Source organism: Orcinus orca, chromosome 20 (genome assembly GCF_937001465.1).
Source record: "Orcinus orca chromosome 20, mOrcOrc1.1, whole genome shotgun sequence".
NCBI classification, from domain to species: domain Eukaryota; kingdom Metazoa; phylum Chordata; class Mammalia; order Artiodactyla; family Delphinidae; genus Orcinus; species Orcinus orca.
The window spans coordinates 2,129,909-2,274,087 of record NC_064578.1 but is presented as its reverse complement, the minus strand read 5'-3'; the positions used below and the strand labels follow the sequence as shown (position 1 = coordinate 2,274,087).

Below are 144,179 nucleotides of genomic sequence, written 5' to 3'. Positions count from 1 at the left end.
GTGGCCACTAAGGGTTCAGCTGCCCAATCGGAGCCCCGGACACCAGTCTGACCTGTCACCTATTCACTGAGTGCTCTTGGTCAGGTCATCTCCCGTAACCTCGGCTCCCTCACCTGTAATGTAGAAAGAATGATAATATTTGCCGCTTAGGTCTGTGCACTTTTGGACATTTATCCCAGAGAAATTCGAATAGGTTCAAGTACAAGTCTTTCCACTCATGTTCACAGCAGCTTTATTTGTAACAGCCAAAAGGTAGAACCAGCCCAGGCATCCTCAAACGGGTGTATGGACAAACTGTGACACGCCCTCACCATGGAATACCACTCAGCAAGAGAAAGGAATGAACAACACCTGGATGGACCTCCAGGGAATTTTTCTGGGTGAAAAAGAGCCAGTCCCAAGGTTATATCCTGAATGAGTACATATATATGACATTTTTGAAATGACAAAATTTTAGAAATAGAGAAAGGTTAGTGGTTGCCAGCGGGTAGAGAAGGGGTGGAGGATGGGGCACGAAGGAGGTCGGCATGGTTATAAAAGGTCAACAGGAGGGGTCCTTGTGGTGATGAAGCTATTCAGCATCTTGTCCAGCTACAAAATTTGGACAGAACGTGCAGGGCAGCCATGCAAGGCCCATGGATAGTAAACAGCAGGCAGATTAAGAGAAAATTTCAAAATATCACCAAACTAGCAGAAAGTCTCCCATTTTTTTCTCCAATATCCCCTGTATGGGCTCACAGTGGCCTCAAACCTGGACACAGGTACCAGGCTCAAGGAGAGACAGAGAGACCGAGAGACAGGTCTGGGGGGAAAAACACAAGCCCTCCAGAAGGGGGAAGAGACACAGCAGGGAAATCTTGTTTCAATTTTTATTTTCTTCTGTTCTCTTGCACTCAGTCCTCAGACATTCCCGGGGCATAGGTAATGACAGCAGCCACAGCAGTGACCCATGGCCCCTACTTGAGAGGGAGCAGAACCTTCCTCACCGATCAGAAAAGCTGTGGTCCCGTCTCTGTCTCCCAATCTGGATGCAGGCACAGCTACCAACTGTGCGCAGCAGAGCAGAGTAACTCAAGTCCCAGCTCTCTGAAGGGAGGACCCACAGCGAGTCCAGGGAACCAGAAATCACTAAGGAGCCCACAGAGTGGGAGGAGGCAAGGAAAGGGACCCTTTAAAGCTGTGCATGAGCTCCTGGGCTCACCCCTAAGCTGCATGCACGTGCACGTGCCTGACCCTGAACAGCATACCTAAGACTGAAAACTGAACACAGAACAAACCATCATCCAGATCCAAGACTGGCCACTGGGTGGTGCACACGCAGGGCAGCTCTGACCAGCATGGCAGAGCTTTTGGAAACTGACCTGCCGTCAGGACCACAGCTGGCAGGAGGCTGGTGGGAACTTGCTGAACGGGTCAAATGCCCGATCAAACAAAACTAAAGTCCTCTGTGGCATTTAAACAAGACCTAGAGCCTCATAATATAGTATTCAAAATGTCTGTAATACAAATGAAAGTGACTTAGCATATGAAAAAACAGAAAAATCTCAACTTTTACCATCAAAGACAAGGACCAGACCCCCATACCTTGATGACGCAGATGTTAGAACAATCAGAAAGACTTAGAACTAGCTATTATAAAAATGCTCCAGGAAGTAAGGGCAAACACTCTTAAACTGAATGCAAGGATAGGAAGTCTCAGCAAAGAAAGAGAATATAAAGAAGAAGCAAATTGAAATTTTAGAACTCAAAAGTACAATAACCAAAGTGTTAAAGCTCACCAGATGGGCTCATTAACAATATCGAGACAGCAGAGGAATGAATCATTGAGTATGAGGATAGATTATCAGAAATTATCCAATCTGAAAGACAAAAAAAAAAGGAAAGGAAAAGAATTCTAAGAACAGAAAAAAACAAATGAACAGGAACTCATGGACCTGAACCAGAGGGTCTAACATTCATGTCCTAGGAATCCCAGAAGGAAAGGAGAAAGAAAAAATGCAGTGCAGAAAAATATCTAAGAAAATAATAGCTGAAAACTTCTCAAATTTATCAAAAAGTGAAACCTACAGATTCAAGAAGCTCAGTGAATCCCCAAAAGGAGACACTCAAAGAAACCCATGCCTAGATACATTATCATCAAAATAATCAAAGCAGAAGACAAAGAAAAATATCTTGAATGCAGCCAGAGAAAAACAACACATTACTTACAGGAAAACAATGAAGCAAAACCCAACAGAACTAAAAGGAGAAACAAATCCACAATTATAGTTAGAGGGTTCAACACTCATCTCTCTGTTCAAGGAAACAAACAGACGAAATCAGCAAGGATATGGATGAACTGACAACACCATCAAGCAATTGGATCTAATTTATAAAACACCACCAATAGCAAAATGCACGTTTTTTTCAAGTGCACACAGAACACAAAGATCAACAACCACTTCCTGGGTCATAAAACAAACCTTAACAAATTTACAAGAACTGAAACCATACAAAGTATGTTTTCTAATAATAATGAAATTAAACTAGAAATCAATTACAGAATGATAACAGGATATCCAAAAACTTGAAAACTAAAACATATCTAAATAATTGATAAGTCAAAGAGTTCTCAAGGAAAATTAGAAAATATTTTTACTTGAATGAGAATGAAACTACGATGTAACAAAACTTGCAGAATCCAGCTAAAGCAGTGCTGAGAGAGAAATTTTTATCATTAAATGCTTATTTTAAGAAAGAAGAAAGGGCTTAACCCAATGATCTAAGTTTCCATCATTAGAAACTAGAAGAGCAAAATAAACCAAAGTAAGCAGAAAAAATATATAATAAAGAATAGAAATAAATGAAATTGAAAAAAGAAAAGTAATAGGGAAAAATCAGTGAAATGAAAAACTGGTTTTTCAAAATAATAAAATTGATAAAACTCTAGCAAGAATGACAAATAAAAAAAAGAAGATACAAGCTATTAATACCAGGAACACAAGAAAGCATATCATTACAGACCCTCAAACATCAACGGTGCAATAAAGGAATACCATAAACAACTCTATGCCAATACATTTGACAATTTAGATTAAATGGGAAAATTCCACAAAAACTAGAAACTAACAAAATTCACCCAAGATGAAATAGATAATATGAATAGTTTGATAACCATTTTTAAAAATTGAATTCATAGTTTAAGATCTTTTAAAAACGAAGTTTCCAGGTCCAGGTAGTTAAACTGATGAATTCTACCAAACATTTAAAGAAGAAATAACACCATTCTATACAATTTCTTCCAGGAAAGAGGAAAGGAGGAAATGCTTACCAGTTAATTTTATGAGGCTGGTACCTGATACCAAAACCAAAACCCTGATACCAAAACCAAAGATAGTACAAGCGAAAATAATTTAAAAGCTACAGACCAATATCTTTCATGAACATAAGCACAAAAATCCTTAACAAAATACTAGAAAATTGAATCTATCAATACATAGAAGGAATAATACACCACAACCTAGTATAGTTTACCCCAGGAATGCAAGGCTAGTTCACTATTCAAAACTTAATCAGTGTAATCTACCATATTAACAGTCTGAAGAAAATCCATATGATCATGTGAATTGATACAGACAAATCATTTGACAAAATTCAATATCCACCAATGATTTTTTTAAAACTCTCTAAAAACTAGAAATACAAGAGAACTTCCTTAATCTAATAAAGGGAATCTACCAAAAAAGAAAAAAATTCCTACAGTCAGTATCATACTTACGAAGATGAAACACTTTTCTCCGAAGATTGGGAATTAGGCAAGAATATCTATTCTCAACACTCATGTTGAACATCATCCTGGAAGTCTCAGCCAGTGCAATAAGACAAGACAAAGCAATAAAAGATACACAAATCAGGTGGAGAAAAAGGAACCCTCCTACATTGTTGGAAGGAATGTAAATTGGTACAGCCACTATGGAGAACAGTATGGAGGTTCCTTAAAAAACTAAAAATAGAGTTACTGTATGATCCAGTAATCCCACTCCTGGGCATATATCCAAAGAAAACTATAATTCAAAAAGATACATGCACCCCAGTATTCATTGCAGCGCTATCTGCAATAGCCAAGACATGGAAGCACCTAAATGTCCACAGACAGATGAATGGATAAAGAATATGTTTCCGGGCAAGATGGCGGGCGGCGAGGCTGGTGTGACTTTAGGGCAGCCGCACCTGTCTCGGCAAGATCTCAACACTTTGGATGTTACCAAGTTGACGCCACTTTCACATGAAGTTATCAGCAGACAGGCCACAATTAATATAGGTACAATTGGTCATGTAGCTCATGGGAAGTCTACGGTTGTAAAAGCTATTTCTGGAGTTCACACTGTCAGGTTCAAAAATGAACTAGAAAGAAATATTACAATCAAACTTGGCTATGCTAATGCTAAGATTTATAAACTTGACGACCCAAGTTGTCCTCGGCCAGAATGTTATAGATCCTGTGGAAGTAGTACACCCGATGAGTTTCCTACAGATATTCCAGGGACCAAAGGGAACTTCAAATTAGTCAGACATGTTTCCTTTGTTGACTGTCCTGGCCACGATATTTTGATGGCTACTATGCTGAATGGTGCCGCAGTGATGGATGCAGCTCTTCTGTTGATAGCTGGTAATGAGTCTTGTCCTCAGCCCCAGACTTCTGAACACCTGGCTGCTATAGAAATCATGAAACTGAAGCATATTTTGATTCTACAAAATAAAATTGATTTGGTAAAAGAAAGCCAGGCTAAAGAACAGTATGAACAGATCCTTGCATTGTACAAGGTACAGTAGCAGAAGGAGCTCCTATTATTCCAATTTCTGCTCAGCTAAAATACAATATTGAAGTTGTCTGTGAGTACATAGTAAAGAAAATTCCAGTACCCCCAAGAGACTTTACTTCAGAACCCCGACTTATTGTTATTAGATCCTCTGATGTCAACAAACCTGGCTGTGAAGTTGATGACCTTAAGGGGGGTGTAGCTGGTGGTAGTATTCTAAAAGGAGTATTAAAGGTGGGCCAGGAGATAGAAGTCAGACCTGGTATTGTTTCCAAAGACAGTGAAGGAAAGCTCATGTGTAAACCCATCTTTTCCAAAATTGTATCACTTTTCGCAGAGCATAATGATCTTCAGTATGCTGCTCCAGGAGGTCTTATTGGAGTTGGAACGAAAATTGACCCCACTTTGTGCCGAGCTGACAGAATGGTGGGGCAGGTACTTGGTGCAGTTGGAGCTTTACCTGAGATCTTCACAGAACTGGAAATTTCCTATTTCCTGCTTAGACGGCTTCTAGGTGTACGCACTGAAGGAGACAAGAAAGCAGCAAAAGTGCAAAAGCTGTCTAAGAATGAAGTGCTTATGGTGAACATAGGATCCCTGTCGACAGGAGGAAGAGTTAGTGCAGTCAAGGCTGATTTGGGCAAAATTGTTTTGACTAATCCTGTGTGCACAGAAGTAGGAGAAAAAATTGCACTTAGCCGAAGAGTTGAGAAACACTGGCGTTTAATTAGTTGGGGTCAAATAAGAAGAGGAGTGACAATCAAGCCAACAGTAGATGATGACTGAAGAATTAAATAACAGATTTGGATGAAGTCGGAATTTCTCTTAACAACCTAGGGGTATATTTTCAAAGCAATAGTGAGGAATTAATTTCACAGCTCATTACCTTAGGAGTAGCTGTAAGGTTATTCTCATTTTTTGGTGATGAAAATTTAACCTCTAGTACTAAAATAGGGTCTACAATAAATGTAAAAATTGGCATAATGTTGGATTGAATAATCTACATTTTACCAGAAATTAATCATTCCCAAATAACATCTAATTTATACATCAGTGCAGGTTTGAAAGGAAACTGCTACAACCAGCCTTTGCTGTAGCACACATACCACTGAATCTGTTTGAAATAAAATTCTTCTTCTTATTGTTAAAAAAAAAAAAGAATATGTTTTATATATACACAATGGAATATTACTCAGCCATAAAAAAGAATGAAATAATGCCATTTGCAGCAACATGGAGGGACCTAGAGATTATCATACTAGTGAAGTAAGTCAGACAGAGAAAGACAAATACCATATGGTACCACTTATATTTGGAATCTAACAAAATGATACAAGTGAACTTATTTACAAAACAGAAATGGACCCAAAGACATAGAAAACAAACTTATGGTTACCAAAGGGGAAAAGGGGGGTAATAAATTAGGAATTTGGGATTAACACACTACTATATATAAGACAGATAACCAACAAGCACCTACCATATAGCACAGGGAACTATACTCAATATTTTGTAATAACCTATAGGGGAAAATAATCTGAAAAATTATATATATATATATATATATATATATATATATAAAACTGAATTACTTTTCTGTACACCTTAAACTAACACAACATAAATCAACGTTACTTCAATTTTTAAAAAGGCACACAGGGACTTCCCTGGTGGCACCATGGTTAAGACTCCACGCTCCCAATGCAGGGGGCCCAGGTTCAATCCCTGGTCAGGGAACTAGATCCCACATGCATGCCACAACTAAGAGCTCACATGCCACAACTAAGGAGCCCTCCTGCCACAACTAAGACCCAGTGCAACCAAATTAATTAGTTAATTAATTAAAATTTTTTTTAATGGCATACAAATAAGAAAGAAAGAAAACTCTCCCTATTCACAGGATGGCTAAAATAAAATGTCTAACCACACCAAGTATTGGCAAGAACATGGAGAAACTGGAACTCTCCTACACTGCTGGTGGGAATGTAAAATGATGCAACCACTCTGGAAAACAATCTAGCAGTTTCTCAAAAATGTAAACATTCATCTACAATATGATCCAACAATACCGCTCCTAGGTATTTTCCTGAGAGAAAGGAAAACACATATCCACACAAAGACATATACACAAATGTTAACAGCAGCTTTATTTGTAATAGCTCCCAGCTGGAAACAACATAAATATTCATCAGTAGATGAAAGGAAAAACTATGATAAATTCATACACTGGAATATTAATCAATGATAAAAAGAAAGAATTACTGATGCATGCTACAACATGCACCAATCTTGAAATAATCACGCTGAGTGAAGCAAGCCAGTCAAAAAACAAACACATTAATATAAATCTAGGAAATTCATATTGCCATTGACAGAAAGTGGATCAGGAGTTGCCTGAGAATGAGGTAAGGGGAGGGTGAGAGGAATCACAAAGGACACTAGGGAGTACCAATGACATTTTCATTATTTTGATTTTGGTAAAGGTTTCATAGTTGGATATGTATGTCAAAACATCAGATTCTATTATTTAAATGTATACAGTTCCTTGTATGTCAATTATACTCAAAGATTTTTTTTTTAACTCAACAGGCAGAAAACAAACAACCCAATTAAAAATGAACAAAAGGCTGTAACTGATACTTAGCCGAAGAGGGTACAGGGATAACAAATAAACACATGACAAGAAGTCTAACATCATTAGCCATCAGGGAAATGCAAATCAAGATCACGATGAGATACCACTACACACTCACTAAAATAGTTAAAACTAAAAATACTCACAATGCCGACTGCTGGTGAAGATGCACAGAAGTGGGAACTCTCACCCTTTTCTGGTGGAAATGTATAGTGATGGAGCCACTCTGGAAAACAGTTGGGCAGTTACTTAAAAACTTAACTTAAACATTCACCTACCATATGACCCAGCAATCTCACTCCTGGTATTTACCCAAAAGAAATAAAGACATGTTTACACAAAAACCTGTACACAAATGTTAACAGCAGCTTCGTTCATAATCGCCAAAATCTGGAAACAATCCAGAAGTCCTTCAACTGGCGAACGATAAACAAATCACGGTCCATCCAAACCATGGAATACCACTCAGAAAGAAAAAAGAGGAGCCGTTGATACATGCAACGGCTTGGCTGGATCTCAGAGGCATTGTGCCGAGTGAAAGAAGCCAGGCTCTAAGATTCCATTCTCTATGATTCCACTGATATGACACTCCGGAGAGGACAAAACTATCGTGATGGAGACTGACCAGGAACTTCCAGGGGCTGGTGATGAGGGGAGGGTGTGACTGCACAGGGGTACATGAAGGAGATTTTTGGAGCGGTGCAGCTGCCCTGTATCTTGATTGCGATGATGATGACACAAACCTATACATGCGTGAATACTCACAGGACCATACAACAAAGAGAAAGTCAATTTTAGCATATGTTCACTTAAAAAAATAAAAAGGTAGGAAGGAGTGATGGGTGTTAGAGCTCTGTGGTCCCCCACCCTAGACCCTGTGTTAATGAAGAAAAACATCTCCCAAACCATGTGACTCCAATCAGAGCAGTAGGACCCTGGCTCTGCATCGGTTGGTGTCCAGGGAAGGGGGACAGATCCTCCCCGTGCGAAATGGAGAAAATTCACATTTGTTGGAAATCGCATAACCATGATTCTCCCACTCAGCCCATTTAGTCCTGAACCTAGAATGAGGTAATTATGCAGCCCAAGGAATCTTAACAGCATGGAGGAGAAACCCAAGCAAAGCCAGTGAGGGGGAAGTTCTACCAGAAACAGGAAATTTGAGCCTGACCAGAGGTCTCAGGGCTTCGCTCCCTCCCGCGATTGTGAGTTCTCAGCCAGGGCACTGTTAACCCTAAGGCGGCTCCGAGACTCCAAGTCTGCAGCAAACGTGCTTCTAAGGCAGACTTCGGAGTAAATCCCCACACATCGCTTGTCCTCAGCCCGCCACAGTGGTGAGATGGGTCTCGATGTACAGACTGACCACACGCACTGCAGGACATTTGTATTCCTGGCCCCTCCCCATCACTGTCAGAGCCAAAAGTTCCATCCCCGTGTTTGTCCAAACAACCCTTGGGCGGTGCCTCTGCTTGAGTGGCCGGAAAAAGAAAGGGATGTTGAGTTGGAAAAAACTGCTCTCTTCACCCTGATTGGAAGAGTGTCCCTAGGGCCCAGGGAACAACACAATTTCACGCAATGAGATGAAAAATCTTAATGTACAAACACCCTCAGTAGTTTTAGTCCCCTGTCTGTGAGAAAGGATGCCAGTTCTGACCACATAACCCCTCCCTTCCTCAGTACCCTTTGAGGAGTGGTCTGTGACCCTCAGACTGAACCGCATGAAGGTTAAAGCCTTCAGCAGGGCTACATCTGGACCACAGAACTTGTGGTTCAGACCATCAGCAAGGCAGCCTGAGGTCAAATAGAATGCCCTGGATTTGGAAACAGAAAACCTAAGTCCAAGCCTGGACCTCACTGCCTCACCTCTCTAAGCCTCAGGGTCCTCATCTGTAAAATGGGGATAACAGGACAAGCTCTTTCCCACGTCACAGTGCTTCACACATTCTGTTCCCTCTTTCTGTGGATGCTCTTCCCAGGCTCTCACAGCTGTTTCCTTCCTGTCCCAGAAGATTTCTTGCAAAATGCCACCTCCTCAGAGGCACTTTCTCATCCAAAGTAAACTCCCACCCCAGTCATGTTGTATCACAGTGTCCTGTTGAATTCTACCAGGCATTTGTCACTACTTGGATCGTCTCTGTCCTCTCTAGGCCATCGTTCTCTTCCAGACGAGAATGCAAGCACCAGGAAAGCAGAATCCTGGTCGTCTCACCTCCCCTCTATACACTAGGACCCAATACACAGCACACGCACACTGCATTTTGGTTGGATGAGTGATGATTCCCCAATTTCCAGGGTCGCTTCAGGGTCAGGGGAGCCTGGGCAAGCAAGTACTCTGCACCTCAGAGTTGGTGGGTCTCACTAAGTAGACCTCTGAGACACCCACTCACATGCTCCCTAGGAAACCAAGAGCAGGAGTTTGGTGTAAAAAGCCTCAAATCATAAGATTCGGAATGCTGCATTTCACCAGCTTGCCAGAGTACAATTTTGCTAGGAAATAAAAATACGTAATATTGCCACAAAATTCAGAACCAGTAAGAGTCCCAGTTTACTAGCCAGACCAGATGCATCTCTCCCTCTGTGTCAGTTATGTTCACCAAACATTCAGGAATCGACTTACAACATTCTTTCAAAGCAGGAACCCAGCCGAGGACTCCACACTGGAACTTAAATTACATTTGGACGCTAAGCTTACCACCTAAAATAAAACTGAACTTCTCCATGGTGTCTCAACACCCCACCCTCCCAAGACTGATCCATCAGCTGACATTTAAGTTAGGAGAGCAGGGTCTGCACTTTGTAGCAGTCAGACCCCAGGGGCATCACCCACCCTCGCAGTGCCTCAAATTTCCTCATCAGTGAAATGGGGATAATACTCACTACATAAATAGATAAATGAACACCAATCCTTACAACAGCATTAGCCCATGGTAGGCACTCAATAAACATTCCTTGTGATCTGTATTCCTCGCTGGGAGGCTTTGAGCAAGCCATTTCACTTTTTGAGCCTCATTTTCTAGTCGGCAAAGTGGGTACAGAAATCCTTTCCTGCTTGCAAGGCTGCTGAGACAGTCAAATTAGATCACTTCCAAGAATGTGCTAGTTCCCCAGGGTTGCGTGGTCTCCCCTTGCTGACTGAGGGGAATTAGAGAGAGGCTAACGAGGTTTTAAAAGCATTTCTTCTCTAAGCAAAACCTGTGGGGATGAAAATCCTTTCCTGACCTTTTAATCAGAGCTATGAACCAAGTGCTAGGGGAAAAGGGGGAGGGAGTGGGGATATGTGCTATGATAGTCATTGGCATGGGGGTACCAGGACAGCAAGATGGAGTGGTGGCTAGAGGTGCAGGCTCCAGGCCAGCTGCTGTAGGAGGGAGGAAAAGGGCAGTGGGGCTGGAGATCTAGAGGGTCTAGCTGCACAGCACCACAGCTAGCCCCACATGGCACCCCTGTGCAAATCTGAAAAAGATATCCCTTCCCCAAGATACTCTGCTGCCACTTTCTGCAAAACTGACACAATAAATATACAAATCTACAATGACTATTAAGTGAGTGGTGCCTTGGATTGTGCAGTATACAACCTATACAACTGTACTTAACAGCCTGAGGAGCCCATGCACCCAGTAAGGCTTAAGGAAATCAGCTGAGCACAGATATGCGGATTGTAAACGGTTACAAAACAGAACATGGAAAAGAACCTCAGCAGATGTGGAGAAACAGGAACCTTTATACATTACTGGTGGGGATGTAAAATGACTCAGTCACTGTGGAAAACAGTTTGGCAGTCCCTCAGAAAGTTAAACATAGAAATACCACATAACCAGTAATTCACTCCTAGGTATATACCCAAAAAGAATTGAAACAAAAAGTTGTACACAAATGTTCATGGCAGCATTATTGACAGTAGCTAGAAGGTGGCAACAGCCCAAATGTCCATTAGCAGAATGGATACATAAAATGTGATTTATCCACACAATAGAATAGTAATCAGTCATAAAAAAGAATGACACATGCTACAATGTGGATTAGCCTCGAAAACATTATGCTGACAGAAGCCCATCACAAACAGCAGCATGATTCCATTATATGAACTGTCCAGAAGAGGTAAATCAAATCCACAGACATAGAAAGCAGACTAGTGATCGCCAGAGCCTGGGGAGAGGAGCAAACAGGGAGTGACTCTTTAAAGGTACTGGGTCTCGGGCTTCCCTGGTGGCGCAGTGGTTGGGAGTTGGCCTGCCGATGTGGGGGACGCGGGTTCGTGCCCCAGTCCAGGAGGATCCCGCATGCGGCTGGGCCCGAGAGCCATGGCCGCTGGGCCTGCACGTCCGGGGCCTGTGCTCCGCAACGGAGAGGCCTCAACAGTGAGAGGCCCGCGTACCGCAAAAAAAAAAAAAAAAAAAAAAGGTACTGGGTCTCCTTTTGGGGTGACAAAAGCGTTTCAGAACTAGATAGAGGTGATGACTGTACAACAGTGAATGTACAAAATTCCACTGAATTTAGCACTTTAAGATGGTTAATTTTGTGTAATGTGAGCATCACCTCAATTTTCAAAATCCCTCAGCAGTTACATTTAGTAAAAGCCAACAAGGACAGAGAACGACACACGGACCAGGTGCCCACCCCTTATGCTAAAAGGACACATAATCCCTGTCATGAACTTAGATCCCCTTGGGAAAGAGAAGAGAAGGGATGCAGAGGAAACTGACTCTCCAACATGAGAGTCTTAAACTCGGTGTGACCGAGTTCCTTGGAACCGGCACATTGGATCTTCCAGCACTCAGTAGAAACGGGATCTCAAGAGAGAAGTTTGATTATAGGGAAATAGGGAAAGGCACAGCTGTGCACACCAGATTCGAAAATGTGAAAGTCAAAATCTACACTCGGAGTAGAATCCTGTTATCATTCCCATCGCACGGACAAGCTCACCAAGACCTGGGGAAGCTAAACCACCTTGCCCAGGAGACACGGCTAATACCTAACAGGCGAACCCAGGCAGCCTAATCCTAGAACCCCAGTCTGGGCCCACTCCCTCTACCACCTCCCACATGAAAAGAGGTCATCAGGCTAAAAAGGCTGTCAGAGCAAAGGAGCAGAGGGTTAAAACAGAATGCATGCTTCTGGGAGTACGCAAAGCTTGATCTTGGAGATGATGATGGTGATGACGGGCGTGGGGATGGTGATGACGATGCTGATCACGAGGATGATGGTGATGATGATGATAATGTCGGTGGTGATGGTGATGATAGAGATTGGAATAGTGTGCACAGCACAGGATAGGTTTAGTGATTTACTCAGGAAAAATATTTAAAATCCTTTGTATAATTTCTGGCATACAAGAAAGCCCTCAGTGAATGCCATCTATTGTGACTGCTGTTGTCATCATTATAAACTTCTGGTTTTAAATGACTTGTAAGCCATTTTAAGTAGATTTTTAAGCACCCCTCAACCTGCGACCTGTATTCATTAAGACTTGAGGCCCATCTCAAGCTGGCTCATGCCAATCAGGGGATTACTTGCTTCTCCTAACTAGAGAGTCTGTGCTGCAGTTAATATGGACAAGGCTCACACAGTGCTCCCAGGTCCTGGTCTCCCTCCTTCCCTCTGCTGTTTTCCTCTGCTCCGGGTTTCATTTTGGGTAGGTTCTCCCACAGGGATGGCAAGGAGCTTCAGGCAGCCTCACGTCCAAATCATCACAGCTTGACAATTCCAGGGCAAACGGAGCGTCTCCTTTGCAGTGTTCCAGCAGAAGACTCCTGGAGGGCTCTCACTAGATACATTTGGGTCATACGACATCTCCGAACCAGTCACTGTGGTCAGAAAGGGTGGAAAGGGTATTCTCACTGCTGAGCCCAGGTCCTATGCTCCTGCAGTCAAGTGGACCGGCGGTGGAGGGAAGGTGATTGATTCCTTGAAGGGGAACAAAGGGGAGATGGGTGCAGAGTGGGCAAAATCAGCAGATAGCCACTGCATGCCCAGGGCATTGGGAGGTCTAGGCGTGGCCAGCTTGCTCCTTAGGGGAAGCATCCATTCAGCTGGCATCTACTGAGGGCTTGCATGCACCAAGCAAGTGGACCATTTCCTGCAGATCTGGAGAAGCTGGCCTCTTACCGGGATCCACTGCAGCTGTGGACGAGAGAAGACACTGCCTCCCTGGTCCTTCCATTACAAGAAAGGGTTAAAATCTTGGGGAGGAGCCTCCCCATTTGGGCAGCCCGATGGGAGGGAGGGAGCCCACCCACAGGCTTCCTGCAGGGGAGGGAAAGACTGGGTGGCCTGAGACAAGGTATGCTGGGGTAGGCCTGGTTACTCAGAAAGCCCAGAGGCAGCAGATCCTGGGTCAGAGTTTAGCCCCAGAGAGCCAGGAGAGCCGCAGGGTTGAGTTCATTGTTCTTAACTGATATCATGATGCATCTTCCGGAGAAGAAGGAAATGATCTCCCAGGAATGCATGTAAAGATGGTCTACGGGGTGTTTCTGGGATTAGGCGGGCGACAGGAGCTGCAGGATTGAAAGTGGTGTGTGTGGGGGAGAGCGAATGAGTGTGTGAGCGCGTGTGGTGTACAAGGAGGAGGAGGAGTGCAGGGACCTCCACTGTCTTAGCCACTAACTCCCTAAGCCAGTTAGGGTCACAGTGAACCTCCCCTGAGTGCTGGGCACAGAGCCAAGCGTCTTCTGCTGTCGGCAGCTGAGTGAGGCGAGGCGCGGACTAACTCGGCTGCCGTTTCTCAGAGACACTGACTGACCGACGTGGCCAGCGCTGCGGTCTGGGACTCACACCCAAACCTTCTGACTCCGAAACCACCACCTTCCCACTACAGCCCGTGGCCTCCCATCCCCGACAAATGGCTATCCGTGTCTCTTTGTCCAGGCTTGGGAAACTCACTGAATCTGAAGAAAACAACCCTCCAGGCCAGTGGTACAAACTAGGGACCTTTGGGCTGGATTCATCCCTCACGTGGGTTTTGTTGGCCATCACTTTGTTTGGTAAAACTCTGGACTTTATTATCTTCAGGCAGTTCATCGTAGATCACCACGCCATATTTCCTTACATCCCCAAACGCCGATCATTTCTGTTATCTGCCCTGCTACTCGAGGCCTTTCAGGGAACAGGGAATAACCAGCTGCTGACAGTGCTGTCACACAGGTCTTTGTCAAACTGAGCTGTGACTTCAGCCCTCCAGGACACAGTTCTGCCTCGGTACCCAGAAGGTGTCTAGTCCATCCTCCCATGATGATGAGGATGATGACAGTGATAGTGAGAAAGGTGGTGATGATGATGTTAAAGAAAAAAACCACTCATGACCCTTGTTAAAATGGTGAGGCAGCCTTTATTCAAGACTGTTGCAATAGGTGTAGGGTCCACTGCAATGAGATTTTGCAGGAGGAAAGAAACAGAGATTGGACTCAACTCTGAATTCAACAATGAAAAGTGAGAATTTACAGCCAGTGTCAACAGATGGAACATTAATAGTAGGAAGCATCAGGGATGGATGAGGGAGACTCTGGCTACCCAGACCCAACAGGATTCTTGCTGAAGGCAGCCCAGGGGGTCAGACATCAGCAGGGAGCGTGGGGATGAGGAGGTCGGGTGGTCAGAAGTCAAAGGTGGGCGACTCTGGCTAAACCCACCGAGCAGGCTTCTGGCTAAAACTGGGCTCTTGAGGACATGCCCAAGGATGAGGCCTCGTTTAAAAAGTGCTCAGAGGTGCCTGACTAGAGTCTGGTCAAGGGAGAGTGGGTAAGTGGTGAGTGAGTGACTGGCCCCAAGCCCCACCCTCAACACGTCTGCAGTTGTGCAGCCCAACGCTGCCAGCATCTGCTCATCAAGTCTGACCAAGGCAAAGACAACTTTTGGCTGTGGTTTCATTTCAGTTATAAAGACACATGTTTTGAATTTTGAAACCACTCACAGGCCCTTCTTTCTCACCTTCACAGAACTCCCAGGGTCCTAGGGCACAATTAGGAAGTGCTGGTCTAGAATAAAACTGTGTTCCGGTCCCCAGTGGTAGGGAGTGTGGTCAGCTAGCTGTCAGTCCGTTCAGGTCTCTCCCAGCTGCAGAGAGCTGCCCGGCCAAGCCAGCCTCCCAGAGGCGTAGGTATAAGGGCTGGGCATTTAAGCCGACAGACACTCTGACCACAGTCCTCACTCCAAGTGCCCCATCAGACTGGCCCAGGCTCTACCAGGCCACATCGAAGTTCAGCTTCTTCCTCTACCCAGTCCTGTTTCCTCTGCCTTCCTTTCAAAAGTATTAATCCCCCAAAAAAGTCTTATACCCAACCTGTCTCAGTATCTAGTTCCAAAGGCCCACCTGTGACAGAGGCAGTGAAGAATTCTGGGGCTTCCCCGGTGGCGCAGTGGTTAAGAGACCGCCTGCCAATGCAGGGGACACAGGTTCGAGCCCTGGTCCAGGAGGATTCCACAGGCAACTAAGCCCCTGCACCACAACTACTGAGCCTGCGCTCTGGAGCCTGTGAGCCACAACTACTGAGCCCGCATGCCACAACCGCTGAAGCCCACACACCTAGAGCCCATGCTCTGCAACAAGAGAAGCCACTGCAGTGAGATGCCCACACACCACATCAAAGAGTGGCCCCCGTTCGCCACAACTAGAGAATGGCCTCGCAGCAACGAAGACCCAACGCAGTCAAAGATAAAAAAAAAGAAGAATTCTGACCTTTCTCCCCTCACACAGTCTCAGTGCTGGGGGGTCATGGGCGTATTTGCTTGACACCTCCAAATACATTAGAGAGCCTCAGTTCTCTGAGACAGAGCAGCCGGGCTGACGATGGAGATGGGATGAGGGAGGAAGGGGAAGGGAACCAGAGCCTCTGTGACCCTCCAGTTACCCGCTCTTGGCTGAATACACTGTGGGAAATCAGGGTTTACAGTTCCTTTCCCCAACAGAGAAAGAAGTGCCTTCAACACTAGAAAGAGACGTTAACACGGGGTCTTTAACACAGTGCCTGGCAGCCAGTCGGCCTTCAGCAAGTCACAATTATGCCTGTCCCACCACGAGGGGTCCTCCAGATTCATTTCCGTCGCTGGAAAGAAACAGATCAGACTTTAAGTCTCATATCTGGAAAGGGGCACTGAGAAGGACTGTGCTCTTGCACAGACGGCTCTTTCTGCCGTGCGGGGGCAGGGAGGCCAGTCCTCTGTTGCAGGACTTGATTTCCAAGTCCAGGTTGCCGCTCAGTCAACAAATCCAACTTTGTTTGGCAGCGAGGAGACACTCATCCCTTCTACCTTGCTAATCTGCTGCCTGGAAGCCTGGCATACAAAGCTTCTAGATTTGATGCTCTCTGATAAAGGAGGAAAACGTCCCACTTCCCCGACAGCTGTGAGGCCCTGTGTCCCCTGCAGAGGGTGAGTGACACAGCCATTGTCAGCCCCAAAAAGGGTTCAGACAGGAAAGGTCAAGCCCCCGGGGACAAGGTGGAAAGGTGGGCGTGGCCCCATCAACAAGTAAGGGTCACCTGAGAGCTGAGATGGGTCTTGCAGGCCCTGTGTTTCCTGCATTCCAAGGAGAGAAGCATACACATGGACATTCCACGAATAATGCAGAGGCTCCACAGCCTCTCCTGGGTGTCTCGTTGGGCGTGCACACACACACACACACACACAGGTCCAACTCACACCTGATCTTCCGTTTTGTGTCAGCAGGAAGAGTGGGTGGGAAGGTGACTTTCCAGGTTGGAGGGTCACTGACGCTAGAATGCAGCAAGCAAACATCCTAAAACACCACAGAGAGCCTCTGGAAACTGATTGGAACCATTTGTGTGGTCGACAAGAATGAGGGCCGCAGAGGACTGGAAGGCCAGGACAATATCTGCTCTGTTCTGAGGCCGGGAACAGATGCCAGCGTTCTTTTGACTTTACAGCTTTTTCTTGGCTTGTGAGGGAAAAAGAGGCTGATTAAAAATGGGGCCTGCACTGGCTGACGAGAAGCCTGCCAGAATGTGGCACAAGCCACGGTGGGCCCGGCTGGAACCCTCGTTGATTCCAGCTCCCACTGGACACATGCATCAGGCAGCCGCCGCCAGCCTCCAAGGCCAAGAGGCCCCAGGGATGCTCCTTCCCTGTCTCTCGGGCTTTCTTCCTGCCCCTGCACCAGAGGCCATTTCCAGGCTAAACGCAGAGCTACACCAACACCCGTCCGCCTTCCTCCAATTAATAAAACCTTTCAGAAATGGATGGAAAGATATTCAACCCCTCCAAACCCATTTCTTCCTGTAGCGGTGTCGTAGGTAAAACCGAGTAAGCCCAGGGCATTGAGTTTCACTGGGCGAGTCACTGTGTGGTCTGTTCTGAGAGCCAAGACTTTCCAACCATACATTTCAACAGCGGTTACTCAAGTTTGGGTAAGAAAACACTTACCCAATTTCCGAGCAGACGGTGAACCACGGGGCCTGTAACACATAGAGAGAAGGAGCACGCGTTTCCCGGCAGCGCCCGGCTCCCAGGCCCGCGTGCACGTCCGTGGGGCTGATACAGGATGCGGCCAGGCCTGCCAATTAGCCTCTGGCCCCTTCAGTTGGAGATGGGGCAAGGTTCCCCCATGTGCAATTCAGAGAATTTCACACGGTGCCCGCTCCCCTGCTAGAGGGGTCGAGGCTCGTGGGAGGAAGCTGGAATGCAGATTGGAAAATGAAAATATTCTGTTAATGAGGAGCCAGAAAAGACTGGAAATGCCACAGCTAGAAGGGGCCTTGGAGAGGGGCGAGCTCAGGTCTTGGGGCCTCGGTGGCCTCGTGCATAAAATGAGGGAGTGGGGGTGGAGGTGGGACTGAGGCCAGCGGTCCAAGGCCACCCAAGGTGTTAGTGGCTCAGCTGGACTCAGACCCCTGACCCCAATCCAAGGCTCTTCCAGACACGTCATGCTCCCCATCCAGAATGGAGCCCAGTGAGCGCTCAGCTCAAGGCAGCATCCATGGAAGTGTTTGTTCTGCTTACACCCGAGAGGTAACTCTCCAGACCAGAGGATCGTCTTACCTTTCCTTTACACAACCCTCTGGGACGGATCTGACCCCCTGAGCCACTTCTAACCGGGCTCCTTCATTCATCCCACAGTGTTCTGAATTGTCCCACGGTGTGTGTGTGTGATATTTACTGAGCCCCCACCAGCTCCATCCCAGCCAGCGATGTGCTGCTCCTGTTCTGGGCTCTAGGGATGCAAGTACAACCAAGGCATCACCCCCACCCTACAGAAGTTCTAAGCCAGCTGAGGAGGCAGATGCTGAACCAACAACTGGTGGTAGTGTGATGAGCAGGACAGTGGTCCTCACTTTCCCACAGACTGGCAGTTCCCTAAGGATGGGGCAATATGTTCTCTCCACCCCAAAGTTCACTGATGACCAGAGGACTGATAGCAACACACGCTGTTGGTTGGTTGGTGGCTGGTTGACTCATTACTGGTTGGTTGTCATTGGTTGAGTGGGTGGTTGTTCATTGGTTGGCTGGTTGGTTGGTTGGTTGGTTGGATGGATAGTTAATTGATTGACTAATTATTGGTTGGTTGTTATTGGTTGAGTAAATGGTTGTTAACAACAGGTTGGTTGGTTGGTTATATGGAGGGATGGATGGTTAGTTGATGGACCGTTTATTAGAGTGGTTGTTATTGGTTGGGTGGTGGTTGTTCATCAATTGGTTGATTAGTCGATTGGTTGTCTGGCTAAAAACAAAAGCCAGATCTAAACCAGCATGATGTCCTAAAGGGAACCTGAACTTTGGCATCAGAGAGCATGGATCCCACTGCCAGTTCTGCCACTTCCAAACTTTACAACCTAGAGAAAGTCCCTTCTCATTGACACTTCCAAGCCACAAGACCCTCATCTGTAAAACAGAAATAATAGCACCTACTTTGCAGTTAATATACGTAAAGTGACGAGTACATCAGTGGCACTCAGCAAATGGAAGCTATTATCATTACTATTATTCATCATGGAAATGAAGAATTAGAGTCTGTAACTTGTAAGGCATCTTTCTTTCTCACACACCCCCAACGTAATGTCACTCACTTCAAGATCTGCACACGATCACACAGGCCCGTCTATGTGGTGAGTGATGGGCCCAGAAAGAAATAGGGCTCATCAAAGCCATTGCATAATAAGAACTAACCTGTAATTTAGTGCATAGACCTCTTAAAGGAGTTTCAAATGGCATTGTCATTCAAGGGTCCCCTCCCTTGGTCATTTGGGATTAAAAGCCAGCACCAAACACAAGCATCTGACGGAGAGAAGTTCTCCCCAAAGCTCACCTAGCCATGATTCACAAGCATCCAAAACACTTTACGGTTTGCAAAGCACATTTATATCTAGAGGTCATGTGACACCCAGTATACTCCTGGAAGGCAGGCAAAGCTCAGTTAGTCTCCCCACTCTACAGATGATGCAACTGAGGCTCAGAGAAGGAGAGTTACTCAGACAAGTCACACAGCATAGCCCAAGGGAAGTCCTACGCCTTTGTACTGGGGCACAAGTTTAATGGGTATTGAACAGGAATCCTCCATCCCAAAACATCTCTGAAGTTGATGTTCCAATGTGAAATCCAAGGCAGGTGCTTTTGTCAACATGCTCTCCAAGGACAACCCACTACTCAAACACAGAAAGGTTCTAAACCACCATTTTTTTTAATTTCCCATGAAAATCCCAAAGAGCCATAAATGAAAATAAACATCTGGATATTAACATTAAGTCAAACATCATACAATTCTGGAAAATACCAGGGTAACAAGATGCCAGCTCAAATGACACTGGCTCAGCTCCCATGACATGTGTGGCAGGGGCCAATGCTCAACCTATCTCTCCAGGATTCTGGGAAGTGGGCATGGCTTCCTTCTTTTTCCTAGTCATGTCTGGCTCCAAGTTCTTGTTTGCACTGAAGTTTTCCATTTATACATCATATCACTGTCCTACATGTGACCGTCCCTGTCCTATTGGCCTAGTACAATAGATTAGACCCAGTGAAAAAGAAAATCAGTTAATGAGATGATAGAGCTAAAAGATCACATAGAATGCAACATACAGAAATTAAGAGGTGGAAAATATTAAGAGGAGTTAAGAGACATGGAGGACAGAATGAAAAGCTCCAACAAATATTTAATAATATTCCTTAAGAACAAAATAGAGAATGAGAGAAAAGCACTTTTAGATGAAATAACACCTAAAGTTTTTCCAAAATCAAACAAGGACATGAATATTCAGACTGAAGGAACATACTGACTCACAAGCAGTTTGGGATGGATGGATGGAAGGATGGATAAATGGGTGGATGGATGAATAATCTAGTGGTGGATTTAAATAATGACATACCTGTGAAAAGATTCCCTTAGCTTAAAAAGAAACAATAAAATCCTAAATCACCTTGCTGCCAAGTTCATCTCCCAGAGGATGGAAAGAGATCTAAAACTCTTAAGCTCATTCTGACCAATGAAAAAGAACTAAAGAACTTCTTCGAGATGTGGCAATATAGGAATTTCTACCCTATATTGGAATTTGGAATACCCTACCCCACCTCATAGACATAAATAAACTCCAGATGCACTAAATGCTAAAGATGAAAAGCAAACTATTAAAACATTTGGAAGAAAATATAGAATAGCTTTATGAATTTTGAGAATAATTTTTTAAACGAAAGGTAAAAATACAAAGATACATCATCATCATGATCACCATCATCAAAATCATCATCACCACCATCACCGCCATCACTATCACCACCACCATCATCAAAATCATTATCATCACCACTATCATCATCATCACTACATCATCGTCATCACCATCATCATTATCATCAACAACTAACACATAATGAGCACTGACCATACACATTTGATCCTACACATTCCATCTGCATCTGCTCGTTTCACGCTTATGAAAACCATCAGAGGCATACGTAAAAACACTGTTCCCATTTTGTAGATGAGAAACCTAAGGTTCAGAGAGGTTATGAGACCCGCCCCTTGTCCCACAGCTGGGAAGTCATGGGTTTGATGCCAGGGCTGGCCCATGTCCATGTCTTCCATCCTGCCTCTTTAGGTCCTGGCTCATGCCTGTCATTCTGAGCTCTCCACCAAATGTCTATGACCTGCCACCTTGAAGCCCATCCTCTTCATGCAGGGGCCAAAATATATTCATCCACACATTTCACAGAGTTTGTTAAGACCTACTAGGTCCTGGGGGTTCTGCAAGACCCCAGAGAGGTTGATTTCAATTTCACATGACTCATTCATCAGACTGATAGGAAACACGAGGGCAAACATTTTTTTAAGTTTAGTAACACAAACAAACATACTGAATATTCTCCAAGGGTTCCATCATATAAGCATTGATATGAGGGCACTGAGCCTAATGGAAAGTGAAAGATCGACGCTGGGGAGGGTGGGAGTGAATAAACCCTCTCTGCACCCCCAGGTTTGCTGGAGAAAACTGTTTTTGCAGGTGGGAAAATGACTACATTTCAATCAGGATCAAATTCCGAAGGCTTTGCCAGCGCTCACAAGTGCCCACATGGCATAGAGCCCTGGCCTGGCCAAGTTCCTGCTCAATAACCTATTTCTACAGCTCTTTGGATGTTAAAAAAATGAAACACAAGATAAACTCAGCTGAAACCCAAACGAATGGATTCGTTCCCATTTTAATGCCATTTGAGGGTGTTTTATAGCCTGCACTGTGTATCTTTTGCACGTCTATTTTTAAATACTGCAAACTTAGTGATCATGATAAAATATATAAAACCCTTTACGAAATTCCATCTACAAAATTACAGCAAGATCTAGGCGGTAAAAATATGCGGTCAATGTTGTTAGGCAGTGATGGCAGGACCTGAATTGTACTGAATCATTCCTTTGAACGAGGGGCACAAGCTAAAATATCTTGGTCTTCTTCCTGAAGGTTGTCCCAACTGTAAACCCACCCCCTCCATGAAAATGCAGCTGAGTGAAAACGGGGGTCAGCTCATATTCTCAAGACCATGCTTCTATGAGGAAGGCCTTCTGCCACTTTAATAAAACCAGCTAACACCTACTGCAGGCTAGGGGCTTTTCTACATGCTTACATATATAAATTCATTTAAGACTCACCACAGCCCTGTGAGACAGGTAATGTCATTGTCACTACTTTACAGAACTGGAAACTGAGGCACATAGAGGTTAAGCAAGTTGTCCAAAGACACACAGCTAGTAGGTGGCAGGCCTAATGGCTCTGATCCCCGCTCTTAACCACCACGCTCCCTGCCTCTTGTGGATGCCTGCTAACAAGGTCATACTTGATCATTGGTACTTTGCTGCCCGAAATAGAGATAATATAAGAATCCTGGTTTTACCTGTTAGAATATGATTCCCTCCCTCCAGAAGAAGCAGGCAGTGATGCCATCCAATAACTGTGCCACTACTAGCCCACACAGAACTCTGGTGTGAATTAGAAAAAGGTACCCCTTCCTCAATCTGTCAGAAAATAGTCATAATATACTTTTTGTTGGAACAAATCACTTTATTACCAGATTTTATTATGAAAAGTGTCATAACAAGCCCCCATATCTATGATATCTGTGATGCAAATGGGGCCCTTAGGGTTGTGCAGTGCACAACCTGAGCAACCATACATAGCAGTCTTACCCTCCATCCTCAGCCGAGTCAAAACAAATGCAGTTTGGACAGTGTCTCTGCAAAACCAGAGTGCAGTAAAGCAGAGACACTAGGAGAGTGGTCCCTAGCGTCACACCTCATGTAGTCATTGTTAGGATTCAGCAAAGGTAATACAATTAAAGTGTTTCTAGAAACTGCTCGGCAGGTGTCAGTTATTGCTCTCATTAGTCCATTCAAAACACCTTCCACTTTCTCATCCTCAGTTGCAGCCCACGGACAGCATTAGAGATTCTCCAGGGAGAATCCTCAGACAATCAAGTCTTAAAAGAACTCGCTCTTCAAGGAGGTACTCAGCCACGTTTCCTTACATGTTCTGTTAAAACTTCACCACAATGTTACTTCCCTTTTTCCCCTTCGTGGAAATGCTGCGTTGCTCGTGAGCAACGTGACCTAACATCGGCTTTGACTCTTCACCCCACTAAGTACCATGAGCGTGCACTAACCCTCAAGGCAACACTCTGAGGGAGGTATTTTATGCCCGTTTTACAGATGAGAAAACTGAGGCTCTGCCTGGGGAGCTGAGGACCAGACCTGACAATTCCAGCCTGATGTATTTGGACTTCATAGCTATTGTTCTTAACAAAGTGGTAATTCAGCCAAAATAAACCCATTTTGTAAATGTAATAGATAAAGCTGACAGCAGTCAATCACAGCCCCGAAGCACACACAGCAAATGAAGATAGCGGCCCTCCTTGGACAAGAATCACTTCTACTTTCCTTGAAAGAAATAAGGGGAAACAGAACAGGTGATCGCTGTTCATGGCATTTGGTTTCTCGTGGAAACAGAGGCTAGAACTCAAGGTGCTCTGAGATTTTTAATACCTTCTCAACTCAAAGCACCACATGGAGGGTTATCATGTGTGAAGGGAAACATGTTTTCCACGTAATATTTCCCTTTCCGGTAGGACCCCATCACCCTTTTTAAAATAACAGCGTTATTGACATCTAATCCACACTATGCTGGGTGCTTTTATAGCTGTCATCTCATTTAATCCAAATCATTGCTCCACTGCACAGATTTGAAAACTGAGGCTCAGAGAGGTCAGTGTTCCCAAGGCCACCCAGTTGCTCCCTGGCAGGAGTAGGATTTGAACCTGGATCTGCCTGAGTCCATCTCCAAAGATCTTCCTACTCCTCCACGTTCTCTCTGCCGGAAGAGAAGGATGAGGCTGGAGGGTACAGTGACGGCAGCTGCCCTCTCACCATTTCACTGTGGGACATTTTAGAGACAGCTACAAAACTGCACTTTTATTTGGTTTACATAAACTCAAACGCATGCAATTTATCACTTCACCCATGCGTATCCTTGGGTTGGAGACGTGCCCACATCTAGGGAACCCCTAAGAACAAGCATTACACAAATAAACTTTTTTTCTAAATTCCCTCTGATTCCTGGAGCTACTGAAACAGCTCGCCAATATTTCTGTAATTTTTTAAATCCCACAAAAGAAAGTTAGTGTACAACAGAAGCCTCTGTGGTTCTCGGCTGCATCCTAACCATCCTCGTGCCAAGTTTCTGAGTAGACTGGCCCTAACAGTGGAGCCCGGGAGAGCACGGCCTGCCTGAAAACACCAGTTCTGATATTTTACTCTGAAGTACGATGCCAGCCAGTGCTGAGGAGTTAAAAACAAGGGAGCAGGAGCTCTCAACAAACACCCTTCCATCGTGGACCTGAAGTGCCAACCAACGGTTTAACCATCATTAAAGCCAATGAATTAAAACCAGGAAAATACCGTTATTTTACAATAAATTAATTCAATGCCTTAAAGCCAATTAATTTATTTTACAATAAATTACAGCCAATAAAATACAATTGAAACCAAAATTCATTGCCTTTGGCACAATTACAAGACAACTGGAATACGATCTAGAGAGAGTGTCCTCAAGTGACAAGATCATGGACCAGCAAGGTGAGGACCCCAGGTCCCCATCCCAGACCCACTCACTGTCTGACAGGCCCTGGCCGACTTATTCATCAGTTTTCTTGTGGTAAAATGGGGACACAGGGTGTGGTATGGTATGAGGCTATGTAAATGGTGTAGCACTCTTCAGGTGTGTGCTCCAGCTTGTCACTAGAGGACACTGTGCTGTTTAACGTGTTCCTTCACAAATGACAACGAATGTGGGATCATGGAGTCCAGAGATGGCAAAAGGGTCTCCACTCAAGTCTAATGATTGGAAATGGAGAACTGTGCTAAGAAGGATTCTGAGGCCAAATGTAAAGTCGGTGGGACGGAACTCTCTGGGATCAGTCAGCAATGTCTGTCACGTTTGAGGTGGCGGGGGGGGGACTCGGGTTAAACAAACGATGTACACTCCCCATAGAAAACAACACACGATCACCCTCCCCAAACTATGAGGTTATTTTCTTTATAAAAATATTCAAAAAGTGAGACCTTTGGTAATATATTCCAGGCATTAGCCATTCTCCACAGGAAACGCTCTCTAAACAGGTTTAATTCTTGTGAACTTTCCAAGGAAGGCGCAAATTCCATCTTCCTCTACTCCAGACTTGATACCCTAATGGAACGGGTGGTTTCCATTTTCTCAGGCCTCCTACTTTTCCAAACAGGACACAGAGATGAGCAGTCTTCAAAGAATTTTTCATGTTCATACACAAAGGCAGATTTTCCCATCTGCCTGGAGGTTGCTTTTGGGCCACGGCCATGGGAATCACAGAGAGCACTGCGACATTCGACATTCCGATGAGCTCCCCCGACAGAGCGACTTCACCCCTGCCAGGGAGGAGGGACCCCGCTCTGCACTTGCAGAGGCCACACTGCCCCCAGACGGCTCAGCTCTGCTCTCGGCCCCAAGGCCTGCAGCCCCTGGCTGCCGGCTGCTCCCCAGGCCGCTGCATCCTGCTGGTGGAGCTGGCGCTGCTCAGAAGGCCCACATCTGCGGCCCTGGCCACGAGCGATTCGCGCTCCCCATCGCCAAGGGCTGCAGTGCCAGCCCCACATCGAGAGCCGGACTGTGGTGGTCTGTCTGTGTTTGTTGAAATTGGGCCGGGAGATACGGCCTCGCAGTCAAGATTGCCTGGAATGTGAGCCTGAGCGCTGTGCAGACGGCTCTGTCAGCAAGCTCAGGAAACGGGCTGGAAGGCTGGGACGAGGCCCAGGTGTGGACCACGCAGCTCGCCCAAGAGCACGCCATCGGGGAGGGGGAAACCGAGGGACGCCGCCACTACAGACGTCCCTTCTGTGCTGATGCCGTCCTGCCTTCTCTCAGTTTGCAGCATGAGGCCCTGATTTCCTTGACCAAGTAGAAAACCCAGTAGGAAGCGCTGATTTTCTTATTTGACCAGTAGGGCTTTTTCCAAAAGGGAAGATGAATCCTGCTGACTTTCTGGAGAATGCTAGCACTTCTTATTTTCAAAGGCACAATCTCTGGGTCCCCTTCTTAAAATAAGAACAAAGCAACATTCGTACTAATGAAAGAAGTGCCCATTGACTGAGCATTACTAGAGAGAGTAGAGTGATATGCAAAATGTTTGCCCACCACTAAGCCATAGGCACCAGCTATGGAAAGCACTGGAACAGGCCTCAGAAGCCCCCCACTCTGCCAAATGCTACTCTTCAGTCGCTGGGTCATGAGGAGGTTTGGAGGGGGCAGCAGTTATTTATGAATGAGTATGGCAAAACTGCAGCATTTAACCACAGCTGTGCTCCCAACGCCTTGTCCCTGAGTGCTAGCCCCGCTGAGAAGCACCTGTGCAAGGGGATCTCCAAACGGCCCCCAACAATTCTGCCCACCTCGTATGCACAGGCCCTCCTTCCCAGGACTCGGGAGGGCCTGTGACTGCTTGGCCAGCGGAAGTGATGTCTGGGTCATTCGAGCCCAGGTATCAGGAAGACCTGGCCCTTGGAGGCCTGCGTCTCCTCTTAGGAAATCCAGGCCACCCTGTTGGAGAGAACAGCTGTGCGAAGAGACCTGGAGAATGAGACACCATGTGGAGAGAGGCTGTGGAATCATGAGGCTCACCCGAAGGCTGTTGTCTTGAGCCCCTATGCGTGAGGACGGTTCGTTACGCAGCACTAGACAACCAGAACAGCACCTAATATAAGTCCCCTTCTGTATTTATTATTGCAGTGAGGTGGGCGTTATTATACCCATTTTACAGACTCAACAGATTAACGCATTTGTCCAAAACCACACTAAATCCTGGAGACCAGCTCCGCTGGTCCCCTGACACCCTAAACCGTCGTAACTTACAGAAGAACCCGAAAGCTCCTCTCAGGCCCTCACTCTCAGACCCCCACCCTTCACCGAATCATTTAATGTCTCCAGAAAACAGCTGTGTGCCCCGTGATTTCTGCTCATGACCTTGTCAACCTTCCCATTCTGCCCACTAGGGGTCTTGGCCCTGGGTGAGCATCCCCGGTGCTATCAGAACCAGCAAGCCCACCGCTGTACTGGGTGTAGCCTCCCTCCCTTTCAGAGCCCCCACCCTGCCCCCTGCCCAAGCACCGTCCTGGGAAAGCCGCCCGGCCACATGACGAGCTCTGTGGGTATATTTAGCTGCTGGGAGACTTCTCAGGATGGCATTGTTGATCCTGGACCCCAAGCCAGCCTGAGTGGAAGAGCCGTCATGCGGTTTTCTCACTGCCCGCTCTTCATGTTTTACACGCTCACTCCTCAAGTTCCTCCGAAGAACGAAGATGTTGTATAACATTTATGAGCTTTATTCCTGCTGGTGCTAATGGAACTGGAAAAAATTTTCTCATTTCTTTTCCCTGCTGGAAAGTACTTTTCCGTATTTTTCTCTTTGTTATGAAATCTCCCCAGCTATGTTAGTTAATTATTCAAAACAAAACTGCCCAGCGAGACTGAATTCATACCCCCAGAGAGTCAAGTGTTTTTATTCCTGTTGTGTAGTGGTTCCCGCCCCCACCCTCCTCTCCCCGAGGCCCTCATTAGGATGATGGATGCCCGGTGTGCACCACAACAGGCTGAAGAGGGGAAGAGAAGCACACCATGCCCCCCCAACCTTCATGTTCCTGCATGGCCCCATTCTCCTGCTTCCCTGTGCTCATCCTTCAAGGCTCAGTTCAACTGCCACCTCTGCCAGGAAGTCCTCAGGGAACACTCCCTCATCTTCACCTACCACATCCTCATTGGGCGCCTCTCATATAACCCTGAGTTCCTGTCTGTCACCTAATTTCGCTTTTTAAGGCTCATCTTCTCAGCCAAATCCTACGCTCCAAATTCCAACCTCAAGTTCTTGCAGACGGCATCATTGTCATCACACACCGCACATTCAGACCCTATCCCCAGCACTTCCCAGGATTACCTCATTTCATAATAAAGACACTGATATCCCCATTCGGCAAAGGAGAAACCGGGGCTCCAAAAATGTGCCCCATAAGGCGTAGCTGGGACATGAGCTCAGGTAGCCTGAGGTCAGGATCTCTGTTGTTAACCACGTTAGTGATTAACCCACAACCCTAACTGAGCATTACAGGACAAAAGAAGAAAAAGCGGAAGACCACAATCTAGCTTTTTCCTGCAAATGAGCAGCAGAGAAAAGGACAGCTCTCCAGTGAGGATACCCCACACTGGACAAGACGTACTGAGACAGGACCTCCATCACATTGCTTGTGAGAGTCAAAATCCATACACACGTTCTCGGATTTGTTTTGGCAGTGTAGTGCAAGAAACCTAAAATCAGCCAAAAGGTTTTACTCTATGACTCCTGCTGTCCAAATCTCTCTTAAGGATATGAGCAAAATGTGGGTCAAGATTTACACACAGTGACAGTCACTGCACATGACTTCCAACAGCAAAAACTCAGAAACAATCTAAATAAACAGCAATAGGACTGGAGTGTGGAAACATGGTGATGTTTACTTTCTTCTTTCATTTTTCTGCATTTTCCAAATTCCTTCAAAATGCATGTGTTGCCTACAGGATCAGGGAAAAAATCAGTAATGTTTTTAAGGCAAAGCAGGGACACAGGTCACGTCATCCCTGCTGGCAGAGAAGCATCTTTGTGGAGGGCATTCTGGCAGCACACGTCCCAGTCCAGCAACTCTCCTTCTAGGAATTCACTCGACATAAATCCTGACACAAATGCTCCAAGATACACGCACAAGGACATTCAGTAGAGCACGACTTGTAATGGCAGAAGACTCAAATTAACCTAAAAGTTTACCCAAAGGGAATGGTTAAATAAATTATGGTACATCCATACAAAGGAATACTGTGTGATTAAAAGAAAGAAATGGAGTATAACATGAAAAATTGGCCACGATACATTGTCGAGTGAAAAAAGCGGGTTGCAGACCCGTATGCATAGCATAATCCCATTTGTGTAAAATAGTATAGATACATGTGGTTGTTTATACAGACGTTGGAAAGTCTAGAAGGATATACATCAAACTCTCAACCAGTTGTTACCTGGATGGGGAACAAGTTGGAAGAATGAGGAACTTTTGTGTTTTACTCAGTTTTTATATTGATTGAATGGTTTCCAAACGTGGTATTGCTTTAGGTAAGTAAATATATTCTTTCTTTACTTTCTGTTATGGAATAATAAAACATATGCAAAAATAGAAAGAACAGTACAATTAACTCAATGTACCCTACTCAAGGCTTCCTCACTTTCTGGTTGTGTGACCCAGGGCAAGTTTCTACCCTCTCTGTGCCTCAGTTTCCCTGCTGTTATATGGGGATAACAAGGTCACCCACTTTCTAGGGTGGTAGAGAGAACTAGATTAGGGAATCTGTAAAAGCTGCTGAAACCATGCTGGTACATCAGACGCTAGCTCATATTCCGCGACCTGAAGCAGGTAGGGACGGAGCCCAGTGAGCCCACGATGGATTAGCAGATCCTGGGGCATCGCAGGGCAGGTAGCACAGTGGTAACAACTGTTTTGTTACGAAATCAGCCAGTCATGGTGGTGCTACTTCCTACCTTTTCGACCTTAGGCAAGTTACTTCACCTCTCCCAGCCTCAGTTTTAGTATCTGTAAAATGGGGTGCTGATGAAACCCTAGACTCATAGGGTGCTGTAAAGATTTGATAACCTAAAGCATGTAATGCTAAGAGCCAATGCTCATGGGAGGATGACTCTGCTCCAAGCACCTAGTTCCAGGCTTTGTCTGTCTTACCGCATTTAGTGTCACCAGTGCCCTGGGAGAACTGGTCAATTTTCACCCCGTGTAAAGTTTCTAGAACTCTGCCAAGCATGCAGGACTTTAGCCGGTCCACAATCCCTTATCTAAAACCTCTGGGGCCAGGTGTGGTTCAGAGTTCAGAGTTTTGGGGATCTAAAAAGGCAATGAGGCATTCATCCCATATGGTCTTCACACTCCAGCAGGGTCTGGGGCAGCCTCTGGGATCAAGCATGTTGACACCCTGGCAGCAAAACATATGAACATTCCTCCACTAATTGGGATAAACAAAGACCCAAATAGACTCACATCAGTTCAGGTCAAGTTTTACCACCCAATCAGTTTGGGGCAAACTTCAGAAAAACGTTTCAGTGTTCCGATATTCTGAGATTTTGGCACTGCGGAGAGAGGCAAGTGGGCCGACAGTATAAACATCAGAGAGACCACACATGGGGTGCAGCGGGCAGCAAGAGTGATTCATATGTCAGGACCTTGTGACAGGAACATCAGGCCAATAAGGGGCCTTGAAGACCCCCGGGCCCTTTCACAAATAAGAATCCCAAGAGCCCAAGCTTGGATAATCCTCTGGACTGTGGGGAGGGTCAGGCAGAAATGGGGTCCAGGAAGGCTGAGATGAGGGTGGGGACAAGGTCTTTACCCTTGGTCTCTTTGTCCATGCCCTCATTGCCAGGGGGCACTAGGATCCCTGAGCCCCTGTGAGAGCCACCAGAGGTGCTGTGGGCTCCAGCCTCCCTCGAGGCCCTGGGATGCAGGTAATAGCAGGGCCACGTCAGAGGCATGCAGTAGAGTCTACTCTTGTCACTAGGTCATCCCTCCTACCTTCCATATGACCCCTCCTCCTGATACACACACTGTCTCTCCCCAACCCCTTCTTCTAGTGGGGGTGGCCATACTCTGCCATGGCTTCATCTCTGTGGCCACAGCTGATTGGCCCAGGGGAGAACCTATGAGCCAGTCAGAGTGCTTCCTGAGATTTTTCTCAGCAACTGGGAGAAGTAGCAGGAGCATCCCCTCTCCCCTGGGGCCTTATGAGCCAGGAGACAACAGCTCAGATGCTGTCCTTCTGCCCTCATGTGGAGGAATCTGTTTTGGAGAGTGAGTGGAGAGTGACATGCTGACAGAAATGGATATGGGAGAGACAGACATTTCTCTTGCTCCCCTGGCTGGGCTGACACAGAGACCCAGGTCCACACCTGCCCTCCCCATGGCCTGGATTTCATCCTTTCAAAAAATCCCCATTTGTACCTAATTTCCATTGAGCTGGGGTGGGAACACAATGTGGGGGAAGAAAGGGTCCTAGCAGCTGGCCACGAGCAGCTATCTGGCTTGTGAATGAGAGCTGTGTTGCAAAGAAAGTTCCTCCTTCTGTATTTGTTCAGGAGGCTGGGGTGGGGGGTGGGCACATCTTAACCCAAACCCACCCAGCACCTGCTGAGAAACACTGATCCCACTGCGGAGTTTGGACTTACACGGACTCTGTATAACACCTTATAAAGCAAGCCACTGGTGTAGAAGATTAAAGAACACCATTAAGTTCCTTGTTTTATTTCTTCTGAGACTGAACGAAAGCTGGAAAAGCGCAAGGAAACGTTGCTGAGTTATTTACTCTCTTACCAGGGGCCGTGCATCGCCTCACAGAAGCAGCCCAGTCGGTCACGGTGGTGGTTTATAAGGTGTAAATGTAGGGGGAGCCAGTGCCATCCGAGCGAAGCTTGGCGCAGCCCCACAATGCAAAGAGAAGTCTGTGCCAATAAAAGCTCCTGGGGCCGGTCCGGCGTCCTGGCCCCGGAGGGACCAGGAAGGAGGCCTGTCCAGCTCCACGGAGTCCCTACCATTCCTGGGTGGAAGGTGTGTCAAGACCCTGCCCACTGGGGCGGCTCTGTCTCTTTGTGGATTCTGCAAATCCCTTTCTGGAGCCCAGGGCATGTGTCAGAGAGAAAGCAGCCCCTTTCATTTCTGGACCCCGTGCAGTGTGTGAGGAGGGGCAATTCACCCTAAGACCAAAGGAGGCTCGTCCCACATCCCACATGCGAGGCTATCTGTGCCCCTGGCCTCCCTTTTTGCCTGCTCCCTGATTATCTTGGTAAAGCACCTGGGAGTCGCAGGGGACTGAAACTGACTTGAGTTGGCCCAAGCCAACTCAAGAGATGGATTTGCTGTAAGGTGATATGGGTGGTTCATGAGACTCAGGTCTCAGAGGGCTGGAATGGGAACAAAAGGCCTCCAGAAATTGGGGCCCCCATCATTAGGTTACTCATTTATGTGTCCCATGCTCTTGCGTGGGCATTTTCTGACTCTTCCTGACTTCACACCCACTTTCTCTGGTTCTCTGTGTGCGTGGTGGAATATGAAGGCCCCACAGCTCCCAGCAGTACACCCACACTTCAAACCACCTCTGAGAGCAGTTTCCAAATCCCAAACTTCTACATGGAAGAACTGAACTGGCCAACCTGCATTCAAATGTCCACCCCCCTGCCCAAGTCATCGTGGCCAGGGGGCTCACATAAAAAGTCACCACCGTGCTCTTTTTTCTCCTGGAAGCCATTCTCATGTCCAGTCAACAAATAACACATTGAGCACCTACTGTGTGCAGGCCTGGTGCTGGGGGGCAAGGGGGGTGCCATGATGAGCAAAAGACACCTTGTCTCTGCCCTCAGGATGTCGCTATCTTGATGGGGAGCGGCGGGGCATGCAGATAGGAATTTAATAAGCACACCAATGGAGAGGAGAGGGTCACGGTGAAAATAACTTGTCATGGCGGGGGAGGGTGGGGACTTGGTCTAGGATCTAAAGTGACACATGAGTTAAAATCTAAATTCTTTAGACGGTAACCAGGCAAATGATGGAGAAAGAGCCCCCATGCAGAGGAAAGTGCAGGCAAGGCCCGCAGGTGGGAAGGGAGAGGCTGACTGGCTGAGTGAGGAGCGGGACCTGGGGAGCAGGCAGGGCATGGGTGCAGCTAGGGAGGCGGGAGGGGCGCCTGCGGTGCTGCCAAGGCACGGGCAGAATCCGATTCCCCGTAGCAGCAACAGCAGCCACTGGAAGGCTTTGGACCGAGAAGCAAGTCAGGTGTGGATGGAACTTGGAGCGCAGCTCGGTTCCAGGTGAGGCTATGAGGAGCCCACCTGAGTCCAGTTCCTGTGAGTTTAACTCCCCAGGTCTCCATTCTCAGTCTCGGCTCTTAGCTTCCATCATCTACCCAGAACTCTACTCTAGAGCGCCCAACGGTCTTCCTGACTCTCTGCGCCACCTCTGGCTTTCCCACCCTCAGCCCTGGGAAACTCAACAGCATGGAGAAAAATATTTACCTTATATTTAGCCACATCTCCACCGGATGACTAACATCCCGTCCCCACGCCACAGGGAAACACAGACTCAGCACACAGACTATGAGACAGCAGGCTGCCGCAGCTGGAAGGCCTCAACCACAGAATCGGGGCAAAGGAGGGGTGCTAGGCAAACCATCACAAGACACCCATGACTCCCCGCTTTCTCTTTGCCTGTTAAGACGCAACTTCAAGCCTGAATCTTTGAGCCTGTCCAAGGAAAGCTGTGTGATAGCGGGTGGTGTGAGAACAGCTCAGACAGTGTGCACCACAGCACTGGGCAAGGTTAACTGGGTTGGCCGCACATCCCGATGCAGCAGGTACTGTTATCTCGCCCATTCTGTTGATGAGAAAGCAAAGGCACAGAGAAGTGGAGCTTCTCGTCCATGGTCACCAGCAGGTGGTGAAGCCAGTTTTGAAGCCATGATGGGGCTCCAGGGTCCCCACTTTTCACACTACAGACTACTGCCTCCTACAAGGGGCTCCATGAATACAGACCAGATAAGCTAGGTTGTGTTTTGTTAATTATGTTCCCATCGAACATCCAGTCAAATTCATACTACTTGAGACTGAGGCAGGGCCTGCAGGACCAAGCCCCGCCCATCCTGCCCTCACTGGCTCCTTTCTGCCCCGTGGCCAGGCATCCACACCCACCCTCTAAACCTCCTCCTGAAGCTCATGGACAAAGAACAGCCTGCTCCTCTCCCTCACAGCACCCTGTGCTCTTCCCTTAGAGCGTGGATCTCCATCTGGAAGGTTACACTTACACATGTGCTTAGTTCTGTGACGAGACTTGGAACTTGCAACACGCAGAGACTGTTTCTGTTCTGCCCACTGCTGAATTCTCAGCATCCATTGCACGGCTTAGAGCATAGGATTATTTATGGATAGAAGTGCGGGAGAGGGAGGGAAAGAAGGAGGGAGAGAAAGGGGGAGGTGAGAACCCAGTGTCCCAGGAGCACAGAGCGTACACAAGCACCTACACAGCACGTGCCTTCCTACTGCCTCTCTCTGATGAGTTGGTCAATAGATATTTGATATAGTTTCAATTTTTTGAAAAGTAGACTTTAATAACTGTCATCAAGGATGGCTTCCGGAGGAAAATCAAAGATGAACTAGACCTGCAGGATGGCCTGGTTACGTGGGTGGCACTGGCACATCAGGCAGAGGCCGGACAGTCCTCACCAGGCCCCAGGGGGCCAGCCCCACCCACACTGGTCCTTCTTTTCCACTTGGATGGTGCGTCTATTTTGAATGTTACATCAGACGGAAAGACATGTTAGCAGGAATGGGTAAGATATTTTTAAGGAAAGAGACTGAATTATTCTGGCTCCAATGAGAGAAATCATGTAGGAGGAAAGTAAACTGGATGAATCTGTAGTGGTTAAATAAATCACTGTGCATCTAGACGATGGGACAGTCTGTATCATGGGCCAGAGTGAGTAGATATGTCTGCGCTGATACAGAAAGAGATCTAAGATATATTAAACATAACCTATTCCCAAAAGTATCTGGGACACACGGGTAATTGTAAAAAAAAAATAGTATTGAAAAAGTGGTATGGGTAGAATGATACCATTTATGTTTAAAACTATACGGCTATAGATGTAAAAGTAAATATGATTTTCTATATCAAGAAAATTTCTAGAGAGATGATAATGAAAAATCACCCCAAACCTGGTCTCGGACAGAACCTTCTTCCATGATGTCATTACAACCTCCTTTTGGGAAGAAACTGGCATTTCTGATAAATGCTAAAGCAATTTTCAAATAAACTTCAAGTTCACCCTCAGTCAGCAACCAATGATTGTCAACCAGTTATTCTTTTCTTCTTGTGTCCATGCTAAAGATTTAGGAGGTAGAGGAAGCTCTTAGTCTTTATTTGATATGGTTTTGTAATCTCTGAATTTTTTGCCATTGCCATCTATTATTTTAACAAATGTTTTTGAAGATTTAAACATATATCACGGCCAGGTTGTGGAAAAGCTTAAATGCCACATGGGAGTATCTGGAAACTATCACACTAGTGATAAGGAGCCACGGAAGGTCTTTGAGCCAAGAATTCCCTGGACTAAAGTGTCATTTTTAGAAGATTTGCCCTGAACTAGTGGTGCCTTTGCTCCTTGCCTGACTGTGTTCTCCTGAGCTTCTCCTAAAATGAGGCTTGGAAATTACAGTCCTTCCATGTGAATATTCACAATAGATTTAAATAAAAAGTCGGCCTCCCTGGTGGCTCAGTGGTTAAGAATCCGCCTGCCAACGCAGGGGACATGGGTTCGAGCCCTGGTCTGGGAAGATCCCACATGCCGCAGAGCAACTAAGCCCGTGCACCACAACTACTGAGCCTGCGCTCTAGAGCTCGCGTGCCACAACCACTGAGCCTGCATGCCCCAACTACTGAAGCCTGCGTGCCCTAGAGCACATGCTCCGCAACAAGAGAAGCCACCGCAATGAGAAGCCCGCGCACCGCAACAAAGAGTAGCCCCTGCTCGCAGCAACTAGAGAAAGCCCGCGTGCAGCAACAAAGACCCAACGCAGCCAAAAATAAATATGATCTCAGTTTGGAGAAAGAAGTTACCTATAAAAAATTAATTAATTAATTAATTTAAAGTGGTTGTTAAGAAAAATCGTGAAACACTTTGAAACAAAGGATATCACTGGAATCAATGAAATCGACTGACTGAATTAAAATAGTAACGGATACTTCATTTGAATGCTGGGAATTGTCTTACAAAGCCTCTGGAGTTGCCCTGGTCTTCAAGTGTGTATTGTACACACTACAAGACAAGTGTGTATCATAGAACACAGAGTAATGCAAAATGACTCCTGCCCCAGAAGTGCAAATAAATTCTGTCCTGTAGAGATACAATTCATTCACCCCGTAGAAAAGATGATTCCAAACACACATATTCCACCCCAGAGATAAAAACTAGGTGTGCGCCTACTAGGAAATTCACTTCCATTTGCCTGATTGCCTACAGACATGTTTGTTCTTCACACTCTCCTTTGAACCGGCTGTAACATCATACCAACTTATTAGTGACCTAAATAAAGTCTCTAATCTGTCTTCATTTTACATTTGCATGAGAGACATGATTTTACCTTTTGAAAACTATATTTTAACATGACCAGGTCAGAATGGAAGAAATGAGACAGTGGCTCTGCCCCACAGTTATCATCCGAGTAGAGAGGAATGAGAGACGACCAGAATTTGGGGCCTGAGTATATTATGACTGAGTATATCAGGCGGCCAGGACTGGAAAAGAGATGTGATTTGGAAATAGTTCAGCAGTCAGTTGGGCATGGAGTGGCAGGGGACTGTTCCAGATGTGGCAGAATGGGGTGGGGGTTGGGGAGCAGATGGAGAAAGAGTTGGGAACAAGAGAAAATCTGATTATCAGATGTGCAAACAGCTTACAGACATATTTCTGTAATTATGTGATGCTAAACAGGACAGAAAGAATGAAGAAAAATGAAGAGCTGAGGGGACTGGATGTGGAGAAACTTGTTATTCTTGAATCTGAACAATGAGATGTTTTCTTAGATAATCAGATAAGAGAGCAAAAAAGAGACTTGTTCCAAGCTGCACCCAAGCCCACGATCAGAAAATATTTACATTGAATTTAAAAGCTAATGCAATTACAGGTCAGTGATCAGGAAAGCAGTGTTTGCCTGTTAACCCACTCTTCCTACCCAGGGACAAATGCGCAGGCAGGCTGTATTTTGAATAATAATAACCCGGATAGCACCAAGAAGAAGTGAGCTTTGGGGAGAAGATCCAGCCTCTAAGGGCTAGGTCTTCTGGGGGTGAAGGTGACCTCAACGAGGAACAGAAGGGAAGCACCCGGAGTCCTTTTCCTGGACTTCAGCAGCACTTGGGGTTTGGGCTCTGGGACACTGATTCCCCGGACTGTCACACACTGTGTCACTTGCTTTGCAGGGCACGGAAAGGACATCCACCCAACTAGAGCGGGCTTTCTGCTCCATTCCCTCAGTACCTCTGTGAGGTTGGAAGAGATTTTCCTAGATGGACAAGGAACTGAACCTTCCACTGGTTTCACCTACTATCACCACAGACCAGAACAATGTTTCAGACTGAAACCTCCTGTTTTTTTCTTTTAAATAATGTGACTCTCTTGGTCTACGACTCACATGGGGATCAGAGGAGTATAGCATTTTGGTCGACCCCAGAGACTTTGAAGTTAGGGCTCAAATTCTTTCAGCTTCTGCTTGTTGACCTTGGGGGGGCTCACCTTTCAGACCCTCAGGTCCCTTGTCTGTAAACGGGGTTAACGTCCCCCAGAGCTGGGTCCACTGGGGGCCCGTGACTGGAGAGCACTTCGCATGGTGCTTGGCTTACACTGGACCCTTACTCAGTGGTGGCTGAACTTCATGATGTTGATGGTGAGTAGTTGCAGGAATAGGAAAGTAAAACACACAAGCTGGATACAGTCGTTGTGTTAGAATAGTGGGAGATTGCTAATAATCGTTTCTTTAAATTTGTCTTGAGTTTTGTCACATTGCAGTCTTTTCATTTGTAAAATGAAGTAAGTCTTGGATTCACCAGGATTTATTTCTAGAATACGTAAATAATAATTAGTAGCACTTACTGTGTGCCCAGCACTATTCTATTTAAGCCTCACAACTAATCTACGTGGTTGGTGTTACCACCGTTCCCATTTGACAAAGGGAGAAGCCAAGGCCCAGAAGGGCTAAGAAACCTGCAAGGAGGTGGCAAGTGGAATATGTACCCAGCAGTCCAGTGCCAGGAATGCAAGGGTCCGTCTGCGGAGATGGCACCCTAGCCAGGAGAGACAGGGAAGGTGGAGGCCAGCACAGACCGAGCCTCTTGGCCAACAGCAGGCCTTTGGCACACCAGGCCTGAATATGCCTCTGAGCTGAGTTAGGGGGGTCCCTCAAAGATGCCCCGAAGGCCCCTGTTCCCTGTACCTTCCAACTTGCATTAAGACCGAACCTGTTCGGGCCGCCAGAAGCCAACTGCCTCTTCGTGGCACAGGAGAATCCCCCAGCTGTCTTTGTCAAGAAACACGCGTGAAGGAGCGGCACCCTGGCCCAGCTGGCAGGGTGTCCGCTGTGGGAAGACTGCAAGACAGATTTCAGCTGGGACAGACAGCTTCTCCTGCCCAGGGACAGCCCACGCCAGCCACCAGGTGAGGGACCGATTAGCTCATGAAATCAACTTTCGAGACCCCCAGTGGCAAAGGCAGCATCCTATGCACACAGTTTTCCATTTGTGCAGGAAGCGGCAGCGATGAAGAGAGATGAGCCTGGAAGTAAAGTCAGGTTCAATGATTTTATTGAGGCCGGGGCTGCACTAACCAGCTTCATGGGCACCATGCCTCCCTGGAGATTTGGGAAGAGGTAAGCCAGTATCTGGAGATCAGAGCATGAAGACATCCGCAGAAGGCAGTGTTTGGGCACAAAAAATATGCTTCTGTGTAGAGCTTCAGGACGCCTGGGCTCGGCTCAGCCAAGCTAACAGAAAGACCTTTCATGGGGCTCTCAGGAGATATTTCAAAAAAAGAAAAGTAGAGCCTTTCAAAGAAGAAAGTTCAGCCCTCAGCAAAAACTGTTCTTTAAAAAAAAATTAATCAATTTTTGTGGTTTCAATAAAAGCAAAGGATTTTGTGGTTTTCCCTGAAACTTTTCACCATTTTCCATAAAAACAAAAGGCAATATTTGAAACCATTTTTTTCCCCAATGAAAGTGGCGATGTTTTTGCCCAGGGACGACTTCTTAGAAAAACCTCTTTGCAGTTTTTCAGCCTCGTGATAGCCCTGCTTGAGCCCGAGAAAGCCTGACACCCTTGTCTGTGCCGACGTATTTCACCTGCAGCCAAATGTGTACGCCTTGGATCACAGAAATGTGCTTCGGTTGGGAAAATTCCACATGATGAGATGAGATCTTTTCTTTCAAGAGGTTATATTAGAAGGGGGCCATTTTACTTTCTAGGGAGTCCCAACATGGCAGTCTCAAAGCGATTTCTGAGATGCAAGCTTTGCGCCTTAAGCAGGTCTGATTGTGGACAACAAAAGAATAATCCCCCCATACCATTATAGTCACAGGAGCAGAACTCTCACACGTGAGATCTCAAAGGAGTCTGGTTTAACCCTCTTATTTTACTGATGAGGAAACTGAGGCCCAGAGAGGTTGTGTGCCCTTCCCTAAAACACAGAGATTATTGGCAGAACTGCAATTCAAATCCAGGTCTCTTTACCTCCACCCAGTGGTTTGCGGGTTTGTTTTGTTTTTTTTCCATATCACACATCCTCTTTCGGTAAGATTTGCTTATTTTTATCAGTTCTTAATTCCTGGGGAAAAATATCATCTATACTTTTGCCAGCAAACTTTAACATTTTTTGAGCACCTGAAACTAAAGGTCAGTAACTTTCAGCTTCTTGGATTTGAACTTGAGCAAGAGATTCCACACTCTCACAAAATCTTCCTTTTAGACCAGGATCAAGAACGTTCCAGGAACTTTAAGGAGACAACTGAGGACCGTCAGCCCCTTCTGAATTTCTGCCTCCCTAACCTTTAACATTAACAACACTCTCTTAGTTTTGCTTTTTTCCTTGGCTGCTAGGAAGCTCAGAGCTAAGTTGTATGCTTAATTCCCTCAGTCTAGATTTTGTAATACAATTTCTGTCTATCTCTGCACTTTTATTCTCCTCAATCTCGCCTTTTATTCTGGATTAATGATTTTTATGCTTTGTATTTTAGTTTAAGTCATTCTCAATTTCTTCTGAAATCGGTTAAGAATAAATATTAAAATAAATAAATAATTGCTCTCTCAGACCTCAAACCAAAATAAGTAATAAAATTACTCTGTGACAGAAAGAAGTGTGCAAGAGAAACACAAAAGTAAATATAAAAAGAATTTTCCCCAAAAAGCCAGCAAAAGAAAACCAATATGTTACTGGTCAACCTTTCAGAAACACAGAGTTTTCACTGTAGGTCTCTTGTCCTACTCTATTAACTGCCATGCAGAAGCAGTGAATCACATCTGTAATTCTGAATCTTAAACCTGAGGATTCATTCTTCCTCCAGTTGCCCAGGTTCTCAGAACTGGCAGGACTGCTGAGAGTATCAATTCAATTACACAATTAACAGATAAGGAGAATGAGGCCCAGAGAAGGTACGTAACTTCTCCAAGGCCGCACAGCTTGGAAGTGGTGAAGTCAAGATCTGGGGGCTTTCTACAATATCACATCCTCCTTCACAAACCAGCCTGGTTCCACTAAACCACATGAGACAGACCTAAGAATTTCATTCACTGACATAAGATTTTGTTGCTGTTGTTGTTGTTGCTGTTTTCAGGACAAGCTAAAAGCTAAATCAGAAGAAAAAAGGCTAAGTTTCTACTCACCAATCTATGACAATCAACAAGCTGTGTGTGTGTGTGTGTGTGTGTGTGTGTGTGTGTGTCCAAGTACCTTTGTTGGGGTAGGACAGATGATCTAAAATTCCAAGAATCTTTGTAGGTAAAATTTAGGAAACTATTTGTAAAACAAGTTGTCACACCTATTCAAGGAGCACTTTTTTATTCAATAAATATTATTTATTTTTGGCTGCGTTGGGTCTTCGTTGCTGCACGCAGGTTTTCTCTAGTTGCAGTGAGCGGGGGCTACTCTTCGTTGCGGTGCGCGGGCTTCTCATTGCGGTGGCTTCTCTTGTTGCGGAGAATGGGCTTTAGGCTCGTGAGCTCAGTAGTTGTGACTTGCAGGCTCTAGAGCGCAGGCTCAGTAGTTGTGGCACACGGGCTTAGTTGCTCTGCGGCATGTGGGATCTTCCTGGACCAGGGCTCGAACCCGTGTTCCCTGCATTGGCAGGCAGATTCTTAACCACTGCACCACCAGGGAAGCCCTATTCAATAAATATTTAACAAGAGCCTCTTAGGTACCCAGCGCCATGGAGGGGAGGGCAGCAGTAAACAGAACAGAAAGGTTCAAACTCTATGGACCTCCACATCCTTATTCCCAAGGAACCTACGTCTGAGAAAATACACTCTGTCCAACCCAGTACCTCGAAATAAACTCCAAATTGCTGGATGTTGAAGCATGAGAGAAACCCACAGCCTCTCTATGAAACCAGTCTCTTTTTGAACAGAGAGAAGGAGAGCTTTACTTTCCATAAGCAGCTGCTCCTGTAAGGTGAATTGAGACAATACGATCATTTAAACTTTCCCCACAGAATGTGTGGTATCGCAGGAATGTGTGTTTGCAGCCTGGAAAACTTAGACTCACTGCGCCCACACATTCAGCCCCTCCATCTTCGCAGAATCCCTGCTTTAGTGTCTGCTGAAAACTTAATGTCGAATTAAATGGCTTTCCCGAAATCTGGGACACACAGAGACAGGCTTGGGATCTAGAACATTAGTTTTCTGTGTGTTCATGGAGAGGGATTGATTTAAATATGTTGAGGGCGTCTTAGTGGTAAAAGCGAGTGGATTTTTTTAAGGAAAATTTTATTGGGAATATTTTTTCCCCTTAGGTGTGAAGTTTGGCAGGTAACTGCATTCTCTGATGGACTGTTGAAGACTCGGTTAATTAAAAACAAGATTTGGGTCCAAGGTAAACATCTTGAGCCTGCTAAGTCTTCTTAGGATGTCTGTCTGAAATGCTTCTGAAAATAGTATAGCTTTCTATAAAGAAATATTAACCGGTGTTCATAAATGGAGTTGACTACGTTCTAACTCAGCCCTTAATAAACTGGTATTAGACGAAGGATTAGTCTCTGATTTTATTTGAAAATCGCAAGAGGAAAAGCAACTCCAACCACTGCTTTCTTATTCGTTTTTCAGAAATAAGGCAACGAAGCCTCCTCTTTAGTTAGAGCTGTGGGAGATTAAAACAGCCCCGTTGGCTTGGTACAGGGAACGGGCACAGCTAATTGCCCTCTGCCTATTGATACAATCAGCTGCACAGACAGGAGGACAATGGCTCATCCACGGAGTCTTAGGTCGGGACACCTAATCCTCACTCATGCACCTGTGCATCACGCAGCCAGGGGCCACCTTCACCTTGAGACGCTCTCGTCTTCTCCATTCAACTTCCCTTAGTTCTTCTTTCAGTCCTCACACTACACTGTGCTAAGAGGAATTTCAAGGCCCCTGGAATTCCCACGAGGAACACAGAATGAGAATGGTACCCTTTGATTCAGGGGAACAACACCCCCAGGGAGCCTTCCATCCTTCTGGGCTGGACATCCGAGGCCTCCTGGATGAAAGACAGTGAGCTTCTGCTGAGCACCCTCTGGAGGCCAGGCACCAGGCAGCAACACCCCCCCATTTCAGGGTAAGCTGATGAGCAGAAAAGTTAAGTCAATTGCCCTCCTGCCCACAACATGGTGAAAGGGGGATCTGAACACAGACATCTGGAGAAATAGGCAAGACAGTAAAGAGGACATAAGTCCCGTCCAGCAGAGAATGAGGACCCATTCCCAGGCCTCAGCCATGACCCCCGATCATTAAATCATACCTTCAGAAGCCGTAAACACATAAGGCAAAAAGAGTCCGGAAAAAAAAGATGCGTGATCCACTTACAGCCAGCTCCCCTGTGGGGTGGGGCAGGGCAGGTCTCCTTCCCCGCGGCTCTGCTGGTCTGACTGCCCACGCCCCTCCTCAGCTGTTCACCAGGAGGCCCCACCCCCCACCCCAAACACTGCCAGTGCTTCTCCCACCCCCTTTTCTGGCGTTCACCAAACTTTGCGTGAGGACAAATGAGTGAGTGTACACCTAAGCACCGTCTCAGTAGAGTCGTTATTAATCACCAGAACATCAGCCCCAGGAGGGTGGGGATCTGGGTTCATTCACTCAGTACTAATGGTGATGCCTGGCCACAGTAGGTGCTCAATAAATAAAAGTCAGACAAGTGGATTATGCAAAACATATTAGGTCTCCTGGGTCCCAGTGCCAACTCAACGAGACTCTATCACTTCCCTGAGCACCAAAGGGATCTGACCCTGCACTCGGCCCCTCAAGCCCAGCCATACTCTGCCTTCTTCCCATCTACCTCAGGCCGTGGGAGAGAGAAGAGAAGCAGGGGCTGCTCCCTGGCTTCCCCTAAACCCTGCACGTGGCAGGAGTTTCTGGGAGAGGCCCCAAGCCTGGCAGGCGAGGACTGGAGGTCACAGCCCCTGGCAGAAGAGGACCGGGACTTTGCTCCATGTAGCTGACCATATCCAGTCCAGGCATGAGGGTCCAGCCTCCAGGGCCCAGGCTTGTCCCGCTTTCCCCCTGGTTCTGGTGTGTCCCCCGTTTTCCAGAGCACATGGGAGGAGGAAAGCTCACCCTGGCCGAAACCCTGGACATCTGTTTCCAAGGTTGAGGCTCTGTCCAGCAGGAGACACTCTGTGGGTGGGGAAGGGTCCCCCCTGCCCACAGGGAGCTCCCAGCCTGGCTGGTACCTGAGCGTCAGGTGAGCATCACTGCCTTTGTGGGTGAAAAATGAGGCGCTCCCCCTTGAGATGGGGAGGGCCCAGAGATGGGGAGAGAAGGCAGGCCCTAAACATCAGCAATGAATTATCCAGTATGTGTGAGTGTCACGTGGCTGCTGTAACAAAACTGCACAAACTGGGGCACTTAAAATGCAGAAATCTATTCTCTCACAGTTCTGAAGGCCAGAGTCCAAAACCAAGGTGTTGGCAGGGCCACACCCTCTGACACTTGTGGGAAAAATCTGTCCTATGCCCTTCTCTCAGCTTCTGGTGTTGCCAGAGGTCCTTGGCATTCATTGCCTTGTAGATACATCCCTCGAATCTCTGCCTACCCCATAGTCACATGGCCTCTCCTTGTATCTCTGTGTCTCCCTCTTCTTATAAGGACATCAGTCACTGGATCAGGGCCCACCCTAATGACCTCATCTTAACTGGATCACGTGCAAAGACCCTATTTCCAAATAAGGTCACTGTCAAAGGAACCAGGGGTTAGAACTTGAACATATTTTTTTCAAAGGAAACAATTCAATCTGCAGCTGTGCTTGGAGAAAATCAAGCAGAAAAAAAGAAGTGCCAAAGTCCGGGGCAACGTGTGCCTGTGTCTCCAAATGGGGACATCTTCAGAGTTCGTGGTCTTGGTGTCCAGGACACGAGTGAGACCATCCCCTTCAGACCCTCAGGATTCTGAGGTCACTGTACCCCCTTTTCTTCTCACTCGCCCCCTCGAAGCGAAAGTTGAAAGTCACCAACAGCATCATTTGGTCGCCAAGCCTCTGATGCCAACACTCTCGACTCCTCTCCACACCCGGGCATCCGTCGGGTGTGGGGGCAGGGCTCTGTCCAGCCTGCGCTTTGGGCAAGAGGCTGACACGTCTCCACTAAAGCTGCCTCATAAAAGCTGGAAATATATTGAGCAGAGGGTTCCATTTCCTGCCCATGCCAGCAGGCGTTCATACCAGGCTTTCATTCTCAGCCAAGCACTCCGGGAAGGTAACGCTGCAAACCATTTTTCTGAATAAATGTTTACACTGTATAATTTTCCTTTGGTGCAAGGCATTTCATCTACACGGGAAAACAAGCCAGAGACAAGGCCGGCGAGTTGTGTAGAGGCAGGACTCTTCAAACTGCGGTTCGCGGGGTGGGGCGGCGGGGGGGAGCCTTGAAGAGTCTAGTTAGAGGCAGACACAGCCACCCCGCTGCCCTCTTGCTCCCCTTCCTCGCCCTGGAGCTGCAAACAGCGTGCATCCCAAGATATCTCAGGGGGTGAGGGTTCTACACATTCACTCAGTTTCTCCCGGGCCCATCTGTCCCAAATATCCTAGCTAAGTTTTTCTTTTGTTAATGCCCCATTTGTTTAAGGGGCAATTTTCCTGAACAGACCAGGAAAGATTTTTTTTTAATTAACAGACTTTAGTTTTTAGAGCAGTCTGGGATTTACGGAAAATTGAGTAGAGTTGCCACACGCCCGGGAGGCGGGCTCCTGCCCAGGCCGTGGCCGCCAGCTGATGTCCCATGTGAGGCAGGCGACCAGCTGTGACCGAGGCCACCATGGGAGTGGGGGCACCCCAATGGGCCCAGCCAAGAGGACCCACTCCCCGACACTTTGATTCTAGAGGGAGTGCAGATAAGTAGGCGAGAGGAGCTACTGCTAATGAGTGTATGACAAAGGGGATAACCAGGACAGTATGACAGACACTGAAGGGGGAGCCTGCTCCGACTGGGTGCTCAGGAGCAAAACTTTTACACAGTGCTGTTCGTGGCTGGGTTTTATTGGTGATATTGAAAAGTTAGAAACAGCCTCAAGGTTTAAATACAGGAGTGTAGTTAATTAGCCTCAGTACCCAATGAATGAAATACTATGTAGCCACCAAAGATAATTTAAAGACTGCGTAATGCCTGGGGAAATGCCTACAATATAATTTGAAGTGAAAAAAAAAGCAGAATACAAAACTGTACTCACGTGTACCAACTAGGAGCACTTAAAAGTATATATACCCTGGAGGACTTCCCTGGTGGCACAGTGGTTAAGAATCCGCCTGCCAATGCAGGGGACATAGGTTCAAGCCCTGGTCCGGGAAGATCCCACATGCCGCAGAGCAACTAAGCCCGTGTGCCACAACTATTGAGCCTGCACGCTAGACCCCGCAAGCCACAACTAGTGAGCCCGCATGCCACAACTACTGAAGCCCGCGCCCCTAGAGCCCATGCTGCACAACAAGAGAAGCCACCGCAATGAGAAGCCTGTGCACCGCAACGAAGAGTAGCCCCCGCTCGCTGCAACTAGAGAAGGCCCATGCACAGCAACGAAGACCCAGTGTAGCCAAAAATAAATAAATAAATTTATAAAATTTAAAAAATATATATATACATACACACACACTGGAAAGAAACACATCACATTTAACAAGGGTTGTACTAGAATACAAAATTGTACACGTGTACTAACTAGGAGTAAATAAAAAAAAATACACACTGGAAAGAAACATATCACATTTAACAGGCATTGTATTTAGCAGCTGAAGAGATGGAGGTGCATCTCTTAATGAGTACATACACCTTATACAGAAGGTGGGAAGAAGTTTTAAACAAAGAAATGACCCGAAAGTTCAAATCAGTTCTGGTGTCAGTCAGAGGCTATGATTTAAAAATCAATATTTAAACCAGTATTACTGCATCTGACATTTAGCTATTTCTGATCACTCACTACTAGCTAGCCTAAAACCTGTGCTAAGATAATACGCAATACATCCACATGTATATATTTATACCTACACACATATATGTGTGTGTGTGTATGTGTGTTTGTGTGTGTGTATATATATCCATCAGGATTTTATTTCCCAAGGAAGAGTTACAAATCTTAATTTGTTTGGGAAAAAAACCCCTAAAGGTGGGCTCCAAATGGTCTTATGAAAATAGATGACCAGCCAGGATTTAGGAATACACGATGCAGAGAGGAATAATTTTACACATGACACGTTCCTGGCAGAGTGTCAGCCATACATTTTCAAAATTATTTTTTAATTAATTTCAATAGTAAAAAAAGGAAAGAAACAAGTCATTGAATAATTAAATTCCCTGCCTCTAAGCATTTTCACTTAAATAGATTCATTTGGTTTTTAACTGACTCAGTAGAAATTCATAGGCCAAAAAACTGAGGTCTGAGCTAGTAACCCCAGCCTCAGACCGTAAACCTGGCTGCTCTGAGCTCTAATTCAGGCCCAGTTTAAACTCCCCCTGTGGTCTGGGCAAGGTACTTGGGCCTGGCTTGCCACTTCTTAGCAGAGAAAGTTAAAAATCACTGTGGATTCTGCAACGTTGGTTGTTGCTAGTGAGTCTGGGTCTAGCCACAGTGTGGGCTGCAAACCCCTCTGGGCTCCACAGACAGTACCCACCTGCCACTTGCCCGCTAGGGGTTGTGAGCTAGAGAATGTTCCTCTCCGAGCCTCATTTTCCTCATCTGAAAGAATAACAAAAGCACCTCTTGCATCAATAGTGAACAAAGTAAAACCGGGACTCATGTGTCAAGGGATCCCATGCGATGGTTTTCACTTCCTCCTCCCAATTCTTCTTTAATAACTGATTCACCAAATGATTGAGTTGAACCTTGTATTTTTTCCCTTTGGCAAAGGCTGGTTTTGAGCCAATGATAATGGCTAGTTTTACTGAGCACTTACTGTGTACCAGGTTACGACCATATTAGTACTAACCACATAACTCCACCAAGAGCCCTAGGAGTTACTAACCTCATTTCCCCATTAGACACATGGGAGGAGCTGAGGCTCAGTAAGCAGAACTAGGATTTCAACCCAGGCAATTGGACTCCAAGCCCACATGCTTCACCCCTCTCCATGCTACACGTGAGGGGGAACAGGAACACAGGTGTGGGTGACCTCACTCCCCACATGCGAATGTTAACTAGGATCAGCGATCCACAGGAATCCAAACAGCTCCCTCCTCCTGCCCACTCCCACCAGCCCTCAACTCCAGGATTCTAAGGTTAAGGATTCCAGTCTTGACTCCACCATTTTCAAGCTGTATGATCTTGGGTGGGCTACTGGACCTCTCTGTTCCTCCTTTTCCTCCGTTTCAAGATAACAATAGAACCCACCTCATGGGCTGCTGTGAAGATGAAGTGAAATAATGTACGTAAGTGTGTACAGATCAGGAACTGAGATTCAGAGAAGCCGCATGCCTTGCCTGACACTCCACAGCCTAGCCCCCGAACCAGCTGTAATGGAAGCTGGGAGGTGAGCCATTGACTTAGACCTGGGTTGGCAAATTGTTTCTGTAAAGGACCAGGTAGTAGGTATCTTGGGCTTTGTGAGCCACACAGTCTCTGTCACAACTACTCGACTGTCATTGCAACGCAAGAGTACTCACGGAGGAGCCATCAATGAGTGATGTGTCTGTGTGCCAATAAAACTTTATTTACACAAACAGGCGGTGCCCTTGGGTTGTAGTTTGCTGACCCCTGACATAGATGGGGCTGGGGCTCGGTGCCCTGGACTAGGTCAGAGTTCTGGTAAAAGGAAAAGGCAGGGTGGATACTGGGTAGGAAAGAAACAATGTGCTGTCATCACTAAGCTAAATCTATGTAGCAGGGGCTACAAAGTGCAACACAAAGGAAGAGCTGGGGGCACTGCCGAACGGAAGACGAGCTCTGTCCCAAGTGTACGGTGTTCCTTGCTCCATGCCACCCTTGGGATTCCCCAGCAGACCCCAGTCAGGTCTGCTTTCTGGGTCGGAAACTCTCACTTGCCTCCTAACAACGTGGGCAATGGTGGGCACTGTGCCTGCTGCTGGGCAGTTGGGTAGGGACAGAGCTCCTTTCACAGCCGGGGTCTCCCACAGAAGGTCTCCTCTGCCAGTTTACACCTGTGGCACAGACTGGAGTCAAAATCCCCAGGCTCCTTCTAGTCTCAGGGCCTTTGCACATGCTGTTCCCTCTGCGTGCAGCACCCTGGCCCCTGTCTGCTTTTCACCTGGCCAAGTCCTCCCCCTTCAGGTCTCAGAGCAAGCATCAATTCCCAGGGACCACCTCCATTGGCCAGATGCCACCCCCTTCCAGCTTAGGGTCCTCTGTACAAACCCCAATACACCTTCACCCCGCTTGCAATCCCAACCACACTGTGGTTCTGCAGTATTTACTTGTCTCCCCCACTGAACTCGGAGCCCCATGTGAGCAGGGACCTCACTGGTCTTATTCTCTGCGGTTTCCCCAGCTCCCAGCTCAGGATCGTCAGATCAAATATTTGTTGAACAAATTAATAAATGAACAGAAAGAAAACTAAATGTGCAAGTAGAATTCTCCCGTTCCAAAGGTGATGTTACACTCAACAGCATTCCATCATCAGAGTAAGCAGTGTGTTTTTACTTCTTTCCTCTTCTACATTTCCCCACTTCCTTGCTTTCCAAATTTATAAACTGAGGTAAAATGAGCTCACATAAAGGACTAAGCTATTTTTGAAAAAAGTTTTTCAGTGACTGATGTATTTCATTAGCATGGAAAACAATATAGCTACATTATACGTTTTATTCAAACTACTAATCCACATGTGTGCAAATCTGCCTCTGAGGACCACTTAGTATTTTTACAATATGCTTTATTTCCCCATTGTTCCAATGTAATTTTTTTTTGCTATTAAAATACATAATACCGTTCTAGAGAAGAAAAGAAGTGTCACTCTAACCAAGTAAAAGCAGAAGACTAAGGGCTTACAGATCCACTTTTCCCTTTGTCTTTGATGAGGGAAGGATCTGAAATTAACTTCACCACCTGGATCACAAAAACATATGGAAATGGTCATAGACAGGCTTGAACCCATCACGCTACTTCAGCTTCCTTTCCTCAAAACCAAGAGGCTCAGCTCATCCTTCTCTGCAGAGACACAGCGATGTGCAGGTAAATATCCAACATCGCTTCTCCATCAGGGAGCCCTGTACCGGGGCGTTTGTCGACTGCCCGCTGTACCCTCACATTGAGGAGAGAGCTCTGGCCTCTTCCTCTTCTTCTAAGGACACTGACTCCATCTTGGGGGGCCCACCTTCACGACCTCATCTAACCCTAACCCTCCCAGAGCCACCACCTCCAAGTATCACTGCACTGGATTTGGGGGGACACAAACATTCTGCCCAAACACTGACTGATATTTATAATACTGATAATATTTTTGATATATTGAGTTAAATAAGGTATATTATTAAAATTAATTTCACTTTCACTCTTTATCATGAGCCTATCAGAAAATTTAGAATTATACATGAGTTCATTTATATTTCCACTGGATGGCGCTGGTTTAGACAGACCATGAATGTGAATTCCATTTGCATAATGTACTGTGTGACCTTGAGCATCTAACTGTGCCAGGTTCCTAATCTATAAAATGGCTGTCATTCTGGCACATAAAGGTGAGCTGTTTTAATGTGCAACAGCCCTTCCAAGTGGGCCACTTTCCCAGGAGCAGGTGTGTCTGCTGGAATCCTCTCCCTCAGTGAAAAGCTCCCCACTTCTCTTTAGTCCTGGCGACCTTTGTTTGGTGAAGAACTGATTGGCAGGGAGACACTAAGCAAGAAAAATAAACGGGACCCCTCTCTATGAGGTTATTTAAGAGAAAGCTTGAAAACAAACAAATGAAGAAAGAAGCAGTCACCAGAAATCTAAGTCGTTAATGAGGCACCCTTAGAACTCACTCCAAGCTCCAGATTGGGGGCAGGGCGGGGGCGGGGAGGCAGGCAGAGGAGGGCTGCAAAGGGCAGTGGAAACGGGGAGGTGGGGGGAAGATGGGGAAAGGAACACCCAGCTCAAACCAACACAAGTCTGACAGGCGGAAGCTGACAGGGAGTTCAGGTGAGGCGAGGAAGGAGGCCCCCACGTTTGAAGTAATTACTGAATCATTTTGCACCTTTCAAAAGAGCAAAGGGCAATTTCCAGCTCCAAATATCTTTGCAACATTCCCCACTGCAAAGCCACTCTGAACCCGGCTGACTGAGCAGCACTTTCATCATCGGCTCTGCCAAGCTGGGCTTGGAGAGAGGGGCATTCTGCTGGGGTCTGTGTGCTGCCCTAGGGCTGGGGCTGCAGAGCAAAAATGCAAGGATGGCTTGTCTGCCGCCACTGGGATGGAACCAGCTGGAACCCACTCACATCCTGCACCAGACGGTAGTCACGCTGTGATGGATGAGGGTCAAGAACCTGCCCGTGACCTGTGTCCTGGGGGGCTGGACTTCGCTTAGAGCTCCTGGGTCTTCTGGGGGGAGGGGGCTGAGGCTGGCTGAGCCACATGGCAACAGCTCCTGAGCCGTTGAGAGGCCACTGTCAGTGGTATTCTGTGGATATTCTGATGACCAGGTGAGAGACTCTGGTTTTGCAGAAATAAAGTCCTACATCCTGTTGGTTTCAGCAAGGACCGTGCCCTCGCACCCCATATGCCACCTGGAAATGCTGGTTCCTAAGCTGCTGAATGGCCAGGTCTAATGGAATTATTCACCTGCCTGCTTTTTCATAAGATTCTCATTAAAACCCTGCCTAGGCCAAGCTAACCAAGTCCAGGCTCCTCTCCACCTCTGCTCTGCTCCCTCTCACAGCCCTCCACGCTGACCACATGCCCCAGGAGTTTCCCAAAAGGCATTGCATCATCACCTCTTCATGCCAAATGCCCCACCCTCCTTCTCCTGACCCCCTGGAGAAGCCTTCCTGACTTTCTCCTGCTTCTGAGTTCAAGGTTCCCCTCACTCCGTTGGCCACTCTGGTCCCTGCACGACTACTGCTGCCCTCTACTCTCTGCATCATAATTATTTCTAGGTTTATTCATTTCCATGTCTGGCTGCCAACTCATGGGAGGCCTATGAGTGCTTCTATCTAAATCACCTTGGCATTCACACAGCACAGGTGGTGAATGCAAATGAAGAAGTGTATGAATGAATGAACAAATAACTGAATGAATGAAAACTGACTAGGCAGACATTTCAGAGCCTCCCTCTTTAACAAGGAGCACAGGCATCAAGAGCATGGACTCCGAAGCAACTGGTCTGGGTTTGAATCCCAACCCACAACCCCCTCCTTACTATGTGACCTTGAGCAAATTACTTAACATTTCTGTGCATAATAACAGTACGCACTTCCTCTGGTAGGAGTAACCAAGTTACTCTATTTGAAGTCCTTAGAGCAGTGCCAGACACATAGTAGAACCAGGGACACTGCAGAGCGTCAGCACAGCATACAAAACCAAATGCTTTTTATGAAATTCTGATGTTGATCCCAACAGCCCACTTTGAGCTCACTGCCTTAAAACAGAAGGCAAGGAGTTAAACCCTTCAGCCTCAGGAATAGGGATTAGCAGCATTGTGTCTGTTTAGTTATTCAGCTCACTGCCTCTCCAGATGAAAATATCCTTGAAAGATTAGATTATGTAGTGAGAACTATAGCCACAGTGCCGAGAAGCGCTGCTGTCGCCTCCCAGCTAGGCTGAGGTCTCAGGCTAATTTCCCGTAGGTGGTCTGGGCCAGATTTCCTGGAGGCCCGGGACAGAACAAACAGCCTTTCCTGTCCCCCAAGGATTATAGCGTGAAAGCACTTTTTAAACCTTAAATTAAAAAACTGAAAGGCCGTGTCCATTCTGCAAACTCCACATACTTAATTTTTAAAACAGCAACACGTCAAAGAGCTCTCACAAATGACGGGTCCCTGCTTTGGACTATTGAAAAGTGTTCTCCTTCAAGAAAAATAATTCAAGCAGAATGACATGTACCTGAAAAAATGATTCAAAGGGCTTCTCTCTTCCTCTGGAATGGTCTTCCATTCTCCAGGTGTCAGGGCTGTGGGAGATGTTGACAAGCGACGTTTGGGAACTGTTCATACTCTGATATTATAATGTTCCAGGGGAGTCATGGCTTAGCACCCCTGGAATAGGAAAATCTCCTTGTTCCAGGTATGAAATGGACCATCATATGGAAGAGAAAAGGCCTGGCTTTCTGTCAGAGGTTGGAGATGGCTATGTGCTTCCTCTTCAGATTTGTGACAACTCCCAGAAACACTCACATGGGTAGAGATCAAACCTTGAGCAAAGCAGCCAGACTCCAGATGGAGTTGAAATGGAAAGTTCTTGGGTAAGCATCACAAAGTCTGAACTCAAGGCTCTGCCGCTTCTGGGACCCTGGGCCAGTTTCGTGACTTCTCTGAGCCTCAGTTTCCTCATCTGTATAACTGTAGAACTATCAGTATCTGCTTCCCAGGCTGGTAGTGAAGACTCAGTGAGAACTTGTACTTGAAGACTCTGTTTTGAAAACTGTAATTTGCAATACTATGGTATGCAAACGGGAGGGAGTCTCCTCTGGAAGAGGCTTGGTGTGTTGTGTCTTGCTGCCCTAAGAATCTTTTTTTATTATTATTATTTTTTGATGTGGACCATTTTTAAAGTCTTTATTGAATTTGTTACAATATTGCTTCTGTTTTACATTTTGGTTTTTTGGCCGGGGGGCATTTGGGATCTTAGCTCCCTGACCAGGGATCAAACTCACACTCCCTGCGTCGGAAAGCGAAGTCTCAACCAGTGGATTGCCAGGGACGTCCCAAAATCTTTAAATCTTATAAAACACCCAGGTGCTCAACGAGACCTTCACTGCTTCCTTTTTTATAATGGAAAGTCATCTGGAACTCAATCTGCTGTCCATCAAAATTCAGTGTTCTCTCTCAACACTGAAGAGTACAGGACAGACATATAAGGATGACCATGGAGAGAACGCGCCTAGATACTCTGTGAAATGGAAGGGAAACCAAGTCCCAGCACAACATGCCTGCAGCCTGTGAGCTGTGTGGTGGCTCACTATTGAATCTGCAGCTCCCAGCATCATACCTGACACATAGCAGGTGCTCAGAAATATTAGGTGAACCAATAAATAAGTACAGAATTATTCTATACATTGAATATTGGCTACATTGAATGTGGTATTAAATGACAAAAGTGTTTCTATCTATACACATATATAAGTGCCTGGGAAGGAACCTGGAAGGAGGCTCTGAAACCTAGATACTCTGTTACATGGAGGGTGATTCCCTGGGGAGGGAAGGGGCAGCACCTTTTGCCCTGAACTTCAGAATCATTTGAATATTTAACCCTGAAAATATACTCTTGCATAGCTTGGATACTCTATAAAGTAATAAAGAAAAACAAAAACGAAACTCATTTATAACTAATACCTCCTACTGGATGACAAGAATTCAGGAACCATTACAGAACGAGTCTTTGGAGCCCCATAATTTGAAATTCAAATCCGTAAGCTCAGGGGAGAGAGCTGCACAGCATTGACCCCAACCTCCAGGAGCAGGAACGGGGGTGGGGGTGGGGATCAAAGTAGCGAACTATTTTACCTTAATGAGCATGATAAAGGACCAAAGCTGGAAACCAGAGAGCACCCAGCTCTTGCCTCTGTATTTTTATTAACCAAGATCACTTTGGGTTTATAATAAGACACTCAAAATACACAGGTGAGGACAGTTCTGGCATGGAGCCACTATGGGAGCAAGGCTCGGGGTGGCCCGATTTCCTTTCATTCTTTCAAAGCCAGATTCAATGAAGACTGTGGACATGAGAGAGGCCCCAGGCCATACTATCCTCAAGGTACAGAGAGGGAACCCAGCCGGAGGTTTCAGAGGAACATGACACGTTTTCTTCTTAGTGTTTCTTTTCTTACATACACGCACGCACACACGTGTACACACATAAGCAGCCAAGGAACTTCTAAAACAAATTAATCCCAAAATTAAGGTTAGGAAAGGAAACTCCCCCGGAACACCAAGCATGTTTGAAGCTGGGTTTTGTTTATTTGTTTTAGAGCTATCACAGTCTCTTTCCTGAACAGTAGGTGAAACTATCTTTGGGGATCAGACAAAGAGATCTCCCACTGGCTTTTAGTCAAAAGCTGAACACATGTTCCATCAACTACAGAACCAGCCACCAAGACCCATTATTTGGTCGTGGCTTATGAACTTGCAAACCCACAGAACATGCACCCCGACACTCACGCCCGCATTTGTGGTGTCACATTGACTCAAGTGGTCAGAACTGCAAGTCTGCGTGGCACTGAGATACCCGTTAATTGCCCAGTTCTCCGGGGAACCCACTGGGTGGTGGAGGCTGTCCCGTGGGACCTAGTCCATCGCCTTGTTCGGCCTTAATCTCAGAAGCACCCCCACGACCCCTTCCCAAATTTGCCATCATGACAGCTTTCCCAGGTGTGCCGCTCCCTGTCTGCCTCCTCCCTCCCCAAACACCCATGTCGGGGCTCTGGTCCAGGCTTCCATAGGCACCCAGGAGGCCTTGGCGGGGAGGAAAGGGGAGTTACTCTACATGACCCTGAAGAAGACACAGACGGAGAGCCCATGGAGAGCTGTGGCGTGACTGAGCAACATTTACTCCAAGAGACAGTGCAGACCTGGCATCCAGCCACCTGCCAACCAACCTCCACTCCATCCTATGAGCAGTAACTGGCCTTTCACCTGAATCTTGTCTCTGTCATATACACCCAAAGAGTCCTGCCAAAATCAGCTTGTGTGTGTGTGTGTGTGTGTGTGTGTTAAAATACACGTAACATAAAATTTACCACTATGACAATTTTTGAAGTGTACAACTGAGTGGCATTTAGTACATTCACAGTACTCTACAACTACCACCTCTGTCTAGTTCCAAGGTGCTTTCATCACCCCAAAAAGAAACACTGTACCCATCAGCAGTCACTCCCCATCCCCTTTCCTCCCAGGCCCTGGCAGCCCCTGGCTTTCTGTCTCCATAGGCTTATCTACTCTGGACATTCCATACAAGTGGACTCATACAACATGGGACCTTTTGTCCGAATCTAGCTTTAGGGCAGTCCTGAAGCAGCACTCACCCTCAGTGGGAGATGGCTTCCTTCCTTCTGACAAAGCGCTCCATGGGAGGACGATAAAAATGGCTTTCAGTCCTCTCCTCACAATGAGTGCTTGCTCACCGCAGCTGGAGTGGACGGCCTTGATCATGAGAAACCCTGTCAAGAGTTTGAATCCTCCGTCTTCTCCTTCCTTCATTCCATTGTAAGCATTTATGTGGCACCAACTGTGTGCCAGGTGCTGTATGCCAGCACATGAGACGAACAAGGGGCAGCCACTGCCTTCCAAGAGCTCACACAGCCCAGGGGGGCTGGGGCAAGGCCTCTGTCCTGCTCTGCGACATGGGCCCATCCCCTTACCTGGCAAAGCTGGCGTGGCATTTGTATGACAAAATGAGAGCCAGGATTTGGGCAAGGGGGGCAAGGCGCCCAGGGTGCATAACTCAAGGCGGTGGTCACTCTCAGGGAGGTGTACATGCAGGGCTGGGTGGGCACCACCTTAAACTTTGCACGCTGGGCCTCACTCCCCTCACCTGGTCCAGTCCTGACAGGACATAAATCGTGCAGCCAGCACAGTGGGCAGGCTGATGTTCCAGGGCTTCCTGGTGTTTGAGGCTGGGCAGCATACCACAGAGAGCTTTATACCTCTAAGTTAATCACAACAGCAAGCCTGAGACAGCTCAGCTCCTCCCTTCCTCTACACACCAGGCTCAGAGAGGTTAAGGAACTTACGTAAAGCCACAGAGCTTGTGTGCGGCATCACTGGGGCTTGGGCTCAATGCCAAATGGTCACAGAGCAGGAGCCTATCTTAATAATGAAAGCATCTGTCCTTACTTAGTGTCCCAAAGTGGGGAAGCTTTTCTGAAAGCCTCACCTGCATCAACACATCTGTGCCTCACTACCCTAAAGGCAGGTACTAAGGAGACCCCTTTTACACCTGTAGCCCAGAAGGGCTAATCTGCTTGCTCCACTGCCAGCCGGTGGATGAGCTGGGGTGGGCAACAGGATGGCACAATCCACCTGAATGACTTCTGCGTTTCTTTGCATGACATGATGTCACATGCCTCCACTATACCTCTTGGTATACCTCATCAATATTTATTCACCCCTTGCCCATAAGTTCCGTGGTCCACCCCAGAAGCTCACCACCTGCAGCACCCTCTCCCAGAACCCTCTGCCCGTGGCCATGAATTCAGCTGTGGTGGCTGGTTCCCAGTGAAGTGGACACACCTGCTGGCAGAGCACACATACAGCGATGCCGTGTCCTGCGCGTTCGCATCACTGCACAGCCCCACCACGACACACACGCTCGTTGGAAAACAACTCGAGATTCCTAGAAGGTCCTAGACAGGCACAGAGAAGCTCGTTTCTGATTTCATAGACCCTCGGCCAGCAGCCTGGGACTGCTGTTCTCTTACGTAGCTCAGCCAGTTATCAGTCAGGGCCCCCCGAGAAAGAGAACCAACAGGAGATGTGTGTATATGATGAGACTCGTCTTAAGGAAGTGGCTCTCGTGGCTGTGGGGCAGGGCAAGCCCAGAATCCACAAGGGCAGCTGCAGACTGAAAAGTCAGGCAGGATCTGATGCTGCCGTCCTGAGGCAGAATTCTTCATCGCAGAGAAAACTCAGCTTTTGCTCGTAAGCCTTTCATGGGATTGGATGAGGCCCACCCAGATTCTCCAGGTTACTCACACAGCCTACTGATTGGCCACAGCTACCAAAAGCCTTCTCGGCAACCCCTAGATTAGCACTTGATCAAATAATTGGGTCCTACAGCCTGACCACGTCTACACACAAAACTGACCAACCCATGGCCCATGGGGGTCTCAGCCAGGCGGCAGATCCTGCTCGGGTGTCAGACCCCATCGAGACCTCAGACCCGCCCATGGCTGCACAGGCCAAGAAGCCATAGTTGAGACACAAGCAGGTGTCACACCTGCTCCTTCTCACTCCAAAACGCTTCATCTTAGGACAGCATGCTGCTTCTCTACATGAAACATGATTTGGGATACTCTAGTGCACCATGCAAGATGCAAACAGTGACTTTACACACACGTGGGTGTCTACCCATGTAGAAAATCCAGACAGGATGTTGCCAGAATCTTTTGGTTGTCTCACAAGAGCTGTCTTGCTCAGCAATTGCTTCTCAAAGTTACTAAGCAACAAAAAGAAACTTCAAGTTTTAAATTTCAGGGGGCTAATTCTCCCACCTAGGAGAATTATTTAATAAAATGACTACTAAGAAAAATTCCTACAACGGAAAAACCAATGGGCGATGTGACCCCAACCACACCCAGGAGGATAAAATGGCATGAAGCTGTTGCTACGCCATCTGACCCCTGGAAGTAAAACGTGTTCGACTCTCCCTCATGAGATGGCTGGTGGGGTTGGAGGACTCAGCAAGAAGGTTACATTAAACCAGGTCCCAGGAAGTCAGGTTCTCCTAAAGCCCCCTGGTATGTGTAATTGCAAAAACATGAGAGAAGAATCACAAATATACTTTTCACTGTGATTGAAGAAATGGCAGCAAAGTCTACTGGGCAGAAAAGGGGGGAAGCCCCCTTGTTTATGAAACAGGAGGGGGAGGGGAAGGGAAGGAAACATTTGGGATTAAATATTGTCGTTTTGAGTGGCGCAGCTGATAAAAGCCAGGAAATTCAAGATGTGTGCACCGACAACCTGCCACTCCAATTTTACACTCCGGACCCCGAACAAAAGCTGCTCTGTGAGGTGCCAGGATGGCGGCCGGCGTGGCTGCTGAGGGAGGGACACAGGCCCCCTTTCCATTTAACGGCTGTTCAGTGCCAAGGGTGAAAACGAAAATGTTGTTCTGCGGCCCAACGCTGGGCCCCTACCCTGCCCCCAGCTCCAGCGACACGGTTCCGTGGCTGGGGCAGACGCATCTGGCCTGTTCTTCACCTCAAAACACTGAAATACAAGGGTGCTTCCACCAGTGGGATCCCCCCATCCCCATCTGGACACAGACAGGCAGCTGTAACGTCCCCGGTCTTCAGGCCAACTCCCCTGGCACTGTTCCTGCCACAGCAGATCCAACGTGGCCTCAGCCCAAGCGGCCCCCTCCACAGAAAGCCAAATGCAGCACAAAGGATCAACCAGGAGGGACTCCAGGCTGGACCGTGTGCTGGTTCCAGTGAAAGAGCCCCTGAAGATGGCAGGCACTGCAGGCGTCCACACTCTGGGGAGAAATGGCAGAGGAACTAGAGTCCCTGCATTTGTTTATTGAGTTCAGCCAACAGTCTTTGAAACTTCAGTGGAATGGTCCTCCAGATAAAACCCTTGGTTGGACACTCAAACATAACCTTGCCGGGTGGGAGCCCGGGAGGCTGGAAGTGAGGCATCAGGACCCAGTTCTGTGAGCTCTGCGTCCTGGAGATAAAAGGTGAAGGCAGGCACGGCAAGGCCTCTGCCCAAGTGAGCAGCTGGACAGCGAGCGTGTTGAGGCATCCGGCCTTGAGAAGGAAGAGAGCCGTCAGGTAAGGAGCAGGAGACAGGAGAACCATGAATCCATCACTCTCCCTTTTATACAGCTTAAGGCTGAAATTTGGGCTCTGAGGAAAGCCATTGGGCAGCTCCACGGTGCACATCTCACCACGTTTCAGGAGAGCAGACGGTGATTGAAAAGTCACCTCCGAAGGCCCCACCCAGAACCCATGGGCCTGTGGGAGTGAAGTCCACACCCACGTGGGTCTACCTTGCACCCCTGGCCCGCCCTCCGCCACACCTGAAGCCTTTCCATCGCCATGGCTTTGCCTGGACTGTGCCCTCTGCTCAAAACACCCTTCCCATATGTCCTCTCCTGAAGAAATCCCACTGTCATCTCCTCTGTGACACCCTACGCCAACTCGCCTGGGCAGACCAGGTCCCTCGCCGCCCCTGTCCCCCGAGCACCTTGGTCAGAATCTCCAGAAAGACTATCACACACTTTCCCCTCTGAGGCCCAAGAGGCGGGGTTGGGGGTTCTCATCTGTGTCCTCCCGGCTCCCTGTGCACAGATGGTGCTCGGAAGTGCCAGCCCCACCTCCCTACAACAATAAGGAGGGCTGCATTCCCCAACAAAACCCCTCGGTCAAAGCAGCGTGTCAGAGGCGCCCACCATCTTAACTTCAGCACCAAGACCCACCAGCCCAGCCACAGTGCTGCTTTCTACACAGTGGGCACAGGGCAAGTGCTTTATAGTCACCAACTCACAACCACAACCACCCATGGACATCGGGACTTTCATCTCCACTTCTCTCTTGCAACTCGCCCAGGGACACAGAGAAAGGGGCACAGCCCAGAGCCCACCTTCTCCAGCACTTAGAAAAACAAAATTGGGTTCTCAGCCCCACCAGCCCTTCCTGCAGGATTTCTAGGCAGAGCTAAAAAAAATCTCTTCTGACTTAAGATGGGTCCTCCTGTGAGCAGAACTCAAAACTCAGACACAGAACCTGAATGGAAGCCTTAACTCATCATTTTATTTTCGGAATTTTTTTTCTTCCAGAAAACTAGTCCAAATGCCCATGATTTTCCCTTGATCTTAAAGTCTCATTTGGGGGACAAAAACAAAAACGGTCATCTCTCTGCTCTCCTTCACCTCCCAACCTATAAAATGTGGGGCAGCGCCACCTGCTGGCCAGCGGGTACAGGACAGCAGGCGTCCAGCCGAGAGGTGTCCAGTGAGCTGGCCGTCCCTGTGATCTCCTGAGCAGTTTAGCCTCTTCAGTCCCAATCAGGAGAGGAAATAAACATGGACAGGAGGTGTGGGAAGGAGGTTGGACTGGCCTCCGTGCACTCGCTTATCTGATGCAGGACCTGCGATAACACAGGAGCTTCCAGGACTGCCCAGCAGCCTATTTCAAAGGTCAAGCACCAAACGGGCACATAAGCCAGAGGACACAGGGCTTCCCGGGACTGGGAGAGCAGCCAAAGGCAGGCTTTGGGGGAAGGCAACCGGGCCAAGCGAGCCCCGACCATGGGCCAGGTTGGGGGCCCCAGGGAACAAATCGAGGGCAGGAAGGCAAGCGCTTAGCGTCCAGCACAGGACCTGGAACAGGGGGAGCCCCAGTAAATATGTCAGGAAGCAAAATGAACTGAGTCAATCAGCAAGCAGGCCTGCCTGCCCTGAGCCACAGCTGTGGGCATGCTGGGGGTACAGCCTGAACAAGGGGTACAGCCTGAACAAGGCAGACAGGGTCCCCGCCAGTCCAACACACACAGGGTAGAAGAAAACCCTGGAAACACACAAATAAATACATAGATAACAGTCCCACATGGTTTGTTACAGTAAGTTAAAGTCTCCCGGTAAGGCCCTCCATATTGCTCCCAATAAACACTGTTATAGGAGGAGACGGGTCCGCCAGAGACAGAGGCCACTTGAAACTTTCATTCAGTCGTTTGTTCGGTAAATATGGACTGAGCATCTAACACAATGCCAGGTACTGCAATAAGCACTTTGGTGCATTAGATCTTCACCACAACCCCTATGAGGCAGGAGCACAATGTGTATTTCATAGATTCAGAAACTGTGTTCCAGAGAAGTTAATTAATTTATCCAAGATCACACAGCTTCTCAGTAGCAGATTTGAGCTCAAGTTCAAGCCCAATGCCCAAGTATTAAGCGTGCTAAGCCCCATGATGGTCCTTCATTCAGGAGATATTTACTGAGTTCCTGTTATGGGGCAGGCATTGAGCCAGTTCCTCAGGATACATCAGTGAGCAGAACAGAACAAGTGCCCTTCCCTCAAGGAGCTGAGCCTGGGAAGACAGATGATAAACAAACGAACAAGAGAATGAGATGCAGGGGGCTGTGGGGGACAAACTGCTCAAGAGCAGAGCTGGACAGACCCACTTTCAAACTTGGCTCTGATTTCCTCTTTCTGAACCTCAGTTTCCTCATCTGTAAAATGGAAATAAGAGTAGTGCCAATGTGAAGATTTAAGAATACCTGGCACCCAGGACATACCCAAGAGAAGTGGCTGTTTGTATGAGTAGTTCAGAAAGAAAGACTGCATAAGGCAGGGGTTCCCAACCCCCTGGCCACGGATTAATTAAGAGGGTGTCTGCCAGGCTTCTTCACTATGAAGTTCATTCTTTACCCTTTGTGATTAGTTTCTCATGGGGAGGTTCTTTGAGACCACATAGATACTCTGTTACTCAAGAAAACTTTACATTAGCATCCAGTAATGATTCTTGCCTGAATCAATTATGGCTATGATGGCTGTCCAGTGGTGAGTTTCTAACCATTTCCTCTAACTTTATTGGTTGGCACTGCAGTATACCTTTTCTCAGAGACAGATTACCACGTAACAGTGGGAAATTAGTCTCCCTGATTCCTTCTTGCCCCCAACTTTTCTCCACACAGTAGTTAGAGAGATCCTTTGAACAAGGAAATCAAAGCCTGTTCACATGCAAAAGAATGAAGCTGGACCCCTACCTCACACCACACACAAAAATTAACTCAAATGGATCAAGAAGCTCAATGTAAGAGCTAAACTTTAAGCTCTTAAAAGAAAACATAGGGCTAAACCTTCATGACATTGGAATTTCCAGTGGGTCCTTAGATGTGACATCAAAAGCACAAGCAATAAAAGAAAAAAATTAGATAAATTGGACTTGATTAAAATTTTAAAGTTTCAAAATACACTATCAAGAAGTGAAGAGACAACCCCGTACCTAGGGGAGCAATAGGAGGTGGCCCTCTTCTGGACTGAAGCCCTGTAGGGTATGGAGACATCCCCAGCTCAAGTTGCCTCTGCACAGGCCCCCATGAACCTCCTGCCCTTTCCATCTGACAGCTCCATCGTCTGCACCAAATGCTGCTTACTGCACACACCTGATGCTTCTGCTGCCCCGACTTTTCCTCATTGATCATGCAGACAGTGTCTCTCAAACTTTAACGTGCATACGAATCACCTGGGTCTGTTAAGTTGCAGATTCTGCTTCCATGGGTCCGGGGTGAGGTTGTTTCTGTGTTTCTAAGAAGCACCAGGGATGCCACTGCTCTGGTCCATGGACCACACTTTGAGTCACAAGGTAACAGATGATCTGTTCACTGTATCAAGAAATGGACAAGAAGTCCTCCTCTCCTCTGCCACTCCCTTCCCTGCACTGCCCAGGGCCTTGGGAAGGGCTGCCTCCCTCTGAAGGCAGTGCCAGGTAGATGAGGTTTGTCCACTTGACCTAGAACTTGGAGACTGGGCAGAGGAGGGGCCCATGAACCACTGGCAAAGTCCTTTCCCCACCCCAAGAGCTCGACTCTAAAAAGAGACTATCTTATGGAGAGGCAAAATTTTGCAATTCTTGTGTATTCCAAAGCTGATATGGTACTCTTTTCAGGATTCAGGGCAAACAGAACAACTGACTTAAAGGTTTAGCTGGGCATGGAGGAGGAGACCAAAAGCAACAGCTAGTGCCAAGTGAGGACCAGAAAAAGAATCCTTCACATCCCCCTACCTGTCCTCACTGGGTACCCTTTAAAGTTGGCTGGAGCCCCTGCCTACATCTAGTGAACTCACAGGAAGGAACAGGTGATGGGGGAGTAAAAGGTAGGAGAGAAAATGGAGGATACTTAATATCTGAGACCAATTCTATGTCTGGTTCTCACACTTATCTTCAGCCACTTATCCCTCTTTTACAGACAAGGAAACTAAGGCTCAGAAAAGGTTAAACGGTTTGTCCAAGGTCATACGGCAACCAAGCTGGCAAGAAATGTCTGTGTTCCTGACTCCTAAATCAAGCTCCTTTCTAATAGGTCTCTTAAATTGAATGTTTATATTGAGAGAAAAATCAAAGTACAAATGGCATTTTGTGGGATGGCAACTGCACAAATCAATGTATTCCAATTAATTTGGAAAATCTTCTTGGGAGAAAGCAAACATTGTATTGAATGAGGGGAGGCAGTGAAATTGGTGGTCAGGGCAAGAATCATTTTCCAGATATAGGATCTTAAGGAATGGAATGAATGGTTTGCAGCTATTTATTTATTTATTTTAATGAGCCAGCAGAACTCAAGAAAGCACCCATTCATTCAAAAGCATTTAATAAGCATCTACTGCGTACCAGGCCTTGTGGTAAAGGGGACAGAGAGAGAGACAGGGTCATCGCACTTAGTCCCTAATACAATCATCTGTTATTCCTCTTTATACATGAGGAAACCAGGGCTCAGAGAGGCTAAGGAATCTGGCCAACTGGGATGTAAAGCCAGGTGTGTATGATCCCAAAGTCTACAGTCAGGGTACTACCCATATATCACCCCTTAGAGATGAGGACATCAAGTCCTCATCTCTGTGACTACATGGACACAGACTATACCTGATATTATTCTCAATGTTGGCCTAGATTCAGAAAAAACACACTCTATCTGCCGATCCAAGTTAAGTAGGAAACTAGTGACATGCTGTCTACAAGAAATAAACTTTAAATATAAAGACATGGACATATCTGAAGTAAAAGGATGGTCTGGCAATGATAGAGTAATAAGCACCAGATTTATCCTCCTACCTTATACACAAAAGAGAAGAAATATGCAAGCAATCTCAGTTCAAGAGAGTCATGCCTGGGAGAATGAAAACAGAGGTGAGTCTCATGAGAGAACACACATGGTAACAGAGACAGAGAATGCCCTCACTGAGACCATCAGTAGATGCAATACAGCTGAGGAAAGGATCCCTGAAGCTAGGTCAATAGAAATTATCCAAACTGTAAAACAAAGAGGAAGGAAGAGAGAAAGGAGCAGGAAGAGAAGGGGGAGAAAGGGAGAAAGAAAAAGAGAGGGAGGAAGAGGGTGATGACAATGAGGGGCTTTAAATACACTTGGGACAAGATAAATAATCTAATATACATGTAACTGAAATCCCAGAGGGAAAAAGAGAGACGTGATGGTGTAGAAGATATATCTGAAGTAATGGCTGAGAATTTTACAAAAGTAATAAAATACATTGTCACAAATCCAAAAAGATCACAGGACTTCTAGCAGGATTATTAAAAATAAATAAATAAAAACAGACACATCGTATTCAAAATACTGAAAGACAAAGAGAAAATCTTAAAGGCAGGCCAGAGAAATTAAGGAATTAAGGAAATGTAAGAACGACAGCAAACTTCTCATCAGAAACTATACAACACAGAGAACAGTGAAGTGGCATCATAAAAGTGCTGAGAAAAAAAATAACTGTCAACACAGAATTCTACCCCCAGGAAAAAGTACCTTTCATAATTGAAAGCAAAATTTAAAATTTTTTCAGAAAAACAAAATCTGAGATAATGAATTATCAGCAGATTTGTGCTACAAGACACTAAAGTTCAGTTTTTCAGGTGGAAGGAATATGAAACAAGACAGAATCATAGATCTACAGAGAGAAATGAAGAGCTCTGGAAACTGTATAAATGAAGGTAAATATAAAAGACCTTTTAAGTAACTTTTTAAGATTGTTTAAAGCAAAAATAGAAGCAAAGGATTGTGGACTTATAGCCTATGTAAAAGTAACAGGTGATAAGAATAGCACAAAAGATGGGAGAAATTGGGAGTAAACTGTTACAAAGTTCTCACACCAGACATGAAGTGATATATTATTTGAAAGTAGACTGTGAAAAATTAAAGATGTATACTCTAAACCCTAGGACAGCCAATAAAATATCATTAACTGTTTAACGATATAATAACAATGTATTGTAGAGTTCATAGCATCTGTAGAATAAAATGTATGAGAAAAGTAACACCACGGTTGGGGTTGCAGGAAATTTTTACTCACATCTCTTTGACCAAACCAACCACATCTGTAAAATGAGGACACTGCCCACCTCACAGGGTTATGAAGAGACCTAAATGAGATCACATGTGTGCAGTATGGAGCCCAGCCCTGACATGTAGTAAGTGTTGAATGAATGCGTGAATGTTCAGTAGCATATATCCCATTCATTACACGACAGAGTTAGGATTTCTGCCAAAGCAGAGACCCCCAAAAAGTTGAATGTAGACTTCCTACTTGGGGCTCACAAGGAAGTGGGTTAACTGCCAACCAGCTCTGTGTCTTCAAGTCCTGGTCTGTAATATAATCTATAATCAATTCCACCTCCAGAAACTCCCCACCTCCCAGGAGCTTGTAAGTGAGGCAGACAGAGTTTAGTCAGTAATGGCAGTCAGGAAAAATAAACTTACCTAGAGAAAGGAACAGAGAGAACCACAAACAGCTTATGCTGAGAAAAGGAATTCTGTAATCCCCCCAACATCTGTAACGCACATTTACCTTGTGATGGGCATCGGCACTTCTGTGTCTGACCTTGGGAAGACCCTAAGAAGTCTGGCTGGTTTGAAGATGAATGTATAAACCACACACAAACTCTACAGCAAACCAGCCAAAACATTCTCCAATCTGCCCTTGACATGTAAATATTACTATGAATCTAATATTAGATAATACTGCTGTGAATCTAATAAATCCCTAATGGAATAACAATTTGCATTAGGTTTTGGGTCCAAATCCTAGGCTAAGAGCAGCAAGTAAAGCCTACAGAATGATCTCTAAATGGGATGTTGGTCAAAGGAATGACCCATTTTCCATTTTGCATGGGAGAAACGTGACTCAACTTAGAAGGGGGAACTGCTTGAGGAAAGGAGGTGATGTGAAAGCCCAGGGCATGTCTGGGTGGAGCCAGCATATCTTTGAGGCTGACATATTGGATGTTCCATGCCCCGTAGGCTATCTTCCCAGCCCACCATTCTGCACCATTCTTCTGCAGCAGCCAGCTGTGCACAGATGCAGTCCAGCAGTAGTGTACTTCACTGCACTGTGCGTGCCTTGCTTTCTGCCCAGCTTCTCTGCCTACTGCCTCCAGAAGCCCGTCCTGTCATGGAAGAGCCAAAGACATATCACCCTGTGGGACTGCCCTCCACCAACGAGAGATCAGAGCCAGTGGGTAAACACTCACCCCTTCGGGCTCAGTGAACAATCGCTAGGCTCATTCTACATACTTCCTCGGAAATCCCCGACAGAATCAAGCCCAATCGCCCACTGCATGGGTTAGCAGCAGCCCTGACTGGGCTCAAAACCGCCTCACGCCTCTTCCCCCAAAGAATCGGTTTGCTCAATGACCAACTTAACTTTCAGAATTTACCAAATTTAACAATTTACCAAAATTTTGTTTATTTATTTATAACATTTAAAGTGATTTGTGTTGGGTGGAACAGTGTTAATACATTTTGAAGATTCTGCAAAGCTTTAGGTAACTAATTTTTATTTTGTCTTCATGATAGCATTTTAAGGAACATGCAGCTGCAACTCTCCAGCAAGAGGGAGAAGGTAACCAGGAGACGAGCACACAGAACAGCCTGGGCTGATGATCCCAGGCGGGCAGTAGGAGACAGAGTGAGGTGGTGGGGAGGAGGCTGCCCCAAACCCTACATCCTGGCCCCACCATCTTCCTCAACCCTAACGATCCTTCCAGGTTGGGAGCCTGCGCTCTGGGCGGCTGCCGGGTTTAAGTATCAGCAACAATTCCTGACAGCTGTGCAGCCTTGGGCAAATAACTTCAGTTTCCATAAGCTCCTCGATAAAAGGGGGAAACTCCCCAACCCTCCACCCCACCCCCACCCCCCCCACCCCGGCCAGAGGACTTCAGAGGGGGTGAGATAAGACGGCATGTGTTCAGCCCACAGTGCAGCAAAAGTATGATAAACAAGGGATGCTTTAATCATTGCTCTGGCCACAAATATTGCCTAAGGAGCTCCTGCAATTCTGAAGACGTAGCTGGAAGATACAAGATTCCTCTTGGCTACAGATGTGGTCACTTTTTAAGAGACACTGATTCGTGTACGAACCTTCCTGCACCACCTCTTCCCCAAGCCCTGGGCCAAGCACTGAGAACATCGCACACAATACTGCCCTCCAGAGGCTTCCAGGCGGGACACAGCAGGGAGAGGGGCACAGGGAAGAGGAGCAGCATCCACAAGAAAGGGACTCTGAAAGGGAGAAGCGCAGGTAGGGAGGGCTCTCCTGGCAGACAGAGTGAGAGGAGCAAAGTAAAGGAAGCTGGAAATAAAAACTAGGGGACCAGTCTGGCTGGGGTGGGGGCCGGAAAAGCCTGTGGCAGATGGGGTTTCACAGGTCGTAGGTCTCAGATGACTGAGGACTTTACCTACCAATAGAAAAAAAATCTATTCTTGCAATCAATGAAAGACTTCCTTTAGGGGGATGGAAATTTTTCCTTTGAAACTCCAAATTTTAATTTGCATCACTGGCACAGATATACATTACCCATTTAAGGAAACAGTTTCTGAACTCCTGAATCCTGCAGAAATTCTCCTGGGTATGTAGATCTTGGTTCTCCCTATTTGTCACCTCTGTGAAATTGCACTCAATCCTGCTCTAGCCCCAAATGCCTCTGAATAAATCTCACAGAATGCTGTGGTTGCCAGAACCCAATACGGATTACTTGATCTGGTGAACACTAACAAATTAGGAGAAGGGTGTGACGTGTGGCATGAGACAGTGAACCTCTGAGTGGACAGCACTTGGCAAACCCCTGCCTTGCTGAAAAACAGTGACTCCTCTAAAAGGAAACTTACAGAGACTTCCCTGGTGGTGCAGTGGTTAAGAATCTGCCTGCCAATGCAGGGGACACGGGTTCAAGCCCTGGTCCGGGAAGATCCCACATGCTGCGGAGCAACTAAGCCCGTGCAACACAACTACTGAGCCTGCGCTCTAGAGCCCATGAGCCACAACTACTGAGCCCGCATGCCACAACTACTGAAGCCCATGTGCCTAGAGCCTGTGCTCCACAACAAGAGAAGCCACCACAATGAGAAGCCAGCGCACTGCAACAAAGAGTAGCCCCTGCTTGCCCCGACTAGAGAAAGCCCGTGTGCAGCAACAAAGACCCAACACAGCCAAAAACTAATTAATTAATTAATTTTTTTTAAAAAAAGGAAACTTACAGCTGCGGGAGCGAGAAAAAGTCCCTTATCTTAGTTTTGTCACCTGTAAAATGGGAATGACAACTGTGACCTACCTCAGAGCTGTTCTAAGGAATAAGTGCAATATTCATGTGGCACAGTTAATACAGTGTCTGCGACATATGAAGCATTCAATAAATGGTACCTAGCTATGTTTACATCATCATCATCACCATCACCACTATGACCACCCTATAGCTAAGTGTGCCTAGATGGTAGCAACACCCCACTCCATAATCCAACATTCAAACACAGATTCCCCTCCTGGACATGGGGGTAGAATGCTCAAATGCGAAACATTCTGGGACTGAAGGCAGATACGCAGCATGCATCATCACCCCTCTCTACTCCCATTCCTGCAACAGACATTGCTAGTTGATCACAGAACTCAGATGCAGTCTCCTCCTCATTCTTGACACACCACTCAGACCCACAACAGATCAGAATTGGCCCAGGAGATGAAATATATCTACCCACTGAGACGTCCATGCCACTAGAGGCAATGGGCTTAAATTGTAAGAAGTAATTGGGCTGCCATCTGTTAAGGGACAGGCTGAATGGATTCCTGATTAGCCAGCAGAACTTTAGCTCAGGGTCCAAGGTTTTAAAAGCAAATCCAGGTTCACTCAAAAAGTATGAGAAATGCAGTAAGATATCCGGAATTGAGTCCCAGGACATTAATGGGAAAGTTGGTGAAATTTGAATACCATCTACAGTTTACTTAAGAGCAATGTTCCTTAGTTTTGGCAAATCTAAAGTTATTACAAAATTAAAACTTTACTTAAAAATTAGTCTGACTGACACAGGAATAGCCAGGACCTGGAACCCAGCTAGCTGCTTCACCTGGAAGACAAGGTGACCAAAGCTTCAATCCCCAGAGCTAACCTGGAATAACCATGTCATGTAACCATGACAACCGTAAGTGCCCGATTTTCTAGGATCTTCCCAATTTCCAACATTCAGATATGATACCGACTAACACTGATAGGTATAAACCTTCCTGTATAATTTTTGGTTTCCCTTCATGGAATACTCTTCAAAACAAACAATTTATTTGACTATCTTTTAAGATTTTTTTCTCATAAATTCATACATCTGAGAAAAAAATTTTGTCAGTCTGTAGGTCTCAATTTTTCTTTGTTTGATAACATGATCACAGTCTATAGAACCTCAGTGCCTTCAAGCTCTGAGGCTCTGTCCCTTCACATCTGTTCCATTCACTACTCACCCCTTTGGAAGGAGACATCCCTGGGTTGAACCCACACTCACTCAGTGACCAGCTGTGTGACCTTGGGCAAATCACTATACCTCTCTGAGCGCCTCCATTACCTCACCTGTTAAAGGAAGGCTGGATTAAGACCATGCATGTAAAAAGCCTGTGGAACAGGTAGAGGTGGGAAACAGTGAATAGTAGCTATCACCATTGTTGGCACTCAGAAAATATCAGTTCACTTCCCTTCCTCTTTCCCACCACAGAAAAGCAAAACGTTCTGATGTAATCATTAGTAATTGCAGCAAAGAAGGCTGTCTAGCTCATTTCATAGAAGCATCTTCTCACATCCTACATTCCTGAGCACATTCATGATCATCTTCCCACCTGATAGGTGGGTATTAACTGAGTGAACATCTCCAACTCTTACTAGATCCAAGATACTTTCCTGCAGGAAGAATCAACCAAGTAGATGGCCAAGGCTGCAGTCATAAAGGCTCTACAGGAGCAGAAGGATCTTCAGCCAGGTTCACTCAAGTGGCTTTTGAGGCTGAGGTTCCTTACCATGTGGCCTCTCCATAGGGTTGCTCAGGACATGGCCGCCAGCTTCCACAAAGGAAAGGATCCAAGAGAGAAGGGGAGAGGGCAGGGAGAGAGACAGAGAGACAGACAGAAAGACAGAGAGACAAAGAGACAGAGAGATGGAGGAAGAAGGGCAGTGGTGGTGGTGGGGATTCACAAGGATGTGAATTCCAGGAGGTGGAACCACTGGGCATCATGGAGGCTGGCTGTCACGACCTGAGGTTTGTTCCCAAGGACAACGTCTGGGAGCACAGATGGGGGTGCCTATGTCATCCTCCGGGGCATGGTCAAGTGGCTGCCATCAATTAGGACCGAAAGCAATCCTGAAAAGAATGAGAAGGCTGCGACTTGACAGTAAATGGGAAAGGTTGACACTGCTTCTCACTAGCTGCAACACAACTGGCAGGCATATACCTCAGGCATTAACACCTCCCTTGAGCGAGGGTAATTATTTCAGCACATTAGCAGGCTCGGCCTCATATGCATTTCAGAAACTCAACCAAGAATCAAAGCCAAGAGGTCACCCCTGCAGGTCGTTTTCAGATGGTCTTAAATTTTATTTAAGAAGGAAGAATTTGGGATTGCATAAACAGGGGCCACCTGTGCCCAACCCACCGGGTCATAATCAGCTTCTCTCTCACCTGGGAGTACAGAAACCAGAGAGAAGCTTGAAAACCCCAAGCAAACTTTGGAGTGCTTTGAGGAGAGTGGGAAGGAAAGCAGCTATTTTAATAGGAAAATAAATGAAGTGATAATCTTTTTGTTTTTAATCTTTTCACTGTGTCCAGAGGTAGGAAATTACAACCTGTGGCTTCCTCTCAGGCGAGCCCTTGGAAGCCAGGCCCTCAGGGACGCCCAGGGATCTAGAAGTCACAACAACTCAAGTAGCGAGGAGCAGTTCCAGGGGTCCAGCCTGGTGAGGCTCCTGCACATTTCACATCTGTGCTCTGAGAGGGAACAGAACCAGAGCACTCTACCTCAGTTTCCTCCTGTGTAAAGTGGGGTGAAAATTGTCTATTTCAGAGTACATTTTTATTATTATTGATCATGGCTGTAACTTGGCTACATGTATTGAAGGTTTGCTTGCTCTAGGCCAGGCATTGGGCTAAACCTGTCACCAACACAGCCTCACTTGGCAAGTGAAGAAAAGGGAACTCAGAAAGGTGAAATCACTGGCCTCACCCACTGGCTGGCTGGACACACACACTGACCCCAGGACTGGTGGAATAGAGCAGGCCTCAGCCTGTGATGGGTGGATGGGTGGATTGATGAACGAACAGATTAGCAAATGGAGGAATAGGCCCACTGTACTGGTTGTGACAAGTCCAACTCCTTCCCTTAGAAGAAGTATTGGAAATGTCCATGTGTTTGCTTTCTGCAGTCTGTGCAAATGTTCCACAGGAGAACAAGCTTTGGCTGTGAAATACTTCGTCTTTTCCCGAGGAAAAGCAGCACCTCTTTTCTCTTTCTCGTAAGTGAGGTAAAACAGTTTACATGGCCCCAACAGATCTAGGACCTTCAGGGTCAGGAGCTGGGGACTTCACCCAAACACACACAACATTAAAGTTCCCCTGAAGTTAATGTTACCACTGTTTTGTGCCCATGAATAAAGCATTAAACAAATATTGAGCCTGACACACCTCATTACCCAAGGTCGTTAAGCGGCTCAGGAACACCGCAAGCTCCATTTGAAGCCAATTACGAGGCCTCACACTAGGCGCTGGAACCACACGAGTGGCTGGCACATCCCCCAGCACATAGTAGGCACCTCGTAAAACACAGAGAGCAAGTCAACAGGATCCCCCTGCCCTGGAGATTAGCTGATTCCACCAACATGATCTGTCTCGGATCCCAGCCCACAGGTCCCCAAGGCTGCATGAGACACAAACCACAGCACTCAGAGTTAAGAACAGCTGTGAGCACAAAAAGCAAATGATCTACACCAATGATAAATACCAATGATTCAGGTTCTGTTTTCAATTATTTTTTTATTGTGGTAAAATGCACAAAATTTACCACCTTTGCCACCTTTAAGTATATACTTCAGTGGTATTAAATACATGCGTAATGTGATATTATCACCACCATCTATATCAAGAACACTTTCAACTTCACCAGCTGAAACTATGTGAGGACCCTTGAGATTCCATATGAAATTTGGGATGTGCTTTTCCATTTCTGCAAAAGACATCACTGGCACTTTGATAGGGGTTGTGTTGGATCTGTGGGTCACTTTGGGTAGTGCTGGCATCTAAGGAATATGAAGCCCTCCAGTCCATGAACATGGGTGTCTTTTCAATTACTCGTGTCTTCTTTAACTTCTCTCACCAATGGCTTTGGTTGTCAGTACACACGTCTTTCACCTCCTTGGTTAGCTTTATTCCTAAATATTTTATTTTTTGGTGGTACTGTAAATGGAATTGTTTTATTACTTTCCTTTGGGGATTGTTCATAGTTTGTGTACAGAAATGCAAGTGATTTTTGTGTATTGACTTTGCATCCTGCTACTTTGCTGAGATCATTTATTAATTCTAACAATTCTGTGAAATCTTTAGGATTTCCTACATATAAGATCATATGATCTGTGAAGAGAGATCATTTTAATTCTTCCTTTCCAATTTGAATGGCTTTTGTTTCTCTTTCTTGCCTAGTTGCTCTGGCTACCACTTCCAGTACATGTTGAATAAAGTGGTGAAAGCGGGCATCCTTGCCTTGCTCCTGATCTTAGAGAAAAAGCTTTCAATCTTTCACCACTGAGTATGGTGTTAGCTGTGGGGTTTTTATATATGGATTTTACTATGTTGAGATAGTTTCCTTCTATTCCTCATTTGTTGAGCATTTTTATCATGACAGTTGTTTTTATTTAACAAATAATTCCTTGGCACTTATCTGTCAGGAACTGTTTAAACTGCTTTATAATTATTAATTCATTTAACGGCCACAGCACCTTATGAGGTAGAACTATTGTTATCTCCATTTTATAGATGAGGAAACCAAGGCACAGACCAAACACACAGTAAGCTGTAGAACTAGGATTCAAACCAGACCACCCAGCTCAGAGTGCATGTTTGAAATGACCAGGAACCAGAAGAGAGGTCAGCAGGTTGAATATTTATCATATCACAGACACTTTAAACTTACCACATTACCTAATCCTTCCCCAAACTGTATGATGTAGATATCTGTAAACCCATCTTACCCCCGGGAAACTGAGGTACAGACACTTAGGAAACTTGCCCAGGGCCACACTATTAGTGAGAGATAAAGGCTGGGTTTGAATTTAGCATGTTTAGACTATGGAGCCACAGAGCACCCTGACAACTCCTCAGTGGTGGGAGTGGCGAGGAGGAGGTCCTCCAAGGTTCTGCACCAGAAGAACACAGACTGTGGGATCCCGAAGCTGGCCCTCCTAGGCTGTAGAGAGCCTCTAGTACATGATCACTGATGGCAGAAAGATGACCCGGAGACAAGACTTGGGGGAGGGGGGAGGAGAAAGGTGGGTAAGAGGGAGGCAGGAGAAGGAAGGAGAGGAAATGAGGAAATGGGAGAGGAGAAGAGGGAGGAAGTGGTGGCTGGGGGGGGGGGGGTGGTGGTAATGACACCAGAACCCATTTTTATTGCTATAGCACATGTTCAATCATGTAGGAATACCTAAGTATCATTTTAGTGACCAGATCACAGTCTTTCTGCATGGTGTGTATTCTCAACTTTCTGCCATCCAAAAATCCCAGTGGTAGAGAACGTCCCGTTTGCTGGTGCCCTGGATGACCCGGAACATGCAGGTGGCAGGACCCACTGCAGCCAGCCCCCCTTCTGCTTCAGTCTCCATCCTCCCCACCCACACCCACACCCACTCCCCAGGTGATTGCATCCAGCCGCAGGGCTCCAAAACAAGCCAGCTGGGAACTCGGATTTACACCTCTAGCCCAGACCTCACCCTTCCACGCAGACTCGGTTCTAACAGCCACGCCAACACCTCCACGTGGCTCCTCTGCAGTGCCCACCACTCCCACTCCTTCCCCCCTGCTCTCCCACCCCAGCCAATCCACCAGTATCTCAGGCTCGTTCCCACCATCCCAGGTCGCAAGGCCACCTCTCCTCAGCCAGTTCTCAGTATGGCCACCAGAGGGAGCGAGTTAGTATCCAACCTGGGGCCACTCAGTCAAGGAGCTTCCAAAGGGTTTTCCCAAGTCAGAATAAACCCTAAGTCCCTCCCATGATGCCAAGGCCTCGGGACTGGACCTGAGCTGACCTCCAGACCTCCATTCCTGACCACAGTCCACTTCATTCTCCACTCTAGCCACACTGGGCTCCTGAACTTCTTCACACTCCCTGCATGTCCACCCTCAGAGCCTTCGCACCTGCCACTCCTCTGGCACTCTGTCCCCACACTCGCCCCATTCAATCCTCTGCCCAGGGTCTCCTCTTCAGAGAGGCCCCCAACCCAATCACCACCCGTCCTTTTTCTGCTTCGCCTTTCTTCCTAGCACTGTCACCACCTGACCATCTCTTTGCTTACATGTATTTTATTGTCTTTCACTTTCTGTCGAGTCAGACCTGCTTGAGAAGAAAGCAATGTCTACGAAATGGCACATCTCGGTCCCCAATTTTGTCCACTGATGACAACTGGAGGCCCATGAGGGTTGGGGCATTGCCGTCCCAGCTCATAAATGTTAGTGACTCAGGGACCCACACAAGTCAGCATGTGCTGAGTTTTATGCCTGGCTAACTTTCCATGCTTCACACATGCCCTTGGCCATGACCTCAGCCCCCATTACTGGTGCAAGTCCAAGGACATTCCAGTTAAAGATGCCTCGCTCTTTTGTCTTGTTTTGTTTTGTTTTTAGTATGTTGACTGGCATTGTCAGCTGTCCTCAGCTGGAACCACACGGGATGACAAAGGCTATGGACAGACCACTTCCAGCAGAGGCAGTGCAAACACCCGCAAACTTGTAAGGAGCTGCTCACGGCTCAATTAAACAATGCCAATTAAAATGACACAGCAACAGCATGCTTTACCTCTCAGGCTGGCAGAGATTTAAAAGAGGAGGAATGCCTGGTGCAGGTATGGGGAAGGGAGGCCCTTTCACTGCTGTGTGGTAGGGTCGCATCATAGAGGCACTCTGAGAAACATCAATACACCTGTGTCACAGAAATAGCAGACAGGAGTCACCGCACAACCAGCACTCATGGCACTGCCCTGCGTGCACAGGTCTCTTCAGACACACGTCTACAGTACACACTCCCAAACATATTTGACAATGGAACCCTCTAAGAGCACCAAACATAGTGAATGTTCCGTGGAATGCATTTTGGAAAGAATTGCTATCTGCAAAACTTCCAGCAATAGTGAAGCTGAGATATAGGCTAGGAAGGTATCAGCATTTAAAAGAAACAGGGTTATGGGATAGATCCTGGTTCTGTGTGGTCTTGTGTGGTCCCTTGTAGTCCCATGTGACCCCATGTGGCCATGGGTGGTCCTGTGCAGCCACAAAAGACCCTCTCTGGGACAACAGTTTCCCCTTTTTCAAAAACAGGATAACAATAATTATCTCAGCTTCCAAGAATTAAATGTGAGAATTGGAAGAATTAAATGAGGTCCCAGGAGTAAAAGTACATAATTTAGTACTTTTAAAATCTGTATATCACATGTTTCTCTATTCTCAAAATTTTCCAAAGCAAACTGTACTGTTTTTTAAATTAAACTTTTGAGATATTTGTAGATTTACATGAAAGAGAGATCCCATGTCACCCTTTCCAGTTTTCCCCAACTATAGTCTTGCAAAACTATAATACAATCTCAAAGCAGAACATTGATAAAGTCAAGAGAGAGGATATTTCTTTCACCTCGAGGATGCTTCATGTTGCTCTTGTATAGTCACACCCACATCCCTCCCACCTCACCCTCTCCTGAATCCCTGGTAACCACTACTTTGTTCTCTATTTCTATAATTTTATCACTTCAGGAATGTTATACGGGACAACTGGATATCCACATGCAAAAGAATGAACCCCGACCCCTACCTTCACACCATATACAAAAATTAACTCAAAATACGTCAAAGACCTAAATGTCAGAGCTAAACTATAAATCTTTAGGGAGAAAACATGAGTAAATCTTTGTGACCTTGGATTAGGCAATGATTTCTTAGATATGACCATATATCCTAAAGCACAAGCAACCTAAGAAATAATTGAAAATTGGATTTCACCAAAATTAAAACCTTTTGGACTTCAAAGGATATCATCAAGCAAGTGAAAAGGCAACCAGCAGAAGAGGAGAAAATATTTGCAGAAGATCTATCTGATAAAGATCTAATATCTAGAATATATACAGAACACAAACTCAACAGTGACACAAAGAAAGAGATAACCAATCAAAATATACGCAATTGGTTTGAACAGACATTTCTCCAAAGAAGCTATACAAATGGCCAATAAGCACATGAAAATACGTTCAGTGTCATTAGCCATTAGGGAAATGCAAATCAAAATCACAATGAAAGGGCTTCCCTGGTGGCTCAGTGGTTGAGAGTCCACCTGCCGATGCAGGGGACGCGGGTTTGTGCCCCGGTCCGGGAGGATCCCACCTGCCGCGGAGCAGCTGGGCCCGTGAGCCATGGCCGCTGAGCCTGCGCGTCCGGAGCCTGTGCTCCGCAACGGGAGAGGCCACAACAGTGAGAAGCCCGCGTACCGCAAAAAAAAAAAAAAATCAGGGCTTCCCTGGTGGCGCAGTGGTTGGGAGTCCGCCTGCCGATGCAGGGGACGCGGGTTCGTGCCCCGGTCTGGGAAGATTCCACATGCCGCGGAGCAGCTGGGCCCGTGAGCCATGGCTGCTGAGCCTGCGCGTCCGGAGCCTGTGCTCCGCAACGGGAGAGGTCACGGCAGTGAGAGGCCCACGTACCGCAAAAAAAAAAAAAAAAAAAAAATCACAATGAGATACCATTTCACACCCACAAGGATGGCTAAAATCAAAACAACGTATAATAACAAGTGTTGGCAAGGACACAGAGAAACCAGAAAGTTTATACCTTGCTGGTGGGAATATGAAATACAAAATGGTGTACAGTTTTCCACCATGGAAAATTGAGGCAGCTCTTCAAAACATTAAAGAGAGTTACCTATGGCTCAACACTCCTAGGTACATACCCGAGAGGAATGAAAACATGTTGACACAAAAATCTGTAAACAAATGTTCACAGCAGCATTATTCATAATAGCCAAAAAAGTAGAAACAAAACAATGTCCACCAACTGATGAATGGATAAACAAGATGTGGCATGTCCCTAAAATACAATATTATTCAGCCATAAAAAGGAATGAAGCAGACTTCCTGGGTGGTCCAGTGGTTAAAACTCTGCGCTTCCACTGCAGGGGGCGTTGGTTCAATCCCTGGTCGGGAAACTAAGATCCCACATGCCGCAACGCAGCCAAAAACAAAAAGGAATAATGAAGCACTGACACATGCTACAATGTGGGTGAGCCTTGAAAACATTATGCCAAACAAAAGAAAGCCAGACACAAAGGACACATATTATATGATTCCATTTATATGAAATGTCCAGAGTCGGAAAAGTGAGAAAGTAGGTTACTGGTTTCCAGGGGTGGGGAGAGAAGGGAAGGGGGAGTGAGTGCTTAATAGGTATAGGGTTTCTTTTGGGGGCAAAAAAGGTCTGGAATTAGATAGTAGTGATGATTGCACAACCTTGTAAATACAGCAAAACCCACTAAATCATACACAGTAAAAAGGTGCATTTTATGGTATGTGAATGATATTTCAGTTTTTAAAAATTCAAATTACATGCAATTTTATGTTACTTAAAGTGAGACCCACATGAAACAGGTGCTAAAACCATTTCAGGATCCTCATCCAGAGGATCTGCTGTCCTTGCAAAGGGAAGAGAGACTCAGTGATGGGCCCCCTTCCACAGGGGCACAAAGGTGAAGAACAAGTCCCACCTTCACAAAGGAAAATCACAGGTTATCATTTTTAAAGTAGCCACTTTAAGAGTTTCACAAATAACATTTATTGACTGTATTCATAATGGAATCCCACCCGCATTCACACAACTCCACTACAACTAAGAATCACCTGATGATAAATAATTTGGATTGACTCTTGGATGTGAATTATATGATCTGAGAAAACGGTGGCTATTACAGACTCTTCCTGATGTGATGGCTTTTGTTAAAGACCTTAAGTATGACTAACATTTGTGTTGATGTTCTTGACAGTAGCTGTTGATTCCAACTTCAAACCTAAACCAACTGGCTAGAAAGCAAAGAGAAAGGCAATTACTAGGAACTGCTCCCCAAACTGAAACCACATTGCCCTTGCAGGGCCTGTTTGGGGAACCTCCGAGGGATGGAGGGTGAAGGAAACCCCACCACAGAGCGGGATGTACGCTTGGTCCCTGAGGAGCCCAGGCAGAAAACAGGGTGCAGCCTTGGCTGGCTCACTTTCCAGCTGTGGGACCTGAGGCGACGCACTCAACCCCCAGAGCCCACTCTCCCTTCTGGAACTCCGAGGAGAATCCCAGCTTTGCAGAACTGTGGAAGGAATCAAATAAAACGAAGGCTACGGCAAGTCCAGCCACAAAGGCAAGTGCTTGACTCATCACTACTCTTCAGGGCTCCCTGTCGGGCAGTTCAGAGCTCACCTGATCTCCTGAGGTCTCTGAAGTTCTAGCAAGTCTCTGCCAGGCCAGCAGATGGGCCAGCAGCCTCTCCTGAGATAGGCTGGGTGTGTGCTTTGGGGGATCTCACAGGGCACCCCACATACACCTCAGGCAGGTAAGATATTTCTCCTAAACAGGTGATTGGTGCCTGACCTCTGCCCTAAGATCCTGGCTCTGAAGCAAACACGTCTTATCAAAGCATTAGCAATTTTCCTTTGGCCCACCTGGACCAACTACTTAACACAGACCATCTACAGACAAGTTTCTTTCTTTGCTCTTCCCAGAGTGGGAACCAGGGAGTCCAACTAAATTTGACATTGAGATGGCAAACACAGACAGAAAGATGAAACTTAAAAAAAAAAAAAAAGAAGGAAATCTCACAATGCTGCCCCACTAAGGTTCACAGATCACGCAAAGCTGACGGACCCCCGCCCGGCCCCTTCCTGGGGGCACTCGCCCTAGAGAAGTTGCAACCCAGGTCCATATAAGCACTTGTACGCAGATGTGCATCACAACATCGTATGTGACCGCAGGGAGTGCCCAATACTAGGAGAGTGGACAAGCAGGATGCTGAGAGAGGAACTTCCACTTCCAGACAAGATGGTGGGACAAAGACAGGGCTACCTTCCCGTCTGAACAACTAGAAAACTGGGCAGAAGACATCTGAAACTGTTTTCAGATACTGGACACTTTCTAGAACATTCCCCTTACAACTGTGTGGAGGAGATAGACAAAAAGCAAACCAGTCAATATATGTAAATTCTAATTGTGCACATTTACATGTTGATATGTATTTGCATATTTACATACCTGTGTGTGTGTGTTTGCACGTATTTACATACACGTGTGATAAAAGAAACAGAAAGAAGGGGGTGGATGGGGGTAATGGTTGGGGAGATGGGTAAACTGGGGCAGCGGAGTTTAGAGATGGAGGAGGAGAGCTTTTTCCAAGAAAACTAAAGCAAACAACCAGGTAAGGGGACACCCTGTCTTGAAACTGAAGTCGCCCTGGAGGCTTCCTGGGTGGTGGTGGGGGACTGAGTGGGGTTCCAGGTGAGAAACACAGGCCTGGGCAAGGACAGTGGGTCCGAGGCCAGAGAAAGGGCTTTTCAATATGGAGCCTTGATGGTTGGGGCTGGGCTGGGGGAGAGGGGAGAGGCAGCAGGTCCCCCGAGGGTGCGATGTGCTCAGACCTCAGAAGGCTGGCTAGTCGAGCTGGCTTAAAATCCACTTCCAACCCCAACACAACAGAAATCTGCAGAAACTGGAACCAATGGTCTTTTGGGGGCAGGGGAATTTGGGAACTTGGGAACAGGGAAGAGGGGAGGAAAGAAAAGTGGGTGGTCCCAAGACACCCCACCTCCCCACCATCAGCCCTGGCCCTGGCGTATCTGGATTGCTCTTCCCTTGCATTTTCTGGAAGAAGATACCTGTGTCAGGTGTGAGCAAGAGTCCAGACAATGGTAACAACATAACAGGAATCACGGCCGTGCTCATCTCTCACCCTCTGCTGAGCAACAACCAAGTTCTCCCACATCCTCAACTCAACTAAACCCTGGGAGTGAGATGAGCCCAAGGCCACCACTGCCCCACCCGCACCTGCTCACCGGAGGGCCACGATGACACTCAGGAGGGCCTGGAGGACGATCAGGAGGCTGAGGCTGAGGGGCAGGAGGGAGGCCGGGAGGCTTGCTGGCTGCCCTGGGGACAGCGGCGCAGCCTGGTGAAGGGCCTGGAGCTGCTGCCACTTGAGGAGACGGCGCCCTTCACCATCACAGATTCTCCAGTGGTTGTACCCAGAGCACACGTCCAGGGGGACTTCTAGGCAGAGAAAAAGAGTCAGGCCTCAGCGGGGTGTGGGGACAGGATGCTCTCAAGTCTGCACCCATGAGAGAGCCCTCTGGAACCCAGGGCAAGGAAACCAGGTGTCCCAACAAGGCAGGTCACAGCCCAGGGGTGTGCCCACTGAGATGAGGAGAGCACTGCTGTTTGTTTGTTTCTAGGGTGATTGCGGGGCCTCGTGGCTGTGTTTTCGGAGTCTTTATCTTTTAGAGCTGCCTACTGAAATATTTATGAATGAAATGATATGGTAGTTAGCTGGGATATGCTCCACATTAATCTTTTTCTTTTTCATTTTTTTCATTTTTTTTTTTTTTTTTGGAGGTGGGGATGGAGTGGGTGAAGCACATATGAAACCACATCTACCAGGAGCTGATCATGGCTATAGAAGAGAGACGGGAACTTGGGCTTTAGTGGAGTATTTGAAATTTCCCGTAATAAGAAGTTAACAACAACCACATCCACAAACTGAATTCAAACATCTCCATCTCCTTGATGCTCTTTAGCTTTTTCAAGACCTGCTTTTGTCACATGTGACCCTCTTGATGTTATATCTCTTATTTACTTTATTACACAATTAATATGTTACTACTATAAAATGTACACTCTAATTATACTAATATAAAATGCGCTCAATATAAAGTATATTTTCCTTATAAAAAATTCTACCACAAAAGCATAAAGAGGAAAAGCACATGAGCCCTCTATTTACAAGGAAAATACAAGATCAGAAACACAGATTTTCTCTTTAAAATGGAAATCAGCTGGATTTGAGGCCAAGGGAACCATCCCATATTTTTAATCACTCTGTACAAAGCTCAGCTCAAGGAAAGAAGGATCCCTATCTTCCTGGCAGCAGTGAGACTCGCTCTCTCACTCCTGTCCTATGAACACCTTCTGGCTTGAATGGGTTTGAGGCTTGAAACATTAACATAAATCACCTGAACTATAAAACAATGGCTGGAGTAAAAATTAATACTAGTTTTTAACAACGTATCAGTGGATGCATTATTCAACAATAAACTGACTGAACTTTTAGACTTTCTTAAAGATGCAGAGTGTTCAAAGCCAAAAACAACCAATAAAAATAAGCCCATAAATCGGTGATTATAGGGTGAGAAGAGTACTTTCTCAGGTGGTTCTCGTTCTCCTGCCTGTTTTTTGTTTTTTCGTTTTTGTTTGTTTTTTGTTTTTGATAAAGTGATTTCTGGCTCTTCCACCTGAAGCTTGAGGCAACGTATTGCTACCTGTTTTGCTCATCATGCACCCCACCAAGAGCCTCTCTTTGCTGGGCCTGACCTGCCCCCTTCCCCACCCACAGGGGTTACCTGTGACTGTCAGCTGAGACAAATGATAACAGCCTTCACCTAAGCACCATCAGAGCTTTCATTTTTAAAACTGACATTAATGGAGTCCTATTGCCTGGGCTACAATGACTTCTTTTCCTACACTGCAATGTGCGTGGGAGTCCATTTCATCATCCCTAACAGTTGCGAACTCTAGGCAGCTGGTGCCACATTTCAAATGCACCCCCATTCATGTCCATCCTCCAACTGAGAGACACTTAGGTTGCTTCCAGTTTTTTGCCAAGGAAATCACTGCCGCAGACAGACATGCGTGGAGTGTCTACACGTATTACCCAGATGTGGGCTTGTTGGATTAAAGATTGTGCACGTTATAAAATTTGATCGATACCTCCAAACCTCCCGCCAAAGGCCGTGACAATTCGTGCTCCTCCTAACTGTGCTACTTTTATAATCAAGAAAAAACTAGGTATCTTCTGCATGAAGAGGTAGGCGTGTGGGATAGTGGCTGCTCGTTTCCCAAGCACTCTCCCCCTTAGCTGAGTGCCCCTGGGCGGGCCTCTCAAATCACCTGCACATCACAGGAACCCCATGTCAGACATCCAACCTCTCGGTACCCGTCTAGTCCCTCCTTCACAGAGTCCATCGAGGGGACTCACTATGCCCTCTGGCCCCAGCACGAAAAGGGGAGGGTGTGATCTGAGCCAACAAATCGTCCACTCCTTTGCTCACATGCAATGCAGAGAAAGCACACGTGTCGGCTATCTGCAAGGGAGAGCACCTCCGCTCATTTTAGAGACAAAGAAAGTAAAGGTGCGGGTGGAGACACCACCTCCTGGTGCACCATGACTGAGCATGTGAGTACATGCATACATCATGCCGCAGATATATGGATATGCGAACACACCTTTTCATGACTACACTGCACTGTGAACATATGAACATGCGAGTATGTGCTATGCCTGTCATGAACATATGAACGTATGAATATACTGTATGATGAATATATGCATAAATGTGGTGCCATGAACATATAACGTGTCATGAATATATGAAAGTAGGAATACATCAACATACAAACATATATACTATATCATAAATACATATTTATACACAACACATACATACACATACCATATCATGAATTATAGAAGAGTAGAGCTTAAAAAACACTTCAGATACCACCTAACCCCAGGTTGCAAATTGGTTTCTTCCTGAGAGCCAATGTTGATAACTGGTAGAGTCTGAGTCTTCTCTGGGTTCACTGGGAAAACATGGGGGATGATCAGTGATGCCTGGTGAGGGTAGGGGTGGGAGAAGTGGTGTGTGCGCCAGTCTGTGGTCTTCTTTGTGTTACACCCATCTGGGGATGACAGAAGTCTCCCCCACCCCATCATGATGTTCATGAGACCCCCGCCTTCCTTGGGGACAGGGAAGGGATGAGACATGTGAGCAATGAGTTACCTGGGATGCCTTTAAAACTCTGCTGCCTTTTCACCACCTAAGATAAAAGATAAGGATGTGGGCAAGCATTGTCAGCCCCAGTGATCCACCAAGAAGGGGTCCCAGTGATTTGGCCTGGAAACCCCCTGGAAGGGGTCCACGGCCAGCTCAGAATGCAAGTTGTGTTCTCCTTTTAAAAAGCCTCTGGGTCTTAATTCTGGGGCAGTATGCTACTTGATGACAGAAAACCAGCAGCTGGAATGTGGGTGAAGGCAGAAGGAAGCCTCTCACTCCAGAAAAGCTTGCTCAGAAAGCAAGGGAGAGAAGTGGCCCTGGAGCTGAGTTGGGCTGGACCTGGCTGACCATCTCCCACCACAGTTGCTGGCCTGGAACCCAGAGCTGTGGAGGTACCAGACAGAGCCAAAGAGCAAGGACAGACACTCGAGCAGTGGTCCTTCCCCAGCACCCTCCCTCCAGGCCTGCCAGGCTGGGGCTACAAGTGCAGAATGCTCAGACAGGCGGAGAGAGCCGAGGGGGAGAGGAGGCAAGGAGAGGGAGGAGGGGTGGGAAGGAAGAGGGAGGGAGGTGAGGGAGGTGGAGAAGAGGGAAGAGGGAGGAGAAGGCAGGAGAGGAGAAGGGGACAGAAGACATGGCTGGAAAGGTGACTGCTGTCACCTTTGTCACCTTTCTGATGGCACCCTCATCAGAAAGCAGTGCACCCCACCCTTCCCAACACCACCAGGACACCTGGCCTGGGCCTGCCCTGAGTACCACTTGCCTCCTGCACTCTGCTGCCCTAGGCCACAGCTTCCAGAGGGCCCCCAGACATCAATGGAGACCACTGTGGGGAAAGAACCCAGCACCCTTTCCCTCATCTCTGGGTCCCTCCTTAGCCCGCCTCTCACTTTCAGGCCTCGCTGCCATGCGAGCCTCCCTCTTACCTTCTTGTGAGACCTCAGGACCTGGGGCCCCAGTAGGGCATCACAGCCTGATCCCTAGGCAGCGGGAGGCGGCCCCCAGAGTGGTGGCATGGGCAGGGGCATGCCTTGGTGGTTTGGGGTACGTAAAACCAGACCATCTTTTGGATCTAACAGAGGAAGGGAAGAGAAGGTCCAAAGCGGGGTAGAGCCACGCCCCAGACAACCTCAGCCTCGGGGACAGGGCCCTGGAGAGCACCTCTCCTGTGCCCCGCCCACAGCACACCCCAACAGCCCAGCTGAGGGAACAGGTCCCCATTCCATGATATTCCCAGGAGTGGCTGGCACCCTCACGAGCCACCACCTGCATCTCTGCAGTGGGGCATCTGTGTGGTACTGTGGCGGGACACATGGGTGGGAGTTGGGAGGCCTGGCTCTGTCCTGAGCCTGGCAGCCTCCAGGAACAACCCTTAGGCACAACGTTTAGCCTCTCTGAGCCTCAGCATTCTCGGCTAGAGAGAGGGCTCTGCCAGAATCCTGACAACATTGGTCAGAGTCTAAAATGGATAGTCTTTGGTCCAGCAATTGCACTCCTGGGACTGTATCCCAGGAGGACACATGAGCATTTGCTCAAGAACAGTCAGTACAGCACTGGCTGTAGTGACCAAATAGCCTGAATGCCTATAATAAGGGACAATAAATAATGGACGTGGGAACAGAGGGAATGGGTGGCCTTTGGAAAGAATGAGGCAGACCTGTCTGTCCTGACACAGAATGAGCATAGAGACACGATATTAAGTGGGAAATGCAGCACCGTATGCTACCATTTACATTTTTTTAAAAGGTGGCGGGGGGGGGGGGCTTCCCTGGTGGCACAGTGGTTGAGAATCTGCCTGCCAATGCAGGGGATACGGGTTTGAGCCCCGGTCTGGGAAGATCCCACGTGCCGCAAAGCAACTAAGCCCGTGCACTACAACTACTGAGCCTGCGCTCTAGAGCCCACGAGCCACAACTACTGAAGCCCACGTGCCACAACTACTGAAACCGGCGCGCCTAGAGCCCGTGCTCCGCAACAAGAGAAGCCACCGCAATGAGAAGCCCGTGCACCGCAAGAAAGGGTAGCCCCTGCTCGCCGCAACTAGAGAAAGCACGTGTGCAGCAACAAAGACCCAATGCAGTCAAAAATAAATGAATAAAATATAAATAAATTAAAAAGAAACCAATTTTGCTCATGGGGCAAAGCGGCCAGGCCCCAGGGATCAGCCAGTCCCACTTTGCCAGCAAAGAGTCTTGGTTGTGGGGTTGGGGGGGAGAGTCAACCGGGGCTTCTGAGAATGTTTTATACCTGAGAAGAAAGAGAGAGTGGGAGAGTAAGCCTTTGGAAGACTCCGAAAGACTCACTTTCTGCCATGTGTAACACAGTGTAAAACAGACCCGTGGCCACCATCTAAAAACACTAGAAATGACAGCACAAACACTCTGAGTGGAAGGATGAAGAGAATCTGGGACCCTGAAGACATCATAAAGCCAAAAAACCAATCCTAGAAGAACCCTCTCTCTACCAAAGACCCTGGTTGAACCCACTGTGGGTCAGTTTTCTGTTTCTTGCACCTAATACTTCCCTGCTGATGGAACAGGAGCCTGAGGAGCAAGCGGAAAGGGGACTGGATATCCAGGCAGGGGCAAGGTCAAGAAGGACCCCAAGAGTTGTGTCAGGGAGTTTGGTCCATATTCTGAGGGAAATGGGTCTCCACGGGGTAGTGACAGGACCAGATATATGGTTTTAAAAGCTCACCAGCTACAGATCAGAAAATGGACAGTCAGAGTTAGAAAGGATGTAGGCAAGGAGACCAGCTGGGAGGCTGGGCAGTCACCCTGGTGAGATGTGCTGGGCACCTTGACTTCTATATTCCTTCCACCCTTACCCCTGACACCCAGCAACAAAACTCAGTGGGGAGAGTGCTGGAATCCGAGCCAGAGACCTAGATTCTAATCCCTGATCTGCTATGGACTGAGTGGGTGATCTTGGACAAGCCCCCGTCCCTCTCTGGACCTCAGTTTGCCCATCTGCTAAAGGGAGATGATAATACTTACTCTGCCCAACTTTCAAATGATACAATGACCAACAGGAGGGACTGAGGCTATCACCTCTGCCTAGAACAATATGACTTAGTCATCTTGATACACTGACCCCTTTGAGAGTCTATTAAAAAACAAGAAACGAGAGATTCCACATTCTACAATCACTACAGAGTCTACTGATATTAAAAGGGCAATAAGGAAATATTATGAACAACATTATGCCAATAAATTCAACAACACTGATATAATGGACAAAGTCCTTGAAAGGTATAAACTACTAAAGCTCACTCATGAAGAAATAGATAAACTAAATAGCTCTGTATCTACGACAGAAATTACATTTGTACTTGAAAACCTCCCCACAAAGGAAGCTATAGGCCCAGGTGGCTTCACCAGCAAATTCTACCAAACACACAATGAAGAAATAATACCAATCCTACACAAAGTCTTCCTGAAAATGCAAGAATACTTCCCAACTGATTCTACGATGCCAGGATTAATACATCATAATTAAATGGGTTTGAAAGGTTGGTTTAACTTTTGAAAACCAATCAATGTAATTCATCACATTAACAAACCCTTAAAGGAAAACTATAAAACGACTTCAATAGACACAGGCAAAATCCAACGCTCATTTCTGTAAAAGCTCTCAGCAAACTAGCAATAGAAGGGACCTTCCTCAGCCTGATAAAGGGCATCCAAACCCACAGCTAACATCATACTTAATGGTGAAAACTCAAACGTATCCTCTAAGATCAGGGGAAAAAAAGGATGTCTGTCTTCCCCACTCCACTTCAATAGTTTACTAGAAGTTCTATCGTGTATCAGACAAGAAAAATAAATAAAAGGCATACAGATTGGAAAGGAAGAAATAAAACCATCTCAATCTGGAAATAACATAATCTTCCATGCAGAAATTCTGATGGAATCTACAAAAACAGCTACCAGAATGAGTTTAACAATATTGTGGGATACAAGATCAAAATACAAAAATAAATGGTATTTCTAAATATTAGCAATGGGCAAACATAAACTGACTTTTAAGAACAATGTCATCAAAAATATGAAATACTTATAAATAAAACTGACAAAAGATGTGCAAGACCTGTACACTAAGAACTGCAGAATACTGCTGAGAAATATTAAAGAAACCTAAATAAATATAGAAATTACCATGTTCATGGATCAGAAGACTCAATATGGCTAAGAAGACAATTTCTTCAAACTGATCTACAGACAATCCCAATCAAAATCCCAGTAGGACATTTTTGTAAAAAATTGACAAACTGATTCTAAAATTCAAGTGGAAATGCCAAGAGCCTACAATAACCAACTGTGAAAAAGAAAAACAATGTTGGAGAGCTAACACTACCTGATTTCCAGACTTTTTATAATTATAAAGCCACAGTAATCAAGTTAGTGTAGTACTGGTATGAGGATAGACAATCAGATCAGCGAACAGAATACCGCAACAGAAACAGACCCACGTGTATATGGACAATTGGTTTTTGACAAAGGTGTAAAGGCAAGTCAGTGGAGAAAGGATGAGCTTTATGATACGTGGTATTAGAACAACTGGACATCCATGTACAAAAAATGAACTTCAGTCCATACCTCATGCCATATACAAAAACTGACTTAAAATGGACCACAGACCTAAATATAAACAGTAAACTATAAAAATTCGAGAAGAAGGCATAGAAGAAACCTTTCTGACCTTGGGTTGGCAAAGCTTTCTTAGAAATGCATAGAAAGCATGATCCATTGTTGTGCTGGGGACAGGCACACCTAAACAAGATCCAGGAAAGATTAAATTGATAAATTGGACTTCATCAAAATTTAAAACTTCTGCCCTTTGAAAGATAGTGATAAGAGGATTAAAAGACAAGCCAAAGAAGTGGAAAAAAACACTTGCAAATTAAATATCTGGTAAAGAACTTGTATTCAGATATATAAAAAACTCTCAAAACTCACTAATCTAAAAAAAGCAACCCAAGTTTTTTAAAGGGGCAAAAAAGACATATCAAGTAAGATATGCAGATGGCAAAAATATATGACGAGATGCTCAACATCATGAGTCACTGTGGAAATACAAGTTAAAACCTCAATGAGAGGGAATTCCCTGGTGGTCCAGTGGTGGGGACTCCGCGTTTTCACTGCCAAGGGTATGGGTTCAATCCCTGATCGGGGAACTGAGACCCCGCAAGCTGTGCGGCCAAAAAAAAACACACACACACAATGAGATACACACCTATTAAGATGGCCAAAATTTAAGACTGACCAAACCAAGTGTTAGTGAAGATGTGAAGGAACCGGAACTTTATACATTGTTGGAGAGACTGTGAAATGGTACAACCACTTTGGAATACAGTTGACAGTTTCTTAAAAAGTTAAACAGATACCTACCATATGATGCAGCAATGCCTTTCCTAGGTACTTGCCCAAGAAAAAACTAGGTACTTGTACAAGAAAAATGAAGGCATGTTCACACAAAGACTTGTACACAAATGTTCACAGCAGTTTTATTTGTTGGACAAAACAGAAAAAGCTGGAAATGATCCACACACCCTTCACTGGATGAATGGATAAACTGTGGTCTATCCGTATAACGATACTACTCAGCAGTAAAAAGTAATGAACTATCAATGCACGCAACCACGTGGATGAATCTGAAAAATAATTATGCTGAGTAAAAGAAGCCAGACAAAAAGAGTACATACTAGATGATTCCATTTATATAGTGTGAGTTGGTGGACAGTGGTGAGCATAGCTGCCTTCCATTTATATAACATTCAAGGAAATGCAAATGAATCTCTAGTGACAGAAACAGACCCACGGTAGCCTGAGGAAGAGAGGGTTGAGTGGAATTTCAAAAGGGCACAAGGAAACCTTTTAGGGTTGTGCACATGTACCTCACTACTCCATTTTATACAAGGGACTTGAGCACCCTGGATTTTGATATCCACAGGGGTCCTGGAACCAATCCCCTTTGAATGCCTAGAGATGACTGTACATCGTCACAATTGTAGAGGTGGTTTCACAGATGTGTGCATATGTCACGATTTATCAAACACTACATTTTACGTATGTGCCATTTATCATATGCCAATTGTATCTCCATAAATCTGAACCCTTGATTCAAGTCACCTACCTGCTTTCGGGGTCTCAAGGACAGAGGGACCCAGTAAGGCAGCACTGCCTCAGCCCTGCGCACCGGCAGGCGGCCCCCAAATTTGGCCTGACACTCACAGCAGATGGGCTCTCGGTGAACAGAGCTGGGGACAGGGCACATCTGAACAAGAGGCAGAAAAAAGAGAATTGAATGTGATGCTGCGTTAGTGATGTGAGCCAAGGTACTCTCTGAAAGAGTAAATCCATGCTCAGAGGGAGCAAGGTCAAGACAGGGCATCCAGGGGCAGGCGCAGGGACAGGAGCCTCAGCTCCCGAAGCTCACAAAGAGGCAGGCTATCTCGGCCTGCCCTGAGGCCCTCCAAAGTCACTTAGAGGGGGACCACCAGAGCCTGCAGACCAGGTATGCTGGGATGTGCAACCACTTACAGCCACATTACCATGAGCAAGTCTTGGATTTCCCCCCTAAAAATGGGGAAGTACAACCAACCCTAGCGGGGTTGGGGGGGAATGATTGCTCTTTTTGTGGTAATCCGTGTCAATCTGCACACAGTGCTTTATGTTTGCAAAGGCTTCCACAACCATCCCATGTGACCCCACCACACCCACAGGCAGGAGCAGAGGAAAAGTCATCCTCTCCAGGGGCAGATGGAGCTGATGCCCAGAGCAGATACTTTAAGGGGCAACATTGGTTCTCCCAGGCCTCCTGAATCCCTGTCATGAAGAATTGAGCGGTGGGGGAGGCAGTGGGTGACCCTACATAGAGATTTGGGGGCTTGCATGGTCCCTGAAACCACGGACTCCCCTGACACACCCTCTCGTGAGATGCTGCTTCTGGACCCACATTCTCTGCTCTCCCCACCCCACAGGGGCGTGTCAGAGTTGGGGCAAAGTAGTTGAGATTTGCTTTCCTTACCGAATGATCTATGGAACACACTTCTTCCCCAAAAGTTTGAAATGTGCTTCTTTCCCTAGAAAAGAACAGGAAGGCTTAGAAAGTTCTGAGCTTTGTGTAAATTGGGAGCAGGAGTACTAGGGTGAGGGCCTGGGCCAGCTTGGCCCATACCATTAAACCCCAGGAGTGGAAGGGGTTATCATTCTGAGCCTAAGAGGGTGCAGGGGGTGACAATAGAAGCAGGTATGTGCACACTCACATGCTAAGGTCTGGGGGTTCCCAGATGTCAAGCTATTGTGGAATCCTACATCCCCAAACCTATGTGCTCCAGGCACACTAGAGCTAAACCCGTGCTAGGCCCTTTGGGAAAGACAGGAACATTCCAACCTGGTGAGAATTTTCCAGGACGTGGAGCTGCCAACCACAACACATATGATGCTTTAACAGACACCCTGAGCATACTTGGAATACTGAAGGACAATATCGTCAAAGCTCTACATCTAAGGAAATTCCTTGCAGTATAAAAACCTGGGTGCTTTGTCTCTGGGACGACAAAGCATTTGGGGCTGCATAGACTCTGTTACTCTTCCCATTCTCCCCAAAACAAGTTGCTAGAATGTTGGCCACTGTATGGAGAGTGTCCAGTGGGCATAAAGCCAACACAAAGCAAAGACCAGCTTCCCTGAGAGCGATGTGTAACATGGAAATGGTAAACGTGAGACCATCATCGTAATCACCATTATTGCTATCTCACTACAGCAATAGCTTCAGGTCACTGAGCTCAACTGCCCCAGCTGATCCCTGACAACACAGGATGTGGGACGCTGCCCTGCACAGCACCCAGGCCCCCAAACGCTCATGACAGCACTGCTGTTTCCTTGCGGCGGGCCGCAACCCCAGCCAAGAAGGTGAAGCCAGCTAGTTTCAGAGGCTGCCTCAGAATTGTATTATAACCCAAGTCAACCCAATGAAACCCATTCTGGGACTTTGTTAAAATTACTGGGAAAGGGAATGTCCTTTTCTGTTGAGGCCGTAAGCCTCCGGACGTCTTGGTGGGCATTTTGCCTCCAGGAGGGGAAGAAAGCAAAGCCGAAGATGGAGACAAACAGTGCTTGACCACCGTCCCTGAGCATGTGGACACATCCATTCCTGACGACTTACTCCTGACAACCTCAGGTGAAACGCTGAATTGCCCTTCCGGGCTTACATGATGTAGGTATGGCGTCTGTCCTGCCTACCTGGTACAAGCTTCGATGGGACAGGGTGATTTCGGGGTGCTGGGGCTTCCCCGGGTGACTCGGGGTCCGGCTTCCCTCAGGTGACTCGGGTGCCGGGTTCCCCGGGTGACTCGGGGTCCGGCTTCCCTCAGGTGACTCGGGGTCCGGCTTCCCCAGGTGACTCGGGGTCCGGGCTCCCCGGGTGACTCGGGGTTAGGCTTCCTCAGGTGACTCGGGGTCCGGCTTCCCCGGGTGACTCGGGGTCCGGTTTCCCTCAGGTGACTCGGGGTCCGGGTTCCCCGGGTGACTCGGGGTCCGGCTTCCCTCAGGTGACTCGGGGTCCGGGTTCCCCGGGTGACTCGGGGTCCGGCTTCCCCGGGTGACTCGGGGTCCGGCTTCCCTCAGGTGACTCGGGTGCCGGGTTCCCTCAGGTGACTCGGGGTCCGGCTTCCCTCAGGTGACTCGGGGTCCAGGTTCCCCGGGTGACTCGGGTGCCGGGCCCCCAGGTGTGGAGTGGTGGCCCAGAGTTTAGGACTGAGGGGTCACTTGCCTGTCATGACGCGCTCGGGGTGAGTGCGCGCTGACAGACCGAACGGACACCCGAGGGCTCCCGGAAGCGCCCGCCGCGACTCTAAGTCGTGGAGAGGGAGGTGACGAAGCTCATGATAACGGCGGTGACGAAAGCGGGGACTGGCCCAGGCGTGTCACTCCTCCCTCAGACCGTCCGCCTCTCCGCGCCCTGTCCCTCCCCGGGGCCTCCTCCGACCCCCAAGGTCCCTCCTCTTCCGCCACCCCCGCCCCTCAGAGGCCAGGCTCTTCCGGCGACGGCCCTCTGCGCACGCCGCTGACTGGCCCTCATTCAGCCAATCAGACGCTACCTTCTAGGCACTTACCTGGCAGCTGATTGGGCCCTGGCGCCACGGGCCTCGGGGTCAGCAGGGCGAGGTCGGCGGGGCGGGGCGGGGCTCCGCTCGGGGACTGAGCGGAGGTCGGGCCGGCGCGGTTGACCGCGTGTCGGTTGTGGCCCTGGCCTGGATGGGCGTCGGCCCCGGAAGAACCACCCCCTCACTCCCGGGAATGCCCACTCACCATTTCCGAAGGACGGGCGTGCGGGGCCGCGGGGCACACTAGCCGGGGTCTCTGTCCCCTGGAAGGAGAGAAAGAGGTGGGACCCGCCCCCCGAGGCCGCAGGGGCGCGGTGCCGGCCCAGGGCCTATTCCGGATACCGGGGAGCATCTCGGTAGGAGTGTGTCCCACGCAGGACCCGGGACGTACTTGTAGTTGAAGTCGTTGTTTCTCTGACACTCAGATTTAACCGGGCGCCCCGCAAGTCACTGGCTGAATCGGGCTCAAATTGTGACTTTAGAGAATGTGTGTTTCTTAAGCAACCTGGGGGTTCGAAGGCCGTGGAATTCAAAACAACTGACATCCAGAGATGCCGTGCGGTTCTGAACTCTCGGCCCGTTTCTGTACCCGTTGATCTCTCCTTCCTCCCCCTCGCACGTGTGCGCTCTGGGCAGTTTCCGAAATGAAGACACGATGCTTGTCTTCACATTTTAGTAAAATTGAATGTTTTCTGCCTCTCTGTGATCTTTATCACAAGATCAGATTTGTATTTCTTGGAAGCATGGGAGTTCCCTGCTGACCTAGTGGTTAGGATTCCGAGCTTTCAATGCCTTGGCCCGGCTTCAATCCCTGATCGGGGAACTGAGATCCAGCGAGCCACACCGTGGGGCAAAAAAAAAAAAAAAGTATTTCTTGGAAACAGACTTCTCAGTGTTTGTTTTGCTTTTTTTCTTTTTTTGGGGGGGGGGGCACATCTCCACGTGCTGCGTTCTAGCCATGGACAAACAGGAGTTCCCGGGCACTGCTCAGGATTCTTGGCTCCTTTATTAACTGGTAAGTTCATGAAGTGTAAACAGGGCTGAGCTTCCAGCCAGTACCCCCACGCAGGCTCTCCGGGCCAACACCGATGCTGACTGGGCAGCACCCCACCATATTAGCTGCTAATTATTTCAGACACCACCACCCCCCCACCGCATGTGTGTCTATAAATAATGTCACCACTGGTCTCTTAATAGCTAATGACAAAATTATCCAGGAATCTCACCATTAGCCTAGCATTTTATTTATGGCTGTCTTGTCTCTGCCAGCCTTGGAGGGCCCTTGGCTTCCTTGCATTCTCCTCCTGAGCCCACTGGAACATCGTGGTAGCATAGAAGACAGGTTTGTGCCCCCCTAGAAAGTCTGGCCCTCACCCCTTGGACTTGCCATCTCATGTCAAGAGTGACTCATCACCGTCCCCATCCCCACCAAAAATAGTTAAAAGGACTTACGGTACCAAGTTTGTAGAGGATGTGGCAGCTGGAACCCTCATACATTACTCACAAAATGGATACAACCATATAGGCAAACTGTTGGGCAGTATTTACAAAGCCTAAACGTGTGAATACCCTATGGCCAAGCAGTTCCCCGCCCCCCCCCCCCCCCCGGGTATACACCCAAGAGAGTGAGAGCTTATGTCCACTAGAGGACACAGACAAAAACACACACACACAGTGCTGGCTCGTCCAGCAGCTGGAGGACAGCCACTTCCCACTCTCACACGTGTCTATATCTGTGTCTTCGAGAACGTTCCTTAAAAAGTATGTATTGGGGCTTCCCGGGTGGCGCAGTGGTTGAGAGTCCGCCTGCCAATGCAGGGGACACGGGTTCGTGCCCCGGTCCCGGGAGGATCCCACATGCCACAGAGCGGCTGGGCCTGTGAGCCATGGCTGCTGAGCCTGCGCGTCCGGAGCCTGTGCTCTGCAACGGGAGAGGCCACGACAGTGAGAGGCCCGCAAACCGCAAAAAAAAAAAAAAGTACGTATTACTGGTAACCCAGAAAAGAACCAAAAAGTTGTGCTTTTGTTTTGAGGTTGGCTTATTTCAAGATAGCCTTGCCTAACTGACCTGTGACAGGCATAGGAGTTCCACAAACCTAAATCCTACGGATTAACTGAAATCATGATTTTCAAATAAAATCTAAATAGGAACTGTAATTCTTAAGTTCTCATGTCTCATAACTTTTTGGGTCTCTCTGACGTTGAGCACTCAAGTGTCTTCCCAGCCCAAGCCGCACAGCGGTTTTGGTCAAGATCACACCAGGTGCCACTGTCGTCATGGCCCTGGACACAGGACTCACTTTTTACCCGGATGGGGGCCCTGCATGATGTGACAGGTTCCCACCGGTGGACAGCATGATGTCAACTCTGCTGCCCCAAACCTTACCCTTTCCTCGTAGGACCATAGGCTTCATCGTCACCCTCACTGACCGAGACACCTAGACTTCTCTCTTCGGTGGCTGTGATATCAGCGTCTCGGCTTCCCTTCCCTTCTTCACTGCGAGCTCCTGCAATCTGCTGGGGGACACAGGACCACTGTCATCCTCCTCCTCACTGTTGTCAGAGGGCTATGAAACGGCACAGCCGAGCCAGGCCACCAGGCTAGGAGAGTCTGTTCGTTTTCAAGTGCCTCTGTCACTGTCTCACCCCCACCTCCGAGGTACCAAGGGGCCCGTCCTAGCGCCTTCCCCGAGATCACTGAAGTGTCCTCTAGGAGAGGCCTTGGCACCATGTTCCCTGCACCCATGGCGCCCCATGGGAGCTTGCCTTCCAATAGAACTGTGGAACGCTGGGAACAGGAGAGACATTCTATGGCAGTGGGGCCATCCACCTGGGCTCACACACGCACACAGACCCACACAAATGCATACAGTACATATAAACTATCTGTGGCGTTAAATTGTCATGGGGAGTATTAGGGAAAAAAAATGTCTAAAAAGGCTCCTTGGAGGGAGATGATAATGAATAAAAGACTGAGAAACTGCTGATGAAAGAAACCAGACTAAAAAGCTACATACTATGCAATTCAGTTTGACATTCTAAAAAAGGCAAAACTAGGGATGGAGAAGAGATGAGTGGTTTCGGAGCGGGGCACCGGCTATGAAAGGGCAGCACCAGGGATTCTGAGGAAGATGGAACATTCTGGATCTCGACTGCGGTGCCTGTTCACAGCTCTATGTGTTGGTCAACTTAAAGAAATTTACTTACGCTAAAAATTGACATAATTTATAACTCAAAAAACCTAACCATGAAATAAAAAAGGACAGTCCAGTGATTCCCACTACAGTGCCAAGAACAGCTGTGTGTTTAAAATCATGTTCCTTGAGGTATTTTCTCTGGAATCCTCTTCCCAAAAGATTTTGGAAAAGGAGATATTTGTGCAACATCAGAATCCTTTGGGGGGTTTGCAAAACTCGACTGCTCAACCCCTCTCCCCAGAGATCACAGTTCAGCATGCCAGGGCTGGGCAGGCATCTCCCTCCTGCTGAGGACCTGGTGGCGCTGAGCTTCACCCTGCCCACCCTTCGGGAAGCCAAGCCGCCAGCTCGAGTGGCAGGCAGTGTTGCTGTTGCCACAACAGCCGTCGCCCACTCCTGCCCACCAGGAGCCGGGGAAATGTGCCGAGGACGGGGCCGGTACCAGGGAGGAGCCCACGGCTCTGGAGCTTTGCAGACACCCCGTTCCTGGGCCACTGCTGAGGTTCTGGGAGTGACGTCCTCCTGGGTAGAGAGGGAGATAGGTGAGGACACAGCACCTCGCCCACCATCTGGGCCCTGCAGGCCAGGTACCACATGACCACCTGCACCAGCTTCCATCTCAGCCTTGACCCCTCATTGCACTGGAGACAGATCATCACCTGATACAGCACCCAAGAGTCAAGCGGAGGCTACCTGAGCCCATTTGGGGGATGTTCTGTTCTGTGACCTGTGCAGGACTGAGACCCTGCCACCCGTTCACTGCTGTGTCCCCAACACTTGGCACCCTGCTTGGGGCATGGAGGTGCAGGTACATACCCAGGGGTTCTCCACCAGGTGACAGTCCCCAGGGGACTATGGCCGCATCTGGAGACGTTTTTGGTTGTCATGATGGGGGAGGCCAGGGATGCAGCTCAGCCGCTACAGCAAGCGGGGTGGCCCAGCACAGAATCACCTGGCCCCTAAACGTGGAGACCTCATGACTGGTGGAGAAGCCCCGCCCCAAGCAAGCAGCCGGGCTTGGGGACTGAGAAGCTCTAGGGGCCTAGGCAGCAGCGGGGCTGGTTTCCCCTAAAAGATCTTGTGTCTGGGGCTCGGCCTAGGCTGAGGGTGCGCGTGCGTGCCACGAGAGCAGGGCCGTCGGGTGGACCTCAGGTCTGCTTCTCAGGTCCGCCTCTAGGGCCCCTCGTGGGTGTCCTGGGTGACCGGCTGCCTCCTTCCGAGTCCGCTCCCGGAGAAGCACCTGTTCATCCCAGGGCGGGGCAGAGCTGCCAGCCCTCCCCTCCCCAAGTTTCCTGAAAGGCGGCCTTCCATCACTCATGGATTTTCAAGTCAAAGTGGGGGGAAAGGTCTGAAAACTTTACCCAAGTGGCGTATTTTCTTTCTTTGTTGTTTTCACCTTGCTGGCTGGGGTCACACAGCGTGCAGCGACTCTACGTGCCCACTAGAGGGCGGGCTACAAAGGGACCCGGTCACAGGGACGCCGGGCCGGAGGGGAGCACACTCCCCAGGGCCACCAATGCAGCCTCCTGCCGCGGGGAAGGGCGAGCACGGTGCCTGCAGGGATGGGGGAGGGGACCTAGCCCCAACCCTTCTCAGGGCTCCAGGCCCAGCTGGATGGGAACATGAGGTACTTTCACTTCCTACATAAAACATTTGAATTTTTCACAAGAATATTACTTTTGTAAACGGGTTAAAATAATACATAAATGAGCTCCTCAGCTGTATGCCCAGCCGCTGAGCACATGCCCTGCCCTGTCTATCCTGCCCTTCTGTTCTCAGAAACAGCAACTTACTTAGACTTCAGACTAAGAAAACCCACTTCGGCCCTGCCCTCAGGGCTGCCTTGCTGGGGAGGGGGACACATGTCTGCTGGGTGAAAGGGAGGAATCCAGGGACCCACGGTTGTCTGGGTTCCCCGGGGGTCACTCACCACTCCATTCCATAACTGGGAAAATCAAAGTTTTGTCAAAATCAAGTGTGAAAAGTGCAGGCCCCTGGGGAGGCCCCCCACCCGTGCCCCAGTCCCCTCCCTCGACCCGCAGCCCCCTCCCACGATCGTCCCCTGTCCACGTCCATAGGCCATGTTGCTTAGGGCTCCAGCCTCCATCCGAACCACATCCCGAAAGGAATAAATTACAAAGCACACAATAAGATTTCAGAAGCTGCTTTATGGAGAAACAACCCCGCATGGTTGTCGTGTCCGGGTCACAAGCCGGGGCCCAGGCTCACGGCAGCTGCTTCCTCGGGTTCTGGCCCTGCCCCAGCCGCACCTGGCAAGCCCGAGCGGATGCCTGAGAGCGACCACAACTCTTTCCATCTCCACTCTTGTCTTTCTCACTCACGGGGTGGGGTTTCAAGATCACACAGGATGAAAGTTTTTCTTCTCCAAGCGGACTGTATGATCTCAAACAACCACCAAAAGTACTGAATTAAGCTAAAAAAGCAAAATGTTCTGATCCCTTCACGTGCTCTGGCTGGTCTCCCGGCGAGCACAGAAAGGACCCAGAAGAGGGGCTGCCTTTCTGTCCGAGCCTCAGGTGCCACTGCTGGTCACCTTGGCCCCACGGAAGGCTGGCCTGCAGGCCACCCAGCTGTAAACGACACCGCTCCGTATGGTTCCCATGCACGGCATCAGGCAAACTGACGGCATTGTGGCTTTCTCCTGTCTCTAAATTGTTCTGAGAACATACAAATTACACTTCAGATCTTCTCCCAAAAGTAAAGACAGAGAAGTTGGCCTACGTTAACACTGGGATGGACCATGAATTGGGTCATCTTATCCTCAAGGCAGGTGAGGGTTATATGAGAACATTCCCGTAGGCCTTCTTGAAAGTATCCAAAAGAACATGGCTACTGAGTCACAGTCAGGTGCTCCCAGTCTACACTCGAGACACCGTGGTCACAAGGAGCTTAGGAAATTCCCCGAATGACAAAGGGCTGAGCAGGTTTCTGATCCTCTTCAGCTCAGCTCACAAGCACTGAAGTGTCCTCACAGCAGCAGCTGTGCAACCTGGGCAACCCGCACACTGCAACCAGCCCTGAAGGTGTCAGGCCGAGAGGGCAGCTGGCTGAGGGAGGGGTCTGGTCATCTGGAAACAACTCAGTTAGAAAGTCTGGCAGGACAACTGCACCCCTGCGCTTGTTCTGCAGGAAGCGGGAATGTAGCTAGTTAGACCGCTGTGCACTCTCCCGCCCTCCGCGTTGGCCAGGGACGCAGGCACCTGGCACTGAGCAGCCTGGTGTCGGGGCAGGAGGGGGCAAGGGGCAGAGCAGGGCGGCTGTGGCTGTGAGCACCAGCCATAGTGAGCTGGACTGTATTGGAGGAGGGGCCAGGCCCACGTCCCACGGCCAAAAAGTAAGGTCATTTCCCACAGCCTCACAGCAAAAAACGCTCAGCCCCAACAGGGAAAATCGCCAGTGACCCGTGTCTGACATCTCCAATCACATCATTTCCAATCGACTAGCAGAGCGTGGAGCCCGCCCAGGTACACAGAGGTGCACCTGAGCTTCCTTCCCCAACCTCACGGCAGCAAAGTGGCAGTGAAGGCGGTGCCAACCATGGGAAACATCTAAAGACCCTCCGAGGTCCACCCACCACCCCCAGATCAAGCCCCACGTGGACGCTGCCAGCCCCTAACCTGGGTCGAGTGCACCACTGGAACCTGCTTTTTCAAAAGCCCGGTTGCCTTGAGGCCTCGGACAACGACGTCAGCCTTTTTGAATCCTCGCCTACAAGTTAACTGGTTGGAAGCTCCCCTCCTGAGCCGGTTGACCGTCTGCCAGGAAGGGGGCGGCCAGTGCCGGCTTTGTGCACAGAACCGCCACTGTCCCTACACCTCACCTACTGACATCAAGAGCTGGCTGAGCACGGGTCACACTGGGGGACCTCTGCATGACCGGCTGTGCGGATGACAAGCCCTCACCCTTCATTGCTGCTGACCTGCCTGGCGTCACCCCGGCCACTGCCAGCCAGACAGACCCCACCCACAGGCCCAGGGGCCCCGCCTGACACCAGACAGAGGCCAACGTGAACGCGGCCAAGAGACCAGGGTTATTTTAGTCACTGTTAGTGGAAACCATGCGTAGGCCAGACACTAGAGGCAGAACGGCATTTGGTTTGAGACTGGTTTTTAATCAGAAGTGCTCGTCTTCGATCTGTGTGCGCTTTGCAACACTGGGGGCCTCAGAGGGAGACGGTCCCTTGGCTCTGGGTAAAATACGCATTTTCTTGATTTTATTTAAACAATGATGAAATCTAGAGAGGAACAGCCTAGCCCAGCTGTCCTCCGTTTTCACGGTCCTCAAGGCTTTGCGGCCAGTCGTCACCGTTGGGGACGGCCATGCTTGGCACGAGAGAAGAACAGCCACGTTGTGAGAGGGAGGGAGCGGCCTCAGGCTCTGAGGCTCAGTCCTTCGAGAGACGCGGGAGCTGGGACCACGTTCCCACCCGACCCCGGGTCCTGCTGGAAGGGTCTGGGAGGGGGGCCTACGTGCCTCGGACGAGACGGCCGACAGTGCCCGGCATGCCCAGGGCAGCCCCACGGAGCCTCCGGGGAGGCCCAGCCTGCGCTTCAAGGCCATGCACAGAGCTTGCTGCTTCTGTGATTCTGGGAGCAAAGGAAGGCCAGGGTCGCCAAATGTGCTGAAGCAGGGGTGGTGGGGGGTGGTTGTTTTAGAAAAGGGCTGGTCAGGGAGAACGCTATCACGAGACACAGGCCACGTTTCATGGGACACCTCAGGTTGGTCTCTACATAAAGGCACCACAAAGCTGCCCCTTCCCTGGGGCCCCCGCCCCCAGTGTGAGGGCTCAGCGCAGTCCAGCCGACAAGGACGAGCAACTGGGAAGGAACAGAGTCCGTCCACCCCGGGAAGCCACATGCCCTGGTAGGCAGGTGCAGCCTGGAGGGAGGGCTGAACAGAACTCCAGCAGGTCTGTGCACAGGCACGTGGGGCTCCGCTCTTCAGGAGACAGCAAGATCAGAGCGAGCTCACAGGGGTCCCCAAATGAAGGGGTCAACGTGACACAGGGACGATGCCAGCGGGAGGGTCTGCATGCTGGAGGCTCCCTGAGGGTCCTGGTCTCCAAAGTGCGCTCCCTACGTGCAGCGTCCAGAAAGCCCCCCACCCCCCGCAAAGGGACGTCACGCTCACCTGGCACAACCCCTTCTGCTGCTTCGCCCCTCTCAGAGCGGCACCTGTGTAAAGCAAGCAGGAGGAACAGACGCAGGTCATCTCAGAGGGTGCCCTGTCCTGGTTCTGAGACCAGCGGCTGCAGCTCAGGGTCTGACAGCAGTGAGTGCGGGGCAGGGGCAAGGCGTGAACTAAGTGAATGCCTGTCTGAACTGCTGCAGTGAAGGTCTAGGCTCTAGAGCCTGAGAGGCCGGGCAGGCACACCGCACCGCAGGGACCGGGGTCGGGCGGTGCTTGCAGGGCCTCCGAGCTGCTGGAAGGCCTGCAGTGGCGTTCCCTAGTGACCCGTATCACTGGCCCCATTCCACTGATTTGGAAACTGAGATCAGGGTGAAATGCCTTTGTCCAAAATCCAAGCAAGTCGGTAGAGAAGTAGGTCCCAAGCCCGACTCCCTGGAGCCCTTATTCCACACACAGTGCCCCACCTGCCCAGGCTGTGTCGAAGGCACCAAGGCCCTCTGGCTCACTTCCTGCAGAGGGGATGGTGGAGCCCACACACCTCACCCATGACCCCTTCTATCGGCTGGAGGCAACAGACTCTGTTGCGTTGTGAACCTCCCTGGAGGAGGATTTTGTTTTCCCTAGAAAATGGCCAACTACTCCAGTTCAGTCACCTACGTGCCCTGCAGCCCGTCCTCTAAGGCGGTTTGTTCTGGTTCTGTTGTTTGTTTCAGACATGCTCAGCTTTCCCATTGCTACTGGCAGATATGTGGGCATCCACGGAAAGCGTCTGGGGAGGCCGCGCAGAGGCTCCTACGAGGAGGTGGGTGTTCCGGTCAGAGGCCGCGTCTCCTGAGCGCACACTGCTGCCCTCCCAGCCCGGGCCGCCCGCCGCGGGGCAGTGGGCCATCAGGAGGCGAGGGACTGGATGTTCTTGAGCATTTCCTCGAAGGCCTGTGGGGACGGGGCGTCCGCATTCCGGAAGGCGGCCTGGACCCTGCTGTACAGGCTGAAGGACTTCAACTCCAGCCAGATGAACCCAAAGCGATCCTCGTCGAACAGGACGAAGACCCCAGGGGTGCGCTCGGGGCTGGTGAAGCCGTGGCCGGCGATGAGGCCCGTGCCGTAGAAACTGAACAAGGACAAGAGGGAAAGCGCGGGGAGAGGGGATGAGCGGGGCCTCGAAGGCGCCTGCTGGCCCAAGCCCATCACCCGTGGTCCTGGACGTTCTGGAACATTCTCCATTCCACCTCCAGGCCACTTCCACCATCTGCCAGCAGCTCTGCACAGAGGTGGGGCCCTGCGCCTTTGGGGAAGCCGGCGTTCACCCCACACAGTCGGGCTCACCCCGCCGACCACTGCGCTCTCTCTACCAGCTCACCCAACGAAAGGACGAGGGTCCCAGGAAGCCCCACCTCGTATTCTCTATCCCAAAGTACATGTCTTTATGATGCAGACCCAGGTAACAGAAATCGCAATCCCCGGGACAGTTAGGTCCACATATGAACAACTCAAATGGAATCGATAATGATTTATTGGCATGCAACTGACATTAACCAGAAGCAGAACTTTCAAATACCCATTATAGCCAAGTTTTGAGACTCAGGCTGTAATATGTTTATTTCTTTCTTGCAAAGAACAGGTGACGAGGAGTTAGGGGCTGGCCTGAACCTCCCAATGCGTGGAATGGTGCCTGGGACGCCCACCTCTGCCCACCATGCTGAGGCTCTGCCTGGCGGGAGGGGGACAGCAGCCCTGCGCCTGAGGGCCCATGGCTCAGAGAGTTTCGGGGGGGTGCACCAAGCTTAGATACACAGAGACGTGTGTTGCGCAGGCACTGTGGCAGTGCCAGAGAACGCATGCGCCCCTCCTGGCCGAGCCCCTGATGTTTAGCACCGGGTGGAGGACCATCCCATGACACAGCCGGGGGCTGGGCCAGAGCTTCCAGGCCAGCGCTGCCAGAGGGCTCTGAGCTGGCCCTGAGATGCTGCAAGTTGTCAAGTTTCCCAGGGATAACAAAGCCTTTTCCTTTATGACCTTTCAAAAATTCACACATTCGCTATGTGTACATATCCCTCCAGAAAACCCAAATTCAGCATCTTTTATCACAACTGTATTAACACGAAGAAAATGTAATGAATTTTTTTCCATCAAGTCCACGCAGACGCCTTAATTCCCTTTGGGGAGCTCGGCGTGCGCCCGCCTACATGTGAAAAGCCTAGGAGACCACTGCGGGCACACAGATGGCCCAGAGGTAAAGAAAGAAACCTTCACACGTAACGTGACAAAGGCAGAGAAAAGTCGGCTGTGATAATCTGCCAGGAGACTGACAGGTTCCTCCCTCAATGAACCCCGAGGTGACTGTCCATGAGAACTCTCTATGGCGATGGAATGTTCTAGACCTGCACTGTCCAACACACGAGTGGCTACTGAACACTTGAAATGTGGCCAGTGTGCCCGAGGGCCTGAATTTTCATTTTATTCTCTGTAGTTAAACTAAACAGCCCTGGAGTGCAGGGGACCGGGGCAGGGCGTGCATCTCTAAGACAGGACCGTGCAAACAGCACGCCAAGTGAGGAGCTAGCAGCAGCGGGCAGGCCCTGTCCCAGACCGGGGCCCACGGCCTCTGTGGGGAGGCTGTTAGAGCCGGGGAGAAACCACACGAAAAAATGAGGAGGCGGTGAGACCCCAGGACAGGCCTTCCCTGCAAGGCCGTCCAGGACGCCGCGAGCAGGCTTTCCAGGGGAGGCGTGGGGAGGGACGCCACGACCTGCTTTCAGTGCTGCCCGACGTCTCACCTGTCTGCCTGTCTACCTTTGATCTCAGCGGCTGTGCAGTGAGAGATGTTGGGGAGGAGGCCCCCTGCCTGGCAGCTGAGGCCCCCAGAGGGGTGAGGGGACAGGAGCCTCACAGTCTGCTCGGCCCGAGCTGGGACCCGGCCCAAGTAGGCAGAGCTTCCCCACCAGTGCAGGGCCCCCAGCGCGGGGTCGGCCCCACCCCAGGCCACCTCCCTGCCGGCCGGGCAGAGTCCCCTCCGGGAAGCCCCGTCTTGCCCGCCCCGCGGCATCCTTACCACATCCTGCAGGTCCGGGGATAATCCTCGTTCCTCGAGCTCACGCCCACTGGCAGCACAAACGGCTGCCCCTGCCCCGACTGGGCGGGCGGCTCAGCCGCGGCCTCGGCCCCTCCATCCCCGGGCCCCTTGGCCTGCTCGGCGGGTGGCTCCGCGCAGGGCTGGGGGCTCTGCCGGCCGAGGCCCGCGGCGTCCTCGGGCCCACCTTCCTGCTGCTGCTCCTGGCGCACCTGCTCGCGTACCTCCAGGACGATGCGCGAGAGCTCGTTAAAGTCGCGGAGGCTCTCAATGTCGGGCAGGTGGATGCGGTGCCTGAGGTCGATCTCTACTGTCTGCTGCCCGGCAGGGATGTTGGGGTCACCCTGCGGAGCCAGCGGGCGGCCGTCAGCAGGCTCAGAGACCACGGCCTCCAGCCCCGGTCACACCTCCGGCCGAGGGCGCTCGCTCAGCCTTCCTACTGATTTGGCGGCAACCCCTTACAAGTCAGAAGATCCTAGAAGCCCTTACAAAGCAGCACCCAGCGCAGGCAGCCTTCTGTGAAGGACCTCTGAGGACACGGAACAACAGCACCCACGAGTGACCCTGGGAGGGCCCGCAGGCACATCTGCACCCAAAGACCTCAGGTGGGAGCCAGCCTGCGTGACAGCTGAAGAGATGCGTGGCCTAGAGAGGTCCATGGACCCTCCCCGGTCAGACGGGGGACAGGCCGGAAACACAGCCCAGACTGTCTGCCTGGAACACGAAAGCTCCCCAGCATGAACCTGGGAGAACGCCCAGGCCCCACGGCCTGGTCCCAGGCCCTCGTCCACAGGGAGCCCGGCCAACGGAGCTGCGAGCAGTGCCCTGTGAGGACCAGGAAGAGGCCTGCTCTGCGTCTCCACAGAGACTCCCCCCCACCACACCTGCACAGCGACAGGCGAGCACGTGGACAGCAGCCCCTAGAGCGGGTGACAGAGGGCCTGTCGTCGGGACCCCCACTCAGCTCAGAAATCCTCCCACTGCGTTCCCGAGCTGCTGAGGCCAGGACGGGCCACGGGGACCGGAGTGCTAATGCAGAGGGTGTCCACCATGGCCACACCTCAGGGTCACCCAGGGAGCTCCTGGAGCCCCTCACCCGGCCCACCCCCATTAAATCAGAATCTCTGGGATGGGGCCCCAGCATCAGTGTCTCCTCCACCTCCCCAGGGATCCAGGGTGTGGCCAGGGCTGAGAGCCGTGTGGTAAGGCTGCCTTGGAAACATTCAGAATCGCCGGGGGATCCTATGGAAGGCAGGCCCTGGATCAGCAGGTCTGGGTGGGGCCTGCGTTCCCAGCAAGCTCCCCGGGGAAGCAGTGCCACGGTCCGGGGCCCACACTGAGCAGCCAGGGTGCGGCCCGAGTCACACTACGCCACGCCGACGTGATGCAGTCCACACGGTGCTGGGCCTGCCAGGGCAGCCCCTGGACTCACCGTGATCTTCGTGCCCCTGGCGTGCTTCCCGTGGAAGCTGAGCATGACGATCTCCAGGCCGTGGCTGCCGTAGGTGCCCTTGAAGAGGCCAGGCCTGATCAGGTCGTCCGGGTGGCTGGGCGGGAGGTAGATGCGGCGGTAGGTCAGGCAGTTGCTGCAGGGGGAGCGGGCAGCATGAGAGCTCGGCCACAGAGCCGCACGGGAGCAGGGGCAGGAGTACAGAGCTCATGCACCTCCGGCCATGCTGCATAGGGCGGGCTGGGCAGGGTGGCCCAGGGCAGCCAGGGTTAGCTCCCCACTAGGGGCACCCCTCGTTCCTGAGCTATGCTCCCCAACATGTGCACAGCACACCTCACACCTTCTCCATCACCCCGGGGCAGGGACCCCTGAGACTGCAAAGGGGCTAAACAGGGGCCATGCGACAGGGTCCGGGGGCAGAGGGCACGGCAGCAGGGAGGCTAAGAGGCCCTCCAGGTAGACATGGGAAAGCAACTATGAGGCTCTAACACACAGGCCAGGCCCGTGACAGCACACAGCTGGTGGGTGATGATAGTCCAACAGACAGAAAACAGACACCGAGGTGGGCCAGGGAGTGTGCTCACAGTACCCTGAGAAAAAGACCATGTTCACAGTACGCAGAGAGGGACTGTGCACACAGCACCCACCGGGAGACCGTGTTCACAGTACCTGAGACAGAGGCCGCTCACACCCAGCGAGGGGCTGCACTTACTCGTACTGACTGGTGTAGATGAACTTCATCAGGATGAGCTCCTGCATGTGCTCGTGGAAAATATCCTCCAGCGTCCGCCCCCATTCTTCCCTCAGCCACGTGCGGAATTCCTTCGAGAGAACACAGGTCACGAAAACCGCCACAACACTAGGGCTCGGAGAGGCTGTGATGCTGAGTGCATGGGATGAAGACAGAGGCCGGGCAGGAGGGAGGGGGGGCTGCTGTGTGTTTGGTCTCCCAGCTCCTGGCCTCCCTTCCTGTTGAGGCATGGCACCAGGGGCTCTGGTCCCCACTTCCCCCGCCCGACTTCAACAGGAAGGAAGCACAGGGACCGTGGGGGTCCTTCGGGGAGGATGGGGCCGCAGCCCATGTCGAGAGCGCCTAGGAGGCAGCTGGGCAAGCCTCGCTTCTGTGCCACCCACACAGGTGGCGTCTACACTGAGCCTGGTTCTCAGGTTTCTGGGGGAGTGGGCACAGCAGACCCCCGTGCCGGCCAAGTCAGCAGAATTGCCTTCTGCAGCCACCAATGAGGAACAGGACAGGGACAGGCGGGGCAGAGAGTGTGGGTGGATTTTCCTTTTTAAAATGTGCCTTCAGGGCTTCCCTAGTGGCGCAGTGGTTGAGAGTCCGCCTGCCGATGCAGGGGACACGGGTTTGTGCCCCAGTCCGGAAGGATCCCACATGCGGCTGGGCCGGTGAGCCATGGCCACTGAGCCTGCGCGTCCGGAGCCTGTGCTCCGCAACGGGAGAGGCCACAACAGTGAGAGGCCCACGTACCCCAAAAAAAAAAAAAAAAAAAAAGTGCCTTCACTGGGATTGACATATACACACTACTATATATAAAATAGATAAGTAATAAGGACCTACTTGTACAGCACAGGGAACTCTACTCAATACTCTGTAATAATCTATATGGGAAAAGAATTTTAAAAAGTGTGGATATATGCATATGTATAACTGATTCACTTTGTACAGCAGGAAATAACACCACATTGTAAATCAACTATACTTCAATAAAAATTTTTTAATGAAGTAAAATAAAATGTGCCTTCACGGTTATGTTCAGTAAGTATATTTGTAAAAAGAAAACTTTTATGAATACCTCATCCGCAAAGCCCAATAATTCATTACGGAATCGAACAATGAAGGATATTTAGTGCTTAACAGTTTCATTCTGTACACCTAACATAACTAATCCACAGCTCTGGGATCCTAACTCAACAGAGTGTTTCTAATGAATATCTAGAATTAGCTCTACAAACAGAAGCAAAAGCAATTTACAAAAAGAAAAAAAAAAGCTACAATCTGTCAATTGCTTTAATATGTTACTGCCCAAACCCTGGCAAAGAAGAGAAATTACTAGTGACTGAAATAAACAACTATTAGAACTACAAGGTCAATGTATAAAATTAACTGAATTTTTGTATACTAGCAGCACAAAACTGGAAAGTAAAAAAAAAACTTAAAAATCCTACTTACAACAGCCTCAAAAGACATAGGACTTAGGAATAAACATTACAAAACGTGTGATACCTTTACTCCGAAAACCACTAGATGCTGCTGAAAGGCGGGGGAAGAGGCCTACAGAGCAGAGGCACCTGCGAACCGGGAGACTTGGTATTGGGTCAGCAACTGTCTCCAGACTGATCTACAGACTCAACATCAGGCCAATCGTAATCCCACCATGCTTTCTGTAGAAACTGACAAGCTGATTCTGGAATTCGTTTGGAACATCCAGAGCAATCTTGCAAAAGAACAAGGTTGGAGGATGTACACTAGCGTGCACTGTGACCCACTACAAGACGACAGTAACTGAGATGGTACCTGAGCAAGAGGGCAGAACTAAAGACAGAGCCTGGAGGGAGCTCCCTGGTGGCCAAGTGGTTACGATTCCGGGCTTTTGCTGCCATGGCCTGGTTGGGGAACTGAGATGCCGCAAGCTGTGCAGCCAAAAAAAAAAAGAGAGAGAGAGAGCCTGGAAACACTCACGTGTGTCTCAGGAGTGGACTTTCAATCACAGCATCCAAGCCACCTCCCAGGGAAAGAAAGTCTTTTACACAAATGGTGCTTGAACAACTGCACAACCACAGGGAGCAAAGGAGCCCCGATCCCCACCTCACACCACACACAGGAACCATTCAAGATGGGTCACAGACCGAAAAGTAAAGTGAAGCTACCAAACTTCTAAAAAGAAGAGAGAGAGAGAGAGAGAGAGATACTCTCTTTGCAACCGGAGGGTAAGCAAAGTTTTTTAAGACAGAAAACAATAACCACTAAGGAAAAAACTTGACAAATTAGACTTCACCCAAATCAAAATCTTCCACTTAAGTGGCTTAACTCATGAAGGGTAGGCCCTTAAAAAAAAAATCAAATAGAGAAATAACAGATAAAAATGGAAGTAAAAGAATGTAGTGATTTCAGTGTTGCCATGGTGCATAATCAGACTTGAGCTAAATACCATGAAGCTGGCCTGTGAACAATCATAATCTTATTTACTTTGCATGAGAAGGTCAGTCATTAAGAATACCAAGCAGACCCAATTACTCAGAACAAATATGCTTACTATGAAATTATCTTACCAGATATGTATCCACAAGGAAAAACACTGGGGCCTAGAACATATCAGACAAGACTAAGTCCACTATGGACCCAGGGCTCGTCCACCACGGCCAACACCGCCCCATCACTGCTTCACTCTGCACAGCGGCCTAGGAGCTGGGTGCTAACATCTTCCCTGTTCTACAGAGGTTTGGGGCTTGGAAAAGTCAACAGACCTTTCCAGAGCCACCCAGCTAGCAGGTGGCAGAATTAAACCTAACCAAAGGCCACGTGCTAACCGGTCTCATCTCTGCCGGGGCCAATGCCAAGGCTGGCAGGAACGTGGTGAGGCAGGGGGCTCACGTGCCCTGGTGGGCTGTAAAGGGGGACCAGCAAACTGACAGCACGTAAAGAGAATCTGGAATATCTTCAGGGCCTTTTACCCAATTCCATTTCTGTACAATCCAAAACCACAACGTTTTTGCAGAGTTCAGGCAGTGGGTCACAGTAATAATGCCAGGCATCTCTCCTGGGCAGCTCCGACCAGCTCTGGCACTGAGTCATTCAGTGTCTTACTCAACCCTCCAGAATCACTCGGCACCGCAGGTAATCTCATGGCCCCATTTTACAGACAAGGGCTGAGGCTCCCAGAGGCTAAGTCACTGAGTCACATGGTCAGGAGGGTAACAGGGGAATATCTGACCACAAACCCCAAGTCCAACTGCAGGATGGTCACACACCTACAGTCATTACAGCGCAGCAGATGACAGATGGAACGCTGCATTAAAAATAAAGTTTGTAGGGACTTTCCTGGTGGTCCAGTGGTTAAGATTCCACACTTCCAACGCAGGGGGCATGGGTTCAATCCCTGGTCAGGGAACTAAGATCCTGCAGGCTGCGCAGCATGGCCAAAAAAAAAAAAAAAAAAGTTCGTAAAGAATTCTAATGAGACTGGGAAATGTTTCTGGAATAACGGTTAAGCTAAAAAAAAATAGAAAAACTATCCAAATTAGATAGTTAGACTGCAATGACATCACGAAGGCTGAAGGAAACTTGAAGGGATGATGGAGGACGGGCACGGAGGCCGCTCCTTGTCAGCACTCTTTTCCCTCCCGATTCTGAGGATTTCGGATCTGATGATGACGAGGTATCATTTTAGGAATGTGGCGAGAAAGTACATAAGACAAAGGAAAGCAAAATAAAAGCCACTTGTGTGCAACTGAGGGGAGTCCAGCGCCAGAGCCTTCTGCAGGGCCGAGCAACTGCAGGTAGGGCCAGGCCACACGCCCTTCCCTACCTCTGCTCCCCCTCACAGCGCCCCCCCACCCCGATTTCCAGAAGCCTCAGGCTGCAGGGCCTGGACGGGCGTGGGCAGGGAGGGAAGAGCCAGGAAGAAGAGCAGGCAGCGTCTGCAGCGGGAGCCAGAGAGCAGACGCACTGCTGGGGTCTGGGCGGGCGAAGGCCTGAGCTGCTCTCAAAGGCCCAGGAGATGAAGCTGCAGTTTGAGCAGCACAGGGAGGGCCCCCAGGAGGGGCACGTAAGGAGCAAGCAGGACACCCCAGTCCTGAGGGGCCAGATCCCGCCGCAGGACGTGGCCTTGGAAGGTGCACAAAGCTGGCAGAAGTGCCAGAACTGGGGCCTGGGATGGGGAATGGGGCGGTTGGCAGCCTCAGGATGCAGCTTATGCAGAGCTGGCCTTGGGTGTTGACGAAGGGATCACAGCCAGCACGGCCTGCAGGGGCTGGGGCGGGCACCTCCACATCTCTCCACGGTACCAAGGACAGCCTTCTGCCTGGAGACAGTGATAAGCAAGGCCCGTTCACCTTCCTACCCTCCTAGGCCCCCAGGAGTCCTCCATTCCCTTGGGAAGCACCCTTGTGGCCCAGAATTTTAAGTGACTATCAACCATCAGAGCACAGAGCAGCCCGGAATCCGGGGCCGAGACTTTCACCTCTTCTTCAGAGCTGTCAGGACACACGGCAGTGCCCACCTCACGGCTCCTCCTCTCTCCCTGGAGCCTGAAGCCACGCTCTGGGTCTGAAAGACTCAGCTACAGAGTGAAGATGTTTCAGGCTGACACAGGAATCCATGGGAGAACCCGTCCCCCAGTCCCCCAGCTCCCCCCTTGGAGGGCAAGAGGGAGGGAGACAGGAGACGGCACAAGGAGCCAGCAAAGTGGCCCCGGGCAACTGAGATGGACAGAGTGACTGTGCCTCACACAGCAAGCCCCCCTGCCCCCATGACTCTAGGATGCATCCCTCGGCACCTCAGGCAGCCCAGCCTCTGCACTGCCTGCAGACGTGCGGCATCTCCCCACCCCAGACCGGCAGGAGTTCCAAGTCCACTGTTAAATGATTCCCAGGCCTAGAGAGAAAAGAAAGGCTCCCCAGTTCTAGAAGCCAGCAAAAGACTGCTCCTAAAGCCAAAGACAGCACAAAAAATGTTAGACCAAGCCCGTTCATCAATGCAGAAGTCCTAAATAAAACAGGATCAAAGAGCATCCAGGAGCAGAGAGAACTGTGCCCCACGATCAAACAAGCTCTCTTTTCACGACTTCAAAGTGGTTAGAAATCTATTAACATAGGTCATCACATTACTAGATTAAGGGGGAAAAAAATCACCTGATGGTTTCCACAGATGCTAAAACAAACTGGTAAATTCAACATCATTTCTCAATTAAAACAAAGCCCTCTTAATAAAACACGAATAAACAGCTCCATCCCTAGCATAATAACGTATATCTTGACCCCAAGGCCACCTTGCTGCCTCGTGACAGGACCATGTGAACCACACCCACCACTAGACAAGGGTGCTGTCCTCACCACAAGGGGTCAAGGAAGAAGGAAATGTCATTATTTGCAGATAATCAGTATTATCCTGGAAAACTCAAGGTAATCAACTCAAAGATGCTCATAAATGAAAGAGAAGAGGCAGTAAGACGGGTGGCGTGCAATAGCTTTTATATATAAAGTCACCAGCTGAAAGATACGAGAGCCAAGAGTCCATTTACAGCAGCAACGAAAGACCAGACGCTTTACAACAAACGTGCACGATCTACCTGAAGAAAATCAAATTCAAATGGCAGCACAGGACAAAGATGGCATTTTGAATCGTAGAGAAAACCTGCATCACTCAGCACCAGTGCTGGGGTGACTGAGAGGTACCTGCACTACAGCCAAGGCGGGCTGAAGCTCACTCTACAGAATAAACCCACAGAACCAGCGATAAATGTGGGAAACAAACGCGTGAAAATGAAAACACGAGCGCGTCTGTAAGTATAATTTCAAAGTGGGGAAAGGATTTTAAGATGACATCAAACTAAGAAGCTATTCACGGGCTTCCCTGGTGGCGCAGTGGTTGAGAGTCCGCCTGCCGATGCAGGGGACACGGGTTCGAGCCCCGGTCCGGGAAGATCCCACATGCCGCGGAGCGGCTGGGCCCGTGAGCCATGGCTGCTGAGCCTGCGTGTCCGGAGCCTGTGCTCCGCAACGGGAGAGGCCACAACAGTGAGAGGCCCACATACCGCAAAAAAAAAAAAAAACTAAGAAGCTATTCAGGAAGGGGAACTCCCTGGCGGTCCAGTGGTTAGGAGTTTGCGCTTTCACTGCCCAGAGCCCAGGTTTGATCCCTGGTCGGGGAGCTAAGATCCCGCAAGCCACACAGTGTGGCCAAAAAAAAAGGAAAAGACAGATACAACTGCAAATATAAAAATTAAAAACTAAATTCTACAAGTGAAAACATACCTCATTTCAAACCAAAAGACAAAAGAATGAAGGAGGAAAAAATATTTGCATCTCGTATCTTGAAGGGTTCACTTCCTCACAGGATGAAAACTCCTACAAATCAATTAGAAACATAACAACACCAAACAGAACCAGGCAAAGGGTATGAACACAGATTTCACAGAAAAGGACCCACAGGACACTAATCCTAGCCTCAGACAGAAGAGAAATGCAAATTAACCACCAAAGTCAGGATTCCAACAAAGCATTTTATTCTCACCTTAACTTCTAGGTGTTTTTCTAGTTTCCACAAGGAGCATGTTATTACCTTCATAATGAGAAAAAATACCATTCCGTCTCCAAATTGGTGAGGCCGCACACGGCAGTTGGCTCGCAGGAACTTTCTCTGATCCCAGAGTATTTCCAGAAATCCATTACATGGCCCTTTTAAGGTCTCAACAGCTGAGGAGGTTCTATTCTTGGAAAATATGCTGTTGACGTGTTTCACTTAAAAGTGGACTTGGAACAGCCACTGATGTGTATGTGGTTGTATGTGAGACTGAATGACAGTGTTATTAGGGAAGGAAGCACGTCATTACCGTCACCTTCACATACCATGCGTTCGGGAAAACAAGGGCCTCGTTTACCCTCAACAGATTCCAAGCAGCACGTGTGTACTCTCCATCTGCGCTGTCTCCCCGCAGACCCCTGGCTACCAGGGACCCAGCAGACTCAGAAACGCTAAGAGATGCACCCGACAAATAAATGCAACAAGCATCCTGCATTTAAAAGTCTGAGGTTCTCCTAAGAATGTTTCGAGATGGTGGTGTAACTAAAACTCAAAGGCGACGTGAGATTACTCGTGCAGAAAGGAAACCCGAAGACACTCACGCAGGCTCACCCACCACATGGCTGTGACCTGGGAACCTCCACCACGGGGTTCACGCCAATAAAGGCCTCTGGTCTCCCTGCAATTCACATCCAGGAAGAGACCCCACCGCCCACGGGCCTGTTGTCAAAGGGGCGACGGAGAACCAGGTAGAGAACTATTTCTACTCGGCCCGTTCATCCTGGGGGTGGTGGGGACTCAGAACCTGGGCCCAGCACACACGCCCACAGCGCCAGCATGAGCCCAGGAGGCAGCCCTCCCTTCAAACCACCCACCCTCTCAGCTGCCCCGCAGGACAGGAGGGTCCGGCCTCACCTCCTGCCTCCCACCAGACATCCTGTGGTGGTCCGTCTGGTTGCACTTGGTGGAGAACTCGTCCTTCTTCACGATCTTGAGTGTCCACAACAAGGAGAAAGGGTAACGAGTCAGCCCCTAACCCCCACCAGAGCAGGCGTGCACCAGTCCCTCCCGCACCCACGCATCCCACTCATCTACAGGACCCCAAGAGGCCACCAGATCGCGGCTGCTCTAAGAAGGAAGGCTGGAACCCCCCTGAGCACACGCTTCCCTCCCAGGGGGCCAGGCGTCGCTGTCCCCCAGGGGGTCCGAGAGCAGCACAGAGGGGCTGGCGCTCTCCTACTGAGATAGAGAACAGGCTTGCTCTCGGGCTGGCCACCTGCCAGGCCCACATCCGAGAGCAGAACGTCTGGTTCCAAGTTGATGCCCTTGCGAAGAGGAGAAAAAGGAACAGTGAGGAATCTCGCTTGGAAGGACAATTGGCTCTAACCAGAGGCAGAATCAGGGGAGGCTCCGGCAAGTGAATCTCTGAGGAGCGACAGCGGCATAGCGCACAGAAGGGCCAGGCCAGGGCCCGCTTCCCGGTCCTGCTGGCCGGCATGGGCGTGTGCACAGCTGGGAAGACCCTGGCAAACAGCTGGCAGCAGGCCCGGGACGAAGCGAGGAGACCCAGCCCCTTACCTGCACACGCTGCCCTGCGTGCTCACCTGGACGTGGCCATTGTGGGGCCCCCTGTGGCCGTACATGCACTCCACCGTGGCCGACTTCCTCTCCATCAGGTGGATTCGGAACAAGGGCTTGAACCGCATCGGGTCGTCCACATGAGGGTCGTGGGGAGGCAGGTACATCCAGCCAATGATGAACAAGCCATCCACCTGTGCAGAGGTCCACACACAGCTGAGGGGGAGGCGGAGGCTCAGCATTCGCACCCCCCAGATCACCACGAGGACCATTCCTGTCTTCACACTCCGGTCCCGCGGGGACCCTGGGGCCCCATCTAGCGCAGCAGGACGAGCACGGCCCCGCCCACCAGTGTGTGTTAATCGAAAAGTGGTTTATGCAACATGAAACATGGTGACTAAAGTTGATAACGCTGCTATATCACTGAAATCCACTAAGAAATAGAACTCAGTGCTCTCCCCACCCCTCAAAAAAAAAATAAAAATGTGAGGAGATGGGTACGTTAATTAACTAGACGGGAGAATCCTTCCACGGTGTACTTGTACATCAAATCAGATCACCACAATGTACGTTTTATATATCTTACAGTTTTGTCAATTATACCTAAATAAAGCTGAAAAAGTAACTAAATGTTTTAATAGAAAATATAGTGGTTAGCCCCAAATCCGAGCAAACCTTTTAGAGAGAACTTCCAGCTATGAAGTGGGGGTGGGTAGGTGCCGGGAGCACAAGCTAAAAGACATAAGAAAGAAGCAGGAATGATCCAGAAAGTGCGACACCCAGTAGGGCAACTGACCAGAGGAAAACGGGAGTGCTGCTTTCCACAGAAGAGACTCAGGAGGCAAAACAAAGCAGGCAGCGCGAGGGCCTGCTTAGATCCTCGTGAACAAGCCAGCTGTCGAAGGCCGTTCTGAGACCGTCAGGGAGCCTCGAGCGTGGACTGGGCCTCAGGTAATCCAGGAACTACTGCCACTGCTGTGAGGCGTGGTCAGGACCTCACATGTGTGGGAACGTGCGAAACACCCACATGGTTAGAGATCCACACTGAAGTACAGACATGAACTGACACGGGCCTGGGATCTGCTTTAAAGTACGGAAAAGAAAAGGCAAAGGGGCAGAGACAGACACCGTGAACCTGGCGCACTACGGCCAACCTCTGAGTCCAGGAGGTGGGCGTCTGTGGGCGTTCACCCAGCCATTCCCACTACCCTTGTATGTGTTCAAAATGGCAAATGATAAAAGTGGTGATCAGGTCAAAGGAGGGGGCAGTCTCCAGGCACGTTCTCAGTGGAGGGGAGGGGGTGGCCTCTGTAGCCCACTGGGGATGGCCCAGCAGTCGCTCCTGCCTTCCTGGCGGAGCCTGGGTCCACAGCTTCCGGCTCTAGCGACAGAGGAGAGAACTTAATCGCTAACCATCTGAGACAAGAGCCAATTGGCGGTGTTCTGTCATAGGCTCCATTTTCCCCTAATTATCCCTGCTTTCAGAAGCCTTTTTTTTTTTTTTTTAACTCTATTACTCACTGCCAGTAAGACAAACAATTATCACCCTCCCCGACTAAAAGAAAGGAAAGAACCTGCCCACGCTGGGAGCTGTCTGTCTTGGCCCCTGTGAGAATGTTCTAAAAGCAAGGCTTCCCCAGTGATATTAAACAGAACAAATATAAAGCAAGTTTCTTAACAGATGTTTCCACCAAATTATAAAAAATATGAAGCAATATTTATCCCTGCCCAAACCCCACCTGGTGAGCAAAATACAGAGTGACGAAGTAACCAGTCACCCCGTGGCCTACGTGAACCAGGCTCGGGGGAGGCCACAATGAGGCTCCCTGGGGGCCCCAAAGGCCACAGCGAGGCAGACCCGTGAGCCGTGACACGAGCTGCGGCCAGTCCCCTGGACTTGGCTTCTGGCCTGCCAAGCGCGTGTGCGGCGCCGGCCAAAGGGCACCTGGCTGTGTTTTCCCTGCACCATCAGCTGCGGCAACATCGAGGCCAGGCCCCTGCCCAGAGCTCAGCAAGTACAATGGCCCCACTCAGGTCCCGGCTTCTGTCCCAGAGGCACCACTCGTGCCTGGCAAGAGCACCGGCAAGGGCTGCATCCTGCTAGACACCGACACCAGTTAAGCCCAAGAAAAGTCAGATCTGAGTTTCTCAAATGGACCCAAAAATGAGCAGCTATTATATGCTTCTAGGCAAGTGACCTAGAAGCATATAAAAATTAAAACCAGAAGACTCTTCTCCTGGCTACGACCAAGGAGCTTGTATCAAACAGCCCCTCCTGCTGAGACCAGCTATAAAGGCTGAATAAAGTAAAGTTAAAATGCTGCTTGTAGACCTCAGGGCGCAAGCCTGAAGAGAAGGGACAGACACCTGCCATGACACCAAGCCTATGCCACTTGGTCCCCGGGTGGGGCGGGCCTGGCGTGGGCTTTCTGTCTAGGGCCAGCCTCCGAGGGCCCCACATGGCCTCCTTTTCTTTTAGCCTGCAGACCCGATTTAGGGCAACGAACCAGTGCACAAGCCAACACTGGAGTGCCCCGGGGGTGTGAAGGCCGATGGCCCTGAGTGTCCAAGAGGCAGGGACCGGGGAAGGCATCCCGTCACCACGAAGTTCGTGGGTGTGGCAGAAGCCAAGAGCTACTTAAAATGAATCTCTGCTCGCTAGGAAAATAAAACCTGGCCCAATGAGTCTTTGTGAACAACTGGCCTGCCCCTTGGAGGGAGGACGCAGTCCCGTCCGCAAGAACCCAGGCCCGACACTCTGGGACTTACCACCACGTTCAGCAGTCCTCCATACGGCCCGATATCTGGCTGCCACAGTCCCAAAATGTGTCTGTATCGGTGAAGCACTACAGGGAGAGAGAGGACAGGACTTCATCAGAGCCAGCTGATCTTCACTTTACAGTCAATAATCGGAGGAAAGGGCGTGAGGAAGAGGAGGGACGTGTGAAGAAATCCCTCACGGAGGCTCGTAACAGAGCCTTGCAAACAAATGTGGATTCAAGCAAATATTACAAGTGTCTAAATCATGCTAAGGGTAAAAATGTAACAGACAACTGGGTCATTTTGAAACCCAGCCTCTGCGTATCAGCTCCAATGACAAGGAACTGCTGCCTCGAAGGACGTGCAGTGGGCGCCCTTGTGAAGCAATGAACCTCCCCTCCCATCAGTCTACACAACGGAGGAGATGTGGGACTCTTTACCAGGGGCAGAGTCCAAAACATCATGGGGCTGTAGAGTAAGATTTAATTGGATCATCTGTCTTTCTTTTAAACACACACACACACACACACACACACACACACACACACACACACACACATTCCCCCTTATTTCAAAAGCAGCGCATGTATATTCACTGAGGGCAACGGGAGAAAAGGGCACCTGACGCCGACCTGAGACCCCACTGCACGGCCATGGCCAGCACAGTAAATGCCCTGGGAAGAGTCCTTCGCTTCCATTTCCTCTGCATGTGTATTTGTTGAGTGAACAGTGAACAAGTGAAAGAATGAGCAAACTGCACAAAGAAGACAACCAGCTCATGCAGGGCCCTGCCTGCCAGCTTCAGGGTCTGGGGTCTCTCTGCAGCCAGTGTGTGGTGGTAAAGTTTATATGTCAACTGGACTTGGCCATGGGGGGGCCAGACATTCATAGTCAAACATTATTCTGGTATGTCTGTGTTCCCGGATGAGATTAACATTTAAATCTGTGGACAGAGAAAGCAGATTGCCCCCCCTAGTGTGGTGGGCCTTGTCCAATCAGTTGAAGGCCCGAGCAGAAGAAGGCTGGTGCTCCCACCAGTAAGGAGACACTCCTGCTGCCTGGCTGCAGGCTGGGATATCAGCCTTTTCTAACTTCGAACTCTAACTAAATCATGGGCTCTTCCTGAAGAGGACAAAAAGGCTAACCCTCCCACAAACACAGGGGAATTTTCTCCTGCCCGACTGCGTTGAGCTGGGACATTGGTCTTTTCCCGCCTCTGGATTCGAACTGAAACATGGGCTCTTCCTGGGTCTGGAGGCTGCCGGATTTCGGACTGGAACTACACCACCAGCTCCTGTGGGTCTCCAGCCTGCTGACTGGAGATCCTGGGACTTGTCAGCCTCCATAGCTGTGCGATCTAATTCCTTATAATAATCTCTTTATACATGAAGAAATTGGTTGTGTGTCTGAAAGCCCTGGCTAATACTCAGTGGGAGCCATGGACGGTCTCCAAGTGCTGGAGCTGCATCATCACAACCGACTTCAGGAAGGAAGAGCAAGCAGCAGAGCCCAGAGGGACCTGAGCCCAGACAGCAGTTCTCCAGCCACCACTTGGTCTGGGGAACAGAGAAGAGGAACATGAGGCCAGAACCATCCCAAGCCTGCAGGGCATGCCGACGGCTGGTGGGAAAATACCAACCGTTCCCTAGGTTTCAGCCTAAAGACACACTTCTCTAAATGAGCCTCGGTGGTCTGCACGGCGCCTGCCACTCATGCCGCGTGCAATCCTCTGAGTCGGTTTACAAGACACACATTAAAGTCAGTGGTTATTTTATGGCCATACCCTGATGGGTTTTGTGTTTGTTAAACAAGCAATAATAAGCAGGGTCAGGAGCCATAAACAAATACTGAACTCAGACAGTGCAACACACACTCAGGTGTTTAGGGGTGAAATTGACTGATGGCTGCCAGTTACCTTGAAATGCATCGCAAAACAGGATGGACGGAGGGGCGGGTGTGTGGGAGTGAAGTGGAGCAGGGTGCTATGGAATCGGGTAAATGGGTGTTCACTGCACAATTCTTTCTACTTTTCTGTGTGTTTTTAAAATTTCACGATAAAATAGTGGATAAAAAATTAAATGGGCCCATACAGCATGGTCTTCTCTTGTCTCCCCTCCCCTCATCTCCCAACTTGACTGCTGACAACGTCTGGCTCTTTCCGAGATCAATCAATCTGATCTCGAAGCCCCTGGAAAGACTGTTCAAAGAATGTGCCCCAGACTCAGCAATTCCCGAAGGGGAGTTCCTTGTTTTGCTTTAAAAGCAACATCTCTTTGAAATAGAAGTTCAGCCTCCCATGTGCGCTTAGAGCAGCAACTGTCTCTGGATTTTAAGCTCTGTGCCCATTAGAAGACTCAGGTGTGCCCCTCGCCCCCGCTGACCCGACGCTGGCTCGCCCAGCCTGGGCCCACCCAGGACAATCCGAGGGGAGGTCAGAGACCAACGTCGTCATGTGGACCGTGAGGCACAGGGTTTCCTCAGGCCACGTGACACCTGTGTTCTATAACGTGTTCTTTAAGAAGTCTCAGTTAGTCTGGCAGAAGTGACCTGAAAGACTCAGCAAGTCCAGGCAGCACTCAGACAGAAGGAGTCCACTTGAGTCACATGAAACTCTAGGTGTCAGGAGTGGGAGGGCAGCCTGTCCCCACAGCGACCTTGTGTGCCCGGGGCCTGCCGGGCAGGGCAGCTCTAAGGCGTCACCACCACAGGAGGTACGGAGCACGATGAGCTCAGGCACCGGCCCCTGTGCTCTCCTCTGACCCGCACCCGGACCCTGCCTAGGGCACACAAGGGGCCTGCGGGCTTAAGACAGAATCCACAGCACCTCCTGGCCCAGGCGCTGACCACACCCCAGGGCTCCTCGCCTGGAAGAAGATTCCAGCTCAACAAGTCCTCCCGACGCTGTTTCCAAACAACCACTGACCATGCAGGAGAGTAAACGGGATTAAGTCCCAATGACACCGGCTCAGGTGCAGACGGCGGGCTTGGGACCTAGGACAGCAAGTGGACTGGGTCAGACCCTTCGGGTGCTTTCCTGTCAGAGACAGGTGTGCTGAAAGGGCCCAGCTCTTAGGAGACCACAGAAGACAGGCATTCGTGGGCAAGGGGACCCAAACACCAGAGAACCACACTTAAACTCAGTCAGAATAACGACAACACTCCTGCTCTGAGCCCCACGAAGCAGGACTTGGGCCTTCCAGAACGAACACCAGCTCAGAGACTCTTCCAACCATTGATCCCCGAGGTCAGCATAGTTGTGTTCAGAAAACCATCCCTGGCTCTAACACAACCCTCCTATTCCCCAAAATAGGAACAACAGTCCAAGATGGCTAAGGGGTGGCTCAGCTCAGGAGCTAACAGGAAAAGAGTCCTAGGCAGGGTTCTCATCTGCCAACAGGAAGGGTCACTTAACAGGCCAAGTGGGAAACTCCGATACACTGGACAACACCCAACCTGAAAGATCCAGCTCTCCTTGCACAGCATGCTCTGATACTGAGCAGTCGCTTCCCCGCTGTCCTACCAGCAGCTGTCATTGCCCACCACACTCGGGACAGCGGCCCACCACCCAGCAAGGCCATAACATCATTCTTGAATCACCACATCTGTCGCTGCAGAACTGAGGTTTCTTGCCCAAAGCCAAATCATACATGCAACTAATGGTATCTCCCACCACTTGCTAGAAGCTTCTGGTAATTAGAATAAAATCAGAGGAGGGAACACTTCCAAACTCATTCTATGAGGCCGGCATTACCCTGATACTAAAACCAGACACAGACAGCACGATAAAACAAAATTACAGGCCAATATTCCTGATGAACATAGATGCAAAAACCCTCAACAAAATATCGGCAAACCAAAATGGATCATAAACCATGACCAAGTGGGATTTATCCCAGGGATGCAAGGATGTGCAACATCCACTAATCAATCAGTGTACTACACCACATTTACAAAATGAAGGCTAAAAAATCACATGACCATCTCAATCCATGCAGAAAAGGCTTCTGACAAAATTCAACATCCATTTATGATAAACGGGTATGGAGAGAATGTACCTCAACACGGTAAAGGCCATGTATGACAAACCCACAGCCAGTATCACACTCAAAATGAAAAGCTGAAATCTTTTGAAAGACAAGGATGCCCACTCTCCCCACTTTCATTCAATGTAGGATTGGAAGTCCTAGCCAGAGCAATTAGGCAAGAAAAAGAAATAAAAGGTACTCAAATTGAAAAAGAAGTAAGACAGTCACTATTTGCAGATGACATGATACTATATAGAGAAAATCCTAAGGACACCACCAAAAAGCTATTAGAGCTAATAAATGAATTCAGTAACATTGCAGGATACAAAATCAATACACAGAACAAAATCAGGAGAAACATTCCATAGACACGTAAGTAGCAGAGGGTCTCTCCTCTCTCAGACGTACATACCGTTGGTGCCCCACTGCCCTTTCCAGGAGCCCCCTTCTGTTTTATTCTTACCAATGGTCTCCTTCCTTCCTCAGTAACCATCCTGCAATGTGCTCTTAGCTCCAGTTGGCAGACTGGTCCTTCCCCTCCAAAGACTCTACCCTGTGTTATCTGCACCTGAGGATTAAAAGTGGTCTGTCTGTCTCCTCACCAGTGGAGGGGGGCGGTTTCCACCAAATCCCTCATATCTACTCGAGCAATCTGAAGCACTGCTAAGATGCTGGGTGTGAACCTCAAAACCCAGAGCCCTACAGGTACACGACGTTATTTTTAAGTTCAAAGTGCACTCGGACAGTCACCATCGATTAGCACATACACACACGTGTTAGACCCATCGTAAAGGCAATATACCCCCTAGGACACTCCCGACGCCTTACAGACATGGATTATCAAGACCATCAGGAAGCTACATACACACACCAAGAGCAGCTGATCTGGGCCACAAGGCTGTGGGGAGATATCATCTCTTGGGTCCAAGGGAACGTGGCCCAGAGGACTTCAGAGGACGAGGGGACACGAGGCCCACGGCTCTAGGAAGAGCACAAGTGGATGAGGAACAGCCCCAGGGCCTTGTTCCTTACAAGCCAGTCATCACAGCACACGTCTCTGGAGCTTTGGTGAGCGTCAGAGGATGAATTCCGAGCTGCCCTCGGTTAGGACACGCTAGGACGCTGGAACACAGAACACCTGGGCGTACAGAGGTTTCAAATTCAGTTGAAACTGGTTTTTTGTTCACGCACGTAAGTTTTTCACTGATGTTTTAGGAGACCATCCAGGTAACAGACCAGTCCACAGAGAAAGGCAACCAATGCTGACAACTGGTTATTTTCATTATGTTTTCTAGATCTTTCAAGTTTTCTACTGTATTTTTATAACTACACTCACACCTCAATGGGACAGTAGTCCCCAATTAAAACAAGTCTGCAATACAGCTACAAGCAGCTGGGGGGCATCACGGCATGTGGCTCTCGTCGGACGTGGTCTCCGAGAAGCATGGTAGGAAGTCTGGACGCAGAACTCGTCCTCATCAGCTGCAGGAAGCTTCTGCCCACCGCTTGGGGACAAAAAGAACACCCCCCAAAAAAACTCTAGGTGCTTCCTAGGTCCTGGCCACCCCCAGAGGTGGGTCAGAATTCCACACTAGTCCCATGGTATTAAGTTCCAGATGGGCTGCTGTTCCAGAAGAAGTCTGTGACAGCGGTGTGACATAATGGACCTCTAAGTGCTTGTCTGCTTGTATCGAAAATCCCGCGGCACCCAGTTCCCGTCAGCACAGCCAGTGTCATTGATCCGCTGTTCTCATCAATACCCGCTACGTCACCGTCTCTCCTGTGGGGCTGGAGAAGGCACCAGGGCTCACTGACTGCTAAGCAGGGAGAGCAGCCCAGTCCATGACAAAATGTTCTAGAGAGCCTACTGCTGAGATGGCAGGGAAAAGAACGGAACTTGTGTCCTCATAGCCAGCCGGCCCAGCCCCACACTTGTGGTGATCGCTCCCACACCCATCCCCCCAGGGCCTGGGTGACACACAAGGTGGGTTTGTTAGCCCAGACACGCCCCCAAAGCATGCTGCCCACACCCAGGCAGCGCTGTCCGGACCCCAGGATAACCCCGAGTAAAATGGGGCCAGCCAAGCACATGGCAGCTAGGTGGCTGGAGTCTGATGGGGGTTAGGAGGAGATCCACAAACGACTCTATTCCCTCTACTCTGAGTAGGTTTTGTTAGAAACTGGGCACTTCTTTTTTTTTTTTTTTTAAAGATCATTTTTGATGTGGACCAGTTTTAAAGTCTTTATTAACTTTGTTACAATATTGCTTCCGCTTTATGTTTCGGGTTTCTTGGCCACTAGGCATGTGGGATCTTAGCTCTCTGACCAGGGATTGAACCCAAGCCCCCTGCATTGGAAGGCGAAGTCTTAACCGCTGGACTACCAGGGAAGTCCCGAAACCATGCACCTCTAAGACCTAGGAGTGGGTCTGCCCCACGGTGGCAACACCGACATGAGGAGCACTCGGAGGGGTGGAGTAAAGAGCAGAAGGGTGTCCCTGTGCTTCTTGAAACATAAAAACAGCTTTCGGGACTTCCCTGGTGGCTCAGTGGTTAAGAATCTACCTGCCAACGCAGGGGACACAGGTTTGATCCCTGGTCCGGGAAGATCCCACATGCCGTAGAGCAACTAAGCCCACGAGCCACAACAACTGAAGCCTGTGCACCCTAGAGCCTGCAGGCTGCAACTACTGAGCCCACGTGCTGCAACTACTGAAGCCGCGCACCTAGAGCCCACGCTCCACAACAAGAGAAGCCACCGCAATGAGAAGCCTGCGCACTGCAATGAAGAGTAGCCCCCGCTTGCTGCAACTAGAGAAAGCCCGCGTGCAGCAACGAAGACCCAACGCAGCCAAAAATAAGTAAATAAAATTAATAACTTAAAGAAAAAAAAAACAGCTTTCAGTGCATCTCGGCTCAACCCAATAAAAGGCAGGGACAGCGGGCTTCCCTGGTGGCGCAGTGGTTGAGAGTCCGCCTGCCGATGCAGGGGACACAGGTTCGTGCCCCAGTCTGGGAAGATCCCACGTGCCACGGAGCAGCTGGGCCCGTGAGCCATGGCCGCTGAGCCTGCGCGTCCGGAGCCTGTGCTCCGCAACGGGAGAGGCCACAGCAGTGAGAGGCCCGCGTACCGCAAAAAAAAAAAAAAAAAAAAAGGCAGGGACAGCATTCATCACCTATGGAATGTGGCTTAGAAAATCTCCAGAGCTCAAGTAATGCCAATCGAAGGAGGAATCAGGACCTAAGTAATCCACTGTTTCTACACACTTTTGTCGTGTGTGTGTATGTACACTTTGAATTGACAAATGCTGTGCAAACGTGACTGACTAATAAAGCCCAGATGTGAATGCTTACGTTCCATTTTGCAATAGGAAGGTTTTGAGGCTTCCACTCTGCCTCAAGAAGCGATAAATTTTAAAATGCACAGCAACATGGTGATCTTGCTTGGTACAACCCCAAAACCCAAAGCTGCTGCGGACACCCAGCCCGTCTGTGCAGCTGCCCTGGAGTCGCCGCTCAAGAGTGACCCTGGTTGTGCCAAGCCACGGAGGACGCTGCAGCAAAGTGCAAACCAGCAAACGCCAAGGAGGTCAGCTCGATCTCAGGGCCGAAGCTGCCTCGTGCTGTAAGTGAGAGGCCCTATCCATGCAGCTTCTCGGTCTTGCTCACCCACAAAAGCGGAAGCCAGCAGGAGATACGTACGGCAGGTGTAAACATCTCTGTATTCCATGTGCTCGTAATCGGGAAGAATTTTCATGAAACGGCCCGACTTCACACGAGGGTTTATACCTGAACAGACACAGCAGGGAAAGGGCTGAAGATGGTTCTGCCTTCTCGACTGTAGAAACCATTTTCACAGGACTCAACGCCTGTCCCTCACCGACATCACAGGCTTCCCTACATCCTCGACCCCCAGAACCAAGCGGTTGCCAAGGAGGCAGGTCTGGCCAAGAAGGAATTGTGGTGACAGGTGCTCCTGTCAGTCAGTGATCCACACCAGGAACTCATGATGGCCGGCCCGCTCGGGACCCCCTCCGGGCTCTCTCCCCATCACCCACCACAATCAGCGGGGCTCACCGAGGTGGGAGGGCAGAGGTCGCAGCTCACAGATATTTGGGGTGGCTGTGTAGGGAACCCTGTGTCCCGCTGCACACCTGGCATTGTCCTTCACCTGCTGCACGTGTGTGTTTTGTTTTTGACAAAGGACCGTGTTTGCCAGCCTCCTAACTCAATCAGACCCCTTCACCCCTGGACTGAGGTAGCTGACTCTACCATCTAAGCAGGAACTAGGGACGACTGTCTTCTACCACCTATTCCAGAAGCTAAGTGATTTTCTCCTGGATAAGGCCTTCAAAGCAAATTCACAAAAACACAGTTCCTGCACTGTGAAGATGAAAACTGAAGCTCGCTTTGGCCGGGGCAGGTCAAACGCTCAGGGGTGCTGATAACAGATAATATGAATCAGTCTCTGGATTTGGCAACCATGTTCAAGGGGTTAAGAACCAGCAGTCAAAGAAGTCTCCAGACGTCCTCCTTTGCCTCATGGTGACCTCACCGTGGCCCTTGTCCCCTCTCCCTGGCCCACCTGGACCTCCCCCTCTCTCCTACTCACCTGCCCATCCACCTGTGTCCAGACGTCCCCTCCACAGGACAGATGCCCCCAAGGCCCGGGCAACCCCTCTGCCCACAGCTGAGATGAGCTCTGTGGAGGCCTTCATTCTCACACGTGTTCTCCTCTGGGTGCTTCAGCCCCCAACACCTAGCAGGTACGAGCACCTGCCTCCCTCCAGGAGTATTTTGAGGGCTTACAACTCTTAGACAGAACTCAAGTGGCTTTGAGATGATATCATCAAATGGCCTAACAAACTCAAAAAGCAGTGAGATGATAAGGACTTCTCATATTAGATCCTCATGGAAACAGCTGACCGTCCCCAAAGCCAGGAACCTCTCGTTTCTGTGCGCTCACAGGGACTCCTGTGGGGAGTGTGCCTCTGACTTGGACACGACGCCCATAGCGAGGGCGGCCTCCTGGATTCTCTGCTCTGGGAGACTTAAGACACAGACGCTGGGGAGCAACACTGAAGCAGAGAGTGGAGCGGGGCCCTGGGGGCACCCCCAGGATGGAGGGCGGGACGGGAGGGAAGGGGACACAACCACCTTTCCAGCCCTGGAACTCCGGGCTCTGCAGGGTTCAAAGTGGCACTGTTCTGACCACTGAGACCACAAGACAGGAAGGAATTACATTTTCACGAGACGTGACCACTCGGGTCCCAAGACCCACTTCCCCTGGAGACACGCATGCTCTTGGGTGGGTGGGACATGAAGCAGAGGCCAGAGAAGAAACCAAAGTGCGAAGCTGCACAGGGAAGGAAGCGCGGGAGGCCTTGCGCAGACCAGCCCTGCCCTGGGCTTCAGGACCAAGGACAGCGGCACGGGGGTGGGGTGGGGCGCTAGGTTGGGATGGCGTCTGAGGGTGGCTGAGGATGCAGCCCGAGCCCCTCGGCAAGTGGGGACAAGGGGATACGGGGAGGTGGCAGAGGTGAGGCTGGGACACGCAGGGCTCCCAGAGAAGGTGGGAGGGGGCAACAGCCTCGAAGGCACAGCCAAGCGCCAACATCGAGAACCACACATGCCCAGGGCGGCCGGGGAAGGTCCACGAAGAACTTAGAGCCTCCAACAGGAGATCTCCCCGCTCGTGAGCAAACTCTAACCCAGGAACACTGGCCAACCCAACATCCCAAATGGCCACGGGATCGAGGTGGAGAGAAGTCTGAAGGGATGAAGAAATCAGCCCAGATTCAGGGACCAACTGCGCCCCCCCGGGCTGTCTCCCCACAGAGCTGATGCTCCGCAGAAGTCCACACTCTACCTGTGCGGGGGATGCGGGACACAGGAGGAGAGGCGTCTCCCAGGGGGACTCTGAGAGCAGCAAATCCACTGAAAAGAGGGAACACAGCAAGCGACACCAACGAGCAAGCCCCTGACACTGGAAGGAAGCCTCCAGCACGCTGGCTCCCACCCAGCAGCCTGGCCCCCAGGAAGTCCCTCCATCCTGAATCACAGGTTTTTCCGAGCAGGAGCCCGGTCCCCAGCCTCTCGGTGTTTAAGTAAGAAGCATCATCTGGTCTAGGTATTCAGGGCAGAACTGGTGCAGAGTTCAAAAGAATGTGTAAACCAGGGCTTCCCTGGTGGCGCGGTGGTTGAGAGTCCGCCTGCCGATGCAGGGGACACGGGTGCGTGCCCCGGTCCGGGAAGATCCCACATGCCGCGTTGCGGCTGGGCCCGTGAGCCATGGCCGCTGAGCCTGCGCGTCCGGAGCCTGTGCTCCGCAACGGGAGAGGCCGCAACAGTGAGAGGCCCGCATACCACAAAAAAAATAAAGAATGTGTAAGCCAAAATCTACCAAGATGGTTTTAAGATGAACACTTAAGGTCCTTTTCAGAGAGGTCAACAGGTCAACCTCAGGCCAAAGAGGAGTGGGCCATCGTGATCCTTCTTTCCCCGTCCTTTACTACCCAGCCCCGAGTGTTAACACACGCCACACCCCGCCGGGCAGGGACAGGCGGGCTGCTCCCCGCGCGACGGTGTGCCCACTGCCCCTGGGTGATGTCAGTGCCAACGGACACCCTCACAGCCTCACGCAAAGGGCCCTGAGGAAGGGCCAGCAGAGAGGTGCTTGGGGTCGGGGGCTCTAGGCATCACGGAGCATTGCTGGCGACTCTGGAAAGCAAAGGGGCGGGGACAAGAAATGGGGGCGCTGGGAGACTCAACGTGCCTGCAGGAAACAAGCCAAGGAAGGGCCGGGGCTGGTGCGGTCAGGGTGGCGGGGAGGAGCCCTGGCAGCTGTCACGGCTGCATGTCACAGTTGCTCCTGGTGTCCACGTCTCCAACCAGGCTGCGGGCCTGGGATCTAGAGAGACGGGCACCTCCAAGCACACCAGAGTTGTTTCCAGGGCAGCCACGTTCCCCAGAGGAAAGACACCTTCATCCACCTGCGCTGCAAAATCAGGGTCATGATTCACTCAGAAAGGGAGAAGAGAGCCCCCGACCTTGTCAGTGCTGTTACTACCAGCGCTGTCTCTACAACGTCAAAACTGAACTTAAAGCGTATCTGAGAACACACCTGTGGGCTGAGGGCCATGGACTTTTATTTTCCGTGGCTGATGTCTCTGGGCACCTGCTTCTGGAACAAGTTAACAGAAGATGGTGACAGATTAACTTACACTTCGCGTAGACGTCTCGACAAGACACGCCCGTGATCTCCAGCTTCCGCAAGTTTTCACAAACGCCGTACTCTGCAACAAGAAACGTTTGCTGGAAATTACAGTCAAGAAGTCATAAAGCAGCAGAAATATTAATAGACAGACGTGCGGGTGGGGGTGGAGCAGGCACGCCTCAGCCTTGGCCTTGTCTTCGCAGCCTGACCCTTCTTTCACGGTGGAGGTTTCATGGCCCTTCTCCACAGTCAACACCCTCACTCACCAATGAAGCCACTACTCTATTTTTAGGCAACTCCACTCCGCATGAAATAGCAACCTGCCATGTCTGTTCTGATAAGCTCTAGAAACCTAATCGCTCAAACTCACAACCGGACACCCTGGTTTATGGCCACGGTGTGGCAGAAACTCAGAGTCTGGAGACGATGCGAGTTCCCATGGAAATGAGACCATCACTGGTGTCAGGGTTCCACGAAGGCCCCCCTAACCCCCTCCTGATTCTGTGAAACGAAGACACAGCTGGGGCTGCCCAGGACGGCCTTGAAGCAAATCCCTGACACCCACCTCCACGGCCAGCGCTCTGCCCCACCTCCGGGAGAGAAACCCAGGCGTGGAGAGGTTGGTGACTCAGCAGTCCTTCCAGAAGGGGGACTGCAGTCTGGCCAGCAAAAGGCTGCCCACCTCATCACATCACAGACCCCACCCCGGCCCCAAGGCCTGGTCTTTTCAGTGGAATGGATGATGACACTAACCCAACGCTTCTGCGAGGATTTTGACCATATCCAAGCCAAGCTCAAGATGCAGACGGTGGAGACACCAGTTGGGGCAAGGCGGTTAGCACCTGGCAAACCTCCCTGAGATGGGCCTGCCCGACGGTGCTGCTTCCCCTGTTCCACTGCCGATGAGCAGACCATGGCCTTGCTCGTCACCAGACAAAAACACACGTTTTATCCTCCTGCCAGGAAGAATGTGGACTCCACTCTGGAGTGTTATGCAAGTTACAAGAACGTGTCAGGAACTAGATAACAAAATGTGCTTGTTTGTGACCTTGGACGGGGTGACACCTGCATGTCACATGAGTCACCAGCAACTGAGAGGCCCTGGTTTGTCAAAATCCTTGCAGACCATGCCAGGGACCAGCTGGAAGGGCCACTCCCGCCCTTGTTGGCGACCAAGCTGCAGCTGGTCTACCTGTGCTCTTGAGAAGAGCTCTGCTCCACAACGAGCTGTCTTCATGATTCCCCGTCTGCTCTGGGATGTCCACCACAGCCAGGTGGCCTTCCTGACGACCACAGTGGCTGTCACCATCTCGTGTGCTCTCCATAAACAGCGTCCTTCCCTCGCACCAACCAGGCACTCCAAAACCGTCACCGCACAAGACTGGTGCCTCGGTTTGTTTCCTATGTGATGCTAAAGGACAGGTCCTCTCCCGGTTCCAGCAGTGACCAGCGCACGGGATAGATGAGATGCACCTCTTGCTGCCTTGTTGACGAGACAGTTTGGGAGCCGGGGTACGGGTGGGGCGCGGGGTAGTCTTCTCTGAACTGCGCACTTTTGTGATACACGTGGACACTCTGCCGGTGAGACGCAGGGCACAGACCCAAGGCGCGTCCGAGTGTGCCCCGGCGGCCTGCAGCACACTGAAGCAGCAGTGTTGCCCCACAGCATCTGCTGACCCAGTGGATGACTTTCGCATCTGAGCCCAGCGATCCTCCGACCTGCTAGAGACAACGCACCACGTCCCAGCACCTGCTCAGACTTCCAAGCGATTCTAAGGTTTTTAGCCAGGATGACCAAACTGTCAAGAATCTCTGCACATCGTGTCAAGAAAAGGTGCTGATAATACCACACAAGAGATGACCCTGCACGAGCAGACAAACCATCCACAGGAACGCCACTAGCAATCAGAAGAACAGCAAAAGCATGATGCAGTGCTCATAAATACAGCAATGCTTAGTGGGTTTTTCTTAATGTTCCCAGAAGATAATAAATTCACCGAAGCGGAACAATGTCATTCTGACCCAACTGCTCCTTCAAGAAATGTTCAGTATTTTTCACATGATGGAAAAATCTTTTTTTTTTAAACAGTGGCTCGGAACAATTCCACATACTCTGACTGTTCCATAAACCTTCCCATAAGTCATCAGGGAAAGTGCCCTTAAAACAGCATTAAGGCCAGTGTACATGCAGAACCACGGATCCTTCCCCCTAGAAAAACTCACCAGTGTTAACGCCATCCTACCCAAGACCAGCATTAACGCCGTCCTACCCAAGATGGTTAAAGTTAGCACAGCAAACCGTGCTGCCCACAGCTGCTTTCTAAGTGCCGAATTTGGGTTGCAGGCTGCCGACTCAAATACTTTCCTTGCTAATCTATGACATAAAGTAGCTTGTGAAAGTCTGTTTTCAAAGTGTCTACTCCAAAAATGGCAGCAAGTAAAAAGAAAGTTGGGAAGGGGGAGAAAAGTGGGTCAGCCGGACTTGAGGAAATTTAAATTAACCATGGAATTACCATATGATACAGCTATATCCTATTTCTGGGTACGTACCCAAAAGAGATGAAAGCAGAGACTCAGAGATGTTTGTACACCCATGTTTACAGCAGCACTACTCACGATAGCCAAGAAGGGGAAGCAACCCAAGCGCCCATCGATGGGTGATGGGCAAGCAAAACAGGGTCCATCCACATGATGGAATATTCTCCAGCCTTAAAAAGGAAGGAGAGTCTGACACCTGCTATAGCCTGGCCGAACCTTGAGGACGTTGTGCTGAGTGAGATAAGCAGTCACAAAAGGACAATATTGTATGACTCCACTTATATGACGTCCCTATAGAATAGCCACATTTCACAGAGACAGAAAGTAGAATGGTGAGTGCAGGGGCTGAGAAAGGGAAAACGGGGAGTCAGTGTTTAATGGGGACTCAATGTCAGCTGGATAAGACGGAAAGGTTCTGGAGATGATGGGGGTGACGGCTGCACAACAATGTGAACATACTTAATACCACTAAACTGTAGCTTAAAAATGGTTAAAGTGGTAAATTTTATTTTGTGTATATGTTACCACAATAAAAAAATTAAGTTGCCACTTCAAATACTCCAATCAGAAAATTTCCAGAAAGCTATTGAACAAATGTTTTGCCAAGACGGAAAAAGAGCCCAGGAATCTGGGCCAAGTCGACACTGAAGCTCCATCCTCTGGTGACCTGACTGCCAGGGGCGCACTTCCTGTCCAGTGAGGTCAGTACTGTGTGACGGTCGTTACCGAAAACCCCTGCACCCAGAGCATGTGTCTGAATGTGCAGGAAGTCTATTCAGTCTCTGCGGGTGGGAATGGGTGAGAAGAGTTTTCTCTCTCCCTCTTTTCCACTCTCTTGCCCCTACAGGAGAACCTAAGGAACACATGCTGCTTCCTGAGGCTCCTTCCCTCGAAGAGATTAACGGAGATTAACGGAGGCAGTACCTGTGCCAGCCGTGGTTGAGATGTGCAAGCTCTCTGCATCGGAATGGAACATGACTAAGTTAACATCATAATTCTATGCACTGCACCTGCCTTGGTACCTGCAATTAGAGGGAACTTAGCCCCATGCTCCCCATAAATGCCACTTATAAGGGTCCCTGCCACGTTGGAAGGGCACAGCACTAAGACAGTCTCTGAAGCAAGCTGGTGGGCACACAAGATAAGGCTGGAAAGGGGGTGGTCTCCTGGTCCTGCCAGAGCCGGGAGTCCACAGGAAACGCAGAAGCACTGAAGAGTCTCAGGTAGAAAAGCAGCCTGGACTGGGTAACCTGTGGGTGGAGCCAGCGGAGACACACCTGGAGACGCAGGTGGGGGGTCCCATGAGGAGGCCACTGCACCACCAGGTAAGTCAGAGGTGGCAGGAAAGGATGGCGGAACCCAGCTGGAACCCAGCTGTGGCCCCCGACAGGCAGGAGAGAGTGGGAGAAGGAAGAGTGGAGGAGCGCTGCGGGCTTGTTTCCCACCTGCTGTAAACTCACACAGTTTTCCAAATAAAACCAAAAGGCAGTATTGATTGCAAATTTAGCGCATTTTTGTTTGCACTAAATTAGGGGATAATTATATCCCTTAATAAAATATGGTTAAAACTTTACTTCCGAGAGACTTCCCTGGTGGTCCAGCGGTAAAGAATACGCCTTCCAACGCAGGGAACTCGGGTTTGATCCCTGGTGGGGGAACCAAGATCCCACATGTCACGGGACAACTAAGCCCACGCACCACAACAACTGAGCTCGCGCACCTTGATGAGAGAGCCCGCAGGCCGCAAACTAGAGAGCCCATGCGCCCTGGAGCCTGCGCACCACAACTAGAGAGAGAAAACCTGCACGCCACAACTAGAGAGAAGCCCTCACGCCGCAAGGAAGAGCCAGCGCCAAAGTGAAAGATCCTGCGTGTCGCAACTAAGACCCAACGCAGCCGAAAAAATAAATAAATAAGGAAAATAAATAAATAAAACCTTTACTTCTGAGGCTGATAAAGGAGGCAGAGGCAGGGGAGGGAGCTGGTGGGGAGGGGGCTCCGCCAGGCTCAGGGGTGTCAGGCAACTGGCCCCCAGGCTTCCTGACACAACTGTTCCGAGGACACCCCTGCGACAGCACAGTGCCGCTTCCAAACCCCTGTGTGTCCCCTAGCTCGCTGCTTTCCTTAGCTATTACTATAACTGCATGAAATGCCTTTTTTTTTTTTTTTTTTTGATAATGTAGCAGATCTGGAAAAACACTGTGCAGCCAGCTCATCTTAGGATGGGAAGAATGTAAAAACCAAAACCTGGATACAGCCCATAGGCATCTCCTATTCAACACCTAGAATATTCGGGATGCTAACCAATAGTTCCCAAGAACAGCTGACAGCACCTACATACTCCACGCGACTTCTTCCCAACCAGCTCCACCCCTGCAAAGATGAACAGTCTTGGTGCCAACAGCAGCCTCGAGAAGCCTCGCCCTGCCAGCCAGAGGACGCTGACCCTGTCCAGCTCCACGACAGGTATCCCTGGCCAAGGGAGCCCCACTCCAGCTGAAGCCCACCTGTCATGCCCGGACACTTCTTCCTAGTGCACACACACCTGCTCGGTCTCGCCAGCCACTCGTGAGACCAGGAGGTAAGCAGAGTCTGACTCTGCCATCACCTCGCCCCGGACCCCTTCTCAGATTTCAGACACTTCCCGACTCCCCACTAATACTCCTCATACAGGCTTGGCTACTCTGGGTTTCCTCCCCTGTCCATCACCACTGGGCGGACAGGGAGGGTGTCACTGGCAAAGGATGCTGACTCATGAGTTAGAACCCAGGCCGCCTCCTGACCGGTCCTGGCTTTCTCACAGGACACCTGTTCCTCCAAAGTCCCAAAGACGCCCTTCTATTTGCACACTCTTTCCAGCCACAAAGACAAACCAAGATCCTCAAATGCATTATGTAATCACTTTGTAAACACAGAGAAACAGTGAAAACGGCCCATCAGTTCTTCCTGGCAAGGCAACCATATCTGCCCAATTAAGCAAGGCCAAGGGGAAATCTTCACTCGGTGCTTTCTGGGGGCCAGGTCCACTTTCCAGCTCGCTTTTGTAAGGTTAGCAATGTCCCTCAAGAGGGGACATTTCCTTTACCCTCTCCTACTTCGCTAACTGGACGGATGAGGTTTCTCTGTGAAGCAGCACATGAGATTGGACTTCCTACAGAGACTGTAGTCCTGACAAGAGCAAAGCGGAAGAAAAGGATAAATGTCCCCCTACGATTCTGAGATCCTGCGGTACGTCCAGGAGAAGAAAAGGATAGATGTCCCCCTACGATTCTGAGATCCTGCTGTACGTCCAGGAGCGGGCCTGCTTTCCTCTTCTCACGGCTGAGGCAGGTACGCTTCTCCTACCTCAACACCGCCCACCCCAGCCCCAAAACAGGAAGGCTCAACAAGAATCATAAAATATGCCCAAAGCCGACTTCAAAGCCTACGACTTGCCCATTCCACCTCTTCCCAAGACGACCCTTCCAATTTCAGCCATGTTTAACAAAAGCCGCATTTCTCACATTTCACATCAGCACATCAAACAGAATAGAAAGCGTTTTCTTCTGCATGCAAATACAAAATTAAATATTGGTTTTTAACTTCCCATTTCTGTCATAAAGCTCATACATTTTGGGAAAAGGGTATTTCTAATTATGATGGAATTGAAGCCCACTTTAGACTCACAAGTGATCAAAATATTATACAAATATTATTCCAGGGTCATTAAAACACTTACCATCAAGGGGAGAAATGGACAAATATATATTATAAATTCAAAACCTCACTCTATGTCTCAATATTTAAGAGTTTGGTGTAGAAGGGAAAATACACGTGGGAGCACTTCCTTTGCATTTCCTTTGCTTTTAAATGCTTCTTTTGTTATTATTTGAATGTTCTGATTTAGAACCATGGTCTGAATTTTCTAAACACCTTAGCCTCAGGTAGACCGGCCAGCATTTCAAAATTCACCAACTAAACAGTGAAGTGTTAACCAAAAAAAGCCTCCTCTGGGTCAAAGACAAAGAACGAACACGGCTGCTACGCTATGCTCTGAGAAATGATGGCTTATTTATAGCCCCACATGCCAGTAACTGCAGGAGGCCTGAAGCCAAAGGAGGGATGCATCAAAACATTGCTGGGCTCCTGACGCCGCGCCCACGCTGCCGGCTGGGGTTGCTCCGGTTTGGTTTCCTGTAAGAGGGGAAAGAGCGCCTATTTGGTGTATCTGCCCCCAAAACAGGAACACAGATTGGGCTTCTCAGTAGCAACTTTCTTTCACCCGCCCCCAGAAATACCACCTGAAAATAGTTAATCAAATAGCTCCAACAGGCAGGAGGCTCAAAAGACCAAATTCTATAAAAACAACTGATTATTATTGTTGACTTATTATTGCTAGGACACTGAAAATTGTGAGATTCTCATCAAGCGCTATAAAGCCTTCTCATTTTAAGTTTGTAGCGTCCCTACGCCCCCCGGCCCCTGAGTCAGCCTCTCATTTTATGAAGAGCCACTGACATGCTCGCCCTGCCCGTGCCCTGGAAGTCCATCACAGCCCCAAACGCTCTGAAACAATAAAACACAGGTGCGTGGCACCCTCCTCCCTGTGCCCCTTTCTGTGGCTTGTCTTCTCCTCTGGGAAACCCAATTATCAAAATACAGAAAGCAAACGTGTAAACACTGAGTAGTAAACGTGCAGACTCACTAACGTCTCACTCACCTTCCCAAGACACTAACAAATGGAAGCACCATCGTGCCGTGTCAGGGCCGGACCTGGAGCTTCTGGGCCAGGAAGCCTGCTGGGCTAGGACCACCCACCTCCTGCTCACCAAGGCTGAGGGCACTGGTTTTTGCCTCTGTGGACATGACTTTGGCCTTAACACCCACCATAACCAAATGTCTACTTCAGGATGGAAGAGGTCTGGGGCTCAGGGAAATAACAGACTTGTCTCACACGCGACTATTCTTATACATATTCCAATCATAATTAGACTAACCCTACGAGATGCCTATGAATTACGCACGGAACTGCCAACCATACAATGTTGGACCCAGATGAGCTGGAAATGAAAGCTACCAGAATGAACTAGTGAAACTGAAGACCTTCATAACCTCGGGACAACAATGATTACTTAAACCCAAAGTTAAAAGTGCGTAGCTTTGGGCTTCCCTGGTGGCGCAGTGGTTGGGAGTCTGCCTACCACTGTAGGGGACACGGGTTCAAGCCCTGGTCTGGGAAGATCCCACATGCCGCGGAGCAACTGGGCCCGTGAGCCACAGCTACTGAGCCTGCGCGCCTGGAGCTTGTGTTCCGCAACACGAGAGGCCGCGACAATGAGAGGCCCACGCACCGCGATGAAGAGTGGCCCCCACTCGCCGCAACTAGAGAAAGCCCTCACACAGAAATGAAGACCCAACACAGCCTAAATAAATAAATTAATTAAAAAAAAAAAAAAGTGCGTAGCTTTGATTAACGCTGTAGCTTTTGCAGAAGTCACTTTGACTAATGCAGTAACTTTTGCAAAAGTCACTGTAAGTGAAGTTAAAAAGCAAAGGGTTATTGACTATGAGAAAATGTTTTGAGTATATTAAACAGAAATCGACCCAGATTAAATAAATAAAACCCGCAAATCAATAAGAAAAAATAACGATAGAGAAAAAGGGCAAAGATTAAGGATATGCGAATAAGAGAAATCCAAATTGCCTATAATTTTATTTCTTAAATGTGCATCTTCATGAGTTACCAGCCGTCTGCAAATTAAAATGAGATGCTGTTTCTCATCCAGATTGACACAGATTTTTAGAAATGAATCATTCAAACTAGAAAGAATTCAGAGGACACTGGATTAAATGAGATAACTTAAAGAACCCAGACCACAAAGACAGCTACTTTGTAAATAAACACAGAGCATTCCTGTCATTTTCGGTGACTTGCCTGTGCACACCCTCGTGACAGGTGTGCAAAGAGGAAAATACAACTATGTTATATTTGGAGTGAAGAATCACTCCAAAAAAATAACTGGTCAGTATCTAGTAAAACTGCAAATCTCACAGCCCACTACCCCGGCAACACCACTTCTGGATATATTCCTTAGAGAAATTTACAAATTTATCTGCGTCTGAAGACACGTAAGAGCTTCTTTGCTGTAACACTGTGTACACTGTATGAAAAAAATTAAAATGAGCAAAGGAACACTTGTGGCCTCTTCAAATTATGAACCACCACATAGTGTTCAAGAAGACTGAACCAGACTTAAATATATTAACATGGACAGAATTTAAAAACACAAGTTGACAGGGGGAAAAAGGCAGATGCACAATACTTATGGTATGATATATTTCTTAAAATTAAAGTACCATAAAACAATGTTACACATTGGGGATGTTACAGGAATATGTATATACAAGTAAACTCAACCCACAATAGTGGTTGCTCCTTGGGAGTGGGAAGGACAGGGGTGATCAGGAGGGACTTAAATGCTGCCTGAGAGGTTTTCTTTTAAAAAAAAGGTAGAGAATTCAAAAGCAAATATGACAGAAGACTTAACTGTTATTTACTGGGGATGACTAGGAATATGCCTGTTTTACCATGTCTGTTTTTCATTTTCTTAATTTCTCAAAGTGAAAATTCTCCTAGCTGCTAAGCCACCTGGGTGAAGAAGACACCTTGATCCTACCATCACAGTGTCTGCTGTCCCAGAAAAGCTGAACTGAGAAGCACAGAAGGAGGCAAAGAAGGACTGAAGAGTCCTTCCCTGTCTGCCCCCCAAAGTCTTTCCACATCTTCGTGAGGACTTTTTATGCTTCCACTAGCAATTCTAAGAATTTGCCCTGAGCTGTACCTCCAGTTAATTTTACTATGTGGCATACCTTTGAGTTTTCTGATTATACAGAAGTCTTCCGTTACTCTCTTTTGCTACATATCTTACAGTTTCCCCAGAGACAACACCCAGAGACCACCACACAGGTTTGGCTGACTGATGGAGAAACTCCACAGAGCACAAAGGAACATCTGTGAGGAACCTGGGTCTCACAGGTGTACAAAATGCAAAACAAAGCAAATGAAAAGGTGGAACTCTCTTTGCCTCTATTTTAAAATGTCAAAAGAAACTCACTTGCCAAATAGATGACGAAAGGTTAATACTGCTAATATTCAAAGAAAAGAGAATGAAAAGAAATGAAGACAGTCTAAGAGACCTCTGGGACAACATTAAACGCACCAACATTCGCATTATTCAGTCCCAAAAGGAGTACAGACAGAGAAAAGACCTGAGAAAATATCTGAAGAGATTACAGTCGAAAACTTCCCTAACATGGGAAAGGAAACAGCCACCCAAGTCCAGGAAGCACAGACAGTTCCAGGCAGGATAAATCCAAGGAGAAACACACCAAGACACATAGTAATCAAATTGACAAAAATTAAAGACAAAGAAAAATTATTAAAAGCAACAAGGGAAAAACAACAAATAACATACAAGGGAACTCCCATAAGGTGAACAGCTGCTTTCTCAGCAGAAGCTCTACAAGCCAGAAGGGAGTGGCACGATATATTAAAAGTGATGAAACAGAAGAAACTACAACCAAGATTACTCTACCCAGCAAGCTTTACAGACAAGCAAAAGCTAAAAGAATTCAGCACCACCAAACCAGCTCTACAACAAATGCTAAAGGAACTTCTCTAAGTGGGAAACAAGAGAAGAAAAGTGACTTCCCTGGTGGCGCAGTGGTTAAGAATCCACCTGCCAATGCAGGGGACACGGGTTCGAGCCCTGGTCTGGGAAGATCCCACATGCCGTGGAGCAGCTAAGCCCATGCACCACAACTACTGAGCCTGCGCTCTGGAGCCCGTGAGCCACAACTACTAAGCCCACATGCTACAATTACTGAAGCTCGTGTGCCTAGAGCCCACGCTCTGCAACAACAGAAGCCACCACATTGAGAAGCCCACACACCACAACTAGAGAAAGCCCGCACCCAGCAACAAAGACCCAATGCAGCCAAAAATAAATAAATAAATAAATAAATAAAATTTTTTTAATGTAAAAAAAAGAGAGAGAGAAGAAAAGGACCTACAAAAACAAACCCAAGGGTTTCCCTGGTGGCGCAGTGGTAGAGAGTCCGCCTGCCAAGGCAGGGGACACGGGTTCGTGCCCCGGTCTGAGCCTGTGCTGCAACAGGAGAGGTCACAACAGTGAGAGGCCCGCGTACCGCAAAAAAAAAAAAAAAATTAAGAAAATGGTAATAGTAACATACATATCAATAATTACCTTAAATGCGAATGGATTAAATGCTCCAACCAAAAGACACAGGCTCACTGAATGGATACAAAAACAAGACCCATATATATGCTACCTACAAGAGACTCACTTCAGACCTAGGGACACATACAGACTGAAAGTGAGGGGATGGAAAAAGATATTCCAAGCAAATGGAAATCAAAAGAAAGCTGGAGTAGCAATACTCATATAAAATAAAATAGACTTTAAAATAAAGAAAGTTACAAGAGACAAGGAAGGACACTACATAATGATCAAGGGATCAATCCAAGAAGAAGATATAACAATTATAAATATATATGCACCCAACAAAGGAGCACCTCAATACATAAGGCAAATGCTAACAGCTGAAAAAGAGGAAATCGACAGGAATACAAAAATAGTGGGGGACTTTAACACCTCACTTACACCAATGGACAGATCATCCAGACAGAAGATTAGGGCTTCCCTGGTGGCGCAGTGGTTGAGAGTCCGCCTGCCGATGCAGGGGACACGGGTTCGTGCCCCGGTCCGGGAGGATCCCACATGCCGCGGAGCGGCTGGGCCCGTGAGCCATGGCCGCTGAGCCTGCGCGTCCGGAGCCTGTGCTCCGCAACGGGAGAGGCCACAACTGTGAGAGGCCCGCGTACCGCAAAAACAAAAACAAAAACAAAAACAAAAACAGACAGAAAATTAATTAGGAAGCACAAGCTTTAAATGACACAATAGGCCAGACAGATTTAATTGATATTTATAGCACATTCTATCCGAAAACAGCAGATTACACTTTCTTCTCAAGTGCACATGGAACATTCTCCAGGATAGATCACATCTTGGGTCACAAATCAAGCCTCAGTGAATTTAAGAAATTTAAATCATATCGAGCATCTTTTCTGACCACAATGCTATGAGATTAGAAATAAATGACAGGGAAAAAAATGTAAAAAACACAAACACATGGAGGCTAAACAATACATTACTAGATAACCAAGAGATCACTGAAGAAATCAAAGAGGAAATCAAAAAATACCTCGAGACAAATGACAATGAAAGCACGATGATCCAAAACCTATGGGATACAGCAAAAGCAGTTCTAAGAGGGAAGTTTATAGCAATACAATCTTACCTCAAGAAACAAGAAAAATCTCAAATAAACAATCTAACCTCACACCTAAAGGAACTAGAGAAAGAAGAACAAACAAAACCCAAAGTTAGTAGAAGGAAAGAAATCATAAAGATCAGAGCAGAAATAAATGAAATAGAAACAAAGAAAGCAATAGCAAAGGTCAATAAAACTAAAAGCTGGTTCTTTAAGAAGATAAACAAAATTGACAAACCTTCAGTCAGAGTCATTAAGAAAAAGAGGGAGAGAACTCAAATCAATAAAATTAGAAATGAAAAAGGAGAAGTTACAACGGACACCACAGAAATACAAAGCATCATAAGAGACTACTACAGGCAACTCTATGCCAATAAAATGGACAACCTGGGAGAAATGGACAAATTCTTAGAAAGGTATGACCTTCCAAGACTGAACCAGGAAGAAATAGAAAATATGAAGAGACAAATCACAAGTAATGAAATTGAAACTGTGATTAAAAATCTTCCAACAAACAAAAGTCCAGGACCAGATGGCTTCACAGGTGAATTCTATCAAATATTTAGAGACGAGCTAACACCCATCCTTCTCAAACTCTTCCAAAAAATTGCAGAGGAAGGAACGCTCCCACACTCATTCTACGAAGCCACCTGATGCCAAAACCAGACAAAGATACTACAAAAAACAAAATTACAGACCAATATACTGATGAGTACAGATGCAAAAAATCCTCAACAAAATACTAGCAAACAGAATCCAACAACACATTAAAAGGATCATACACCATGATCAAGTGGGATTTATCCCAGAGATGCAAGAATTCTTCAATATATGCAAATCAATCAATGTGATACACCACATTAACAAATTGAAAAATAAAAACCATATGATCGGGCTTCCCGGGTGGCGCAGTAGTTAAGACTCCGCCTGCCAATGCAAAGGACATAGGCTCGAGCCCTGGTCCAGGAAGATCCCACATGCCGCGGAGCAACTAAGCCCGTGCACCACAACTACTGAGCCTGTGCTCTAGAGCCCGCAAGCCACAACTACTGAGCCCGCGCGCCGTAGAGCCCGTGCTCCGCAACAAGAGAAGCCACCGCAATGAGAAGCCCACGCACCGCAATGAAGGGTAGCCCCCGCTCACCGCAACTAGAGAAAGCCCGCACACAGCACCAAAGACCCAAAGCAGCCCAAAATAAATAAACAAAATAAATAAATTAAAAAACAAACAAACAAAAAACCCGTATGATCATCTCAATAGATGCAGCAAAATCTTTTGACAAAATTCAACACCCATTTATGATAAAAACTCTCCAGTAAGTGGGGATAGAGGGAACTTACCTCAACAGAAAAAAAAAAAAAAATACTGCTAATATTCAACAAGCTCTTACTAATTTGTAAGACAAAATAAACTCCCTAAGAAAAAATGAGACCAAAAAACCCAAAACAAAACACAAACATGGAATTCACAAGAGGTGAAATTAAAATGGCCAAGAAGCATCATAACCATTTAGGGGGTGAGGGCTTCATCTGCATCATCCCATTTAACCCTCAAAGTCACCCTATGGGAGCAGCACTTGCCAATAACACTTGGGAAGGTGAAGCAGCATCTCCAGGATCTCAGAGCAGATAAACAGATTACAAATCAGTCTTGACCACTGAGCCTTATGGCAGAAAGAAGATGACTGACTGATCCCCTGCTGGGAAGGATATCTGGAAAGCGGCCTTCTCATGCAGTCTTCCTGGGGGTGCAAATACCAACAGCTGGGCAATAAGTATCTAAGGTGTTATCAGCGTGCACACCCCACTGCCCACAACCCCACTTTGGGAAGTACACTCCAAGAAGATAATCTCAGAAGTTCTAAAAGGTACATGTAAGTCCCATGTAAGTCCCATGAACTCCTATAAAAGGCACAAAGGCACTCTTGACAGCACTGTTTACAAAAAGAAAAAACTGCAAACTTAAACGTCTATCAGTAAGGGACTAGTCTGTGGCATACATAGACAGTGGAACACTATGAAGCTTTTTTTATACTAAATTTTTCCAAAATTTTAAGAATGGCTTATCTTTGATTGCAGGGGTCCCGGAAGATATTTTACTTTCTTCCCTTTGTTGTCCTTCGCTGTTTGATTTTTTTTTTCTTACCTATTGTTTTTACCAAAACATGAGAGCTTACTGAACATCAGAGATCTATCAACGTTCAAATGAACGGAGAGACTTGAACTATGGATTAGGTAAAGCTTTCTTCCTGGGATTTGTTACAAAACTACTCACTATCCTCACTTCGGCCACCACCATCCCTGAGGGGAGGCATCAGCCCCCTGCAGCACTGCCCGGCTCCACCCACCGCTCCACAGACCAGGTCCTCGCCCTCAGGAGACACTCCAAACCCTCGGGCTCCCCTAACTATTCAAGTTCACCCTCATCGTTCCCGTCAGCTCCGCCCCCAAGGACTGGGGACCAAGGACAGACGTCAGCTTGCTCCCCGGCCTAAACTCAGCCCCAGCTCGCGTCACTGCCCTCGGCGTCCTGGCCCCCGCAGCTGGGGGACCCCTCACCCCTCTCTGATCACCCCATGCAGGCAGAACCCGGTCCGCCGCCCACCCGGAACTCCACCGCGCCCGGAACCCGCGGTCCCGGGTCTGTGGCAGGGCCCCCCGGGGTCACAGCACGCCCCGGCGGCCGGGACCCTCCTGGAGCACCGTTCCGAGGTAGGTGCCCTTCCAGAGCCCGTGGTGACCCCGCCCAGAGCTTCCCCCGGCCAAGCCCCCTCAACCAGGCCCCGCCCCGACGCACTCACCCTCGCGGCAGCGCCGCCTCCAGATGGTGTCGGTGTGCAGGATGCGCCGGAACTTGGTGCAGACCTGGGCCAGGCTGGGCAGGTCGGTGCCGGGCAGCGAAGCGAAGATCTCCACAAGCAGCTCGGGCGGCAGCTCCAGCAGCGAGCAGCGCGGGGGCGACGAGGGGCCCGCGCTCCGGCCGTCCCCCGCCCCGGCCAGCGCCGCCGCGCCCGCCTCGATGCGCTCTTCCTCGGGGTCCGTGTCCGGCTCGCTGTCGGCCGCTGCCGCCTCGGCCAGGCCCCGGCGCTGCTGGCGGCGCCGGCATCCCCGCGACGGGCCCACGCCGCAGAGGCGAGCGCACACCGCCATGCCGGCGACTGACGGCCGCCGCGCCGCCGCCGCCGCCGGTGCGCACGCGCCGCCAGAGAGCCGAGCCCCGCCCCACCCCGCAAGAGAGCCTATCCCCGCCCCGGTGAGAGTCGAGCCCCGCCCCCTGGTGAGTCGAGCCCCGCCCCCCGGAGGATCCGAGCCCCTGCCCCAGGAAAACAAGACACGCCCCTGGGATTCGAGCCACACCTCTCCCGACTGTCAAGCCACGCCCCGAATGCATAGGCGACCTCGCGGTCTAGGGCTTGGCCCCGCCCACCAGGGGGAACCTGCAAAGACCTGGGCCGAACCCGAATGCCTCCCGCCTACCCCCGCCCTCCCGTGTCATTAAGACCGTCTCCCCGCGGCCCCACGACCCCACGACCCCCGGGGGGACCGGCGCCTGGGCAGCAAATGGCGCGCTGTCGGGTGTGAGGGCTGAACTTACCACCTCCCGAGTATGTGGC

The 144,179-nt window shown here is 48.9% G+C and overlaps 3 protein-coding genes across 10 annotated transcripts; 1 reads left to right on the top strand and 2 right to left on the bottom strand.

Moving 5' to 3' along the window:
* The first annotated feature begins 4,162 nt into the window (after window positions 1-4,162).
* On the top strand, window positions 4,163-5,940 carry LOC101276870 (eukaryotic translation initiation factor 2 subunit 3-like). Its single transcript, XM_033406325.2, is given in 2 exon segments — window positions 4,163-4,792; window positions 4,795-5,940. Coding segments are annotated over 2 exon segments (1,416 nt in total). The 5' UTR covers window positions 4,163-4,167; the 3' UTR covers window positions 5,586-5,940.
* A 41,522-nt stretch (window positions 5,941-47,462) lies between these two features.
* Window positions 47,463-92,882, bottom strand: C20H16orf95 (chromosome 20 C16orf95 homolog). The gene is given in 8 exon segments (XM_049704098.1): window positions 47,463-59,328; window positions 80,885-81,095; window positions 83,885-83,921; window positions 84,805-84,833; window positions 84,836-84,950; window positions 90,014-90,154; window positions 90,908-90,962; window positions 92,654-92,882. Coding segments are annotated over 6 exon segments (645 nt in total). The 5' UTR covers window positions 90,908-90,962; window positions 92,654-92,882; the 3' UTR covers window positions 47,463-59,216.
* A 5,450-nt stretch (window positions 92,883-98,332) lies between these two features.
* FBXO31 (F-box protein 31) lies at window positions 98,333-143,762 on the bottom strand. Of its 8 annotated transcripts, none has more exons than XM_033406317.2 (10): window positions 143,367-143,762; window positions 128,702-128,773; window positions 125,181-125,267; window positions 117,464-117,540; window positions 114,721-114,888; window positions 114,032-114,106; window positions 106,568-106,677; window positions 105,838-105,991; window positions 104,388-104,749; window positions 98,333-102,446 (listed from the first exon to the last, which is right to left on the bottom strand). In XM_033406317.2, the coding sequence occupies exons 1-10, from the start codon at window positions 143,713-143,715 to the stop codon at window positions 102,224-102,226; spliced, it is 1,677 nt and encodes a 558-aa protein (XP_033262208.1). In that variant the 5' UTR covers window positions 143,716-143,762; the 3' UTR covers window positions 98,333-102,223. The 8 variants fall into 8 exon arrangements, with proteins under 8 accessions (XP_033262208.1, XP_033262206.1, XP_033262213.1 ...); XM_033406315.2 differs by lacking the exon at window positions 143,367-143,762 and adding an exon at window positions 129,887-131,372; XM_033406322.2 differs by lacking the exon at window positions 143,367-143,762 and adding an exon at window positions 129,448-129,605.
* Window positions 143,763-144,179: the final 417 nt, after the last annotated feature.

Coding starts and splice junctions, on each gene's coding strand:
- FBXO31 (XM_033406315.2), bottom strand. CDS start 130,391: ATGCGAAAGTCATCCACTGGGTCAGCAGATGCTGTGGGGCAACACTGC. Junction 128,774..129,886: donor AGCTCTTCTCAAGAGCACAG/GTAGACCAGCTG, acceptor TTCTTGTTGCAG/AGTACGGCGTTTGTGAAAAC. Junction 114,107..114,720: donor CCCACAATGGCCACGTCCAG/GTGAGCACGCAG, acceptor TGGACACTCAAG/ATCGTGAAGAAGGACGAGTT.